General features: G+C 38.3%; 3 protein-coding genes and 1 long non-coding RNA gene across 4 annotated transcripts; 2 read left to right on the top strand and 2 right to left on the bottom strand.

The window, feature by feature from the left end:
* The first annotated feature begins 4,543 nt into the window (after positions 1-4,543).
* On the top strand, positions 4,544-11,091 carry ddx54 (DEAD (Asp-Glu-Ala-Asp) box polypeptide 54). Its single transcript, XM_055200243.2, has 20 exons — positions 4,544-4,849; positions 5,295-5,421; positions 5,499-5,569; positions 5,658-5,846; positions 5,930-5,979; positions 6,302-6,343; positions 6,447-6,542; positions 6,799-6,920; positions 6,998-7,059; positions 7,135-7,266; positions 7,420-7,630; positions 7,708-7,839; positions 7,945-8,166; positions 8,241-8,314; positions 8,982-9,179; positions 9,361-9,506; positions 9,597-9,710; positions 9,803-9,913; positions 10,513-10,607; positions 10,697-11,091. Exons 1-20 carry the CDS (start codon positions 4,724-4,726, stop codon positions 10,948-10,950), a joined length of 2,574 nt encoding a protein of 857 aa, XP_055056218.2. The 5' UTR covers positions 4,544-4,723; the 3' UTR covers positions 10,951-11,091.
* A 19,912-nt stretch (positions 11,092-31,003) lies between these two features.
* On the top strand, positions 31,004-94,493 carry LOC129440754 (uncharacterized). Its single transcript, XR_012365564.1, has 4 exons — positions 31,004-31,258; positions 38,434-38,540; positions 52,974-53,052; positions 93,391-94,493. It is a non-coding gene; the product is annotated as an uncharacterized lncRNA (long non-coding RNA).
* On the bottom strand, positions 43,336-57,138 carry tbx5a (T-box transcription factor 5a). The gene is made up of 9 exons (XM_055200246.2): positions 56,418-57,138; positions 55,668-55,823; positions 54,995-55,089; positions 53,654-53,773; positions 52,031-52,178; positions 49,451-49,603; positions 46,566-46,657; positions 45,207-45,436; positions 43,336-45,114 (listed from the first exon to the last, which is right to left on the bottom strand). Exons 2-9 carry the CDS (start codon positions 55,809-55,811, stop codon positions 44,528-44,530), a joined length of 1,569 nt encoding a protein of 522 aa, XP_055056221.2. The 5' UTR covers positions 55,812-55,823; positions 56,418-57,138; the 3' UTR covers positions 43,336-44,527.
* tbx3a (T-box transcription factor 3a) lies at positions 76,636-84,092 on the bottom strand. The gene is made up of 7 exons (XM_055200244.2): positions 82,648-84,092; positions 81,560-81,827; positions 81,123-81,269; positions 80,481-80,557; positions 80,145-80,302; positions 79,006-79,619; positions 76,636-78,363 (listed from the first exon to the last, which is right to left on the bottom strand). The coding sequence occupies exons 1-7, from the start codon at positions 83,037-83,039 to the stop codon at positions 77,938-77,940; spliced, it is 2,082 nt and encodes a 693-aa protein (XP_055056219.1). The 5' UTR covers positions 83,040-84,092; the 3' UTR covers positions 76,636-77,937.
* Positions 94,494-122,444: the final 27,951 nt, after the last annotated feature.

The following is a 122,444-nucleotide window of genomic DNA, read 5'->3' as shown; positions in this document are numbered from 1 at the left end:
CTGAAACAGTTTTTATATTTACACACAGTTTTTGAAACTGTCACATTTTTTGTGTGTTTTTTATCAAAAGTCGGTGTCCACAGCAGCAAAAACCATAATTTTTTTTATAAAGATACATATTTCTTACTTGATATCATATATATATATATATATACACTTTAAAGTTGTACTTTATTGCATTAGTTAAGACTCCTCGTTTAGTGTTTGCATCATAAACACATCCAGATAATAAAAGTGAGCGGAACAGTGATGTGAGTCCGCCAGCGGGTGGCGCTGTTACACAGATCTGAGTCACAGCAGTGGATTCGAACCCCGGGCAGCTCGTGCTGCTGACAGTGACGTGATGTGGCGCAGCCGCTGGTGAGGACGATACCCAGAGCAGCTGCACACAGAGAGAGAAAGATGCACATCATACACAAATTAGAGAAACATTTTTCACCCAATTTACAAACCAACACAAAGACTTTAATTCATCAACATACTGGGAGAAAACTCAATAAACTCAAACCTGGCTGTGAGGTACATCAGGTCATGACAGGTCAAAAGACATGAGACTCAGAGAGTCATTTTTGATCTTCTCTGGACACTGCTGGTGTCTCATACCATCATCATTCATTAACATCATCATTAACCTCAGTAACTGCACTGTGTCACTTTCATTTATTTAACACACAGCACCCAACATCTGCACATTAGTTAATGTTTAAGGTTAAACTTACATATGTCTGTCTAGCTTTATTATTATATAACTGTATTTGTATTGCCAAAGGGTTGTGTACATGTAATGGAAAAATAAAGAGAGATAAAGTCTATGTGTTATTTAAGGGTCCATGTTTGACTCTGTGAGAGTTACACAACACTTCACAGCTGAGATGAAAGCACACACACAGCTCTGAATGATCAAACCTATAAGACATAACTGAAAGAAACTGTCCTTCAATCTTATTCAACACATGCAGCTCATCAGCAGTCTTTGACCTCTTTATTCTCCTGAGCCGGTAAAAAGAAATGCCAACACTGCCGTTTCTTCACACATCCAAACCTTCAGATGTCCAGAAGATTGACACTTGGTCTCATGTTGACATCAGCACCTTCATTATCCACTCAGACTTTTGTGTCTTGAGATCATTCTCATTTATGTATCCAGACCAGCAGATTAGTGAAGAGTTTCTGTTTAGATGCAGGATGTGTGTGTAATAAAAGATGGTGATGATTTTAGTTTTCTGAACACAATGGCATTATCAAAGTGTCCATGATCTGTATGTCTTGTGTAGTGTTTAAAGATATATGCTCACATTTCCTCTATGCCTGAATGTCTTAAATCAACAGAAGAAGATTAAGAGCTTTATAATCTTTGCTCAGTGACGTTTCATCTTTATAAATACTGACACACATCAAACATAAACTCTTGTAAGAAACACTTGAGGTGCTTTTGAATGTAAAGGACAAAGTGTTTTTTTTGAGTAAAAGTGTGTAATGAGAGTGACTTACTGCTTTCAGTCTTAATGCAGAAGCGATGTTTGAAGCCCTTGTGTGAAAGTGTACATGTGATGATCTCAGGACTGACACAGCCCACATCCACATACTTCTGTCCATGAAAAACATTACAGCCGTAACACTGCAGTCCAGCAACTTCAAAGAGAAAACACACCATTGAGTTATTATCATCATCATATAGATGTGTGTTTGATATCAAGACTTTGAAGTTTATTCTGTGTATTTCTACTCTAATATTTATTGAATAATCATACAGGCATGAATTTGTATACAGCATTTTTAAGTGCTTCTGGTCTTTATATCATGAGAATAAACTCTCACTGCATTCAAGTTTTGTTCTTTTCTGACCACACACAGTATAGACAAAAATTCATCCGTTTGTTTCAACATTATACACATTATGATGCTGATTATGTTATTTGCTCTGATTCACTTCATTTCTTCTGAATTCTGTAAATAAACAGATTTATATCTAATCTCTCAAGAAGATTTGTTTTTTTACTCTTTCAAACAATGTTGTGCAGTGTGTGATTGTTGTGCTATTCATCAAACAGAAATCATTTCTTTAATAACAATGACATCTTTTAACTCATTACAGTAAAATGAAGATGAACCTCACAGCTCAATAATCTTTCTGTACTAGATGACAGATCTCTTGCTCTCGGTTAAATAGCCAAAACAAACGCTTTCAGATGACAAATAATCCCATTTAATACTCTTATTAAAATCACCTAAATAAAAATGAACTCAAACCAGTTCATTAATATCCTGCTGAATTATGTGATGTTGAGTTACTTTCACTCATTTTCTATAAACATTTATAATGACAAACCTCTTAGTTTATATTATATTTATGAATGTTCTCATTACTCACCCTGTGTGTAAATCAATACTGACGGCAGAATGAATGCGAGTCCGTATAACAGCAGAGTTTGTGAAGTCATGGAGGCAAAGAGCTGCTGTGCTGGTTTCAGGTCTGATCTGGAGATTCACTCCAACTTCTCTTGATCTTCTCATCAGATGAGACTCAAAGCTCTGCTGCAGATGTCTGATGATGATGATGATGAGAACTCCTGCTGCTGATGATGCTGTGTGTGTGCGTGTGGACGTGTGTGTGTGTGTGTGTGTGTGTGTTTGTGTACGTGCCTGTGTGTTCCTGTATCATTCTTCTGTCATTTTCGAGACATTAATCCAGAATAAATCCTTTCTTTCAGTCTGTAATGTTGTGTATAAGCCTGTAGTCCAGCACAACATATGGTCTCTCTCTCTCTTATTTTCAGAAATCATATCTTATGACATATTTCACCAGCACAATCTCTCTCTGTGTGTGTTTTTTGACAATTTATTAACAATTGTATTCACTATCAAACAACAATATTATGAAACAATATTTGGTTATTACAGTCAAATGTATAGATATATAGAAGTGATTTGGAGTTGAGAGTAGTGAACAGATTGAGGATTGTCAGATTTAAAGCTTCTGATGAAGGATTTTCCAGCATATGCCTGTAAATAAAGATGAAATATATTCCTGTATTTAAATGTTTAATCATTGTTTCTGTGACTCCTGACTCATCGTGTTGATTTAGTTGAATTATAACTAACAACAGCGTCCACGCCACTTCTCAGCGTTTATTCTCATATAAAGTCCTGCTGATGACAGACACATTTACATGAAGTTTAGAAACTGATCTCTTTGTTAGTGATGTGTGTGTGTGTCTCTCTCTCTCCATCAGTCCTGTATTATGTAAATGATATACTGCTGTTTATTAGATACGTGTCTGATTTTCATCATGTTAATTGGATGGTCTGATTTAATGTTAGTTAGTACCATCGGGCTGAGCTTTTAAGAGCTGAAGATTAATTATTAATCTGACACAGATATGACACGATCATCACAGTTCTCTCTATATCTCCTGTTTAAACACAGCACAGAAATAATGAAAGATCTCACATGTATGTTCTTCACATGTATGAGTATTTATCTTGTAGCGCATGTTACACTTCATCACCTCTATCCTCTATAACACGATGGGGCAGATGGGTTAATCCAGGACTAGGCTTTAGTTATACTAGGACATTTAAGTGTTTTTTACAAACAAACCTTACATAAAACAACACTTGGGTGTATCTTAAGACAAAACAATGACACTAATAAATGTTAAGATATCAGTACAAGGTGTTTTTAAATTCATGCAAATCATGCACTTAAACATGCATTTAGTCTGGGACCCTGATTATAATTCATGAACGCGATGAGCGAGATGTTTACAGACTCTTCAAAGTGAATACATGAGTTTATATCATCTGTGAAAGGAGGTCAGAACCCAGAAGACATCAATCACTTTACAGGAGTTATTATAAACAAGTAGCCTATTAGTGTATTTGACAGACATCATTTAACATTAAGACATCTGAACTTTTAATCAAACATTTGAATCCCAAAAACTCAGATGTTTCAGATGTAATAGAAATGAAATAGATTTGTTGATGCGTGAGGTCAATGGGATCAACACACTTTAAACACACTATAAGGTCATTTCAGGATGTGAGATCAAAACTATTTCATAATGTTTTTCACATTTAATTCAACATAGGACTGCATACTGAGAACTGACCCTTACGAAAATTAACCATGGTTTTACTACACTAACTATGGTTTAACTATTTTTTTTGTCAAAACCACGGTTATTTTGTAGTTACTATGGTTTTTACTACAGTGACCATGTTTTTTTGGTTTTAACTGTAGTAAAACCATGGTTCGTAAGGGGAATACTTCATCACATACACCAACTGTTTGTATACAAACTAATTATTCATCATACAAAAACAATATATTTGCATTGTAAAATGTGTATTGTTTGTGGTTAAGTGAATATTAGTCGGATCATGATGTTTATTAATCTGTGCTGGCTCTGATGTTCCTTCAGTTCTACATTTTTAACTGGTATTAATTTTTTCGTTTGTTAGTTTTTGTTTAAGAAAAGAAGTTGCATAATATTTCATTTTTTAGTTCTCTGTCGTGTTTTTGCTGCCACTGTGTGCACGCGCCCTGACCTGCAGCTAGTACGCGCTCTCTGACGTCATCGCGGAGCGACGAAACCTCACACGTGTTCGCGTGTCTCTCGTGTTTTGTTCTTATGGAACAGATTGATTTCTTTTATTAAATAATTTAAATTCTCCAACACTGAAGACACAGAGAGCCGCGGCTGTGTGTGAATTAATAATGGCGCAGAGGAAGAAGAAGATGACGAAGAAGAAGAGAAACTCGCACGCGCACAGAGATCAGATTGATTCCGATGACGGAGAGTTTGAAGTAATTGCTGGAATTAAAGATGATGATCACGACACAGTGAGTGAATGAACACTAATGTAAACTTAACTTACATGACATCTTATAAAAGTGTTGCAGTGGATTACATGACAAACACTGTTGTGTTTACTTTTCTCTTTATTAATCTGTAATGTCGCGCGTAAAAAAGTACACTTAGTTACAATTTTAAGGAGTTTGCTTTAGTTTTAGTCGACATGTTGTATGGTCTTGTAATGTGTTACCTGTAGTCCCCCAAGTAATAATGAACTCGATTAAAGTCGCCGTAGTGACGTCATATCTTCCTTTAATACAATCAATAATTGAAAACATTAAAGATTATATAAGACCTTTGTAGTTTGTGTTTGGATACAGAGTTAGTTTATTTTGTAATATCTTGTGATAGTGGAGTAATTCAGTGTTTGTGTTGACTGTTTGTTTTCATTGGTCAATAACTTCACAAGTGTTGATGTGTTGTGTCCTTCAGTCCGGCCGGAGGCTTCCTCGCTTCCCGACCTCATCTGAATGTGTTTCTGACGTGGAGCCCGACACCAGAGAGATGATCAGAGCCCAAAACAAGAAGAAGAAAAAGTCTGGTGGATTTCAGTCGATGGGTGAGTGAGACGTTTCTTCATGACGCCCTGTCTGTCAGCAGTCGTTCTTCATTTGTTTGTTATTTGTTTTGGTTTAGGTCTCAGTTACCCCGTCTTTAAAGGCGTCATAAAGAAGGGCTACAAGGTTCCTACACCTATCCAGAGAAAGGTGAGTGACGAATGAATGTTTTCAGCTTCAGTACTTCAGTCATTAAAGGAGAAGAAACTTCAGTGTGTTGGATTTCTCTCGGCCGCAGACGGTTCCGGTTATCCTGGATGGGAAGGACGTTGTGGCCATGGCTCGGACGGGCAGCGGGAAAACCGCAGCTTTCCTGATTCCCATGTTTGAGAAGCTGAAGGCTCCACAGGCTCAGACGGGAGCACGAGCTCTGATTCTCACCCCTACCAGAGAGCTCGCCCTGCAAACCATGAAGTTCACCAAAGAGGTCTCGTGTTTTTCCTCATTGCCTTCATGTTTTCCTGCTGTGCTCATACGCTGATGCTTTGGTCTGTGTGTTTTTTATTCCAGCTGGGGAAGTTTACCGGTCTTAAAACAGCTCTCATTCTGGGTGGAGACAGGTGTGTGTTTATAAGTTTATGAGGCGGTTTCCCGGACAGGGTTTGGATGAATCCAGGATTAGGCCTTATTTATATTAGGTCATTTAAGAGGTTTTTACAAACATACCTTACAAAAAACACTACATGTGTGCATCTTAAGACAAAACAATGTCACTGATATATTTTAAAATTAGCAAGAACAAGGTGTTTTTAACCTAAAGCTGCTCAAACATGCATGTTAGTCCAGGACTAGTATAAGCTCTGTCCGGGAAACCACCCCTATATGTTTAGATGTTTACTCACGTGAACTCTGACCTTCTGTGTGTGTCCTGTTGTGTTTCAGCATGGATGATCAGTTTGCGGCTCTTCATGAAAACCCTGACATGTAAGGTCACAGGCATCCCTTCAGAGATGGTCCACAGGGTTGGTAAAGGCTGGTTTAGTGCATCGTGTTGATATGAATTAAACATTTGTGTTCACACCTGCAGTATTATTGGTACACCTGGTCGTCTGATGCACGTTGTTATGGAGATGAACCTGAAGCTTCAGGCTGTGGAGTATGTTGTGTTTGATGAAGCTGACAGGTAAGACAGAGATGATCCTCAAACAAACAGCATGAATTTTAAAATACTCATCTCACACACGTCTGCTCAGTTTACATCAAACTCCACCCACATTAATGACATCATCACTCTAGAAAACTAGCCCCACCTCCATATGATGAGTTATGGCACTTTATAGCTCATGCAGGCATGTTAATCCAGTAGCAAACACATAACCACAAACTGTGGCCACTAAACTGATCCTGGACCATTGATGTGTTCGTGTTTTGTTGTCCAGGCTGTTTGAAATGGGTTTTGCTGATCAGCTGCAGGAAATCATCAGACGTCTTCCAGATACTCGACAGACGCTGCTGTTCTCTGCCACGCTGCCCAAACTGCTGGTTGAGTTCGCCAGAGCGGGTAACACGAGTCTTCTCTTACACTGAGATCTCACGCTGGTGTTTTCAGATGGATTTAATCTTGAGTTTCTGTTTCAGGCCTTACAGAACCAGTTCTCATTCGTCTGGATGTGGACACCAAACTGAGCGATCAGCTGAAGGTGAGGTGATGATTTACTCTTGAAGATACTGAGATGTTTTAATAGTGAGAGATAATGTTGTCTTCTCTCCACCAGCTTTCATTCTTTCACCTGCGGTTAGATGATAAACCGGCTCTTCTCCTCCACCTGCTGAGAAACGTGGTGAAGCCTCAGGAACAGACCATCGTGTTTGTAGCTACCAAACATCACGTGGAGTATCTCAGAGAGGTATACATGTATCATTTATTCATTTAATGTCGGTACACATTTACTGTATAATATGTTGAATGCTTCAGTCACTGCTCGTGACAGTCGTAAAGGCCTCTTTAGATCTGAGGTAATAACATGTCTTTGATTTTATTTGTGTTTGTTCTCTGCTAGCTCCTGACGGTGGAGGGCATCGACTGTGCTTACATCTACAGCGCTCTGGATCAGACGGCTCGCAAGATCAACATCGGTCGCTTCGTTCATCGGAAGGCAATGGTGCTGCTGGTCACAGACGTGGCGGCTCGTGGTATCGACATCCCCTTGTTAGACAACGTCATCAACTACAACTTCCCGTCTAAAGCCAAACTCTTCCTGCACAGAGTCGGTGTGTAGCGAGATCTCAGATATTTGTGATTTCTAAACGACATCGATTGACGCCGTCGCTCTGCTCTGGGCTTTCAGGTCGTGTGGCGCGTGCCGGTCGGGGTGGTACGGCTTTCAGTCTCGTGTGTCCAGATGAAGTCCCGTATGTCTATGATCTTCATCTCTTCTTGGGTCGACCCATACAGCTGGCGGTCCCCGTGCACACGCAGGGTATTCACAATCAGTTTATCTAGGATTCTGATTCATTCAGTGCTGTGTAAACAATAAACAACCTCATAATTGTGAAATGAATATGAATTTGTATATTTTTTTTAGATAGCGACGGCGTGTTCGGTCGAGTCCCTCAGTGCATTCTGGACGATGAAGAATCGCAGCTTCTCACTGCTCACGAGAGCTCTCTGGACCTTCAGACCCTCAGACGGATCTCTGAGAACGCTTACAAACAGTACCTGAAGTCTCGACCCAACCCCTCGCCCGAGTCTTTCAAGCGAGTGAAGAACACAGATTTTTCCTCCATGGCCGTTCATCCTCTGTTGGGTGAGTGATGTTTCTCTGAACGTCTCATCAGGCGTACCGCTGAAGTTCTGAGCTCATGATTTTGTGTCCTTCAGGTGCTGGACTGGAGCAGAAAGAGCTGGACAGACTCACTATGGTCGACTGCATTAAAGGATACAAGGCAAAATCTGTACGTCAACATCAGATCATGGAACTGACTGTACAACTACATTGTTGCTTAAATCAAATCAATTCATAATATTAAATATATAATGGACATCAGATGAACAGCAAAGTTCATGAAGTGTGTCCTCTTTCTGCTGTAAACTAAAGTTAATCGTTTGTTTTCTGTGAAACTGCTAACCAACATGTGTTTTACATCACATCTCTTACTTAAAGTCGCCATGAAACTGAAGTTGCTATTGCCTAATTTTCCCTCGTGGTGATGTATATCCGAGTGAAACTGTGTCTAAAATGAAATAAGGCAGGGCTGGATTTGAGTTGGTCCATCAAGATTTGATCGTTTGAATTGTATTGGTAATTCCTAACCGCTACGATCTTCTCCTGGACCCCGCTCACCTGCCATACCATATGACCGGAAGTAAAGAGATCATTTTGAGGAGGGAAAATATTTGCGTTTTTGATGAAAGATTATGAGGGCACATGAATGTTTAAAAAATAAAGCAGTCATTGGTAAAGAAATACTACAATATTACAAAACAAATTACAGTTTTTCATTTTAATTTCATGGCGACTTTAATGTATTGTGTACATGAGCACGACTGCAATGCTGTATAGACCAAACAGCATTCATATCTGATTTATTCAAGATTTCTACTGTATATTTGTTTCCTCAGACGATATTTGAAATCAACTCCAATAACAAAACAAACGCCAGCGAGGTGATGCGAGCCAAGCGATCACGAGACAGTCGATTGGTCGACAAATATTCAAAAGCACGAGCGCAGTTGACGGCAGAATCGGCTGCTCACACGGCAACCAGAACAGAACCCAAACGCTATGATGATGAAGATGAGGAGTGTGAAGATCTTCAGGTGAAATGAGGAATAGTTTTCTTTCTTATTAAAGCAAGAGTTCATTTATTCTTATATGTTTTTCTGCACGTATATATGGTGTGAAAATCCTCCATAAATCTTTATGTACAGTGATAGTTTACTTTTATTCTTGTATATCAGATTATTTGATTTTTGTTCTTCTTTATTTCTTGCTCTTCAGAATGTCTTCTCAGAGGTTCTGGGAGGAAAAAGGCGAAATCAAGATATTGAAACGTACAGACCAAAGAGTAAAAAGAGCAGGAGATCAGGGAAAGATGAAGAATTTTACATCCCGTACAGACCTAAAGACTTTAACTCAGAGAGAGGGTACGTCCAGATCATGTCACATGATTATTCATTCACATCACATCACCGTCGATCAGTAATGATGATGATGATGTTGTTGTGTGTGTTCAGATTGAGTCTCGCAGGTGATGCCAGCACTTTTGACCAGCAGGCGTCTTCTGCAGTCCTGGATCTGATGGGAGATGAGAACAACTCAATGGACAAACACAAGAGCATGATGAAATGGTGTCTATATGAATGCACTTTCAACACAGCATTTATTATATAGATAATATGACCTGTATGTGTGAGCGCTAAAACATCTCTCTTCACCGCAGGGATCGCAAAAGAAAACGATTTGTTCGTGAAACCGGCAAGGAGGATAAAAACAAAAAGATCCGAACGGAGAGCGGACAGATTGTGACCAGCAAACGGAAAAAGAAGAACTTGTATCCTTTCTGATATTTAATACCAACCAACCACACCGCTATTGTGTGATGTTGCAGACAGACCAGCAGGTGTCACTATAAGCAGTCAAAGTCATAACAACTGATGAGAGTCAAAATCATTACCTGAGGAGAGAATCAGGTTTCCTGACCGTGGGTCATGAATTTCTGGAATATCATGACATTTTTTAAAAGGTTATTCCATATTTTTTGTCCAAGTCATGGAATATCAGGGATTTTTTGCATTTATCAAAATGTAATCCGCTTGATAAGTTGTGACGTAAGGAATTTTGTTTCCGGGTCCAAGCCTCCACTCATTTTAAGTGAGACTTTAATCTAAACAGCTGTTTGTTGGCATTGTTTATTCATTTCACACATTTAAACTAAATTTTGTATAAACTCACAGTGTACACTACATTTTCTAGGCTCACGGCATCTCAGACATGGGTCATAAAAAACTTTTTTAGTCAGTGAAAGTTAGGGAATTTGGAGAAAGAGTGAGAACTAGTCAACCAGATGTACTTGCTTTTTGTGTTTTAGCTAAACTAATCCTCTTGGTTTCTGACAGTATTCACTCGTTGAACTCCTTGATTCAAGTTTAGTTATGAAGAGTGGAAGAAGAAGAACAAGATCGATGATGGAGCGTCAGACTCGGACGGAGGGACCGCTGGAGGGGACAGAGGGAGGAGATTTAAGGGTAAAATTATTTAAGGGTCCTGTTGCAGTTAAGTGTCAGTGTCCTGTGTGTTCACTGGACTCAGCTGTGTTTTTCTGGTGTACCTTCAGGTCGTCGAGGGGGTCAGCGAGGAGGACCTTCGTCCCAGCCAGGCGGGCAGAGGAGCGACTCGCGTGTGAAATCCGAGCTGAAGAGCCGGGAGCAGATCCTAAAGCAACGCAAGCGTCAAGCCAAGCAGCAGTTCCTACAGGCCGGCGGGATGAAGAAACTTCGTTCTAAAGGAAAACAACGTCTACAGGAAGTGATGAAGTCTGGCTTTGGCCGCGGCGGCTACAAGAAAGGAAAGATGAAGAAGAAACTTTGAGTCAAATAATAAAAACGTTAAATCTCACAATAACCCTTTGATTTGAGCTGTACAAAACTGAATGGACAACATTATGTGTGTATATTATATACAAAACATGTGTTTATATGTGTGGACGACATTAAAAAACTCTTATTGAAATACTGAATCAAATTATTTGAAATATTATGTGACCAATACAGACGGAATGATCAGTTTGGCTTTTCTAAAACTCTTGTCTTAGATGAACACAAATTAATCCAGTGTATAGACACAGAAAACAATAATGATATAGTCCTCAGTGAAGAAAATTAATTCTGTCACGTTAAATTTCTGAATTTTTTTTTGTAGCACGATCAATTGACGAATCACATTCAAACGCCAATAAACTGTGACGTTATATCAGACTATTATACAAACCCAACAATTACATTTAAAACTAATGTCAGAGACAAACCGGGAATCATATGAAAGTAGAAAATATTTTTCCCGATGAATTTGAATTTTACGCTCTCTTACCGCCGTCAACGTTTTCAATCCCACAATCCACCTGGAGAGCGTGATGACGCTCGTCTGCTGTAGCGTTTCTTCGTAACAACACCACAGACAGTTTATTCTTTTGAAAATGTGTCTATACCGTGCGATGATTGTGTTGGCATAACGTTGATCAGCGTGGATGGGTTGTAAATCGGTAAGTACTCAGTTTGATTTAGTACTCAGTATTACTAATGTTTCACCTGCTGATGTGATTGTGAACACGCGCTCAGTATTATAAAATGCTTAACATTATATCTTAAAACTACTACACCCTTCAGCTGGAAGCAGTTTACACTACGATATAAAATAATATTTCAGAAGATGTGTGACAGTCATTGCCATCATAGTTGTGTGTGTTTGTTGTGGAGTTAATTGATATTACGTCACTACACAATGTCGGAACGAAACATCTCGGCTTTAAACCCTTAAATGTTATGGCAAAATTCTATTTCACAAACAAAGGTTTCTTAAGAAAATACTTCAGTTACGTGAAGTAAAACATTTAATCAAATTAAGAATTATCAATAATAAAAAGTGTAATTCTTTTTTGGGAAATATGAGATCTTTAATTCATGACATACATTAATATAACCTTTATTTATATCTTTGTCTCTTTCCTTTCTGTTGCTTATTTCTTATTTCTTAATCGAAGATGGGCGCAGATATGTTACGCAAAAACTTCAGTTTGGAGCCAGAGCATGCGCAGAAGGAATCGTCCGTGAAGCCCGGAGGCGGAGCCGCAGTGTCAAGCTTCCGCCCAAATGCTCGTGCGCCCAATTAAACCACGCCTCTTGAGCGTCTCATTTGACTGGCTTGCTAAAATAAGGTAATAATACTATTCATTTTGTCTGTGTGAAATAACACAGAAATCGAAAATTAATATTAATTTATATCTTCAGTCTTCCCTTGAAACTCTGACAGTCTACTCAGAGAAGCTGTCAATCACAAATGTCAATTCTTACACACAACAAATTACTAGCTAAATGAAACTTCTCTCAAAAATGAATAATTGAACATACGGTAAATCGGCATAATAACAACTACCTTAACTAAAGGACCAAAACCATATTTTGAAAAATTTTATTGGAAGTGTAATTTTTTATTTTTTATTTTGACTAATTCGTTTGCATGGTCAGGGTTGGGTTTATGACTTGTACTAGTGATGGGAGAAACGAAGCTTTTCGAAGCTTCGAATCAATTGAACCAATTGCTTCGAAAATTGATTCAGTTTTTCGAATCAGTTCGAAACCCACACACGCTGGCGACACCTGCTGGTCAAAATAGTTTAAAAGCAGATGTGGCCAAACATTGTACACTTTTTTTTTACAAAATAATAGCAAGATTTTTATTAAAATATGTTTACAAAATTATTTAACTTAATTAAGACATAGTTAAAAGTGTATTATGTGTTTGTAGTTTTATTTAGGGCAAACAAATGATTAAAACTAACTACCCTTTTATTTATGCACATCTTTGTCATTAAATCTGTCTATAAAAAAAAGTAGACAAAGTGGCAGTGTTATTAGTCCGAAGGATAAATGTTTTGATGAACTTGCATACTAAAACTGACCCGAGTTCACCTAAACATATTAGACACTTGTCATTTGTGATCAACTCCCCCTAGTGGTGAAAAATCGGATTTTCGAAAGGTTTCGAAACAGTTGTGACGTAATGAAGCCTCGTTTGCTTAAATCACGAGACTTGGGCCAGTTTGAAACAAGCTCCGAACCACTGATTTGAAACAAAAGATTTGTAAATGTTTCGAAGCCTCATGAAGCAGTGCTTCGAAATCGACCATCACTAACTTGTACTGCATCCAGCCACCAGGGGGCGATCAAAGAGTCATCAGCTTCACTTTTCAAGATGAGCATAGACTGTAAAAAAAGATGGACGACGCCACGTCCCTTTCTTCCATTGTAATGAATGAAGCCAAAAATGTTCAACCATGGGCGCTTGCCATGTTACGTAAAAAACGTCAGTTTGGAGTCAGGGCATGCGCAAAAGGAATCGTTTGGGATCTGGTATCAATACTATGCCGGTTATTGCAACCGTAAGCTGCAAAATACGGGCATAGTTGATGGCTCTCCATTGACTTCGATTGACTCTGGTGCCAGCGTAGAGTGAGGAGACCCAACCGATATGGCGGCGATGCTGAATTACATTCCAGCACGTCATGAGCATAGACCAGTGGTCACCAATCCTGGTCCTGGAGGGCCGGTGTCTCTGCAGAGTTTTAGCTCCAAACCTAATCAAACACACATGAAGCACCTTAATTAGCTGGACCAGGATTGGTGACCACTGGCATAGACTGTAAAAAAAAGATGGACGTAGTGTCCGTGACGTCACCCATTGGTTTCTGAAGATCGTATTTGAAGCTTAAAGTAGGCGGTGCCTTCCGTCACCATCTTGGCCGCGCATCACTCGCGAATGTCCGAAAATGGGTAAAAAGGCGGGACGTGGGTGAAGCTGAGGTGACTGGTTGCTGAAGCAACGCCCGCCTAGTTCGACTCTAGTGACAGCAGTGGCCGTTCAACCGTCACTCAAGTGGCCACGCCCTTAATTATGTAGAACTTCAAGGCTTAATATCATTTAAACCGAGGAGTTCAACCCCTCACAGTTGTCATGAAGGGCAAAATTAGCTACACAGACCAAAAACTATTTTTGTACCAGGCTGTAAACATATTATTTTCTACTGTAAAGTTGGGCATTTTAAACATGGGGGTCTATGGGAATTGACTCCCTTTTGGAGCCTCCAGCAGCCAGTTGATGAATTGCAGTTTAAATCACTTCTGTATTATCTTCATCATCATGAGGCGTTTTAGTGTTTTGTAGAATGTGCATCTCATCTTCAGTGTTTTGTTGTGTAGTATGCATGCGTGCAGCTATGACAACGATGAGGACAGATGAGAAGAAACCTTGTTGTGTTGTGTGAGCAACATGGTGATTCAGGTATTTTTTTCAATCCTGTAGTGTGAGCTCGCACCATCATGAAGAATGAGTCGTGTAATGTGAATCAAGATTAAGGCTAAAGTCTCTGTGCAACTCTATACAGGAATTCAATGTCTTTCAACTGCTCGTGTTTGCAGTATTATGATAGTGTTTTGTTTTGTTCTTCTGCCAGTCGTTTTTTTTTTAGATCTGCTAGGACTGTGATGTGATCAGAATCAGATTCACAAACGATTCATTTGTTCATCAATCAGACATCACTATTACCCATTTCTTAACTTCTAAAATATGTTGGGTAACTTTTCAGGAGGTTTTTATGTAGTTTTCTATAATAGAGTAAAAATAAGTTTCTTTTGAGGTTAAAGTTGGTTGTGGTTGATCTCCAGTGGAATGTTTCTCAGCATGTGAAGTATGAAAACGTCTCCGATAGGAGCTAATCCTGGAGAGGGAAGCACTTTCACAGCGGATTCCCACTTCTGCTCTGAAGTGAAGAGGATTGACCATCTCTTATCTGCTTTCCCAGGCCTGACACAGCGTCCTCTTGAGATAGACTGAGAAGGCCACAGTCCTAAACCACTGAACTCCTTATCAAGAAGAGCCCTATGTAGTGTAGCCATTATTAGACTGTCAATCATGGTTTGAGGTCGTAGAGGATTCGGCCGAACGGCACGTGATCTCTAAGAATGGTGGCTGGTTGGAATGGTTTTTTGGGGGAACTTGAGAAGGTCAGGAGAAAGTGCCGTTCATCCTCTAATGGTGTGACTCGCCAACGTGATCTCATGAGAAAATCTGTGTATTTTTACATAAAGTTTGGTTTTACTTTCCCAGTTCTCAGCAGAGACTGTAAACGTCAAATCTCGTTATTAATTCAAATATTGCGCCTCAAGAAGCTTTTCGACACATTGCTTTACGGCAGTGATATCAAACGCTCATTGGCTCTTGCGTGATACGTCACAGATTTGCGACATTGCCGTCGTCCAGTCGATGTTTATTTTAAATTTGAAATGCGCGCCTTGACAGAGAGAAGCTGGATTAACGCTCTTGTGGATTAATAACTTTAATATCTCTGTACTTCATAAACTCCAGAGAGGACCTTGGAGAGACATCATACCTATGTATGCTTCAGCGTATATAATAGTGTTTTCTTTAAAGTTACATATTAATACTACAGATCACGCTGGACTCACTGAGGTGCCTGGAAGACGTGACAGAAGTTATAAAAGTTTAGAGATCTCTGTAACTTTGGTGCAGTCCAAGTAATAATTCCAGATTATGCCTAAAGCAATTTACAAATCAGAAAACATTACGGGTCAGTTACATATCAGTTAATGTTGTGCACAATGCTACATTTCTAGATTACACAAACTAGATTAGGAGTGAAAGTGAAGTTTTGTGTTGTAAAGAAACGTCCAGCTGTCGCTTGGTAGAAAAATGATGTGAGAGAACAAATACACCTGATCCAGTGACACTCCTGAAGCCTTGAATTTCATACGAATGGATGAAACTGACAGGTAGCCACTGTTAGCCGTTGTGATGGAAAATGACTGATTATTAAATGAGGTGATCGATTGAGGATAAGAGACTTTCTGAAGTTGAAATGAGTAAAATTGGTTGGTTTACATTTTATTGGTTCAGTTGATTGTCCCAGATGATATCTCAAGGCATTAGTTTTTAACATCACTTTATGTGTGTTATTATAATTGTGTGTGATGCTTAAAGGCACACAGCTGACTTCCATAGTGCGAAAAACAAACATGATGGAATTAAATGGATACCATCAATTGTGTGCTTGCCATCATTTACAAAAATATTTTCTCTTGTATTCATCAGAAAAAAGAAATTCATACAGGCTTACAACAACATGAGGATAAGAAAATGATGACAGAATTTTCATTTTTGGGTGAACTTTTCCTTTAAACACGGATTGCTATGAGCTCTGCTTAATGTGGCCACAAGATGGCAGTGTTGAGTAATGAAGAGATTTGTATAATAAGGTGTAGTAAGGGTTTCCTGTTTGCTTGAGATTTTTTTTTTTAGGGAAGTTATTTTTACTTTTTAAATCTGTTTTCCTGTACTATCTGTCACACATGGATCCTTTGTGCCAAGTCATATAATGATGTGATGATGATCTCAAATGTTAAAAGCAGCACACATTAATGCCACTCTTAAGAGTCTGAATCAGGTGGTTAAACAGATTGATGCATTTATAACAAATATCACTTTACTAAACGTCCTGATCTGATCTGTATGGATGTGAAGTGTGACACGTGTTCTCATTTGGGAATAAACAAAAAGCAAAAAATTCCTTAAACACATTCCAAAGCGTTTTCCCTAAATATGAACTCAAATGTTCTTCCCGACTTCTCTCGTTCTCCTTTGTATGGCTCTGATGAAGTGATTATAGTATTCCATACACACTGAAATCCCATCTATCCTAATAACCCAGGAGGAATTAAACTTCATCCCTTTGCTCTGCTACCACCTGTCAGTGGCACATGAATCATTAGTGAAACCTGCCGAAGATCTGCTCCAGTCCTTTGTCCCACTGCGATAAATCCCCATACACCCTATTAGACACAAGAAGTGAATTTGAAGGCCAGGCATTTAGTTACAGCATGTGCCGGAAGAATGTGCTACGTCTGCTCGCCGTGGAGCTCTTGGCACGCGAGGGACAAACCTTTCTTCATCCTCGTGGTGCTCAGGTTTTCTAAGCAGTGTCTGTGATGGGTTATAGGTTGGAGTTAGCTGTGATGTGGGTCTTCTTATAGAGATCAAACATGAAATGACTAAGTATGGTTGCCCAGACCGCTGTGTGCATGTGAGAATTAATCCATGCAGCGTTGTATACTGAAGATGGGTTATTAGGAGTGATGCTTGTAGTTATCTGTCATCAGTAATGTTGTTACACACACACACACACACACACACACGGCTTAATGCGTGTCATTCTGTTCGCTTTGATGAGGTTATATTTGACATAGTAACTCGCTGTGGTCGACAACACGGTGCGATTTTGTGTCTGTGGTCTTCTGAGATGTAATGGGTTAAAGAAAATGAAGTTATGAGTGTAACTCATTTGCATGTAGTCAACACCTCCATCCAGTCCAGCCAGCCATCCACCTCTGGCTCTTTGGGTTCTCCACACACATGAGGGCCTGGAAATGAGCTCGGGCTCCATGTGGTTTATATTATTGTGTAGAAATCAAGGGCCCCAGTGTGTGTTGCAGTTTCCATGGCAGTGTTGAGCGCTGCTGTTGTTAATGGGATCTTAGTGTTTCCTTTTCTTCAGTCTCCCATTTCTGCTGAGATTTTCTCCTTTTTCATGGAGAATCTCTGCTGCTTGTTCACATATTTAATAAAACCATTATTTTGAAAAAGAAGGAAATGTATGCACATTAATGATTTTTTTTAATTCTATGCATTCTTGCATTAAATAATTGCATTATGATATAAAACACTTTATAACATATCATAATGGATATAAAGGATTATGTCCTTTCACAGGTATAGTTACTGTGATATAAGGGAAGCAATCTTTATGATTGATCGCTTTCAAATAAAAGCCTCTGCTAAATGCCTAAATGTAAATTGCACAGATTTATTTTTTCTAGGTATATTTCTGATATTTAATAGGGTCCTGAGGAACATTACAAAGCTGTCTGGTCAATTGTTGAGTATTTCTGTGTTTGTAAATGTAGTTCTTGTGTCTTTAGAGATTTTTTTATGTTTTCTTAATATTATTCGATCTTAGTTATTTTCTCAAACACACAGATGTCTCGTGCATTTCATGAGGGAAATTTGATGAAATGTAAATAATCGTTAAATAGCGTTTCTTATTATAATTGTTGGATTTTAATAATTGAATTTGATCGGAAAATAGGCTAATAGATTTATTCATCCCAAAGTCGCATCAAATGTAGAGTTATATTTTTATCTTTCTTTGTTTTCGTTGATATTTAATACCTTTTAAAATGTAAGGTTATTTAACAGACATAAAGGCGGTAATTCTGTCGGTTCTGGAGAGTTTTGTTGGTTCTGCTGACCGGGTCCGGAATCGGTTCAGTTCCGTTGCGAATGCGATCTTGTTTTATTTTTATCCTCAATGTGGTTTTCTTCTTAATGTTTTTTAGCGGGTTTATAACGTTTTTAAAAAAATATATTTTCCTGTTTACCCGTTTATTTTTAAAACCAGCTTTTAATTTTGTAAGGTTGTGCTTTATAATTGTTAAATTTGTTTCGATTGTTTTCGTGTTTCATAAAATTATTTAAGTCTGATTTTGCGTTTCTTCTTTATTATTATAATTTATTTAAAATATATATAATTGTTTTTTTTTTAAGTCAAACACATTAACTACTACGAACTACTAATCCTTCATATAAAGGCGTATTTATTTATTTCATAATTTGATAAAGTTCTTTAAATATTTACGCTTTCATTTTTAATTACCTACTTATATTATATATTACATTTCATTACATTATATTATAAATAAGAAAATGCATATTTACTTTTATACTTTAAGATTAGATTTTATTTTAGACGTATCGCGGGTCATGTTAAATATTAACAAGCAGTAAGTTAGTCAATGGGTTAAAAAGTATAGCAGACGCTTCCGATTTGTTAGTAGTTTTATATATAAAACGTGTCAAGTTTTAGATGTAAGATCGTATTTTCCTCAGGTTTTGTATGGTGATGAACGTGATTATCTGCCCCACCACAGGGTGGCAGTGTTATCATTGCCTCCAGCCCTGCACGTGACCCCTCACCTTTCTGGTGGTCAAACTTCAGTTCATCAGGCTTTATTATTTATTCATAGTCATAGTGAAATTTGAATAAAAAATCAAACCCTATCTTCAGTGGGGTTGTTATATTGGCACAATTATCATCATTACAGTAAATCTGATTTTAGGTGATGAAACTAAATCTTAATTTAACCGTCATGATCACCATTTTTCCTATAGTTGGCATCATAAACTGCAGTTGTGATCCGACAGCAGCAGTCTGAGCACCGGCACTGCCCGGCTCGGGTTAGAGGGGGCTGGGCAGAGACCTGGACATGTTCTGGAAGTGTGTAGTGGACAGGGGGCAGACAGGACGTGACCCGTAAGAGGAAGTCTTGAGCCCAGTAGGTGGAGGACACATTCATCAAGCCAGAACTGCTCCAGTGATCAAACCTAAATGAGCAGCATATGGATCAACTGATTTACACGCCGTACATCACAAGATGAGTCCCACGTTGCCTGCATGTGGTCATTATCTTAAATATTACCCCGACTGCTCCTCTTTTATTCTCTTAGTTTACTCATCTCATTTAAATGCTGTTGTGTGAGATAATCGGTGGGTTCAGCATTGATCTGTGGATCATAAGGGTTGCAGCTGGGTGTCACTATCATCCGTTTTGATGCTAATTTACTGAACCTCCTCATTACCTCTGTGTCCAGGGCCAACACATCAAAGAGCAGGTCATTTCTCCAGCCTGTGTGGGAGCTGCGCTGACCACTGGACAAATCGCCAAAAGGTCATGAATTCAATTCTGTGGTTTAAATAAAGGAACGCCAACCGAGTCTGCTTCATTCAGACAGAAAGTCAATCTGTTGAAAATGGCATCAGAGTTGGAAAACTTTCTCAGTGTGTCGTGTACCTCTAAGCAGACAGACCGCTAGATTTTACAGCTATTTAGAGGAGATCTGAAGTGTAGTTTTAGCTTATATGTTGTAAGAAGTTCCTCAATCAAATTATTGCTGTTTGTAAATGAAAGGACGTTATTCTCTCCTCTCTCTTACAGACAGAAGTACAATGAGAGTTTATGGTTTAAAGTTGAATTACAGTCATTTCATGCAGTGTTTAAATGTTCAACAAAAGTTTATCATCTCTCACTCTTTTATTATTCATTTCTATGTTAAAGAAGTTCATGTTAAAATGAATAAACACTATATCATTGAAGTAAACTAATGCTAACAAATAAAAACTTACCGTAAAGTGTTAATATTAACACACATGAGTTTTATGATCTATTGTAAACCAGTTGCAGTTTCATCCTGAGATGATTTTTTGAGTTTAGAAACTGTCTATTCAGGCCTCTTATTGGCTCATTTGTTACTTTTTAGTACCATTTAAAAATATATATCTTTGTAATAAAACAAATTATAATCGTGGCACAATTCTATATATTTTTCTGTAAGATTATTTTCAGACGTGTTCAGTTTTTTGCATTTGAGAGAAATTACTTTTGACCTGTTCTGTAGATCAGAGATCAAACCTTCTTATGATTCTTGATATGAGGGATTGTTACACTTTTGGCGATGTCATGCTAAATACTAACAGGTCTGTCATCCAATATTGACTGTATTAAATATCACACTGAAAGGCATTAGTCTACATCATTATAAACTGAAAACTTAATCTAAATGATCTCTAATGATTATATGACCCGTCTTCCTCACTGTGCTCGTAGTTCGGCTTTCAGAAGACCTAGAGCTGTAAAAGTGTCCAACCAGTGCATTTACACTTAATCCTCTTACATATTTAAATATGTTTCTGAGTGTGTACAGAGTCATGAATCCACATCTATGTGCCTGGCAGTAATACATCTGATCACACCCACAGAAACATGACGCAGCCAGGACTCCTGCTCTCCTTCTGCACTCCTCTTGAACTCTTTTTGTGTTTCATCTGCACTCCTGATCTACACCTATGTTTCTCCTGCATTCCTCCAGATCTCCTCCTGATCTCCTCCTGTGCTCTTTCTGTACTCCTCCTGTGTTTCTCTGGCACTCCTCCTTAACTCCTTTTGCATTACACTCACACTCCTCCTGATCTCCTCATGTTCTTCTTTTGTGCTCCTCCTATGCTCCGTTTGTTCTCCTCCTGTGTTTCTTCTGTGCTCCTCCTCAACTTCTTTTGCATTTCACCCATACTCCTCCTGATCTCCTCATGTGCTCCTTTTGTACTCCTCCTGTGTTTCTTTTGTGCTCCTCCTCAACTTCTTTTGCATTTCACCCACACTCCTCCTGATCTCCTCATGTGCTCCTTTTGTGCTCCTCCTATGCTCCGTTTGTATTCCTCCTGTGTTTCTTCTGTGCTCCTCCTCAATTTCTTTAGCATTTCACCCATACTCCTCCTGATCTCCTCATGTGCTTCTTTTGTGCTCCTCCTATGCTCTGTTTGTACTCCTCCTGTGTTTCTTCTGTGCTCCTCCTCAACTTTTTACATTTCACCCATGCTCCTCCTGATCTCCTCATGTGCTTCTTTTGTGCTCCTCCTATGCTCTGTTTGTACTCCTCCTGTGTTTCTTCCGTGCTCCTCCTCAACTTCTTTTGCATTTCACCCATACTCCTCCTGATCTCCTCATGTGCTCCTTTTGTACTTCTCCTGTGTTTCTTCTGTGCTCCTCCTCAACTTTTTGCATTGCACCCACACTCTTTCTGATCTCCTCATGTGCTTCTTTTGTGCTCCTCCTGTGCTCCGTCTGTACTCCTCCTGTGTTTCTCCTGTGCTCCTCCTCAACTCCTTTTGCATTACACCTGCACTTCTCCCGTGTTCCTCCTGTGTTTCTTCTGCATTCCTCCTTAACTCCTTTTACATTAAACCTGCACTCCCCCCGATCTCCTCCCGTGCTTCTCCTGTGCTCCAATCGTACTCAACATGTGTTTCTCCTGCGCTCTTCCTAAACTTATTTTGCATTACATCCACACTCCTCCTGTGCTCCTTCTGTACTCCTCCTCAACTCCTTTTACATTTCACCCATACTCCTCCTGATCTCCTCATGTGCTCTTCTGTACTCCTCCTATGCTCCTTTTGTATTCCTCCTGTGTTTCTTCTGTGCTCCTCCCCAACTTCTTTTGCATTACACCTGCACTTCTCCTGTGCTCCTCCTGTGTTCCTTCTGTACTCCTCCTGTGTTTCTCCTGTACTCCTCCTGTGTTTCTTCTGTGCTCCTCCTCAACTTTTTGCATTGCACCCACACTCTTTCTGATCTCCTCATGTGCTTCTTTTGTGCTCCTCCTGTGCTCCGTCTGTACTCCTCCTGTGTTTCTCCTGTGCTCCTCCTCAACTCCTTTTGCATTACACCTGCACTTCTCCTGTGCTCCTCCTGTGTTTCTCCTGTGCTTCAGTTGTACTCAACTTGTGTTTCTCCTGCGCTCTTCCTCAACTTATTTTGCATTACATCCACACTCCTGTGCTCCTTCTGTACTCCTTCTCAACTCCTTTTGCATTACAATCACACTCCTCCTGATCTCCTTCTGTACACCTCCTGTGCTTCTCAACCCATTTTGCATTCCCCCTCACTCCCCCTGATCTCCTCCTGTGCTTCACCTGTGCTCTTCTGTACTCCTCCTCTGTTTCTCCTGCGTTCCTTCTGATCCCCTCCAGTGCTCCTTCTTTACTCCTCCTGTGTTTCTCTTGCGCTCCTCATTTAACTCCTTTTGCATTACACCTGCACTCCTCCTGATCTCCTCTTGTGCTTCTCCTGTGCTCTTCTGTACTCCTGTGTTTCTCCTGCTTTGCTCCTGTTCTCCTCCTTTGCTCCTTCTGTACTCCTCCTGTGTTTCTCCTGCGCTTCTCTTTTAGCTCCTTTTGCATTACACCTGCACTCCTCCTGATCTACTCCAGTGCTCCTCTTGCTCCTGCTGCACTCCTCTTGTGCTTCTCATGCACTTTTCCTGTTCCTCAATGTCCCAGCATGCCTTAATCACCTCAGCTAACCGGAACCTTTACCCGATCGATTTGCAGTAATCATAAGTTAAGCATTAAAATGGAGAGGCATGTGGTGGGTCTGAGGGTCATTGAGATGTCCAGCACATGTGTTATATCAGAGCTTCGGTCTTATACCAATGCAAATATGGCATCATACAAAGCAATTCTGAAAGTCCTCAGACATCAAACACCGTCAGAAGTTGAAATATTGCCCTCCAGATCTCCAACGCAGGACGAACCTGCTGTAGCTCCTAAAGCTGAAATCTGTAGCGAGTTACTCGGCACTCGTGTGGCGTGCGTTAGCGAGACTCTGGGTAGAAAAGATGTGCGGTGAGGAGATGATGGGAGACAAAGAACAGGCGTCCTCTGCGGACGGCTCTCTCATGACAGGACCCAAACTCTGGGCCGCTGTGTAATGGATGAGAATCTTTCTCCAACCACTTCAAAGACTCTAATGGGTTACTGATAACACTGTTCTACAGCATTTTTGGGGTTCGCATCGAGCAGACACTTAAACTGAAGTGCAGGCTGTTGGCACCGTGCCAGCATACTGTAATGCTTTCTTAAACATTCACTCGTACAGACCGCTCATGTGATGGAAATGCCCAAAAAACATGCACGTGTGTGGCTAGATGTTGTGTAAAGTTGGCGTGAAATAACCGTCACAAATCTAATAATAACCGTTTAATCTAAAAATGTGATGTTATTCAGAGGGAAACAGGACATGTAATTCCAATGAAATGCATAACCAATTATCACAATAAAAATGTGCGTGGCTATATAAACAGTTTTTCTTATGTATCTACAGTTCTGCAGTGTATTTATGCTGTAATATGCTTTTGTGCTTTAGAAATAAGTTTGAATTGAAGAAGGTAATTTTAGTGTTTTTGTATTTTGATAAAAGACATTTTACCTTGTAATTCTTTGCACAATAATACCAAGACTGACTTGTTTCAGCAGGTTCAGGTTTAGTCTGTGCAGAGATGGACTCTTCTGATGATTTCTCTCATGCATTTTGTATGCAGGGTTAAGTTATGGCAGTTGAATTCATGCTAATGCATTTGTGATGTAGTGGTATGAAAGCTTTCTCCTGGAGGAGTGTGAAGGCTGTGAAGACGACATCCTCACACCCTTGTTCACATCCGACAGACATCTTTTAAACAGATTACATGCAGACTGCTTCATTTTTAATTGTAGTTGCATTTAAACACTCAGACAGGAAAAGATGTCGCAGGATTTTCATCATTCCAATAAACCAAAAAATGTGTCCCGATTCATTGTCATCCGTCACGCTGCTGTCATTTCACTTCTTTATAGAAATCATAAATCTCTTTGTTTATTATTTCAAGCTTTTGCTACACAAATAGTCACTTTTACCTGGAACTAAACCACATTTAATCTAAAATAATAAGAGTTAAATTGATACGCCATAAAATATCTTCAAGTAACATCCAACTGTGTTCAATTCTGATTGGTTGAGAAATGTGACACGTGCATGCATTACCTTTCTATAATCGCACCTCTGACCTGTCAAATGTCTTAAAATAACCACCAAAGCAATGTCTGTGGTAATTAACTTCGGTCCTTAAATTGTTTGAAAATAATGCAGACCTGCGCTGCGGTGTAATGCCACTTTGCGTCGTGCTATATAAAACATATCAACAAGTCAAATAAAATAAAAAAGTTTTGAATAGACTATATAATAAAGTTATACTAAAGTTTTGCCTGTTTGTATATAAATAAGGCATTCAGCTGAGATGGTGAGCTAGTTTTCCACTAACAGGAGTCCGGTCTAAAGTTTTAGCGGCAGTGAGACTCTGCTGATTGTAAACAGGTCTGTTAGTTTGGTGTATTTTATGATGTTTCTGCTGCTGTTAATATGGACACAGAGCTATATGGGCCTTTAGCAGTGCTGTTTAATTGGGGCTGGGTTCAGTCCGTCTATGAACATGCCTTTGTTTGCAGGATCTTTGGCTGTTTTCCAGAGCGGCTGTGTCAATACGAGCTGCTGAAATCTCACTCGCTCTTACACTGGATCCTGTGTTGATCTCTGTTGACCCTTTCTCTTATTCAGCTCCATATGAATATTAGATCATTATATTCATCACATGTAACATAATAAGAATAACGTAAGTTATTTAAAAGATAAACTGCATTATGAAGTTTTGCTGAGTAGAAGACTTTTAAAGAACAGTTCACACCAAAATTAAAATTCGCTTATAATTTATTCACCCTTGTGAATTCCCGTATATGACTTCCTTTCTTTGGGTGACCACAAAGCAAATTGACATATTTTTATTAAAACGCTTTGTCAATGTATAGCGCTTGAAAGTGATTATACGACAAGCTTTGAACAAAATCTGCAGCGTCTCCGTTTTTTTGTGTCTTACAGCCATAATAATATTTAGTCACAAAAGAAAGTCATATAGATGTGAGGTTGCATAAGGGTATAAGTAATAAAATTTTTAACTTCTGGGTGAACTATTCTTTTTGTACAAAGTACAATTCCATGTTCGATTAAAACTGTAAAGATGAGGTTCAAACTGACGTTTGACCGAATGGCCACTGGAGGGAGTTTGGTCATTGACGTGCCCTCGTGTTCGACTGTGGATCTGATCTGAATCTGCCCTTTGTGTCGTTGGGGGGGCTTTTGAAGAGAATTCTTGTCCAAACATTCTGCACGAGGGTTTGTATTCATTGCACCCTGCTGCTATTGATATCATTACGCGGGGCTCTCCAGCTGAGAGGAGGGGCTCCGGACGGGCGGATGGGAGCTGGTGGAGATGGAGGCCCTAATGAGATGTGACACTGGCTCCAGGTCGACCGAGCATCCACCGGAATTCTATGGGAGCCGCACTTTCCCAGTCAGCGCATTAGATCAAAGATCATTACCTGCTAATCAAAACACATGAGCATGAGGCTCCGCTCGTCTGATGGCCGCGATGGCGATGGTCAGAGCTGCTCGACCCGCAGAGAAGAATTACACCCGTTCACTTCACACACAAATGCGAAATGAAGCTTTCAGAGATTTTTGATTCGTTGGAAACAGGTTGTATTTAATTTGTCGTGTTTGTTTTTTGCACATACTGGGATAATTTAAAATCGCTACCATTTGGAAGATAAAAAACTACAAGATTTGTCTTCTCTGATCGGTCAATGAACGAAACTCAAGCTATGACATCACATGCAGTGAGAGCCGTCGAGCCGTAATGTTGTGTGATATAATTCGAGATGGGCAAGGAATCTCTCTATAGTGATGATGTGTGGTGCAGTTTGTTCGGACCCGCCCTCAAATGCTGACCCGAGGTCATTCGCTCCACTCCTCCAGGTCTGAACTGATCTCAGATCTGCTTTTGGGACTGACGTTCTTAAAGGGAACCTCCAGCCTGTTAGGGGTTCAGCTGCGGCCTAATAATCTGGACTCTAATCCTATTTCGCTTGTGCCACTGTTGCTTCATTAGGGTCAAATCTGAGTGCAGCAAAGCGACGTTGAGATCTTGAGGGATTTGTGAGTCTCAGTGTCAGAATACAGACAGTCGCTCCTTTCATCCTAAACCCCAGTGCAGAAGACGGCAGTCTGATGTTATTTCTCATGTGATGGCATTCAGAAAACATTGTCCTCGTGTCCGAGTTGAATGGATGTTATTTTAAAACGGGTCCTACATATAACGCATCTACAAGTCTTTCAGTGTATGGATATTGCTTGCTTGACAGGACACGTATAGACTTTAAACAAGCTGAATTTCAATGCATTAGCTACTGATATGTCATTCCTGTGGGATGTACGATAATGTGCTCTTTCAGAAGTGGGCGGAGCTTATGTCTAGTGGAGGAGGAGGGGCTCTGAGAGAGAGAGAGAGAGAGAGAGCGGAGGGTCTATTGCTCACTAATCGTTTGAGTTTCTGCTCCGCTGAACAGTGTTATGTCTCCATTAGCAGGGCTTTGTTTCATGAGCTCTTACACATTCACTGCTGTCTGGTGCCATACAGACTCTCTGATCAGAGACTGATGAAGAATACAACTCATGATAAGACACAAATCATGACATAAAATGAAGAAGACTGTCATTATGAAATGTACAACTTGTGACATGGAGAATTTAAAATTGAAATGTGAATATGCAGAGAAATGACACAAGGCCAAAAATTTGATCAAATAATGTATTATATTAATTTTCTTTACTTTCACCACACCCATTGGTTTGTCCTCAGGACATTTAAAATATATTGCATGTGGAGATATCCTTTTGAAACTTGAGAAGAGGCTTCCATTGTAATCAGAAAACCTTTTATTAAAAACTTGGTTCAGAAGATCACAGAAAGCGAATGGTGTTTTGAACAACATGAGTGTAAATAATGACAAATGAAAAAAAAATAGTTTTTTAAAGATGTCTGTTGCCTTATGTGGACGATACTGATGCCCTCTTAGAATTTTAAAGCTGATGCTCCTGTTTCAAGTGATCATCCCGCTTATGTTGTGTCAGTCTCGGTGTTAACAACATCATATGGACGTCTCTTCTGCTGCTCTAAATTTCAATGACATCTAACTGTCTTACAGGCTCTTACAAGAGATTGCAGTTACTGTCTCTAAGTTTTTATGCCTATTTAATTAATTATCTCAATGACATGGACTGCACACTTTGGCAGATATATCTGCTGTAAATGAACCTGTACTTGTATGATTACACTACAGGATCTCTGCAAAAGTTAGATGGACATTGAATAACACCAGAGGATGAGCTCAAGTGGATCTTTATGTGTCAACATGCTGCCATGGTGTGAAGGAAAGCTCTCTTGTATATTGATTTTAAGATATGCTGATGGCTTCTCTGAATTTTCCGGATCTATACCTGAGGTCTTGGGAATGGATCTGGTCAAGCAGGACTCACAGCTTTCAATTTACTCCAGGTTGTGTGATAGTTGTCCTGCGACAAGAATCAATCCATCCTGGACTATTGTCTCAGTTTAATAACACATCACCCGCTTGGCTGTCTCTTCATTCTCCGGAGCTTCCCTTGTTGGGGTCACAGTCACTTTTATACCCCAGTGGGGCAGGTAAAGTACCATCAACCCCTCTGAGACCCCCAAAGAATCAATAATCCACTAGAGCGGAACAATCAGCCACTGTAAAGCTCCATTTTCCACCTTGTCATTTTGAAACACAGCTAATGTTTTTTTATGCTTCACACTCTGGATTGATATCTGTTGCTTTAAAGCGCTCGCACCTGTCAGGATCCAGCAACCGGGTGCTTTTAGTTTGGACTTCTTTGCCGTTGGAACTTTGTGTCTTTCCTCTGTTGTTTTTTACAGAAACTGTTCCCATTTCATTTGAAAATGTAATCATATTTATCTGACCGATTCCAATTTAGTTGTAAATTTGAAGAGGTGTCAAACCTATCACAAGTACTGTATGGAGTGCCGCAGAGCTTAGTGCTTGGACCTCTGCTTTTTTACCACTGGGGAGCTATAATTTAGAGACATGGAGTTGCTGCTTCTTTGATAATACTCAGCTGTATATTTCTTCTTCAGACAAAATGCAGAATGCATAGCTGATATCAAACAATGGATGACTAGCAACTTTCTGCTAGTAAATTCTTAATTGTCAGACCAAAAACTTCCAAATGTAAAAATCCAGAATACTGTGTAAAGTCTTGATGGATTTCCCTCATTATCACATTTGACAGCAGTCTATCACATTACAAATCTTTGTAAAGAACTTTTTCATCTTAAAAATAGATCAAAACTATGAAACAAGCTCTCTGTTAAATACTGAAAAGTTAATAACTAAAAGTAACTAAAGAAACATCTTGTTAATCTGTTAGTTCAACACTGAAGTTACGATTTCATGACTCAAAGCTAAGAGCTGAAAGTGTTTGTATGTACTGTATTATGTTAACAATAATCCAATATCACACACATTGATTTTTTTCTGTTCTGGTAATAATGCAGAAATCAGGCGTCTTCATGCACTCGCTGATGAGTGGTTGAAACAGACCTGAGACCCTAATAGTGTGAATGTGGAATGTAAATGAATGACACTTAAGGAAAACACACACACAGACACGGAAAGATGGATAGAAATAAGAACATTAGTTTAGAAAAATGTAAAGAAAATTCCTGTTAAAAGTGCCGCCTGTTCAGTGGATTTGAGAAGCGATGCGGTTTCTTCTTGATCCTGGTCTTATCTGTGATGTGTAAACAGCTCAAGCTTATCTCATGCTGAGATTGATGAAGGAACAGGTGTCTGATCCATACACATGTTTGAAAACTCTTTATGTTAGTTTAGTCTGTGTATGTGGATCAGCAACGTAATGAACTTTCATGTATTGTAGAGACGTAGCGATAGTTATTGTTAGATAAGGTGACGCTTTGTTGCCATTGGTAGGGTATATTTCTTCAAGCACATTTGTTTACAGCGCACATTCTTTATCGAGTTCAATTTAATGAAAAGTTCCAAATTCCCTTCTGCCGTACACACCCAACGTGAAGCAACACCTTCCTCGCTCTAAATTACTTGCAGGATTTAACTTTGTGTCATATTTTTAACTTGCACGAAGAGGCGAATACTGCATGTTTTCATGTCAATTGCGCCGCCCCAATTCATGGCATTTGTGTTGCCCCATGCAGGTTCAAGTCTATTTGTGTCTGTTTGCGTCTTTGCGTTGACTAGCATGCAATCTACTTGCGCGAATCGGTGAATTTGCGTTTGGTGTGTAAGCCCCATTACTGTCACAGTGGCAAATTATGTGCCAACCCTTCTGAATAAAAAACATCATCTATTCAACAGGATGAAGATCTTCATCTCATAACACTTCAGAGAAATCTCTGTAGCAAGATGATGGCCAATGGAGATCATCAGAACATCCAGTTAGTCAACACGTATGGGACCTCTTGTGAGGATGGCAGCGTATCAGAGCGCTGAAGTGGTGAATAATCTCATCTCTTCTGGTCATACAGAGATCTTCAGGGTAAAGCTTCTTCATGAGCGCTTTGTGCTCTGATGAACGTACGAGAGCCTGAATGACCACCGGCCGCTCTCGAACCGTCATCTTTATCAAGCTGCACGGACAGCAAGTAGATCCTCGGGTAAAAATAACAACATGTGCGTTCTGTCAGGCTTATCTTGACCCTAAGAGTTCATTTGTTGAGTCCTCTCAATCTGTCCAGCACTATTTTAGTCTTGTGCTGCACTGCCGCTTTCATAGATAAATGTGATCGGTGGGCGATCGTCTGAAGTCTAAACGTCACCTGGCTGTTTAATGGTTATTCGTGTGACCAAAGTTTCATTCCCCTATCACAGTGTGCCATCTGACTTCAATATTTCCAACATTCATTATTTTGAGTCATTTGGTTTACTGTAATGATAAATGTATGTGCTTTTTGGAGCTTCACTATGTAGTAGACCTCCTTATAATAAGATAACCAGATGGAATTTTAATATAAAGTCAACAGGAGAAATGAAGTCATATACTTCTGGAATTAATATGAGAGAATTCTTATTTTTGGGTGAACGATTCTGAAGAAAAGCTAAGCACAGGTGTGTGTGTGTTTATGCATGTGTGTATGTGTTTATGTATGCATGTCTGCGTGTGTGCGTATGCGTGCATGCATGGAAATCATGCATGCAAAAGTGCTTATCAAGATACTGAAGTGTCTCTGTAAACTGTGTAGATGATCTGGATTCAGTCAGATTTGCAGAATAGAAGGTGTTTGTGTGAAAAGTCAGAGAGACAGACATCTTCTTTTAAATGGTGCATGAGTAGTTCACTCTTTGATGTTGCTTCACAAAAGTCTATAATATTGCAAAATGAGAGCATAAGTTAATTTTCACAGGAGTGAAATCCCATCAGTGATGTGTTTCTCTCTCTCTCTCTCATTGATATTACAGCCTGGTGAATATATCTTTACATTACAGTGACGTTCTGCCCTCCGGGGGTTAAGAGAGAAAGCAGCTCTTAAAGAGACACTGCTTAACCTCGACCCGTGTGTATGTGTGTGCCGGAGCACTTCACACAGTGTTTACATTCTAGCCGAAGGTTTTTATCTTCCCGAGCCTGGGATCCCTCGCCGCAGACGTACACGATCTCCTCGTGCTGTCACAGTCTCATCTGTCTTCACCAGAACTTCAGCACACACCGGCTGTATGGAGGTTCGTCTATATAGTCTCTCTAAATATTCCTACAGTTGAATTTACTTCAAAATGATTTTCCCGTTCACATATCTGAAATTTATGCTTAAATACATTACAATGTAAAGAATGCACAAAAGTAACACACATGGACTGAAAAAGTTTCCCTGTAGTCAAGAATTCATAGATATAAATATGTGAAATAGTCCCCACATCCACTCTTCTCTTCTGCAGCACCTTGTTCCATAGAGATAAATGTACATTTTTTACATTTATGTTTTAGACACATAACTGCTAAGTTTGGTTTTACACAATGCATACGTAATCTGAGCATTTGCAGCAGTATAATCTTTAAGTGCTGATGTTATCAGATTACAGCTTTGACCCTGCACATATATGCAGCATTGAAGCAGAGCTGAAGCAGCAGTGCTATGATCGTTTCATTACAAAGTCTATGAGACATTCATACATAATATCTATAACTTCTGTTCCATGCATTCAACTGTGATTATGTGATTGGTTACATGTTTGTGACAATGGAAACCAGGGATGTGATTTTTCATATAAATACGGCTTTCCGTATTTTCTGACCTTGGCGTAGAAAATCACGAATTGTCATTGAATTGTCTAAATCACGTAACTCCAATGAATTTTATTTTTGTGATGGTGGGGGGGTATGCACGTTTTGTTTGTAGACGCGCACTTCGTCGTCATCAACATGTATCTCAGCATGTATCTTTGCCGTTTTGTTGTTTACATTTTACATATTTATAGTGAGAATGGTGAAGAACACTGACAGGCAGGTGACAAGTACCACGAGAATGATTCAAGAAATCATAAGGAAGTCTGCCTTCCAATCACTCTCGTGCTACTTTGATGTCATCCACCTTTTCGGTGTTCTTCACCGTTCTCACTGTAAATATATACATGTAAACATGTTAAAACTGCTAAATATTGCATGAAATACTGTTAATACAAATTGGTTAATGCTTGACAGACTGAATGGTTCATGCAGTCAGAAAATACTATTTTTTTTGTGGGAAAGCAGAAAAATCACACATACATGAAACTAATTGCTTCAGTAATAATTAGTCAAGAGTCAAGTAATTTGCATGTGTTTATAAGCCTCATAGTTCCTTCTTTTTTTGTCCTTGGCCAATTACATGCCTGGGAAACAAAGATGATGGACTGTCTCTAATTTTATGGAGAAAATATTCCGCAATGATGTTGAATGATAAATTTGCTCATTAATTGTCTTAAAGCATATAAAAAACACATAGAATTTCCTCAAAGTGGGACTGTTACAAAATTAATACAGTAATTTAAATACAGTAAATACTTTTAAAAGTAAATACAGTAATGCATTTGAGACAATATTAATAAGAAATCTTTACACATATTTTGTAACAAGTAAAACCTTTTTAAACATGTCAAACCTTTTAAAGTGACTGCAAGTAAACATGACATAGAATAAATGTTCTAGCTGAACTTAAAATTTATAAATATGTTTAAAAAACAAATTGCCAAACCAACTACCATGAATATTATGTTGATATTACAAAGATGTTTTACAGAAGCAAAGTTCAGAACAGAATATGCAGCACATAAGTACACAGATTCTTTATGAATGTTCAAAGTATTTATTATGTTTTGAATACAAAGCAATACATTTCCTCAAGTACCAAGTGAGTTGCAAATTTATATAACACATACCAACATGACATAACGCAAAGTAATACAATATAACGCGCAGCATCAGTATAATAATATTTCGGGTGACTGCTGACGTAGTGCATTCAGGTGTCTTTTAGTGTAAATGCGAGTCGATTCTGAGGTCTGGCCGAGCATTCGCTCCAGCTTCAGCGCAGACAAAGAGCCAACCCTAGTCAAAAAGATGAATGTGAATCCACTCCTTCTGAAATGCTCTGATTGGTCAAGCAGGTCCAGTCTGCTGTGATTGGTCGTTTGCTCAGGGGGGGACAGAAATGTCACACCCTTTACCATACTTGATTTACCCAAAAGCATGTGCTGTAGCTTTAACTTCTTACATGTAAACAGTGATATCAGTCCAACACACAGAACGACATTCACACAGATTTACCAGAGGTGGTTTCATCCAGTTTTGCCTTCAGTTTAATGCGTGTCAAACTCAACACCTGACAGATCTGAAAATATTGACCTTTTTACCTGGAAACCATGATTTTTTTTCATAATGATGGTTGCTTTGAGCAAAACAAATATCAGATAAAGTGAGTTGTTGTGTTTTTATCTTGTGGTATTTCCACCTTTTGGAGCAAAGAAAACAGCACATCTCTCTGGTGTAGTGTCAATATATGTCCTCAGATCAGTTATGTTATCTCCTGATGATGACTCTATTCAGAGTATGATGATGACTTTGTAGATACAATGGTGGCCATCATTAGGAGATTTAGGTCATTAACCTCATCTAGCAAATTTGAATCTTTGAGTTTTGTATTTTATATTCAAACATCAACGTTACACTAACTGAAGTTGTAAAAGCATAATATGACTCCTTTAAAGAATGATCATCTGAGGATTATCATTTAAACAAGTGACAGAGCTCATGCTAAAACATCATTAAAGGTTCTCTAAGCGAATCTGTGTGTTGATTTTTGAAATGTGTTTTCAAACAAACTGAGCGTAGTTAACTCCTCCCCCTCCCTTCCATGCTTCCTTGAACGTGCCCAAACCCAACCCCCAAATCCTTCTTGGCGTTTATTGGTTAGAACACTTTGTTATGGTTTCTGGTGTAGGTTTGGCCAGTTTGTTTTTATTGCAGTTTGTGGAGGCTGGGCTGTCTACAGAGATCGCGTTTTTTTACAGTTTGATCAGCAGACAGGAAGCAAGCAGATAGTGAGGAGATGTTTGCTGTATGTAACAAAAAAATTTTTATGGTCTAAAACGCGTGAATTCGCTTAGAGAACCTTTAAGTACTAACCTTTTTCTGCTAAATGGGTAAAAGGGAAAACTTTACAATAAGGTTGTACTAGTAAACTAAACAAACATAATATAGTTTTTCAATGTATTAATTATTGCTAATGTTAGGTAATGTCAACACCAGTTATTCATGTTAGTTCATGGTGCATTCATATCCATGGGTATTGATTATTTTTCACTAAACGCCCATCTGACCTGTCAAATGTCTTAAAATAACCACCAGAGCAATGTGGTAACCATGGTATATAATAATTGACCCCGCTCCTTTAAATTATGTAAGGAATAATTGACGACGGGCCATTGAATTATAAGAAAATAATGCACACCAAGGTGGTAACCGTTACACCGCAGGTGTGCATTATTTTCAAATAATTCAAAGGACCGGAGTCAATTATTCCTCTTATACCACGGTTACCACAAACATTGCTCTTGTGCCTATTTTTAAGACATTTGAAAAGTTAGGTGTGCGGTTTACAGAAAAATAATCAACACCCATAGAACATTTCTCAGCCAATCAGAATACAGTATTCAACAGACCCGTGGTATAATTGAAAATAATGCATACTACTTCGCGTTGTGCCACATTACCACCTTGGGTGCGCGTTATTTTATAATAATTCAACAGCCGTCGTCAATTATTCCTTACATAATAGTTATGATGCTTGATTTTATAAATGTAGTAAACGCAGAAATTAAGATGAATAAATGCTGTAGAAGTATTGCTAATTTTTACTTCATGTTATCTAATACAACCTTATTGTAAAGTGCCATCTATAGGTCAGTAAAGTGATTTGTTTTGAAACATTAACATTTTTATTTGGCCAGAACAAATGTGAAAGATATATTACTTGTTTACATTGACATTTTTTCACATATTTAGTTTTCGTGTTTTATGACGTACTTCATACGTTTTCATACGCAGTGCTGAAGCACAACATAAAGAAAACTACAGATTAATGAATTTAACTTCTCTGAATTGATGATGTTAATGTGTCTGTCTTTGTGAATTGCATTGGTTAACACTTGGTTGCCCAGTTTGTTTGAAATAAAATTTCAGGAATAAAATTCAGGTTTAATTGTATTGTTGCAAAGCATTGTTACCAAAAATAGACAGTAAAGAACAAACTAAAAATAATAATGACTCTAATATGAAAATACACTGTTATCTGTAGGTTTGTAAATGGGCCGTTGTATTTATAGTGTTGTTAAGAAGTGTGTGTGTGTGTGTGTGTGTGTGTCAAATGTTTAGGTAAAATGTATAAAATTATTTTTGGTCTTGAAATGTAATAATGTGGAAATATTATTTAATGAAATGACTTCAAACCACTACATAAAAACACTGTATACAGAAACCTCTGAATTTTACCATCACTTAATCATCAATTTGTTATGTGAATGTGTTAATGTTTCATTCATTAGACAACATCTGTCAGCACCTTAACAGGCTTGTCTCTCAAAATAAATGAAAGACAAACTAACAAACAGATATTTAACAAATAAACTGACAGAATAACTCCATCATATAAAATACAGATGAGTGCAGCGAGTGTCATTCACAAATGAAGTGTTCACAGGTTTTCTTTATATTCTTTTGGTGTTCATGCCAGCGTACAGCGTCTGCAGTCCAGAGGGCACAAACTGACATCACAAAGACATTAAGCTTTATGGATGGAGAGGGCAAAGACCACCGGTGAGATATCGAGTGTTGAGCTCTCTGCTGCGAAGAGACACGACTCCAGTCTATAGAGAGAGACGCTTTTATTGATATCATCAAGTCACACGTTGGCCTCTTCTGAGCTTCCTTGCTGTCTTTCCCGTTGTGTTTAGACCGCAGCGCTTGTGTTTTGAGCCCAGAGACTGTTATCTTCACCAGAAGAAGATGCTTCAAGACTCACTACATTTAGGAAGATCGATCGCTCAGTCTCAAAGAGGCCTGTATTGATTCCAGACTGCTGTGAGCAGAAAGTCTTGTTTAGCACCCTGAATCTTTCATTTTGGACTGAAACCTTTGCCTTTTGTTTTGCGGTAACGTTTTACTTAATTAAGAGAACTCAATGAAACCTCGTGTAAATGCTCAGCAACAGATTCTCAGTGAAACGTCAGATCCTGTTAGTTAACATGAGCCTGAACCCGCCGGTCTACAGGGTGTGTGGGGTGATGACATTGATTTTGTGAATGACTGCAATGTGATCAGACATGACCCAATGGCCTCATATTATACATTTCAATAAATATATATATATATATGAAGAGTTCAGATGCAAAACCCTCTAAGTGCATCTGACATATTTTCTTTTAAATGAGCATTTTTATGAGGCTCTTATGATTAGGTTCAGTAATATGACTTTAATGGCCATGTAAAGGTTATTAGTCACTCATTTAAATGTCATCTTTTCACAAATGTTGCTTAACCTCTTCAACCCTAGGACCCTGTCCCGGGTCCAAAATTTCTCATTTTGACTTAATATAAAATATTCTTTTAATTGTTAATGGTCTGTCATGGACCCCAGTAACACATATGATATACTGTTTGAAAGCTTAGAGTCTCTACTTTCTGCAGATATGCATCACTTTGAGAAATCTTTTACTGTAAGAAAGTTATTTACACTTAATTTACACTATCACCCCCCCCATAATTTTGTATATGATTTAATATTCACATATTTCATATTTTTAAAATATGACAAACATGGGCAAGTCTTATATCAAATGAAAGCTCTCATTCTCAGGAATAAGGCTACAGTGTTATTTTTGTTCTATTATTAACACATATCCAACAATAGTTGAATTAATAATAAGGTAAAAAATCGTCTTTTGTAAACGTAAGTGAAACTTGAGCATGAACTGCCTCAGATAGCACATATAGCCACAAATGATACACCATCTTTTCTCTTAGGTCCTACTCTAAAAAACGAGTCCATTCACAGCATTTTCTTTGGTTGTGTGCATAATTAATCCCTTGCTATTTATTATAGGTGCAAAACAAAAATTTTATATTTATATGAAAAATGTATTTTCGCACACTTTAGTAAAATAAGAATAACTTTTGAATTCGACATGCTAAATAGATTATTCTTTTTTTTGGGTGTTTACTGTCTGCTAACAGCCAGAACTGTCTGCAGTCTGCTAGAGCACCCAGAACCAGAGTTATACACTATCAGAGACAGTATTCACAACATAAAAAAAGAAAATTTGGTGTTTCATCGTATGAAAAACAACATAAATAACAATATTTTTCACAAACAGCAGCTTTTTATGTAACTTCAAAGTGTTTTCTTTAAAATGATATAAAGCAATTGCATTTATTCCACTGTATGTGGTTATGAGAGCACTTCAAATATTTTTAGGTGGAAATTAAATACAAAAAGGGTATTATTCCTCCCTTCAGTTGGAGTAAAATAACTTTTGTATAGATTATGATAGAGAAAAAAATCCTTTTTCCTCTGTAAGCTGGCAAAACAAAACTGTCTGCAGGGAGCTGAGGCACCCAGGGCTAGAGTTATACACTTTTAAATAAAAACTTTAGAAAAAACCCATCAAAAAGCGCCTATTTATTTTTGTGTTTATTAGAGGACTGACAACACATACAACCATGTTTAGCACTTTCAACAGTGTTTTATGTAATTTCAAAGGGTTTCCTGTAAAATGATACCAAACATTTGTATGTAAACCTCTGCATGTGGGTATGGGAAGCTTTTGAAATTGGGTAGGCCAAGTCCAGGCGAAAATCCCCAAAATAGCTTCAGGGTGGAAGAAGTTCATTTCATTGGTATTTAACACATTTGACTGTCGCTGCAAAACCCTCTTAGTGCATGCAAGCATTTTTGGCAAAAACTTCAAAATAAAAATCCACTTGTTTGGACAATACACAGTAAACTATTGCAAAATCAATAATGATGCAAATAGAAGCATTGCAAATAATAGCTCAGTGGTATAGCATTGTGTTTGGAACGCAAAAGGTCATGGGTTTGAACCCAGGGAACTCAAGTACTGATAAAAATGTATAGCATGTAATGTGTACTGCAAGTGGCTTTGGATAAAAGTGTCTGCCAAATGCATAAATAATAATAATGAAAGTCAAAGTGTAAAAATGAAGAAACTGAAGCACACAATAGATGGTGCTGTGGTCCATGTACTGGTTGTATTCAGATCCAAGTACTCACAGGGGAGAAAAATTTCAATATGATCCACGGTCGTTTTGCACTTCGTCATCTAATTTATCTTTCGTGCACTTACAGGACAAGCTGATTCTGTCAACAAATCAACGTGGCGTTTCGAGGATTCTGACAACAACGCAGTATTTCTGAATGGCACGTGGCCTGGATCAAGCACATTTGAAGCAAAAGTATTTGATAACACATAATACGTGCCGAGAACATTCGGATAATATCAGTATCTCGTTTTTGACAGAGGTGGCGTTTAGTGGCTTTTGCATCTGAGCTCTTCATACACATATATGTAAATATATAATGTACATAAATTTACTTTCTTGAATTTTTTCCCCATTTTGTTCTGATTGCGTTGAGGCACACTCATAGAACGAATGTGTTAAAAACAACACGTTAGTGTTGATTCTGGGACAACACACTAAATGCGTTGTCCCAGAATCCACCCATCTCTGTGTTATTATCGAAACAACACATTTTGTGTTACTTTAACACAAAATCAATACAAAATGACACATAATGTGTTAACAGCTTAACGTACAAAGATGTGTAAAAAAATCAACACATCCTTTCTAAGAGTGCAGAGGCTTTTTTTGAAAATTGCAGTAAAGTCTTCACATTACAATGACTTTTAATTTTAAAAGATGCATGAAAATCTAATTCCCCGTGAAATGTTATTTTATTTTTTTTTGCCAGACTTTATTTATAAAGCATGTGTATGCACAAAACGGGGCTGGAAACGTGCGTATGCCAGTTCCCACGCAAAGGTTGTGATCTATAAAAAACTAATTTGACAGTAGAATGGGCTTGCAGGGTGGGATCTTCATGTACGCACAGTAGCAGATGATCTGTGAGTTATAAAGGGAACATTACTTTGTTTTAGAAGTCTTAATATTTTTTGGCATATGCCATTTTTGGCTTTTGTGTGTACGTAGAATTTTAGGAAGGATCCTTTTTAGTTCCTTATAACTTTTTAGTTTTATAAATGAGACCTGTGGTCATTGTTAATTAACCAAGGGCCAAAAAGAACACAAAGCATTCTGGGTAATGTTAAAAGTTGTCACGCCCTAGGTCCCATCTACATACTATTCATCCTAACTAGTATTTGAAATTAGAATTATGTCCCAAATCATAGTATGTTCAAATGAGTATCAATAAAGTTCCTAGATGGTCTACTGTGTAGAGTAAACATTCGAAGTGTAGATCCATGGACACTCAAACGTCTGTTATCACACACAACTCACCGTGAAAGGGTATAGTTGTGCTACACAGAATTAACAAATTAAATAAATGATGCATCACTAAAACAATTAATCAAACTACGGAGTAAAAATTACATGACAAGTAATAAATGAAGAAAGCTTAAATGTAAAGATGAGTTGTATTCAGAATGTGTGCATACTCTTTCGTTCTGCACTTAAAAGTAGGGCATAGTATGAGTAAGCGTATTGGGGCGCAGCTAAGTTTAGCGTTTAATAGGGGTGTCACCGTGAGGCAGAAAGTGCAATACATTTTCCAAAATGTGCACCAACAAGCTTTGCACCCTTGGTGTGCCAATACCATAATCATAAACACACAGGAACACCGCAGGGCTGCGTACTGAGCCCTATACACATTCTTCATCCACAACTGTGTAGCCTCCCAGAACAACAGAAGCTCCATTACATTTGCTGTCTTTGGACTGATAATGGGACGTGATGAATCGGCATATAGGAGAGAAGTGGCTGATGTGGTGTCAGAATAACAATTTCTCCCTAAAGGTCAAGAAAACTAAAGAAATGATTATTGATCTGAGGAGGAGGAAGGCACAGCACTCAGCACAAAGAAGCAGCAGTTTCAAATTTCTAGGTGTTTATATCACTGAGGATTTTACCTGGTCTGGCAGTATTACAGAGCAAAAAAGTCACATCAGCGTCTGCACACCTTAAAAAGGCTAAAGAAATGTGTCATGCGAGGACAAATCCTCAACAACATCTATACGTGTGCGATGGAGCGGTTGAGGATGCTTTCTATCGCGGTCTGATTTGGCTGCTGCACAGTACAGGATAGGCAGCAGATAGTAACATACTTTATATGTATGCATATGTACACTATATGCTGTTTCTCATCATGTTTATATCTACTGTATTTGCTGTATGTTTGCATGTCTGTGTGAAGAATTTCATTGTATAGTGCAACAGTTGATTGCAATCAAATCTAAAGGGATTCCAGTCAGTTTCTGTAAATATTTTTAGCTGGACCAAAAAGTTTAGAAAAACGCAAAGACGAGTGACAGAGAACGATGCCGTCAACGACAAATAACGAGGAAGACAGATGCAGGCCCTCGCCACGAGACTGGAGAATATTTTCCATCTGGAGGAGGAATGCAGGTGACGGCAGAGGGACTCTCGTACCTTTTCCCACAGCCGATGCTGTAATACTGTAGATGGAGGGAATCGGGTGCCTTATCGGTCCTAATGATTAGACAGCTGGAAGTTATTTGGCAGTCCTGCTTTCAGATTAGCCTGCGAAACCCCCGCCGGACCATCCAGCCCTCCCTTGACAAGGACTGATGGAGGCGTTCTGACATGCAGTACAATCTGATACGAGTGCATTTTACATCAATGCCACGGTTTTACCCTCGGTTATCTCTGGACCTGTGATTTTAACCATGCCGTGGCTGTTCGTCTGTCTCCCGGGCCTGCCTAATAAATCATTTGACCTGCTGAGAGCATCCAGGATTGAAATAATGCTTCTCACTTTCTTCCCTATATCAGGAATGATAACTGAGGTGGTGTTGTGTATTAAAGCATTGAGCAGTGCTTACAGTGGCTCTGTACCTGTTTGATTTACCTTCAGACCCTCTAGCGTCTGTTTTGGCCTGGCTTTGACGCGTCTTCGGGTCCAGACCGGGTGCTGAAAGACTCCAGACTGCAAATCTAGAGCTCCACACAGATGCTGTACGTCAGCGGCCTGATGCATGTCTCTGTTGATACCCCAGACACTTTTACAAGAACCAGAAAATGTGCTGTCTGATGGAGGCTTTTCCCTATTTGTGACCCATTTTTTGGCTTCGATGTCATCACGGCTTGTTACGGTGTGAAATGCAGAAATAGCCGAACGCATTTGCGATGGATGTGTTGTCTTGTTCTTGTAGGGTGCGGCCGGTGGAACGATGTTTCGATGACCGTTCGACTCGGAGCGGCAGCTGTGTTCGACTCCTGCGCCCGCTACGCTTTACTCTTGGCTTCGTCCTTTTTGAACCGCTCATCCGTCACGAGTCCATCTTAATGAAGTAATCCCCCTCTCGTTTTTCTCTCCTCTGGAATGCTCTTGTTCTTTTTGTTCCTCCTGCTCATTCGGGGCAGCGACAGTCATTTATTTTGTGGATTCTGCGTGGAGTAGAGCCACAGTTCATCATTACTTCAGCTTCCCTATAGATCTGTCTGTAAATCTGTGGCCTGTAACTCTTTATTTTCTTCTTCCACTGGAAGATGCAATATCTGTCATTGTTTGGCACATATGTTTATAATAATATAACATGTATAGACTTATACGAATAATTAAGGGATTGGCATTCAAATACATTGAAATGTGCATATTGTTTCCACACTGACTTTATTCACATTGCACAATAATTTGGTTTTTGAATATTTTAGTGACTTTGATTGTGTGAAGTGTTCATTCCCATATTGGACAAATACCAGCTCAGATTAGTCAATATATCAATCTGTTTCTAATGTAACACACAAACACACACGCACACACACACACACACGCGGCAAGATATGGATTTGTTTTGTGGGATTATTAAAGTGTACAAAAGCAGATGATGTAATTAATGATGGTAACCCTTTCCACTTAAACCTTCAAGGCCTTTGAAAAACAGATCTGGTCTTCGAACATTTTTCAGAAACCCATGATATCATTCATCTTGAGTCACACATGCATGTTTGGCTGATCGGAAGATGCGTGGGGCGGCACGCTCATAAATCAGTCTTTAAGCAGTAGGGACGAGTCGGGAGGCTACAGGGTTAATGAATCTCTCCGGCTGGTCGGGGATCAGACTGTGAATGTGTAGGAGCAGGTTGTGTCCAACAGCCCCATCACTCAGATCAAAGGTGTCTGCTGGGAAGGTCACTGGTTTTGGTTGAAGACCTGTCCTGAGAAAGCGAGCGAGCGAGCAAATACAAAGGTCACTAACTGTCATTGCTTGTCTTATATATAATGCATTCACAATATTGTGACTTAACACAATTATGCCAATAATTGAAAGTTAGAAATAGAAAGCGAGAGCAGGTAAACGTGTATGTTTTCACTGCAGACAGTAATTCTGCTGATGTTATCATGTTTCACAATCATAATGAGAGAATCTTTTCATTAAACAAAATGTACAGAATGTCCTGGTTCAACAGAATAAACTAATGTTTCTATGTGGCAAAGATTAAAAAAAATACAGCATGTTTTGCATATCAATACGTTTTATTTCTCTTCTCCTCCTAAAATAATAACATTGATGAAATGTTTGTTGTTTCCATTGACACTAAACTCTGTGTTTCCATTTGTCATGAATGTAACAGCGAGCAGCCGTTAAACTGTCACCATTAAACTTCATCTGATGTAGTGATGCATTGACTGACACTACAGGTCAACAGATGAACTCTATTTTAACTCTGTTTTCTCAGACGTGACACCTTTGAGATTTAGAGACGCTCGGCACAATGACTTTAATTGTTTGTTAAACCTCCTCCGTTAATCCACTGGACTTTCCTACACAACTCAAAATCATCGTCAAGATTTTCCAGAACCTAAAATAATACTCCTCATGTCGACCATATAAAGATCATTATAATGAAGCGAGACTTGCGTTGACCTATAGGATAAAGATGGTTTAGATCTGATAGTGGAGTTGCAATGATGTTAATTATTAAAATCACTCCAGCTGGTGACCCGCGAGTCACTGAAGAGTCATAATTCATATCCGTCAAAGCAATTCACAGAGTTGAGCTTTATTACACAACGGTACCACGGCACAGATCCAGAAAATCTCTGCAGAAGTCAAGGAAGAATCTCTTACATTAATTCTGACTTCTATGTACATTTTGCGTTTATGCACAAATAATTCACAACTGTTGTTTCTGACAGTTTGTCGTAAGAATAAACCAAAAGTTTTAAATCAGAAAAAAACAGTTGTCTACCTAAACTCAAGTAAGGAAAGAAATGAAAAGAAAATATAAAACAAAGGCATTTAAAGTAAAATAACAAAAGATTTTATAATACAAGAAAAATAAATACTATTAACAGATGAACTCTGACTATGAATGTTGAAAAATAAACATTTCCATATAAGCTTTATGTTCAGATAGATTCATCACAAACTGTACTGTATGTGTAAAGCATCTGATGTGTGACTGAGCTCTTTATGACCAATCACAGTTGAGCTTAGACTGATGACAGGTGTCTGAGACAAACTTTTCATGAATGAAATGAAGGATCAGATCATGTGGCCTTTAAGTCCACGATAACTAAAGTCCGCTTATAAAGTAAGAAACTATCTACAGTCTAATAAATGGATCTGATCTTCTTGTACTCTTTCAAATTTCCTGCTCATGTTTTTGCAAAAGTGCCTATTTGTTACATTTCACTGACATTTGTTGCTGCTAATGCATGTAGAGATTGAGAAAAAAACCTTGCATTGTTTCCCTGAATGAAAACGTCTAAGTGCATTCATGGACATTAAGCAGGAGAAATGCCTCTGCTGTGGTTTGTGAGAGAAACGCTGGTGCTCACTGACTACAAGAAAGTTTCATAATTTCATTCCCAAAATAAAGAACTATAAATGTTTAAAATCAAACTTAAGAGCACTGTAACACAGATCACCTGCCATTACAAAACATTATTAAACAGTCTTTGTTCCCGTGATTACTTCACCTTCTTGTTGTATTGTTTTCTGTCGTAATCCGTATTTACTTTTACATTGATGTAAAGTTGCATGTGAATGTCCCCCTCAGTCTGCCTCATACAGTGACCGTGGACAACATCTGAGACCTCACAGGCCTCTAACCCTGATGTTCGTGACACAAAAGTCTTGCATATTGGTGTCACGTTCACACGGCGGTCGAGATATAAACAGACAGGATAGTCTGTCCTGTCCTGTCCTGTCCCGTTTCTGCCTACGAGACTCCAGTTAACTTCCATCGTTCCAGTCGGGCATTATGCTGACGCTATGTACGGCGTGATACTGGTGCGGGGACAGGGTGCGAGGAATGCCGTGAGCGTACAGGTACTCGTTCCCCTGCAGGCCGGCGCTCGGAGACTGAATCCCAGCGCTCGGGCTGCACTGACGCCCCAGGGGCTGATGGGGAATGGGACCCTGGTACATGGCGTGAGTGTCGCCCAGCTGGGGCGAGGCGTGGCCCGCGACACCGCTCAATCTGGAGACGAGGGGTCCCGAGTTGAAATGAGCCGAGAAGTGCTGATAGGGCAGTCGGTCCATCTGCTGCACGGCCGACACGGAGCAGCTGCCGTACGGCGAGACTCCCGCCCAGCTGTTGCAACCGATGTCTTCCAGGCTCGGTGGCGGCTCGGCAGGCTGAGAAGCGCTGGCGTACATGCACGCCTGCCGCTGGCCAGACTCGGTCCTGTAGGGGGCGCCGGCGAGACCCAGAGGCTGAGGGAAGCTCACTGAACGATAATAGTGGTCGTCCTCGCTGGATGAACTTTCCACGTAACTTTTCTTGTATGAGTGATCTCCTGCGTGACAGTCATCCTCAACTGTGATTGGACAGAGCAAGAGAGAGAAATGAATTCAGAAACGTATAGAAATATAGAAATCAAGAGACTGCATCACGAGAGATTGGACAGACCTTTTCTCTTGACGCAGTGAAAGTCTTGTCCGTGTTCGTGGGGCAGCGGATAGGAACTGGACTGAGGCAGAAGGTCCTGAGATGCGCCTGTAACGCCGTTCTCACAGCCGTACTGAGACGTCATGCCGCCCGGCGCCGAAAGAGCCTGTACTTCACCACCGAACGGGCTCTGACTGCTGCCGACCCGCTGACGGACGGTACTGCGAGGGACCACTGGATACTCCTTGGTGCTTTTGGGAAGAAAGAGGGATTTTCTTGACATACATTTACATGTGCCGTCTCTCACTCTGGGATCTTGACATGTCTTTCAGTGGTAACCCACCACATCTACCAGAATAAGATGTTAACTGTCTGACAGGAGCAGGAGCTTTTTCACGCCAATTAAACCTAACAGGCACTTCAGATTGCCTTGTTGAAGCTGGTTTGAGCTTCAGTTTAACTTAAACCAGAGCTCATCTTAGCCCGGAGCTTCTATATGCATAAACCTTCTCTTTTTCATGGTTTATCTCCAGCGTGTAAAAACCGTATCGCTTCAGCCAAATATGAATCTTAATTAGGTATTTAGGTTTCAATTCACACAACCTGTAGGTCATGAATAGGATCTTTCTTACTCTTAAGTTATCTTGGACAAACATGTCTGTTAAATTAATACTCATGAATATAGTCTGCCAAACGTTAATAAAGGATTCAGTAGAAGAACCGAGCTTGATAAATGTCATGCAGGCTTTAGTTAGATCTTAAAAAGTCTTGGGGTCATTATATCTGGAAACTCAATCGAATGTTGATCCCGAGAGGCTCTTACGAGAGACATTAGTCAATTCCTCTTCTGCTGGTTTGAAAGTAACAACAGAGAGAGTTGAACGACAGCATGGAAAGTGCCTTGCCATTTTTTCCTAATCTATCATGAGCTCTGTCATTTCGGAGTGGACGACGCCTGTGCTGGCTGCTGAGGGCCCACATTTTCTGCTTTGAAAATGTGTTTTTCCACACTCTAAAGAAGCACATTATACGGCAGTCATCTGGAGAAAATAAGGGCAAAAACCATGTGCTCTCAACTATAACCGTAACCGTACACAAACGTTTTGGCTCTTTGAATAGAGACTGGAACGCTTTCAGAGCCGCACCGGTTTAGCCGTAGTCTTCGGTTAGTTCAGTGTTGTGTGACAGCAGACACCTCTGGTTTGTATCTGTGAGTGTTTGTTCATTGATTAACTCTCTTTAGTGATAGTTAGAGAGCTTATCTGACCACTGACCAGGGCTCCTGTCAGTCATGTGACCACATTTATCTTTAAGATAGCAGAATGCTACTAACCAATGCACTGTAAAGATATGTTGAGTCTGTACTGTAATCATATTTACCTTTGCATTCTTGACATGCGATGTAACTCCATGTCATCACTTCCACGGAAGCCCTTTGCAAACGGATTGTTCTCGATCTTGAGTTGAGTAATCTGTGAAACGGCACAAATGCAGTCTGGTCACTTGTTTTAGCCAAAGGATTTAAACTTTAAAACTTAGATTTGCACTAATGTGTTCATGGACTTTCTTGGAATGGAAGTTGTGTTGTGTTCTGAACTCGCAGAAACGTCAAGTCTTGTAATGTTGTGCAAAAACATCAATCATTCAATCGTTTCAGACTTGTTTCCAGAAATGAATATGAAGAAACACAATGAGCTGCTCTTTGTGTAAATTGACAGATTATCAGAAGATGATGGTGAGATAAAGTCCTGATGTTTTCGCTGTGTTTGATGTTGGTCTAATGTGATGCACCATCAACATCATCATATACTCAATGACAGTGCCAACTGCAGGTATGGTGACCACATCTTTGATTATTCACAAATGTTTGTAAATACAATATCTTTTAAACTGCATTGATCATCAAATTAATTTGTATATGACAATAATACCCAAGTGCAACTATTAAACTCTTAAATTATTATGAGCACATGGCAGTGTCTTTTCTTACCTAGTCATTGGTATATGAATTTATTCAGGGATGTCTCTTTAAGACCTCTGTATTTCTTTAACTCTCTCTCTCTATTTTTTTGGCTGTTGTGGTGTGTTTTCTTGAGAGATTAACAGAATTTGATCTTTGATTCTGATGTTACTCTCACCAGTAGTTTTGTTTGTGTCATTTAAAAATAATATTTTAGTAATTAATTTAATATTTGTAAAACTTGGCCTGATCGTTCTTTCACGTGCTCAACAGTATTTTTGAGTCGCTTTAGTGCATGTGATTTATTCAAATGTCACTTCTTTACATGAATCATTTTCTTCTAAATTAGACTTTAAATAAAGATTCACCTCACATCGAATCAAACAAATTTCATGTTACTTTCCTTTCCGTACAGTTTCTATAGTTCTTGTTATGTAATTAACAGCAGTGCCAGGTATAATGTTATATAATGTTCTCACACACAAAAAATGCATTTGTTGTATCATTGTTATTCCGATTGAAATATAGATGCACGTAATTATTTTTGTTTGTAAAGTCGGTTAGTTTAACTGCAGTTCAAAGATCCGTTCCGGTATTAACATGCCCTTTATTTATTAAATACAATATTTAGTACAATTATTTCTTGAAATGAATGAAGAATAAACCAACAACCTACAATGCTTGTATATTGAGTGAATGAGAAAACGTTTTAGTTAAGCAATGTGAAAAGAAACAAATCCGAGTTGGTTCGGATTCTTCAAATACTTCATTTTTTCTTAAATACATCTTTCTCTATGAAACACATGCAGAGCAGACATGATAAAGTAAACGATTCAGCTCCAGCTTTCTTTAGAAATCATTAATATCCACCAAACCTTCAAATAAACTTAAGACACTGCAGCTCTTATAAATGCAGTGGGTGCAAGTGAAAAACCTGTTCTTTTTTCCTCACATCGGTCAATTTCAAATATCATACAAACATCTAGACGAGTTTCACATCAAATTCCTTTACAGCATGCCTCCATGAATGAATGAAAAGCTTGGCTCAATGTGCACAAACTTTAAAGATTTTGCTTTAAAGTTAAATTCATGGTTAACTTTGAGATTTAAAAGTCACAGACAGACGTTTCAAATGTAATCATAATTATTACATCGCTATCGTTTTTCTTGGTATTGCACGCTCTTATTACCGTATTTCGTTGTAGATTTAAATTAATTTAGTTTTTAAATCTAGGTCTACGCATTTTCATGGAAACGTGTTTTCATGTCCTTGTGATGTTTGAATGCAAACTAACAACATAAATAAAATTGAAGACCTGAAACTATTCCTTATAGAAATAGCCTACTTGACGTGCCGGTAAGAAATTAATCTCGTTCTCAAAAGTTTTTTAAAATGTTAGTCCACATAGACATATTTCGTTGAAGAAATTTTCCCCCAATGCGAGTCTAATTAATATGTAAAATAAAAGCACGCGTATCAGTAATACTGTATGAACCAAAAGATTCATTATTTATATTTAGCAAGATTTCCTCTTTCCGAGAATTCTGAGATTTTCTTGTCAAATTAAGTATCACATACACATGAATCTGGTTTTATTAACCGACTTATGAATTTTATCAATACCTGAATTCAGTATGAAAAAATAGTTTTTAATGCAACAATACTTTGGTTGTAAACGAAGTCTTTAATTGTTTACGTACATATAAGGCTTATTACATATTCAGCCTAACACAATTAATAGGTTAATATAGGCTATTCTATATTTAGTTAAAAATTGAAAAAGTAACCGCATACAGTTTGACAAAAAATATGCCTAAAATAATTTCCAAAAACTGAATCTTTTGTGCAAAAACATCGAAATTTGGCCATTTAACATGCGTACGGAAAATTGAGTCTAAATTAACATCTAATAATTTAAAAATAACACTCGGTGCCTTTCTGCGCTTTTTCTTTAAATCTGATAGATTAAAAAAAGTTTTGTACAATAATTAGCTGTCAAAATAAGCAATGCTTTGCCATACGTCAAATCTTTTCATTATATAACTGTTCATTTTTCATCTGTCACACGACTGTTGTGAAACGGTTCAGTTTCATTAATTTAATGTGTATATGTCGGCTGCCTGGAACAGATTAACCTAAGACAATCCTAAACTTTAATCTTCATACCTGAAATACAACAGTCACTTCCCTCTTTAACTGTGCAAATTTTAGCAAGTTTACTTCAGTACACAAATAACTTTATTTCAATAAACACACTTGAACACGCAAAGGCACAACATTTACATTTTATGAAATGTAACTTACCTTATGATTTTGGTAAGACGTGACTGCAATAAACGCAGTTTCTGGGAACACGTGCGTGCAAAAAGCCGTGTTTTTAGATCCAAACCCGTTATTTTCATCCGCCTTTACGATATGAATCCTCGGCTGATATTTGTGCATCGAATTCAGAATAATCTGGAAGAGAACAGAGCTAAAATGTAAACCCTTAAATTAATATACCTTTAAACTTTTCTCTATTGTACAGATGGACAAATAAATTGTGCAATTTTGGATGGTGCTCACAAACATGTAGATCTGTCATAGTGCAAAAGTTTTATATACATCTTGAAGAGTTTGTAAATCCTGTAATGAAGTGTGTATCATGAAATTTCTTCTATAAACATCTCGTTTATCCAGCCCTTCTTTTAAAATCAGTAATTGCAGCAATTGAGGCTCTGTTGTCTGCACACATTTAAAGGGCAGTTTCCAGGACAGGATTTAGATGAATCCAGGACTAGGCAGAATATTAAAGTTCATACCTTACAAAAAAACAATACTGTTGTGCATCTTGAGAATGGCACTGATATATGTTAAGATATGTCCCTGCAAGATGTATTTAAATGAAGGAACTTGGGACTAGGATAAGCCCTGTCCGGGGAACTGCGTTTAGAAAACAAATGCATATGCTGAACCATTTTGTAAATCTTTAAAACATTTAATAAATAAAATAAAAATCAGTCAGGACTTTCATATGAGAAATTTTCTCTATGCATGTAGTCGATTTACTACGACAAAAGTCTGTAAAAACGAAATGACTTAAATGTTTTAGAGCACTTCAGGTCAAATGTGCCATAATGTACAGTACATGAAAAGGATTTTGTTTAAACTTGTCTAAACAGAGTACTGCCAGATGTTTTCGTACACAAAGTCTCATTTTCATTCATTTTATTTCTCACATGCATCTCCAAACAACAGCACAGAGTTTCTGCTTTGATCAGGGAGTGCACTTTTGACACGTGGTCACTTCTGCCCACTGCTGTCAGCAGGGAATATACTCCAGATATAGTTATGATATGCATTTATATGCTGGATTATGATATAATATGAAACCATGATTATGCTATAATTGGTGGTTTTATATATGCACGCACTATTCTAAGATAAAATGTGAACTTGAACCACAAGGTGGATTGTTGTATTATGAATATTTCAGTAAGGAGACAGGACAGTGTTTTCCAGCGTTAGGACCACCCAGCAGGAGTTCAGCTTTCGTCTGCTCTGGGTGCCTGTTGCTCCATTTCTCTATGATAGTGTTTAATGATAGCGAGAGATCACTGAATGCTGCCCTCTCTTTCATGTTCCCGACATCAGAGATTCTGAAACGCTGCAGATTAACAGCCTTTGTTCACCTTTGTCCATCACTCATCTCACACCGTCATTAAACATAAACACTTTGAAGCAGAGTTATCCAAACTCCGCCATTTTGACTCAAATATTTCTGCAAGAAGCAAAGAATGTGAATGTCTATATAGAGCACTTGATTAATGAGAGTCAAACTGATCAAAGCCCACGCCTCGGTTTGCTTAAAATATCCCAAAATGTTTTTAACTTGGGAAAACCTACGGTTTGCTTTTTCCTTACTCTCTGCCTTTTACTTCGTGCATGCACACTTTTTATAAGTTAGCAAAATCTCTGCGAGTCTCCTACACAGACATCTTTGTCTCGTGATTTCAGGCTAATTAAAATTCTGAATTCTGAAATATTGGCTTGCCTGATTTACTTCTTAACAGGTTTCAGTTTATTGCATGTTCAGCTCTTTATTTTGAGCCTATAGTAATTATAAATAAGTCTGAAATTATTTCAACCACCTGGAACAACAAGCCAAAGGATTGTTATTTTGGTAGAGAAGCTGTACTTCATTTCTAAATCCCAGGGTGCTCTTTCAGCACAAAAAGGGGGCACGCCAAGAACCACTGCAACCAATCAAAAAAGCATTTTGGACAGAAATTTACAACAGGCTCACATTCCAGCTGGGCTCCAGTTTCATTCTGCCAGCAGAGGTTTGGCAGGAAAATCAGCCCGATCAATTTAAACCTTGCGTTCAGATCTAAACACTAACTGAATGTTTGCCAAACGCTTGCAGTCACAGTTTCAAAGCATTAAAATATAAATGTGAGATTAATCTGCTGTGCTTCAGGTTCTGTCGGCTTTCCGGGAAATCATTGGAGATACTAAAAGCTTGTGCAGGTATCAGAAATTGAAAAAATGCTTCTCTTCTTTATTAAAATCTAAAAGCTGAACAAAACTTAGACTCATCTTCACAACAATCACATTGTGCAGATCTGCAATGACTTTAATTAAACTTCTACATTCTAAAATCTGAATAAGATGACTTCAGTTTGTTTATGATCTGAGTTTACAAAGGTTCATTTAAGCTGTGAGTTTGTTATTATGCTGTTCGGTTCAAACCCCAACACAAGTTTGTGTTAATTCTTGATCTAAAGTTTTAAATTACAAATAAGATGTTTCTAATACTTTGTAGTATGATTTTAGTAAGTGCTGTTTGCAGTATTTGTTTTTTTAAACAGAATATTTCAATATGTCAGACAGTCGTTCACTTACATGTCCGAAGGGATCGAGGTGGTTGTTGGTCAGTTTGAGCTTTTGGAAAGACACAAGTTGTCTCATCCAGTGGGCGCCGGTGGCCGGAGAGTCCGGATGGACGTACAATCGTCCCGGCATCGCTGGCTCTGCTTTACCTGTAACAGACCTGAGTCCAAAATACACAGTTTTAAACACACACTCACCTCATGTTTCTTTTATTCAAACAGCCTTTTGAATGAATTTAATATGAAAGTTATATTGCTGTCTTGTGTTTTTCACAGGTATTTATTGTATTTTAAAAGAGACCCCTTCATCATTTTTTCAACATTTGAAATAAAGAGTTGTTTAAATGTCAGGCACATTGTCTTTAACCCATCAGTTTATTTTGGTAATTGCTAAATGAATTGTTGATCAAGAGAACAGTTACAGATCACACACTGAATGCATTATTATCAGTGATCTTGACTTTTTGGACAAACTTTTTTTGTTTTAAACTTAAGCTAGGAGAACCTCTCGAACTTCCAGCCTGTTTCCTTAGCATTTCTTTAGCCTTTTAAATGTATATATATTTTAAATAAGAATCATCTTATATTTCTTTGTCAGTTGTTTTTAGAGGATGTTCCAGGATTTAGGGTCAAATGAATTATAATGAAAAGTTTAATTGTTTTAAAAAATATAAGGAGCAGTTTGCTTAAAATAAGTTTTAGAAAGTCTAATCTTTTTATCTTATGTTCATTTATTTCTATAGGTTGGACAGAATATAACTAAAAACTTAACATTAAGTTAGCCTGTAAACTAAACTTTTGGCAAGTAAATGTTAAAATTGTTGTGCAGTGTAGCTGTTCTCTTTGTGAAATGTTATATACAAAAGCATAAAAATTAACTTTAACAGTCATATTTAACTTAAAAATATTAACAAAGAAGTCTATATAACTTTGTAACCAATTATTGTGTTTTGTAGAGTGACTTGTGACATCTGTTCCTGAATGGATAAACCTTTGAATCCTTGAAAATGTTTTGCATCTGGACCCCAAAAGAAGGTAAATAAAATGTAATAGATTGGGCTGCCTCCTATAATACAATGCTTTGTATTTAGTCCTGCTGCAAGACTCATATAAAAAAACATTATTAATAAGAATAAGGCGATTTATACATGTACATTTTTAAACATGAAAAAAGACCTACAATGTGACTTATGCTAAATTCAAATATAACACATGTAAAAATGTTATAAAAATGTCAAGTAACAAGTTACAGGTCCAATACAGCAGTGTTAATCTAAAAGGTTACGGATTAAAACATCATCAGGTGGTTCTTTGGCAAACTGACCAAAACATTTGTAGATTAAAAATTCAAAGATATTTAAATTATAACAGTTGAATTATTTTGAGATAATAACGTAATTTCCAGATATTAATAATCAATTTTAATATTCAATCAAAAGAAAAAATTATATTTCTAAAACTTCTTATTTCTCCTTCCGCACTTAAAACAGTCAGAAAACATTTGGTAAAAGGTCCTAAATTCAAACATCTTCAAAGACCTATTTACCTCGGTGAAAATAATCTGAGACACGAATTAAATGACAAGAAAATAATAACCTGAATTAAAAACGTTCACCATTAATGAGGTCTTACGAACCATTTGTTATCGGCGAATTTATAGCGGTGGTCGTCGGCGGGCACGACATCCATCAGCAGAATGTATTTGGTTTTGGGATTCAACCCGGTGACCTTCACTTTGAAGCTCGGAAACATCCGTCTGTGTAGAAAATGGGAAAATATTACAACTCCAACCTGTGTTTATAATTTATATGTGAGTTTAAAAAATTAATAAATACATAAAGTCTGATAGCCTACTTTTTGTGTAAAAGAATCCACATTTCCATCCACTACCCATGAGACATTAACTCTCTATGACTACAAATGAACTTATTTTAATATTTCTTAACGAAGGTAAACTTAAAGCACAAAATTAAAAAAGAATATCCAGAGAGGTTTAACACAAAAACTTAAATGTGAGAAGGCGGTGAAAGTCAATTTGTTGTCAGAGCAGAACTACGCACGCGCCAATGTTAATACACACGGTAACAGCAGTGAAACGAGCGGATTGTAGATTTTCTACTAAACTAAAGATTGAAGCTCGAGTCTGCCAGAAGAAAGCGTCGTGTTTTTCAAAGGCTTCATGCTACAACGTGAAAATAATTATAAATAACCAAATCCAATGACTGCAGGTCACACGCGGACTAAATGAGACATCCATGCAGTTCAAATGAACCAAATTTTGCATAGATTTAATTTCTTAGCAATTGATTTCTCACAAAGGCTCGCATACAATTTTTATAATGAAACACGATGAGTTGTTTTAATTTTGAGGCACATTTTAGACTGTTTAGACTGTTTTAGCAATCATTTTAACAAAAAATAATTATTTTAGCATTCGGATGTGAAAGCAAATACAACACAACTATCTTAAAAAATGAAATTAGTAGACTATACAATTAAATAGGCCTACAAGTTCAGTTAAAAGGCAACACATGCAACATAAATGTCTCAATGCGATTTACATTAACGAAGAAAAGTTGATAAATATTTTCAATTTAATGCTACGACAGAGAAAACCCTACAACTGAAACTTATCGAGTAATAAAACAAATAAATATTAAACAATTACACAACTACCAAAAATAGCTTTGGCTACATAGCTGCTAAAATACTTTAATCTTTAAGAAATATTTTACTTTTTTTTTTTTTAAACGTGTTATCACTAGAAATGAGAAAATACATTTTGAAATTAAATTTAAAGTAATAAAAAACGTAAAATTTTAAAATCGTGTAAATTTGTTAAAGCTTGTTTAACAACAATTTTTTTTAATGAATAAATATGTGGTATTTGGAAGTATTTTATGTCAATTAAGATATCTTTCTGTGAATTCTGTGGAACAAAACATAGATGACATGAAAATTAAAACCCTTGTCTTACCTGCCTGCTTTAGTTATGATCATTTCTGTCCCAACTTCATGAAACTTTGTCCACAACTCTCGCTCGTGCAAGTAAACTTTTATCCCCTCCATTCCCTTTAGAAACACACACATTTTCAAAGACATTAAAATGAACGCAAAGTTACATCTGTTTAAACCATTAAACATCATATTCTGAAAATAACATCGGCAGTAAAACTTAGAATTAATAAACCCTATGTTTCCTGTGCGATTATACTGGCATAGACTGTAGATGCTCTTTTAGGTCAGAGGAGAATGTTTCATATTTATGTAAGGGTAAAATTAAACTAAACAGGAACTAAAACGGGTTCTTATGTATTCTTATTTTTTCCATGATTTGATTTTGTTAGTTTTGATTGTAGTTTGTCAATGCACTGGTTATGAATATACGTATGAACCTAAAGTATATATTATATTATGATTCGCCTGTGACATCTGTCGTGTATGTAATCTTAATTGTTTGCCTGATGGCTTTCAGAATAACATTGAATGAATGCATGCATGCATGCTTTGAGTTATCAGCTGTGTTATATGTCAGAGTCTGTACAATAATTGTGTCTCAGATCACACACACACACACACACACACACACACACACACACACACGCGCGCGCGCGCGCGCACTATGGCGTAGTTAAGACATCAGTTGTGACCTGTTGAATGTATGTTGTCTGTGAGGATGGAGATTTGCTGGAGGCTCCATTGTGCTTTTCTGATTTTCCATCGTTTTGTAGATCTTTTGAATCCGTGTCATTGGGAGAATTTTGGAGACGAAAGGTGTCTTCGCTGTCCGCCATATCAGAGATGAACTACAAAAATCATAATCATAATTCTTGTCTTCAACAAACATATACGCAAACATTTCTGTCAACTTGTTTTCATTACGTATTTCATTGTTTTCAAAAAGGCCTATAGTAATACTGTATATTTATTAAGTAAAATACCTTTCACATAACTTACCCATAAAAGAACACACACCCACATAAACACACAGAAACACGTAAGCTACACATTAATATGTACATGGACACATGCTGTTATTTACAAAAAAAACAACAACACAGTTTAATTGCTTCATATAATTGTTGTTTTATCGGGTCTTTGTAAAATAATTCTAGAGATCTGAAAAACAATTGTCTGTAACGCACTACACAACATCGTTCACAGTGAAAAGGCACATTACACATTTGCAGTTTTCAAGTCACAAGTAGGCCTATATATTTTACACACATTTGTGTTTTACGCGTGTATTTTACACATCTATATTCTACGTAAATGTAGTTTCATCTGTATGTCCGTGTGTCGATGCTGGACAAAATCAACTCGCGTGGCCTAAAGCAGCGGATTAACAATTTCATGAATCAGACTGAAACGACAGTAAAACATTTGGAAATTGACACTACCTTTGATACTGATGCGACACAGAGACTTTGGCAAATCTGTGAGCTCTTCCAAGTGCTGTTGTCTTTTCCAACTATTGACGGGTTAATAGCGGTTTCAGTGTGAAATATATTCCAAGCATGTAGCTGGCGGAATGCAGCTTTGCGAAGCCATTGGTTTCTTCTGCAGACTCACAATCTTCATCCAGCACGCGTCCACGCGAGGATATCGATTAAACATGAGAATTCTGCTTCCTGTGGCAAAGATGGACTCGCACCAATGTCAGTTCACAAACATTCACAGTACAGCAGACGTTATTCGTCCTTTTACAAGTCTAATATTCCTCGAGGAAAACGACACGATTATCTCCACCCTCTCTCTCTCTCTCTGATGCACTAATGGTCTCTCTCTCTCTCTCTCTCTCTCTCTCTCTCTGTCTGATACACTACTGGTCAAACTCTGTTAGGCTAGAAAACGGAAGCATGTCTGTAGTTTGTGCCGTTTGTGGACAAGCAGTGCGTGACAATATCGGTCCACCCATAACATAACTGCCCTCTGTATCTACCCCCCCCACCCTAAGATCTGAAAACACAAATTAACTTCTGATTACGTCTTGCATGGAATTAAAGGAATATGAAATATATAATGATGTAAGAAATGTGTTTATTTCTGCAGGTTTGCACCCAGTTACCAGATTATTGGTTACATATTTGTCAATCCCGAAGAGTGTCAAATGATTATACAGGAATATTGAGAAACGTTTATAAAGGCCTGCATAAAGTTTTGAGTGAGCAATTAATCGACAAATAGCAGGTAAATCACACTTATAGAAATGACAAATATATTCAGTTCTCTCTTTTAAATTTTTAAGCTTGAAACGTTACTTGTGCGCCAGAGAAACGTGTGACTTTGTGTTTGTCCTATGTTAACCCTAAACAGAGCTGCTTATACAACGAAATGAAGAATCACAAATAATCTGTATGATAGTGAAATTCGTTTTCTCAGCTACAATGCAAATCCAAAAGTTAAACAGTGATCCGGTAATTTATAGAAAATTACGCAATGGTGCGTGTACCTAAACTTGTTTTGCTCTATTCTTCAGAGCGACACGTTTTCTACATTTGTAACAAGACATTAGATCAGTCATGGACGCCTTGTCTTTTCAGATGATAATAGACGGGACATTGTCTTTCCAGCTATAATGAAGAAACTCTGAACCTGGAACTAAATATAGCAGCTTTATAGAGACCCGCGTGCCAACCCGCGTGTTGTCAGAGTCATCACTAATAGCGTGGCAGGATTTCTCTTTATAACTCTGTTTTGCGATTCTCCCACAGCCCACGTGTCAATGCTCCTGTAATTGTTTTTAAATTGGCTATTAAATAAAACTTCAGCTAAAAACAACAGATTTTATTCATAACGACATGCAAGAATCTAATTTATTTTAAATGATTTACTAAATCAAATGATTTGAAATAGAGACGGGGGCTCTTGGCCTCTATAAATACTTTGCAGAAGTTCTTGACATCTCAGATTAGTTGTTTACATGACGATAAACTAGAGATATCTTAGTCGGTATTAGTCAAAGAAAAATATTAATATTTTAAAAGGAGGCTTTGCAAAAAAGTGTGTTACATTAAATTAAAGTATTAATAATAAATATTGTTAGTTTTATAAAAATATCTACAAGTGATAATAAATATAATAATAGTGTAGCTTTAATTTTGAACTGACTAATTGTAATTATGCAGATGAATTAGAATCTTAAAGATACTTAAGTTGGTAAGTTTGTTGCAGTTTTTCCCACATATCAATTTTATCCTTAAATTATTATTATACAACACTGAAGCTAATGAAGCTACAACATATGAAAAATGTTGTTTCTTCTGAATATTGAAATGTCATTCTCTTTTCGAAGAAATGGTAACACTGTACACCCGCAAGGTTTTAACTTTAAAAAAGCAAAACTTTCACTTCAGTTACACTTCAAATTAAATGGTAAGAATTTGTTAATGTTTCTGTTAGTCTAAAATGACTACTACTACCCCTACTACTATAATTATTATTACTATTAATATAATTATTCTGTCCAAAGTGATGCCAAAACAAGATCAATAGTTATGGACTTTATTCGTAATCTGTTTGTAAATCCTCAGCGTGTTCAGAACTGTTGCATTGCGCGCTCCCAGTACACTGATATCATGAAATTAAATGTTTAGTTGTGTGATACTTTTGCATGACATCAAGAAAGTCATATTTTATGTGTTTTTTTAAGTTTATTTTGTGTAGCACAAGTATCATTTAGATTTTAATGCTCACTATAGACCTAATACGTGACGAGACGAACTAAACGGTGTTTATTTCAAGTATTTGTTCATGTTTTTAATGCTTTAATTATGAGCTTTAGAAAGATACCGATCAAATAATTAATAAAGAGTTTCATCTCAACCGCAAAGAGAGATAAACAGTTTTGATAAACAGTCGACAATAGCTGAAAAAGGTTAAATGACATGAACCCGTGATGCTCCTATATTTAACATCAAGAGTCTGTCATTATTTTTTTAACACAAGTTGCCACAATTCAGATGCAAAACACTTAGTCATCTATACAAATGACATCTGAAGAAGTTGTGTGGTTCATTATACACTAGTAGACAATTTATAAAAACGAGATTAATGTTAAAACAAGACCTGATAAAGTAATGTAAAGTAATGTTATATACAGACCTGATAAAGAAAATCACAAGAAACACTTTCATTACATCAGAGCAATTATTGTTAACTGCAGACGTCTGTGATTTTTATAAACATGTGAATGCATAAATAAACGACGTGTGTGTGTGTGTGTGTGTGTGTGTGTGTGTGTGTGTGTGATTGTGTGTAATAAGTTTGATCAAAACTGTAGATCTACACGTGCAGGTAAATCTGTTTGATCTGTGAAAGTGGGACTGTAGACTCATCCTTTATTATTTTAAATGACTTTAGGGAGGCAAACAGCAGAGGTGAAAACAGAAACGAAAGGTTTCTGATATAATATTGCAGCATTGTGCTCAAACATAAAGGAAATGTCCTCCCGTACACACACACACAAACACAACAGTGCTAGAGACTTTAAGAGCACTGATATAGGCCTACAGTTGTTTCTGTAGAGAAAAAGTTGTGTTGGTGTGTCATTCCCTTCATTGTCTTTGAATTCGGCACGACCACACATGTCAGCATGCCGAGTGAGCCCACCTCCTCTGACTGGATACTGGTTTCTCTATAGGGTGATAAGATATCTCCTCTCTTTAGAAAAGAACTGAGTAGCGTCGTCCCCCAACACCTCTCGCCTCCCTCACAACTCCACAGCCTGCCGGGCTCTGGGTGCTGGGCTGAAGCTGACACATTTCTGCTAACAATCACATCACACACTGGACGCACATTCCGTCTTCCTGGTCCCCTTGGCTTTTTTTCCATTCACTTCCACAACAACCTCCGACCGATGGGCCCAGGCCTCCCCCACCGCGCGTATGTGTTCAGAGGTCATAGTCATTAAAAACACTGTTTGCTATCACAGTCTGAAAAACTTCATACCATTTAAAAAATGAAAGTGGGTTATTTTAATCACTGAATGATATTTGCCACTTTTAAAAGTTCACTAATGTCAAAATCTGGGGACAACGGATAAGTTCTTTAAAAACTTGTGGATTGTGGGAATGCCCTTACGAAAATTAACCATGTTTTTTGTGTATTGATTACTATCAGCAAAGCATGGTTTTACTACGGTAAACATGGTTAATGTTCGTGAGTGTGAGATGAAACACAATATTTTAATGTAAATAACAGATTCTAGTCAAATACTACATGAAAACACTACAAGAAGCGTCTTCACAAAACTTTCCTTGAGTTTGATGGTCATGTCAGTAAAATGTTTTTTGAATAGCACATCAAATTGTGTTCAGATTTTTTTATTTAATGCCATGGATTTGCTTTGTTGTATGCGTCATCATCACCATTATTATGATAAGTTTAATGTAACAACAGTGTTGATTATGGTCATAGATGTATGTTGTCATTTGCTGCCCTCTATTGGCTATTACTGTGTGTTGCGTTTCCAAAAAAGCATCTGAAGCCCTGAGGCTCGGCCAGAAAGCTGGTTGTGTGACAGGTATGTTTGAAATTGAAAATGTATTCCCTGTGTGTGCGCATTACCTGTAGGAGGTTGACTGAACTAACTCTTTTCATGGTCCGTAGGTATAAAGTCGCTCAGAGTAAAATTTTAGTTTTAAGTTTCTCAAAATTCCAAGAATGACGTCATTTTACTCTTATTACTAGAATAAATCAATTAAGAGCGCTGGAGAGGTCTCCTAACCTAGTTAAGAGTAACAAGAGGGCAACAGAGAGGCAGAGATCATGCATGCAGATTGGTAATGCCTAAAAATTCGATGTTTTTTCTCAGTTTAAGTGAAATAATTATATAATTAGTAGATTTCAATAAAACTACTGAGGTTTCCAGAAAGCGGGGTTAAGCTACCATCAGTAAAACCCTGAACTTTTGGTTGATTAACCCAAAACCTGCTTACCCTGATCATGTCTTTTTCCTAAACGCCTGGGCCCATGTATAAAACATCTCAGAAATGCTCTTAAGAATAGTTTTAAACTATGACTTAAGTGTCAATAAAGTGTCCGTATTCTTAGGACCAGTCTGAGAGTGGACGTTTATGAAGCTAAAAGCAACCTTCAGTAAAGTGTAAGATTCATTCTTAAGTACAATCATTTCAACATAAAATGGCCGCCCTTAACCTCTGAATCAGCCAATAGCAAACCTGCAATGGTATACAGTCACAGCAGCATGTGATACCATGAATCATGAAGACATTACAATTATATTAGTATTTAAATATTTTAATTTAAATTTGCTTCACGAAATGTTAAGTTAATGAAATACACAAACATAATATTTAAAAAAATTAAGGTGATGAATCACATCATTTTAATTTCACTCACAAGCTGTTTATAAAGAAAAGACTAAAGTTTGCAAACACTTAGATAAAAAATACTTTGATCAAGCCTGAATGATCAAGATGATCAAGTTAAATAGGATTTCTCATAAATTATTTACTCCACATAAACACTATTGTAATTTTTGCCATCTGTCACTTGCTCACTGATAACATTGCTACTGTAACATTATGTTTTGGGGTCAGGGTTTTATAATATCACTTTTCATGTAATGTTGCGATTGCAATCTTGTACTCCCCCTTACAATATATGGTATTTTATTGACCTGTCATAAACTGTAAACGTATACTTAAAAAACTTACTTCAATTGGTAAAACCTAATATTAAAACATTTTTAACTTATTTCACTAAAACGGAGAAAATTTAAGTTAAAAAAACATTAATAGGCGTTACCAATTTTTTTTAAGTTAATCCAACTTTAACTTTTTACAGTGTATATGTATGCTGTCTTGATACATTGTGTGTCCATAAAAAAAATCTTTGTACTGTTCAAGCCCTTGAATAAGTTTCGCTCATATATATCTTTATGCTGTAATAATTTTATCATGTTATATTGTGTAATTATAATATACATTGTATAAAAACCCTATACTTTTTTTATAATGTTATATTAATTCCTATCTACTGTCTAACATGTATTTACTGTACATGTATGTAAAACTTAAGACTAAGATTTTACCATAAAGCAGGTTATGTGACTTACCCAGGTAAGTTTAGAAGTAAGATAACCTCTGCTTTCGGTTATCTAAAAACAAAGGTAACTTTCGGGTTATGTAAGTAACCATAGCAACTGACTATCTGAGGATAACCTAACCCGGAGCAGATTATGTTGCAGGGTTAGTTCATTTTAGTTAATGACACAAAGCTTTGGAGGATGTCTGCGCATGCGTGCACTTATGATGAGCGTGCAGCGGACGTAAAAGCATATAATTTGCAAAATATTATGTAAAACATGGGTCTTCAACCAGGAGTCCGCCAAATTTTATTTAATCACTAAAATTTTTTTTTTTTGCTAAAAACATATGTAGCTACAAGAGTTGGGTTAAAGGCGCGCATTCAGTGCAAGTTTATCCAGCGGACCAAAATAAAATATCTGAAGATTATAAATATCCACACAGGAAGCAGCAGTAGCAACAGAAGAAACATCATAAAACTAAATCATATCCCATTCTCACCAAGATGCGTACAAATGACACGCAGTGTGTGATTATCGTGCAATAGATACGCCAAATTCCGCTTTTGCGTGCATAAGATACGCCAGTCCTTCCAATTCACTTATATAGCGAATCATTTCGTGTCGTTTTATTTATTGTTTTCTCATTAGTTTTTTGTTTTTTAAACCAATTCGCTTGGGTTTAGGTTTTGATTTCAGATTTGTTTAAGCAGGTTATTTAATATACAGGTTTCTCTGTTTTTGTGTATATTTAAGCCATGGTCGCTTAGAGTTGGGTTTGGGTTAGGATGTCATTTTTATTTAACAAAAAGTTGTTCTAACCCTAAACCCAAGCGACAATGGTAAAAAAACAGAAAACAAATGAGAAAACAATAAATAAAACGACACGAAATGATTCGCCATATAAGTGAATGGGAAGGACTGGCGTATCATATGCACACAAAAGCGGAATTTGGCGTATCTATTGCACGATAATCACACTGCGTGTTATTTGTACGCTTTTTGGTGAGAATGGGTTCATCATATGGACACGCGTGTCTCTCTTTCAGAATGTTATCAGTGCGACATACTATCTTATACTATTTCTGAACTTGGGTGGCTGTTTCACGCTGTTTAGATTTGTAATTGCTAAAGCGGTAAATGAAATCAACAGGCAAATGACACCACAGCGCGTCTGCATAATACACGTGACAAAAATATCGCTCGCATTTAAAAATCAAGGAAACGCGCGACGTGATGTTGCTTTGTGCAAGATTCATAGTCGGGTTAAAATCCGCCTTTCAAGAAGTTGCCCCAAAGAGATGCGCGCGGACTCGATGCATGTTGTTCTCATGAGTCTGATATGAAGCTATGCAGAAAATAAACCTGCATGCGTTACTCAAACACATGACAATGGACCTCAGAATTTAAGTAGCACAACCTCTATCCCCACCAGAATAGACAATCTTTTGTGCCATTCACCATGATCATTCATCTTTATAGGTTCAGGTAAATGGGTAATTGTCCATTTCACAGTAAAATCAAAATGTATTACACTGCAAATACCTTAAAACAATAATTTAACAAAAATACACACAGAAAATCATGCATGTACAACAACAGCATAAAAGTGCTAATTTACTGTCTTAATATAGTATGGGTGTGTGACAATATAGTTTGTTTCTATTTATAAAACAGTTCCAGTCCTTGATTCTGATTGGTCAATAGTTGTACTTTACTCCACTTTGCGTTGTGCATAATACGAAAAGGCAGCCTCTCGTACCATATTGCTTATTTAAATACCTTTTTAAAAATAAAAAATACTTTTATAATAAGATGGATTGAAATTTGTGATTGGACTAAGTACTATACATTTAATTATGTTCGTTAATATATCTTCAAATTTCAGTGGATTTATAAAACACAATTCCTTCAGTTATTTAATGTTAAGCGAAGCACAGGCATGATTTAACCTGACCCGCACAACGACACAGGCGAAGCACATGCATGATTTAACCTGACCCACACAATGACACAGGCGAAGCACAGGCATGATTGAACCTGACCCGCACAACGACGCGGGTGAAGCACAGGCATGATTTAACCTGACCCGCACAACGACACAATTGAAGCACAGGCATGATTTAACCTGACCCGCACAACAACACAATTGAAGCACAGGCATAATTGAACCCGACCCGCACAACGACACGGGTGAAGCACAGGCATGATTTAACCTAATCCGCACAACGACACAATTGAAGCACAGGCATGATTTAACCTAATCCGCACAACGACACAATTGAAGCACAGGCATGATTTAACCCGACCCGCACAACGACACGGGTGAAGCACAGGCATGATTTAACCTAATCGGCACAACGACACAATTGAAGCACAGGCATGATTTAACCTAATCCACACAACGACACAATTGAAGCACAGGCATGATTGAACCCGACCCGCACAACGACACGGGTGAAGCACAGGCATGATTTAACCTAATCCGCACAACGACACAATTGAAGCACAGGCATGATTTAACCTGACCAGCACAACGACACAGGCGAAGCACAGGCATGATTTAACCTGACCCGCACAATGACACAGGCGAAGCACAGGCATGATTTAACCTGACCCGCACAACGACACGGGTGAAGCACAGGCATGATTTAACCTAATCCGCACAACGACACAATTGAAGCACAGGCATGATTTAACCTAATCCACACAACGACACAATTGAAGCACAGGCATGATTGAACCCGACCCGCACAACGACACGGGTGAAGCACAGGCATGATTTAACCTGACCCACACAACGACACAATTGAAGCACAGGCATGATTTAACCTGACCCGCACAACGACACAATAGAAGCACAGGCATGATTTAACCTAACCCACACAAAGACACAAGAGAAGCACAGGCATGATTTAACCTGACCCGCACAATGCCACAGGTGAAGCACAGGCATGATTTAACCTGACCTGCACAATGCCACAGGCGAAGCACAGGCATGATTTAACCTAACCCGCACAATGCCACAGGCGAAGCACAGGCATGATTTAACCTGACCCACACAACGACACAATTGAAGCACAGGCATGATTTAACCTGACCCGCACAACGACACAATTGAAGCACAGGCATGATTTAACCTGACCCACACAACGACACAATTGAAGCACAGGCATGATTTAACCTGACCCGCACAACGACACAGGTGAAGCACAGGCATGATTTAACCTGACCCACACAACGGCACAGGTGAAGCACAGGCATGATTTAACCTGACCAGCACAACGACACAGGCGAAGCACAGGCATGATTTAACCTGACCCGCACAACGACACAATTGAAGCACAGGCATGATTTAACCTGACCCGCACAACGACACAGGTGAAGCACAGGCATGATTTAACCTGACCCACACAACGGCACAGGTGAAGCACAGGCATGATTTAACCTGACCCGCACAACGACACAGGCGAAGCACAGGCATGATTTAACCTGACCCGCACAACGACACAATTGAAGCACAGGCATGATTTAACCTGACCCGCACAACGACACAGGTGTAGCACCGGCATGATATAACCTGACCCACACAACGGCACAGGCGATGCACAGAATTCATTAGGTGACACCCATTGGAACACAGACATGACATAGTGGTCAGATATTTCCTATTACCAGTTAGAATCAGGTTCATAATGAAATGAAATTATAAATATATTTTTCATAGTATAATTTTAATTTTTAAGCCTAAGATCCTTAGCCTCGTCTCTACATTTGATCTATAGTTGATCTTTCTCTAAATTACCTTTTTGCAGCTACTTTCCTGAGCTATCATTTTTAAACCAAAATGCTTCAAAGAGTCTGTGAGTTGCCTGCAAAAGCACATTCTATTAATAGCCTTAATTTTAATATTTATGTATTACATATTTTTTATTAGCTTGGCTTATTTTATGTATGTTTACAATTTAAACAAAATCTAGGCACTAATGTAACATTTCCATTCTTCACTTCTCAGCAGATCCTAATCGTCCAATGCAAATGAATGATCACTCCTAATGAAAAGCATTACACAAAATTATTGAAAATTTGTAAGGACTGTAAGGATTCTTTACAATACATTAATATGACGATCAGCAAATGTTGTAAATGAAGATGATACAGTGTCATACAATGGAAAGTTAAAAAATTAAACGGGGTCACCGGCTGTAGGATTTTTAGAAACATACAAAAAAGTAGCAGAAGTAAGATAATATAGTGATGATCATAGTGCATTTTATGCTCACACAATACAATGACACTTAAGAACTGTATATAAGCCTTATGACAAATCTACACTTTATGTGCCACAAAAGGGATTCATAATAGACATTTAAAATCATATATAAAATCTATGATTATTTTTTACAGGCTATTAAAGATGTTTAGTGCGGACAAAGCATTTGACAAATGTAATATAAATATTGGGCTTGATTAAATGGGTTTTCTAAATGGATTAATCAATGTAATCTGTTTTGTAATCACACACTTTTAAGTTGATCCGAAAACATACATTTTGCCAGAAATCATTGGTTTATAAAGTTCTTTCTCATTTAAAAACTTTCTGCCACTTCCATCTGTAATTCATTGACAATGCCTTTATGTTGTTACTGTGAGCGTGCGTTAACTCTGGGTTACTTGTTACGGGTTGACTGAACTCTTAACTGTGTTTTGGAACCGACTTACCCAGAGTAGGGTTAATCAATCCAGAGTTCAATAAACCCCCGGATGCTGGAATGGTGTTAAATAAATAAACAAACAAACATCTGACACACATGATTCAACTCATCAGTTCATTAATAGAGACGTTGTGTCAGATGAGGGAGAAAAGGTGCTACGGCTTTCCTCAGGACAGTTTTAAGAAACGGTTCAGGCTCGCTCATAAAATCATTGGCGTCACCTACTGGTGTAATGATGTGAAACATGCAACAAAAAACTGAATGAATCATATAACACTTAAAGAGTTCACACTTACAAATAAGTCAGATAGAATTAATGATATGCGTATTTGGCGTGCTGTCCGAGGAGAGGGCTCTGAGCTCGGTATTTGGCCCGAGCCCGAAGCACTCCCCCACAAGGAGAGGGCTCCGGGGTCTGTATTAGGCCCGAACCCAGAACACCCCCCCGTATTCAGGTTAGGAAGTAACCAAGTAAGTGTGAGGAGACGGGGTGGTGGAGGGATGCTAAGAAATATCGAAGAACGTAGGTGAGTTGGCTGCATGTTTATATATGCTTCCACTGATGCCGATCAGGTGGATGCCTGATAGCTGATTGTTGACAGCTGGTCGTAATTACTAGATCGATTGGCAGATTATTTGAACGTGCTCCTCTCTAACTTTGTTAATAAAACATCATATATCCTATAAATTCAAGCAACATTAGAAATTGGAGAGAAACAGACCAAAGTAGGGAGGCCATGTTAGATATCTACGTTTGTAATGATCAAAATTCTGTGTAAAAAAAATTATTTTATTGATTAATTTGTTTTTTAATACCATAATATTTATAATATTATTATTATATTCATTATTATCAGGTAACGTTTGATCTCCCTGCTGATAGTGGGCGCTGCTTGTTATAGAGATCCATACCTACCTGTATTATGTGGTTTAACATGAAGATTATTGAAAAATAAAGTGAAACATAATTGAGATAACGATCCACCATAATTACAATCAACAGCACACATTCACATAATAACACTGCAAAAACTCGTGTCTTGCTGTGAGGCAACAGTGCCACCTTCAATAATGAAGTATAGCCGCTACTCGTTCACTGACGTTCAACACTGCAGCGCAAAATGTTTTTAAAGTGTCTGAATCCACTCACTTGTTTTCATTTACTTCTTTAAGTAAACTATAGTAGTGGACTAATGTAGGGAAATGTGAATGAGGGTTTATTTCACACACAGTGTTGCACTTTAAAAACTGCCTTTAAAGGTTTCTGTTTCCTGGACCCCAAAACACCACGAACAGACAAACCGCATTAAAACTTTACTGTTGACTGCTGAAATTGTTGTTGTGTAAATGGCTCCCAGTTACTTATTAACTTTAAAGTTTTTTACCTAATGGGTAGATCATTTTAGGTAGTCAAGTAAAATGAGGAATTTGTAAAGAGTTTCAATGCAGGATGTAAATCAACATGTCACTTTACCCCCCCCCCCCTTCTCTAGTAAACCTTATTACCTTTACACTAGTGTCCTCTAGTGGCTCTAACACAAAACACCACATCTCTCACTGAAACACGTTTACTACAGTAAGTACATCATCATTCTCTCTCTTACTACAGAAACATCATGACTTTTTATAACTTACAGTAATAATAATAAAATGTAAATAAGCAGGAAAAATGTGCAGGACATGGACATGCAATGAAGGACAAGAGGTGGAGGTGGAGAAGATATGCTGGATGAAGGTAGGTGGATGTTTATTTACTTGAATTAATGATTGACAGATCAAGTTCAGGTGTGTTCGTAAATCAACCAACCAATCAATCAATGTTTATTTATAGAAGAACACATTTAAAACTAAAGCAACCAATGTTGACCAAAGTGTTTTACAAAGCATCAAAATAAATAAAACAAGAAGGAAATAAAAAACAATAAATAACCAACAGTACATAAAGGAAACCCATGATTAGATTCCAAGTGGAAAAGAGAGATGCATGCCTGTCCACACCTGCTGTTTTAATCTTTCATGTGTCTGTATCTGTCCTGATTAACTATAGGGCTTATTCGCAAACACCGGAAGTAGCTAACCGCGGCCATCTTGTTGACATGACATCTGTCCTGCCCCTAGCCGCACGTAGATTTGAGTTGAGGGGAACAGTAGCCGTAACTTATCCGGATATTTATAACTATATCGTTCATAAAGTATCCGCATACTACATACAAGCACTGAAGGGCCGTTCACATTATAACGATTACTATAAAGATAACTATATTAGGGTCCACATCACCAAACAATACGTTTATGCTAATTCGCTCACGGCACTCGCGCAAATCACTTGCCTTGCTTGTAATAAAAACTTTTGCAGATGTCCTCAACACGCTGCGTTTCGTGTAACTCTAAACAGTGAATCTAATAGTTTGTGTAATCTCTTACCTTTTGGCATAACAGTTAGTTAATGTAATAGATTAAAAAGCATTATGTAGTCAATTTTCACAGCAACTGGAGGTAATCTAATGTTATAGAGCTCAGCAATGAGCTTCACTGTCATTTTAAGTGCTCGTGCACTTGAAGTTCAAATAGATTTTAATGCTATCAATGGTTTATCCTTTATCAGGTGGGAAAAATCGCTCAGAAAGTGATCCCAATGATGTCGTTCATTGTATCTGTATCGTTATAGTTTTGGTGTGAGCTCCGCTATTTTCTTTAATAGAAAACGATTTTCAAAACTATATTTTTTATAGTTATCGTTATAATGTGAACGGCCCTTAATTCCTTACCTATCAATGCCAGACCTTTTATCTTCATATAGTTATTAATACTAATTTAATAACTGTCTCAATTGAAAAGCCGTGTATTACACCAAACACCATCACACGGTTGAAAAAAAATACATGGATAATACCATGGAAAATACCCACGCTGCCTCGCTTGTCAATTGACAGACTGACAGTTCTATGTCAACAACATGGCCGCCGCGAACATTGATGACGTAGATCGAATAACTCCTATAGCCTATACTTATTTAAAATAGTGGTACGGTACGGTTCGCTATTTTGGTACTACTTACAATGGAAACAGACAGAACTTCATACTGTACCGTACTGTACCGGCTGGTGGAAACGAGGCATTTGAGGGGATGGTCTATGAAAGTAAATCAGTAGCAAAACTTTAGAGCTTGTACATTTTTATTTGAGAAATTGCTAAATAAATATTTGTACACTTGTACATTAATATTTATACTCGCTGTCCCAATGTGAAAACTCGCAAAATCTGAAGTTGAATGTTGAGATTTGCACTCGTGTACAGTTATCACAAACTTGTGTTGTGATTTTAAAGTTGCAGACAAAATGTCACAAATGTGTAAACTAGCACTCACAAAAACAATTAAGCTGTACAAACACAAATAGGCAAATACAACCTCTCAAATCTGTCACTGAACTTTCAAACCTTAGCTTTTTGACTTTTGCTACTCTTTTTGCGATATTCCCGTTTCAAAACCAACTTGTAAACTCAAAGTGTAAAAGAGTGGTCGGGGTTTGATGACGTCACTCAAAAGAAAAGAAGAGATCCGAGTCGAGATCTGTTTGTACTTTAAGCTGCTTTCAAATAGGATGCGCACATTATAGCACACTGAGTTTTATTATGAGTAAGGGAGCCATAAGATTAATGTACAAACACTGCTTTCCTTTTATGCAGTCTAACAGTGACTGTAATGAATGTTTATTGTTGTGCTTTAAGAGAAGATACATTTAAATCATTAAGTTCAGATTATCTATCAGCTTTATTGTATTTTTAATATCACAGTAAATTTCCTGAATCTCAATCAGTATTGAAGCTCAATTAGTTTAGATAGATCAGTGTTTCCTGTACCCCCTCCCAAAATGTTTTAGAAGTCTCCTCTATATTAAATTCATCAGCTTGTTAATTAAAAAAAAACATTTCAAACATTTCGAGTTGAATCAGGTGTTTTATTTAGGGAGACATGTTAAACGCTGGGGACTGAAGTTGAGAAACACTGAGATAGAGGATTTGTTTCTCTACTCAGCTCTTTGTATTTCAGGGCTTTATAATATGAGTGAGGCTTACTGAGGTTTAGATGTTTCTAGAATTTGATTGCCTGTTTTTATACTTTTATTATTAGTGGATATTTTCCTAACTTGGCTCTTCATGCATTATTTGTTGTGTGCCCTGTGCACTTGAAGTATGTTTTTACAAAGATCTGTCTGCAGGATCTTAACCGGATGTTTTTCCCAAATCTTGTTTTGGATTTGTTATTGGACCCCACACCTCACTGCCATACACTCTAAAAACAAACGGTGTTATATAGCACCAAAAGTGGTTCTTTGCTTGTAATCATAGAACCGTTTTAAGTGCCATATAGCACCGGTGTAGCACCTGTGTAGAACCATAGCACCGCATATGGTTCTACATAGCACTATTTGGTTCTACACAGGTGCTTCACTGGTGCTTCACCGGTGCTATATGGCACTTAAAACGGTTCTTCTATGATTATGAGCAAAGAACCACTTTTGGTGCTATATAACACCGTTTGTTGTTAGAGTGTAGAGGACAATTGCTTCAATCACTGATTCTAAGATTTTAAGCCAAATTCTGACAGGGATCTCTATTGGACATTGATGCTTTATGGCATAAAACATCCTACGTCTTTATCTCTCAGATAAGGCATGGGTTAAAGTTTCCTGTAGGTGTGATTTTTAAACCTATATAGGTAATTGTAGATCATAATTTGATTTTGTTCAGGTTGACTGTCAGTGTTTAGTGTTTTTAAAAGTAGAGCGTAAATGAAGAGCATCAAAACAGGCTCAATGATTATCACTTTTTATACACCAGTTCTTTCTGGTTCTCAAATCTGATTGGCTAAGAGGCGTGCAATATTCTACTGATAACGGCACAGTAACCGCTTCACCTTACGTATCATTCCGCCACCTAGTGAATGGAGGTCCTCTAAACAGGCTCATCTCTGAATGAAAAAAAAACACCCACACACGGACACACACAAACGCGCTGGTTTGAATCACTCTCCGTGTGTCTCATTAGTTCACTAGCTCATAAATCAGTCTGTGAATCCCCAATCGGAAGTTATTATTCCGTCAAAGATCAGCGCTCTTGGATGTTACGTTAAACTTAATGGGATTAATGTCTTGTCACATCGTGTGGACACTTGGAAAGAGGATTGTAAACACTATATGTCTTATCAGAACACGAAAACACCGTGGAACTGCAGGTAAGCACCGCAGCTTTTAAATGTGGACATTGATCATTTATTTTATCGTGACGTGACTATTAAAACATGTTATGAGATATCACCACTGGTATATTTATAAGCAGCATGCAAAAACATCTCTCTGACACTTATAAAAAACAGTTTTATATAGTACTGACAAGAACGAAGTCTAATAATAATCGAGTGCTCGTATTGCGTTAGATGAAATGGTAAACCAATAGTAACATTATAGAAGTATCGTTTTATTAACTTTTACCTCGCGCCAAAACAATAACAACACAAAAGACACTAAATATGAATAAGAAAACAAGTAATAGTTTCATCATGACACCAAATACTGCTGATTTGATCTATTTTTTGCCATCAGGCCAACATGAGAGCCAGGGTATCTCTGTCAGAGATGTAGCCCAGAGAGGGCGGTGGTCAGTGGGGCGAGTGAACACTGACGTCCGCTCATGCTTTGGTTCTCATGCGTACCGAATCTCACTAAGCAAACGTTCAAACAAGCGCTATCTTTACTAATCGACTCTAGATTTAAATATAATACATATACATTCTCAACTGAACTAATCTTAAAACTACACTTTGTGACCAAGAAACGGTAATATAAAGAAACGGCTTTTCCGTCCATTGAGTTGTTATGAGCTTCAAAGCAGCCGAAAGTGTTTCCTGTCATTCTGGCCGCCCTCAAATCCGTGACGGAAGAAGTAGTTCTCAAACAAAGAGGCTTTTAAAATAACTCCGTTGTTGTTTTCTAGTTTTCGTTTTTCAAACGTGTGCCGTCGAACTGTTGTATAAAAGCAATATCGCTCTCAGAGTCGTGTGATATAGCTCAATATCATCACGGCTGTGATTGCCTCCGGCACTCGTGCCTCTGGCCTAATCACAGCCGTGATGATATAGAGCTATATCACACTCCTACTCGAGCGATATTGCTTAAATAACACACGTCTACTGACCTGTCTGTCATATAGAGGAGAGCAAGGCACAAAGTAACGCATTTTGTCTTTGGCTATCATTCAAACATATTTAAGTTAGATGAATCATTATTTTACACAATCACCACACACATCTGTGCTAGAAATGAACACTTAAAGTTTGTCTGTGTAATCTACAGTTATCGTACAATTAGACTGAAAGTGAGAGGAGTGCAAACGATACCCCATAGGTGCGGTTCATTGTAACAAACAGACGGTTTGTTGTTACACCTGATAGAAAATTTAGTTTAAACACAAATAATTCAATCAAATTCTGTCTATATACTAAAGGTGGATATTGTTTATATATCTGACTATAATAGATAGATATCCACACATTCATCCATCCATCATCCTTCATCTAATCATCCTTGTATTATGTATCAATGCATAAAAAATCATAATATTGAGTTATTTTCCCGTGATATTGTATTAACAGTTATCATTTTGATGAATATTATTTACATTGTTTTCATTTCACTATCATTGTATACCTGAGGCTTCATTATAACACTGTGTGACAACTAACCCCGCTGTGTAAAAATTTTTTCGATCCCAGCTCAGTCAGTAGGAGTTGATGACATGTTTCTAAATGCTGTTGAGACAGTGATTAAAATAATATAAGGTTGGATTTGGAGACTTACACACGCAACTCAGAAATAAAAAACATAAGATGAAGAAATTTACTTTCATGTCTCCAAAACACTCTTTGTTCAATATCTTCACCAAAACACATTAAAACTTTATACAAATTCACAGGAGATCTTCTGACAGTAAGAGAAAAAGCAAAGATTGATCAGCCCTGTATGTTAAGTAGCCGTGTTACAATTAACCCCGTATTCGTTTGTGTCCTGCTTACCCCTATTGATGTTTCCTTTTTATGATTCCTATTATTAAAACATAATAATGTATGTCTTTAATTTATACACACTTTAAACTGCTCGTTTAAGTATGATGAGCACTGACTTTAGTAGTTTCTAAACTAGTTTGAGTAAAGAGAAATTCTTCATGCAAACAGAAGGGGGAACTAGTTAACCAAAACAAAGAACATTGCTGACTGATGATCATACAACAGATACTTCAGCTGGTGGGGGTGGGTTGTTTATTTAGTATGGCCTCTACTAAGTAAATCCTTAATTTAGGTTTGCAGCATCGTTATCGATTATGTTGTTGTTTATATTATTTATTTAGGTTTAGATCTTCGTCTAATATTTATTGCTAGAAAATAAGTTAATTGAACAGATAAGGTTTTTACACTTTACTTGGTAAGAAATAGCGACAGAATATCTTTAGTAAAGCTGCAACCCTCATAAAAGAAGAATATGATATAAAAGTTTATTTACTACATGTGGCCTCATGAGATCAACGTGTGAAGCTTAAGCATCAGTGTTGAGGTCTTGTCTTTGTAAATGAAAGCAGCAGTTGTAGTTTTCGTCTGTGACAGTTCTGTGTCTTTGATCAGATGAGAGAAATACACGTTTGAGCTTTAAGGAGTTTAGCCGTGAGCAGAGGCGGAGATGATGTCACGTGTTTCTCTCGTGACGAGTGATATGAAGGTGAGTCGCTCTGTATGTGAACTTATGTAACAACTCAATGTTAATCACTTGCTATGGCTATTGAACGTAAAGTGTGTGTTTGTGCGGTTTAGCAGCCATTTATAGAGCAGCTATTACCTGTTCCCACATCTGGGTGTAGTCTGAATGGCAAAAAAACACCCACATCATGCGCAAGTGCACATAAACAAAATCATTATTGTGTAACAAGTTAATTATGGTGCAAACTTGATTTATTGGATTTAGCATACTTTTGTATACTTATCAATTATTAAAAAAAGAAATGTAGAGCTAATAACAAAGCACTAATGTGCATATATTTTGTTTTTATTTGAAACTTCTGTTACAAATATGTTTCGCTGGGATAGCAAGAAACATAACTTAATTACTTCTTTCTTTAGATTGATGCATATTTTAAATCAAGAATACAATGTAAAAGCGCGTTTTAGATGATGTGTTTTGGGATTAACCACTGGGTGGCGCTATAATACTACTGAACAGCTCACGATTGTGCGTGTGCGCGTGCGTGTACATGTTTATAAATCCCAGCGGGGACTTCAACCTGAATGCACACCAACCTATGGGGAATAAACTGAGGTCCTCACGTGTAAACGAGCTTATAAATCGTACAGAATGATATTAAAACTCGGTAACTCCTAGTGTAGTGCATCATATCCCCTAAGATAATTAACCATGATTTTTGGGGTTATTTTTTTTTGGTGTATTGATGACTATTAGCAAAACCATGGTTTTACTAGAGTAACCATTTTAGTGGTAAGGATGGTTTTAGGTTTATGTTTATAGGGGTTGGGTCAGAGGAAAAGGCTACAGTGTCCAATATTAAAACCATTGCATCTATAAAATTTCCCTATGGTGATAAGACGACGTGCGTGCGTGTGTGTGTGTGTGAGTGAATTTATCATAATTCATTATTTCCCCTCACAAATTAGCGTAACAGTCATTTCAATAAAAAAAAATCATTTTGATTTTATATTTTAGCATCTACAGACAATCATTGCTAGAATTTGCAAAATTATTCTTGGTATGTTATTAACTGCTTGAAGCTTAAGGTCTCACCCAGAGATCCTGTATCGTTTAAAGACATTTCCCATCTATTCTTGCCTCTTATTGCCCGTTTTTGAAAAGCGTTTTGTTAAATACTAGTTTAGATTCGTTGCTTGAATTTCAGAAAATGCTTTTGAAATGCACAATATGCTGGCATTTTTGTCTGTACAACGTTTCTCAACATTTAAACAAACCGATTTCAGAAGTTTTTACAATCTTGAGAAACATTTCAGTCAAGTGACCCCAAACTTTTGATCGGTAATGTGCATATGGTGCAATACTTTATCAATATTGTTTGCTGTAAATGGTAAACAACATTTGCATAGACCACTTACGTAACATTGGTTAGAAGTTTTGATTATGTGTTGTTAGTATGATTTTAAGTGACACTTTGCACTTTGACGTGTACTTTGCCTGTGACCGCTGGGTGGCGACATGTTTGACTTTATCATAGATCTCATGACGCCCCTTCGCCGCCGGGTAATAAACTCGACTCTGATAAAGAAGGCGCCAGGTGAGCAATAGAAAGACCGATTGTGATAGTTTGCGTGGTGTTTACCACCGTTCTCCAGCGCCAATGTCGTTACTTATTAACCGTACTTTATACAAATAAAGATAATACTCCTGATAAACTCTGACTCGAGGCGCAATAGAGTGGCAATCAAGTTATTTTACATTCTTGCAGGTTCAAATCGGTCCACAGGAAAATGTATGACGAGCCTCGTTAACGCTTCTCAAGGCCCATATGATTAGGAAAGGTTTCCAGCTGGCAAGTCTTGATTTGCTAATATACTTTCACTTTCGAAGTCTTATAAAGTTCTTGAACATTTAAAAAGTATTTTATAATGACAAGGAAAATAGAGTTACTTCAGCTATTACGACACAATGGGTTAAATCAATAGGTTAAAAATATGAAACACTTGATTTAAATCTTACATTCGTTAACGCAAAAAAAGTAATAAATATAATACATTTTAAGAAATGCAATGAACTAAAACTTAAATGCAGTCAACAGCGTGAGGACATAAACGGCAAAGTCTTTATTTTGAGACGCTTTTGGGGCGTTTTTTATTTTTGGCAGTTTAGGCTCATGGGTCACAAAAAATGTAAATTGAAACACACACTTTGAATAAAGCATTTTAATTGCTGTGAAAGAAAATTGTCATTATATTTAGGCCATTGGTGCCTTTAATGTGCTGGATTAAAACACACAAGAGTTAACGAAAGATGGCACATGATGACAGAGTCCGCTAGAAAATCCAGCACTGTGTGGGTGTTACGGGTGCAATCCAGAGACAAGAGGACATTAATGAAAATGTAATAAACAAGGACAATAGCTCACAACGCGCACACGCACACGCACACGCACACGCACACACACACACACACACACACACACACACACACACACACACACACACACACACACACACAGTATATCCACAATAAATTAAGTTTAGCTCCCTCAAACACACAACCAAAGAAACTTATTTATATTTACAAGCAATATTCCTATGAAATATTTACATAAATATGTTATTTATATTTATTTATGTCATTATTTACATTTCTGTTAACTATGACCCATTTATTCATGTGATCCCTTTCCTAATTGTCTCAAATAAATCTCTTAAGGTGATAATTTTCGTACCGCGCCTGGTTCCCTATAATCAAATGATTAATCCACTAATTAATTCACTATTGCGGGCAACTTGGAACGGAGATCAAGATGTTTGCATTTTGCAATTTATAAAACTATATCAACTACTCTGCGTTTCGAGGTGAAAGGAATCATCTAGGCAACTCAAATGTAAAAAAAAAAACTCGGTCACATTTAATGTTGCCTACAGTTTACTGGCTGATTAAGCGGTTTGAATAACTCGGCCTTAAAGAGTAAACCAGCCGTAATGCTCTAGTCTGATCTTGGTCATGCATAGGCCTAGACGCTTCCAGTTAATTTAATTTCTTAATATTAATTTTAAACACTTCGGCGTTTCTCGATAAAGACATAACAAATCACCATTGAAAGCATATGAAGTTAAATCAGTTACCCTTGGGCATAGGCTAATATAAAGGAGCGCAGCAGCCTTAATCAGTATCTGACATCCTTGCCAAACTGTTCAATACTTCTATGGTATTCAAAGATTTGGAAAATATTCAAAGATACTCTTTTCATTTAACAGAAGAGAAACATACATGTTGTGTTTATTTTTGTATTTCCAAAGTGCATTTAAGACTAAACTCTTTTTTTCGATGTAGGTCCGTACTGTAAACTTTATTCTTCGTACGCAATCTGTATTAATGTCTTCATCATTCGCTCACTTCACGGAGACACGCTGCGTGGCCTGTCCTGTGTGGCCTCGAGTCCACTGACCAGGCGCTGGATGCTCTGTAACTCGCTGCTGGAGTCTTTCTCAATGCAGGTTTTCGGTGACAGTGATACCGAACCCGACGAGCGGCTGGTGACCTCACAGTCAAGGACAGCGGAACCGGGACTCGCGGCCGTTCTGTCTCCCTTCAAATCGACGGCACCGGTCGCCATGGGTGGGATCGCCGTTGTGAGCAAAGTGCTGTCCGGGATGTTCGGTAAAGTGTACGGGCTGTACCTTAACCGAGGCCGCACCGCGTTTAGAAAAGGATGGCGGTGGACTGAAGAGGAGGCGGCGGCGGCGGAGGAAGCAGCTGCCGCGGCGGCCATATATGTATAAGGATAAGAGAAGAGACCTCCGAACGGAGACACAGCCAAACCCTAGAGAGAGAAAGAGAGTTTTTCAAAACCATATCAAAGCCTTCCTGTGGTTTTATTTACAAGCATATGTTTAATAATATTATATCCGAATAACTGAAACAGATTGACAGTTTTTATCTGCTTAAACCGAATTTTATTATTAAGAAAACGTGCAAAATGGAATCAATTAACACTTAAATTAATATGCCAATGGCATTAGGAATAAGTTAAATTACATAGCCTAAAAAATATGCAATCGTAATGTACACACTATAGTCACGTTCCTTTATTCAAATGAGTAAATTGTCTCCTTTGTTATTTTCCCGTTGAAACAAGAGATTATTTAAGCGATCAAATTAGCCTGTATAATATCTTTCACTACGTCATTGATTTTTTTTCTGCAGAAATTAATTGACTGCCTGTTACTGTGGACACACATCAATCAAGTTTTATTGCTCCTAATCAAGCGAGAGTTGTTTAGAGTTATATATTTGCTGACAGCGAATTTATAGACTGCAAAACGCTGCAAAATATAATGACACACCTTCATTTTATTTAATTGTTACTCCAGCATTACAGTGTCCAAAAAGAACATACAAGCGCAGGGCTTAATATACTCTCGAGGTCAAGGCGTTCGCTAGTAATTATGAAAAAAGGCTTTACCTGCGACGCCAGCACGTGTTGCTGCAGATGAAACGGCAGCGGCGGCCCGCTCAGGTTTTGTGTCGGTGATGCCATGCTGCTTGTGTCCAGTGAATTGACCCCACCGGAGGAAACGGCTGCCAGTATAGGGCCCATCCCAGCGGCCATGTTTGAGAAAGCGCCTCCCATATTGAACTGACTCGGGTGTAAGAGGAAAGGATGGGCACCACCCAAGTGATTGAAGAACTGTTGCCCGGCCATACCCGGAGGAAATCCGAAATTGTGTAAGTGGCTGTGATTTAAGTGCGTGGTGCCATCTGTTTGGACAGTCAATGGCATGTAATTTTCTTTGCTCACTGTCCGGCAGTCGTCTGTTTTAGCCTGGCCCCGGCCTGGACTTTTGAGCTCCTCACCAGACCGGGTGGTGCTGGATATGAGCGTTATAGGACTTGGGGCCCGAGATTTTTCAGCTCTGCGACCGATAGTCTCACTTTCCACAAATAGACTTTTGCTTAAACTCACATCAGGGTCCTTTGAGTCTTCGGTTGTGGTTGAAATTTTACTAGAATCCGGCCCGTCTTTCAAATTTCCGTCCTTTTCTTCGTCTTCACTGTCTTCATCACTGTCACAAAAATCTGCAAAAAGAAACAGCAAACAAACTGTTTTCAATAAAGTAGGCTACCGACACAATATATTAGCCTATTCAAATATTATTCAAACATTTTTTGTAAATTATTGTTAAAAACATTGCCAAATAAAACATTTGCTAAAATTATCGTAGATTTGAAAATGTGTTTAAAAGTCATATACAGTTTTGTTTAGCATTGTAATAATTTCCTGATGCACGTTGCACCTGATTAATTTGCATTCAATAGTTTAAGACGCATGTACAAAAACCGATTGATCTTCGAAAAATTAATGGACTATTCGATTGTTATGCTGTTACAAATATATAATAGACCATTCGATTGTAATGCTGTTACAAATATATAATAGACTATTCGATATGCAGTTACAAATATATAATTTAATATATTACTGAATATTAATATATGTGGCAAAACACAATATTGTGATCAGTGTAAAGAACATGAAACAAGTATTACTTAATGAATATGGCACTTATTCAAAAAGAAATTCTTAACTCTGACAACTCATACCTTTTAAATTGTTCTGGCCAGCAGTTGATACTGCAGGAGATGAAGCCTGTCGAAAACATTTAAAAGAAGCCTGTTCGCCAGACGAGTCGTCTGACGTCCCATGATCTTTTTTCTGCTGCTCGTCGTATGAACGCATGGACTGCAGGGCCAGTTGTTTCCTGATTTTAAAACGGATTTAAAATATAAATTACTGAGACATTCGAGAAAAATGTGTTTGCTAACAGGACAGCGTTTTCCGCAGTTTTTAATCTATATTTGTTTGGTTTTAATTTCAAAGCGTTGTTTAGCCTATAGGGTTGGAGCTACAGAGTAAAACGACAGTTTGTTTAGTTTTACCTTTTCTCACGCCTCCCATTTCCAGTGTCACGGAATCCTTTTGCAAATGGATTGTGATCAATTTTCAATTGTGTTATCTGTAAAAAGCAATTTTATATTTAAGCATGACATAAATCAGGGCTGTATGAATTATACCCCAAAATTTGAATACTGCTTCAAGGAATAATTGTTTACTAACCTAATGAAATATCTTCCAACCTATTTCTCGCCCCCCCCCCACACACACAATTGTTGAAACTTTTTTCATCTTCAGTACCTCCTCTAAAGCCCCCTCCCTCTTTTCATTCTTTCATAAACACACACACACACACATTTATAATTCCGTGCATACAATTTTTCAAATTGGCAGAATTGTTGGATCCTTTGATTAAATGTAAAGCAGATGTAAGTGAGAGAAATCAAAAGCGAATAATGTTTACATTAATTTTTTGATATACTTGTGTGTATGTTGCAGGCTTCATGATGATCTGTGATATATCTAAATCAATGGCAAATAATAATACTAAATAGAATTCTGATTCTTATAATAGCACTTAACGTTAATCTTCATTTCCTGTTAAAGTTTATGTAGACTAAAACCAGTGCAAGTATTTATAAAACAGTTGAGTCATTTTTCAACGCACAAAACTCGATAAGACCTACCTTGTCGTTCTGGTAGGCAGTGACAGCAATGAAATCTGTTTCAGGAAACACGTAGGTCCTGAACGTGCTATAGGGGAGTTTCAGAATGTCGTTGGCTCGCACAATGTGAAATCTTGGCTGGTATTTGTGCATGGAGTTTAGGATCGTCTGAAATACAATTAAGACTAACATTTAAAAAAAATATTCTCGACTTTCACAAAGGGTAAAATTATCCGTGTTTATGCGATACACTTTCTGCATATCTTTCTCTACTAACAAGTCGAGGCCTGTAACTTCGTTCTGTACCACTGAAGAAATTCAAATGATCGATCATCAACTCCATTTTAAGTATATAAACAATCGTGTTAGTTAAATTTTAGAACAATAGCGACTACAACTACCAGCAAAATTATGAATTATTATAATTTGAAGAAAAAAAAATCACAATTGACACTTACAAAACCATGCTTATCGGAGATGTTATTTGTCAGCTTAAGTTTGTGAAAGTTGACGACTTTAGACATCCATTGCTCGCCAGTGGCCGGACTGTCGGGGTGAATGTACATCCGTTTTGGCATTTCGGGGTCAGCCTTCCCTGCCACCATCCAGCGAGAGTTGTGAAATTTATACCTACAGTCGTCAGCCGCAACTATATCCATCAACAGAATATATTTGGCTTTCTTGTCCAAGCCCGTGCATCTGACTTTAAACGGAGGGAACATTCGTCTGCAAAAATTAACAGAGATAAATGAGCAGTTATATTTTACGTTTCACTACACAGTATATATACAAATTTAAGCTAAATTCTGTTCATTCTTTTAATGGATGTGTGGATTTTGCTCTATAGGGAAACAATAATTGCAGAATATAAAAAGTCATTGCATGCGGCCCAGTCTTACCCTAACTTATGCGGCCCAGTCTTACCCAAACTTGTGAAAATACTTAAAAACTAAACGCAGCACAATCATTTGAGAAAAAGTTCGCTTAATATAAAGCAGTGAAAATTATGGACATGTGTCCTTAACTACGGCGCTTTAATTTTGCACAATTAAATGTATTTTTTTCCACTAATAATGATGACTGATGCAAGTGTTATTAAACTTTATTAAAAATTAGCATATATTATAAACAAAATGACTCTTGGATATTTATTAATGACTATGTATTTATGTCACTAAGTATAGTACTTTAAATAAAATATTAACGTAGAGCTTTCAAATGTTTGCAAGACTAGTCGCCAACAGTGGATTTTTAAAGTTGGGTTACATTATGCGTGTTGTAAAAAATACATCAACATGCCAAGTGCCCAAATAAAGATAAAACATGCAATAAAAAGCAAGACGCGGGTTAGGCTGGATATCTCTGATAAGTCCCACATGAGCTTGTCTAAAGAAAACCGTGAGTCACTCAAATCAATAAATCAATCAATGAGTCAGATGTAACAGTTGATCACGAAGCTTCTAAAATGTCGTTTTTTTGTTTGACTTTGACTAAAATGACTCACGGCATTTAAATTCAGCAATTGCAGAATCATTTTACAGTTTACCTTCCTGATTTTGTGATGACCATTTCTGTGCCACGCTTGTGAAAAAGCTCCCATAGTTCCTTGGCTTCCAGGTGAACTTTCGGGTCGTCTTCAACTTCCTCCTCGGGCTCAAGTGTCTTCAGAGGCCGAAGATGCGCACTGGCGGCTTGGTGTCCCAGTGATGAAAAGTGAAGGCCGGTTTCTGCTGCGCCCATCAGCTGCTCCATTATTGGCTTACCCAGCGCTCCGGGCAGAGACAGGGAGCCGTTATGTGGCAATGCCAGTGCCGGGAAAAAAGGCGGCTGGTGACCCAGCATTGCACTCATTGCAAATTCTGGACCCCGGTGAGGTAAAAACGGATGATATGCCATACTGGATCCTTGAATAACTGGATCTCTCATCGGGAAGCTCATTCAAGTCCAGATAGCAGATGTGGTGGTGCGACTGAAGACGAGCGTCTGAATCAGCTAAATACTTGCACGGGTGAAAGCTTTCACAAAATCCAGCTTTGCTTTTCTCCAGTGTAAAAGCATCCGACGCCTCGACGTGTGAGTACCTCGATTCTTCTCTAACTGTATTCCAACAAATTATCTAAAAGAGAAAGGTTGAACCGGCTATCCATTTATCTTCGCTGCTGCAGTTTGCCCGTTGTGTCACGGCGCAAAGAAATTAAGAAAAAATGTAATATGAAAGTCGACCGAGTGTACTGTCTGCTTGCGGCGCTTTCTTTAGCTTTTTCTAAAAACATAGACATTCCAGTAAATGCGATCGCCCCGAGTCCTGCGAAATAAGATGTGTTGAAATATTTCGCTGGCTCAGAATAATTCCTCTGTCTTTACTTGTTGGAGGTATACACCTTCACGCGATCACTCGCACGCATGCACGCACACTTTCACGCGCACACACATCAGGACAGCAGGTCCAGCACAGAGAAATTCCCAGTGCTTCTGAACTCCATCGGCTTCAGCTCCGTGGATGTGTTACATGTTTCGAGCTCTAGGTCTCTGTTGATTGGCTCTTTGACGCTTTCGGACCAATTGTGTTGCTTTGTAGGCGTGGTTTTAACAGGTCGGGTGGAGGGGAAAGACTTCAGACTTATAAAAAGGTGTTTGAGAGCTCGATTGCTGCCGCGAAACGGCGCTGCGTTGCTCGCTGTTGTGTGAATATGTCAACATCATTAGGACGCGCAAATGTCGGGCTATGGGACCCAGAGAAGGCGAACCTGCACGTCTCGTGCGCACAGCGTCACTCTTGGCCTCTCTTCAATTCATACATAGAAGATCATATATCGTATATTTACCTGCCAAGGGAAATTATTATTTTTTAAACATTAACGGGTCGAAATAGTTGATGAAACGATGAAAGTCTTATTATTGCAAACGACAGATCTCTTGCAATGTCTATACTATAAAATATAAAAATGCTCCGGTCTGCCACGTGCTGTTCCAGGATTATAACATTGAATTTCAAAATTTTTAGAGTTTGGTGATTTCATGCTAAACATTAATAATAATAATAACGAATGAATTAAAATGACAACACATTGCAATTAAAACATCGGCTATTCAATGCGAAAATCTCTCTCTCTCTCTCTCTCTCTCTCTCTCTCTTTCTCTCGACATGAAATTGCTTATGACACTTAAACAGACATTACAAATTATTTTTCAGTGAAATTTTGTACTGAATGTGTGGTTATTGATCAAGACACCAAGACAATATCGAATAACGAGAATGGTGAAAGTATGTTTTTTTAACACTCGATTAAACTTTGTCGCGACAGGTTGGACAACACATCTGGAAATCTGTAGATTGTGTTTTTGCTTATTTCTTAATGTCTTGTGAAATTGTGTGGCGATAACTAAGCTCAACACAATGATCGTCGTATTTGTCCAAATAGCCCTAAATTAATTCACACGTAAACAACAGGGAGTCGTGCAAAGCAATTTATGTTATATTGTGATTAAATACTGACTTAATTATGACTTGATCTCTATTTGTCTATCTATCTATCTATCTATCTAATATGTATGTATGTATGTATATATGTATATGTATGTATATATATATATATATATATATATATATATATATATATATATATATATATATATATATATATATATATATATATATATATATATATATGAACAATATAGCAAACAATGCAGATAGTCATTAATTCTCGTTGTCTAAAGCAACGGGAAATAGATCCCGTAATGCAGTAAAATCACTAAATTAATGTTGGGTTTTAGTGGTTTAAATAAAAAAAGAAGATTGCACGAGGAGTGATAAATGTTTCGTTGTATGGTACTACTGCACAATGACAAATAAAATCTATCTATCTATCTATCTATCTATCTATCTATCTATCTATCTATCTATCTATCTATCTATCTATCTATCTATCTATCTATCTATCTATCTATCTATCTATCTATCTATCTAGTTACAGACGGGTCTGCTGGGCAGATTTGTAGGCCTACTAATAATTACGATTGGATTTTAAATGTTATAGTTAATTTGATGTTTGAGAGCAATTTGAGGCTCATAAGCGAAATTAGGATAATCAATGAATGTATATATATTTTCTTTGGCCTTATTAAGTACAGATGTTCTGTTGTAAGTTCTAGTATTTAACCGGACAATCGGCTCCGTGTAAATCGCTGATCCTCCGACTGTACTAGTTGTGTAGCAGTAAAATGTTTTGTTAACTAACCTAAAATGTTGTTTTTTATTAACATCTAAATGAATGTTTTTTTCCTGGCTACTATTATTTTTATTCGACATAATTAACCTGACGTGTGACCTGCAAATGTCATGTGTGTTAAATAAAGTAGAAATCAAAACAGGTAGAGTTGTTATTATTATTATTATGATTTAATATTTAAAGCGTTTTTTTATTTGGAGTGTGACATTATCTTCTCATTTTCTAGTTTTTTTTCTGTGTTTTTAAATTTTCCCTGATATTTGCTTCACAGTTCAGTTTAGCAGAAGGCGTCACAAAAGAAAGTAATCGTATTTATACATCTCAAACTTAGTAGCGGCCTCTGCACACATACAGTTTTTCAGGATTAGCACTGTCATGGTTCAGAGATGACCAACACATTTGACTAATTATCTAAAATTAATTATACTGTCTGTTATTCAGTAAGAGAGGATTCCAGTAAAGAATCACAGCTCATACTGTCAGTGTGTGTAAAAACACTGCATGTGTTCAGTCAGCAGATCCATTGCTTCATTCTCATGGCTGCTCAGACATTTTGAGAATGATGAGGTCTTGCCATGTTTTCTGTTTAGAGCAGTAATTAGAGATCAAATGTCATTAATAGAGTTCATTTAAACTGCCATTGGTTCATTGGAAATTTTTGCAGGTGAATAATGTTTATAAATAATGCAATTTGTGCAAAACTTGTTACAGGTATTGACAAAAACAATTTTAGTTAATTAGGGGGGGCACTCATTGATTTGTGACAAGATTTGCTGAGGCCTGAGTGAAAGTTTTCATGATCAACAGACTGGGATCAATTAAACTGAATGCAATATATAATGCCTAAACCTTACAGCAATGCACATGTGGAATTACACCATTTAGTAGATCGCAGGCAAGCAAAAGCATTGTAATTTTTTATGTTATTTAGATGCGGTAGGTTATTGTTCTAATGCAATGCAGAAGCTTTTGTTTTGAATTGAATCATGATGCAGGGCAACAAACCGTGTTCAGACAGATGTATGTATGTTTCATGCTACTGTTGATCCTGTGAGATTTCCCTCCAGTGTACAGTGGTATACTGTACAAAAAATACTGTATACATCATACCCTGGTCATTCAGAAAAGCTACGCAATCAATCATGCCATCTGTTGAGGTGGATTATAATAACTTTATGTTTGGCACCATCATATAGAATCCTATCACATTAAACAGATCTATGTTTAAAAACTAGTGTATTTTACATACACTTGAAGATCTTAAGCACTCTTATTAAACTTGTAATCATCTGAGATGTTAAGATAAGGGGATTCCCTTATGAGTCAATGGGAGGCGGCTCCCCTCTTGCTGCAGATATGTGTTGTAAGCTTGAATTGCAGTGATTTGGTATTTACATAGTGGCAAAACCTGATGACGCGCAGTACTGCAGGGCTAATAAGCCTGAATTTCTTTCCACCAATTGCCCACTTATTTCATCAACGCTACTGTCCCACGCACTGCCGAGTGCGGTCTTTTAGAGGATACACCTATAATTTTCATCTGCATTCACAACAACAAAGTTACTCACTGTAACCATGATCATATGAATTTTAAATTGTAATGTTCATGTTTCTTACATTCTTATGGCCCCAATCGGGAAGAGAAGTTGATTACAGCAACACTAAACACATAATTCTTATAGATTCACTTCAACAAAGATTCAAAATGCAGACCTCTTTGTCTGGGCAACTAAATAATACATTTCATTAAATAGAATAAATAATCCTTTCAAAGAATAATGTTCTCCTCTCTAATACTATCTCTGACACCTGATTAATAAAGAAAAGAATGGAACTAGGACTACTGGACTATTGGGTTCATTGAACTGATAAACTGATTCATGGGTAGCAGGATTAAAACAGATCAGTGTCCTTCAGATTAAAGCCTCTTGTGCTGATCCTTCATTATCATTCTTTTTTGTTGTTATAGTTTTGGTGTTTCTGCTCCGATCTTACTGACCAGTCATTCAGTCTGTGAGTCTGATGAACATAGAGCTAAAGTTAAACTGCAGTGCCACAACTTTTCATCCATCCATACTTCATGTCATTAATGGCCATACACTATTAAAAACACAGATTTCATACAACAAAGCTGTGTTCTCATATGTTCTAACCCTATCTAACCCTATGTTCAATGTAACTTGTAGTGCCATGTAGTGACGGATCCTCTAACTTATGTTCAACCTATGTTCTAACCACGTTAAATTAAATGACATTTTAAGGTCCTCATGATTAAAGTTATTGATGGAATTCGCAATCACTCATAGCAGATGAACAAACTCAGCTCATGATAGCTTTGCAGTCTATCGAATGAACGAGGCGCCTGCCATCAGTTTAAAAAAAACAAGAAAACATTTTTTGGTAATGTCACTTTAGATGGGACTTCTAAGAACCATGACAAAATATCCTCTCTTGTAATAAATGCAACTTTTCTTTCTGTGCTAGAATGTATAAGGTTTTGTTAAATAATATGAATAAATCTGTAAGTGCTGTTACTTATTTAAACCGAGGTGCATAAAGCTTAGAATCTTAATAACATTTAGTTTCAAATGTGTTTTTATCAATTTATAAACGTTTTATGTTTTAACAATTTTAAAATCTGCTTGTCACTCTAGGCTTCAAAAGTGGCCGTTTTGTGAAAGTCCTTAGTCATGAGAATAGTTATAATGCCGACTTCTGATCTATGAATAGTGACTGTCAGGTATAAGCTCTGTTTGAAAATAATATCAAACACTGATTCTGTTAGGCGGTATTTTTAGAAATGATGAATATGTTTATGTATCTCTCTACCAGCGACAAGCTGAGGTAAAGTGACTTTCTCAAAACAAGAGGAAGTCGAATGCGGTTTTGAGCTTTCATGTTTTTCAGTTCCCACACATGTTTTGCATGAACGAGGGAGGGGAGGGACCGGATTGGATCAGAAAGAGAAAGATGAACGTGAACTTGTCAAAGAAGGAGTTTTGCCTACCTTAACATTTAATACAAACTGTTGAGTCGGTGCTGTGAAGACTTCTCGTTTTTCACCGACACGCTAAGGTATCGTTTACCCATTTTTCAACAATTACACGCCAAACAGATGCAGCTCTGATGCACTTTTGTCCTCTAAGATTTTATATTTCAGGTTCTAATCCACCCACAATTCCGTCTGATTATTTAAGATATTTTAAAATATTTTTGCCAGCTTTATTAGGATATTTTTAATGTCCGCGCTGTACGGTTCGTGTATGAAGCACTTTAATTGTGTTTAACTATACACTCCAATCAAAACAAATTCAGACTTTCTCTGATTACTCCGTGCACACACCCATTCAAAACATCAAATCCAGCACTTAACAAAGTAATTAAAATCCGATTTGAAAACATTTTGGTTTTCCGACCAAGCTGGCAACGAAGAGCCCCGTAACCTCTAAACGCCGGGATCATCTAATAAGATCCATGGCCCTCAAAGAAGCTGTTGAGCTTCACCGATGCCCTTGACGACCGACAGTGACCTTTGGACCTTTGACATATAAAAAAAAGAAATTAATTTGATCACTGTATTAAAAAGGAAGACGAGATTCTAGTTAATTAGTCGCGATTGAATAAAAGTGAACATTATATGATTTGTCCACAGCCCTTAGTTTGTTATTGCGAATCAGCTTTTGTGTGTGTTAAATGAGAAGTGAGTGCCGACTGCCTGTGTACAGTGTGGGTTTGTGAACTGGCGACAGCTTTTGTCTATGGGAAAAAAACTTAACCACAGGACCTCATTAACTCATTTCTCTCGCCGTTTTTAGGAAGCGAGCCGTAATCGGGCATGGCACAAAATTCCTTTATTCCCCTGTCTCCCAGTCTCTCAGCTACTCCTCCTTTACATCATTTAACACCACAATTTAGGACGAGAAAATAAACGAGTAAACAAGAGACGATTTAAATAGTGAGAATCGGTTTTCTATCAAACTTATGAAAGACATTAAAATGTAGGGTAATTGCGTGCTGTAAAATATAATAAATGACAAGCTGGTGTTAAAACAGAATTCAACTTAATTTAAAACTTTGCTTTACTGGTGGCTTGTTGGTCGTTATCTAATTTTGTTTCGTGCTTACACATTATTACGAGTAGGTGATGTTCACATTAAGAAATTAAAACATTTTAGTTTTTTGTGAATTTTAGTGAATGCACAATATGTATTTCATTTTGAAAAATCTAACACATTTAATTTAGTTACGTGATAGCTAAATATTTCACCGCTTCGCTCTCACCAGAACGTAATTTTGTGACACGCAGCTGGCAAACAACCAACATATTGTATAGCCTAATAAACTGCAAACAGGCAAGAAATGTGGCGAAAATATTTTAATGATCTGTAGTTTTATTCCCTACCCCGCAGATATGGCTCCTGAAATCAAACAGTAAAGATTGTCAAAGAGATTTACACCTGTCTCGTTGCCCAAACAGGCAGCCTCTCAGCCCATAGATTAGACTACTGGAGCCAGGTTGTCTGGAACCCGTGAGCTACTTCACTCTAAATCCGGATTAAACATGATGAAATGATCAGCAAAACGCCACTCTTACATGCACGATAAAGTCGAAGCACAGGAACACGAACCAAATAACGAAATTATATAGCGTCATCGTTGTTCAATACAGTTGCCGGTCCAGTGCGACTCTGAGCCGATCGACGCGCTCTGCTCGCGCACGAAAGTGTTTTATGTCATGAGATTATGAGACTAGAGCCCGATGCGGGTCACTGGACTCAAGACACTCCCGGTTAGAGAGAGTATTTTCTCAACAAGCCTTTTAAGTTAGAATGCGAGGGTGTATTATGACAAAAGTTCTACTCTGAGTAACCAGACTGCTAATGCTGAAGTTAAAGGAAACAGCTGTGATTTCAGACATCCCTAAGTACATTAAAATATCCTGATTTAGCACGAACAACGGGCAGATGCCAATTTCTTCTTTGATAATAATGTCAATTATAATCTAGGCTAGTTTTCAATTATTTTAAATCTATCTTGAGGTTGAGTAGGCTACAGTCAATCGTTCTGCATTGCTGCCAGGTAGGACTCTGAGAATATGATATAGTAGCTACTACTGGATTATTATTTGTACATATTTTTTCTTTTAACTTTAGCAGTTACCAGTGCACTACTGCTCATAATTGTCATATTCTCGTGTTGACTGTGATATGCAAGAAGACGGTTGCTAAGTTTAAGATCTTATGATTGTGAAAAAAAATAACTGTGATGAATATGTGATAATGTTTGATGCTGAATTTACAGTCATGTATGTTGTTGGATCTAAAGTGCAAGGGGTTAGGGTTAGGTCAAACGCAAAATCCTTCAGTTCAGTGAAAACAATTAACAAGATTAAAATAGACACGTCTCTGTTCGATCCGTTCCTAACAACAAGTACAAAAATACTTGGACAGGTTGGTTGTCTGTATAAATGCATGTGGCAAAACGACTCTAATAATAACTATTGATTATCCATTGATCATTTTTGTTGAGGAATCTCGCAGAAAAAATGATATTTTAATTTACTGAAAGTCGTTCAATTATTTTAATAAATCATTTTTTATATTAATTACTGAACTTCTTACATTCGTGTTTCTTTGAGGAGCTTTAAATCCAAATCCAAATCCTAAGTACAGCAAACTGCCTTTTGTGCTAAAAAACCCCTCTTAGGATATTTCAGGGGTATTAATTTAAAATCGTGCAGTAACCGAACATCTGAATTCATGTTTATTAAACAGGCACAAAAGAAGAAATGAGTGCGAGCGCTCATTTTTATTTTTAAAGCAAAGATTAAATGTAACATTTTACAAAAAATCCAAAGTTGTAATGTAACAAAAATAAATACATGAAATTAATTTGACTACTTATCCTCAAATGAGCAATAACAAGGTGTTTAACAAGTTTTAGTTTTATGAACGCCTCGAGTGTAGGATATGTTTGTAAAGTGACATTTATGTTGGCAGTGTGTTCTGCCAACAGATAACACAAATGTGAGGATTTATTTACCTAATTAGAAAATCAGATGGTTTAGTTTATTGCATAGGTCTATTAGCCTATATGATCTCTAAAAAAATCGTGTCAAAATAAAGGGCTGAAGGCTTTATTTAATGACCCATTTATTTATTTAATAACTATTCTACACTTTAGACAACACAATCCCACCCATGCATCACCAATGTTTTTGGCCGTATAGTTTAAATACACATATCAGGTAGGCTACCCGATATAAAACATCATTGCAGCTAACGCAGGAGCCCCAGAATGTTTTAGAATATGATGAAACCATTTTTAAGCTGATACATAAAAGTAGAAAGTTTGTAGTCAAATATAAATGGAGAGCAATACTAAACATTTTTTACGCTCGTAAAGTATCAATAATAATCTTTATTTTACTATTAGTAACATTAATATTTTTTAATCTTCGACTTTTAGTTTCTTAAATAAATTACCACGTACAAATTCCTTATCGTTTGTAAGATTAATGTTTAATCTGATTTTTTCTAGAGTACATTTTATACACATTCATAGTAAATGTGGCCAAATAATAGAAAAGGTCAGTCCTTGGCCTAAAGCAGGATCATTCACTACAGTGCTTTGCAGGATTGGGGGGGGGGGTATATAATTTGTGGATATTTGTGAACGTTCTATGACGGCTCGTATTGTCACGCGATTTTTCCTATCATAGGTAAAACACATTTTATTTTATTATATTCATTAAAGGTAAAGACATTTTTTTATGTGTGCTGATGGAAGTAAATATAGTGTGTAATCGACCAAAATGTGCCAGTTTGCAATTTTCACTTTTCTGATTATTTTTTGTACAATCAAACATTTCACTCTTTTGAAATCTTTACATTTGTTCTAAGACATCAGTCCTCTATACTTTCCCAAATACTGCGTTTTTTTAATTACTCTGAAATCTTGAGTAAAATAAGAATCGCATATGTGAATTTACGGTTTCTGTACTCGGCCGCTTCTCGTTGCCACGAGGTTACGTAAAGCACATGGTCGGTGTGACCAGAAACATGAGCCAGACATCATTCTTGAAGCTTGTCCCTTTGGGTGAAGGGAGGGGTGTGAGTTATGGACATGTAGCTTTTCCATTTCAATAGCCCATCTGGGTTTCTACAGTAAGACTTGCTGCATGAAATATTCAGGGTTCAGTGAAAGCTGATCTGTTGATCTGAAGTGCAGTTTCTTTCCCATCCATGTACTGCTGATCTGTGTATCTCACCCTACAGCATCACACAAGCCAGTGTCTTTGAGTATTATTATTATTATTTTTTATTCATGTCACTGAATAATACCGATGTACTCACATTCAAGTAAACATCTATTTATCGGATGAAAACTTTGTGTCTGCATGATGTCTGCTCACAAGCAAGAAAGAAATTTGTATTATTTTTATATATCATACCAGTTGTAATGTAATGGTAATCTCAAATATAAAAAGAACATGACAACCAATTCAAACCCCAGTCCATTGGCCTCAGTTGTACTTGAATGAAACCAGGTTGAAACATTGCACCCAAATTTTAGAAGCACTAACAACCTGAATTGGACACACCCACCAACCCCTATCCCCCCCACACACACACTTTAACAGCTTGTACACCAATCATCCGCACGCAATTGTTCTTCTACCCACGGTATGAAACCGTTACGTGCTCCCCAAAATGTCAGCAGTCTTCTGTCTTACCTTCAGAGTGCGAGCAGCACTGCGCCTGTACCAAAGGCAAACAATCTGAGGAAACTGGGAACAATCATAGACAGACTCCAGCAGGTTGACACAAAAAAGCCGACTGCTCCTCACCTCCATTCCGTTCTATGACCTGATGAAAGATCAATGACCAGACTGGGCTGCCAGTGCACCCTCCAGTGCAGCATGGAACAGACCAATAAAAACGAGACATCAGGGCCTCTTACTTTTCCCCGACAAGATCTGATTCAGTGTGTATTGCACTGCATTGAAAGTTGCGTCTACCCGTAACATTTTGTTACCTTGTGATTTGTTTGTCTAGATTTTAAGAAGCAACAGGCGTACACATGCAGCAGATGGGTTAACATGCCCTGTAGAGGATTTGGGTGAAGAACAGCCCCAGTAGCTCGGCCTCTCAAGAGGAGGGGTGAATGGGATTTTTCCCAGGGAGGAGCGGCTCTGTGTGGCCCTGGCACGCTCACTCTTGAGCTGGATCTCAACTCTGCTCCTGCTGGAGGGAATGCAAAAACATTTAACTACTGGAGGCCTTAATTCATCTGAAAATCAATTTCCTAAATGTTTTAGCATTATTATTATTATAAATGATATATCAGCTTCATGTTTGGAATATTGGCACATCTAAAATTATTATTGCATGTATCACCACTTGAAGCAAATCGGCCAAGCGGTTTAAAAATCAAATTGGTATTGTTCACTTATACATTTCTATAATACACAGTCTTGATTTGGGCAAAATAAGTTTATGGATATGTTATTTATCAATTATCAATTAAGGTAATATTTAACATAACTAGACAGATACTCTCCATCCATAATACTGTTTAATACACAGACTGATGTTCATGCGTAACTCATCTGTGATATTCCTGTTGTTTGGTTGCACAATCATTTGTAAAAGCTTTGTATATGTTCAAGTGCTTCATGATAATATGGGGGCTTATTATCATATAGTTTTACACAGTCTTTACATTTATGTCCCAGTTTTTTCCAACTTTCTGTGTCCACGTTCTGAAATATGTATCTGCAGAATATCATACAGATTTTCTCTATTACAGATACATAGGGAAAAAAAAACATAAAAACGGATCGTTATTTGATATCATTGACTGATCTTCAAAATAATGTCAGTAATTGATTCTATTGATGATGAAGGATATAAAAAAGCAACACATTTTTTTTAATTAACTTTCACCCAAATTGTACGAAAAAGATTTAGTTTTGTCTGTGCTGTCGTTGTAAATGAACTAAGTGTGATACATTTCATTAGTCAGTGTTACTGTAATTTGTTGTAAAAACATTTTTCCTGAAAGCCATTTATGTAAACTGATGGAATTAAAGTTCATAATACATTAAAAAGGTTTCAATCGTCATCAAATGTAATTACTTGAAAATGAAGAAAGAAAGTGAAAGCTCAGTTTTGACATCAGTTTTGTAAAATGGCTAATTGTGTTGATTTTTGTCGTGAACAAATGTTTCATCTTCTTATATAATAATGCCAGCTGACTCTCTTAGCCTTTCTTCAGCATGAACGTAACTACAATTATGATAATGATGATTCAACTCGTTGTTTTGAATAAACACATGAAGATTCACAGGCTGTCTCTTCTGTACGACTCGTGTCTCTGATCTTATTTCTTTAGCTAAATGACCAGACACATCATTATACATCTGTGTACAGGAAAATAATCACTCACACATTTATTTTGCCAAATAATGTTTAATTGCAAATATAATTCATTTAAAAACCTTTCAATTAATTCTTCATTGTTCATTTTTATTTGTGTTATATATTATATATGCATGGACGGGATTTTATAAAGTATTTACTATAAAAATTCCTTTACAAATTACAGTATTACTGTCAGCTGTTTGCCAGTGAATTGCTGTAGATTTAAGTTTATGTTATTTATTGGCAACAGTTTGTTGAATAAAAGTTAAATGAACATTAAACATTAACAAGTCTTTATCTTTAAAGAATACAGCTATAAAATAAGAGCCTCATGCAAAGCATTCTGGGAACCAAAATCTAAAGGGAAAAATGAAAAAGGTTGATGAGGATTTCTGGTTCCCAGAATGCTTTGCATGATGTTGTTATTTTATGGTTTTATTCTGTAAATATAAATACTTGTTAATGTTAATTTCACTTTGAACAAACTGTTGCCAGTAAATAACATAAATGTAAATCTACAGTAAGTTACTGGCAACCAGCTGGATAATTACAGCAAACTTTTTACACTAGAAATTATATTAACACCCTCACTTAGTAACTTTCCATTTAGCTTATTAATATAAAAACAGAAAAGGCTATCCTCCTTCAGATCAGATATATTTCTTAAGAAATAAACATTGTGATCTAGCAGATTTTAAGATAACTTCTACGGCAGAATATGTTGGAGTCGGTCTGATTGAGGTGGACGGATGGTATCGTGTACAGATGTGAATGTACAACACATGTTTTCTATCACGTGAACTTTCAGCTTCATTAATGCACGAGCACAAACTCTGCGTCTCAGGACAGCGGGACCAGAAGCAAACATCTGCTGCTCTTCAGCAGGTCATGATCATTGTTTCAGGACGGACACGTGCAGGCTTCAAGTCAACTTTCAAAGAAATAGTTTGGTTTAAACATTTTGTGAACAAGGGATGATTCTGTCCCTTACGAGGGTCACTTGATGAAGATAAGAAGATGTGGTCAGTAAACATCTGACCTACTGAATTCTACAGGTTAATATACAGTACACCAGTAACCAATACAAAACTGAAATGAAGCATTGACAATGATTTCACTGCTGTTCTCAATATTTATGTGTTTGACTATGAGCTTTTGTCAGAAATGATGTTGACCAGGAGCTTTTAGTTTTGTCATTTCTGTCAAACTGTTAGTTAGTTTGGTGAACCGCAGAGACCAGCATAATTTCAAGACCTTAGCAGGCACTCACAGAAGCAAAATGGATCTCTATTCCATTTATAAATAGACAAGAATGAAAAAGGTTTCTTTGCAATTGATGTCGCCCTCAGCTGTCCAAAAGCAATACCTCTAAGAGTCGCACGGTCTTCTGATTCAGCAAACCCAGTACTAACAAGATAAATGTGTCAACAACAAAGAAAAATGGGCCTGTCTGCAGTAAATCCGTAAGGCAAGACATCTTTACAATATATACTAAAGCTGAATGGCAGTGATGTGCACCGGCTAGTTCTGCTGAGGGCTTTTCTGACTTTAAGGATTATTGAATAACTGATTCATTTGTAAGGTCTTAAGCAAAGGGAAAGTGGCAGCCTGTCGTAGCACAGCTGAACTAAAGGCTTTTTATAATGATTGCATTTGTTGTGATTAGTGCTCTTAAATGATCAGGCCAAAAATATTGACCCCGTGCTTGTCTCTTTCTCTCACGACGTCCACATTCAGTCAAGGTGAGTAAACCACTTTAAATATTCACAGTTGACATCCATCTAATTGCTGAGTTGGAATCAATCTAATAAAGTTATTCACAGAAAGACAGTGAGAGTTGTTGTCATTGGCTGAACAGCAAACGTTGCACCGCAGGACGCACCTCACCGCTCTCTCTGATTGGGTTTTCATTTCTGTGCATCTGGAAATGAAAAAGCCGTGAGATTCAGAAGTTGTGCATTATTTCCGAGACGCTTCATTTAAACGCCTGATAGCGATTGTATTGTGTCCAGGAATTGATGACATGAACGCATCTCTATTTGCTCTCAAATGATTTTCAGCCCATATGATCTCATTTATAAGCAAAAAATCACCTTCTCTACACAATATGTAAAGAGATTCGTGCAGCTGTTGTTGTAAATGTATTTGTCATGTTATCACGTAAAGCCTCTGCAAGAGAAGATCTACGGCCGCCGGCTGGAGACACTGAGACTATTGGCTTCCTAAATACATTTGTTCATTAATTCATTTTCTGCTCACTTCAGCGGACTTTGACCTTTCATCGGATGCCAAGAGAGCGAGCGCAGCGTTCTCCATCCTGCGGCCCCTCCCGCACCAGGCCTAATAGAGTTAATGTCGTCCCGCTGGCCATCAGAAAACTGAATTGAGACCAAGATGTTTTTTTTCCAAGCCCACCGCGCACACAGCCCTATACCGAGCACCAAACATAAAGCACAGCCGGGTCTCCGCCGCTACAGCAGACAATCTAATTGGTATTGACATCCTTGTCTCGGAGGAAATTTGACATCTAAGGGCAAACAATTCTATTTAGTTGCCTGAATACTTTCAATGGGGGAGCGGTGCGATTCGACAGCGTGCCGGTCGGCTGGCCACATGCTCTTGTGCGGCAATCGATCCTAATCCGATTCTGGACAAGGAGCAGAAAAATGAAAATAAAATCAAAAGCACCGTTAGGGCAAAATATTAACAAGGGAGAACAATGGCGGTGGTGGACACGGCTTCTCCAGCTGTATTGTTAATGCACGCTCCTCCGTAAAGGTGCGTGCGTCTGAAAGAAATGTGCTGGTGAAGCTAAAAGCGCAGCCTCATTCTGCCCGCTGGCCTGATTTCATTACACTCACTCCCTGGAGAACACATCTTATTTTTTGTGAGAGTGGACCATTCGGGAGGACGAGGGGATACAATGAAGAGAGTGCATGTGTGATAGATAGATAGAAAATTGAAGTGGTTGTCGTGCGTGCGTGCGTGTGTGTTTATAAAGTTTACCGTTGGTTTCGAGTCATGTTGGTGTAGGAGGACCTAACACATTTTCTCTTGTTCTTGTCTGGTGAAACGCAAGTTAAAAATGGTACATGTCGTGCTACTTTTTGATGCAGGACTTTTAAGCGAAAGCTCTTTGTAATCTTTGGCTTTACAGTTGTGTTAATGAGGCGTTTCACCTGTAGTGAAAGTAAAAGCAGATCCAATTCAGATCTTTTCAATGTATTGCATTGAAGAGGATAACATACAGTAGACCGGTGAATCCAGCATGACAACCGGAATGAGATTTCCACTGTGTAGTGGAGGTACGGTGTCTTTAAAAGCATTTCTCCTGCGCTGCTGCTTGCGAGATCTTAATCGTTGTACCTGATGGAGGCCTGAGGTCATGTTGTGTGCCACTGATAGAGCCTGATTTACACAGGTTGAAATGCAGGGCTAGTGTCTCCCCGGCTGGGAATAAACAGGTCGGCCGGTCTCGTGTTGATCGGTCGTGCAGATAGACGTCCATAAACGTCTGTCTTGTGGCCCGTGGCTGTGTCTGTTAGGAGACTGATGTTATCATAGACCAGAGATGAGGAGACATTCCTCCTGTTGGCTATTGACTGAATGAGGGGTCTGGTTCTGCTACTCGCTCTTTAACATTTTAATTGGACGTCTGGTCAGTGCACGGAGACAGCGGCCCAAAACCGGAGGAGCGTAATGAATTTAAGTTCAGTGGACAAGACGGTTGGGGCGTGTTGAATAGAAATCAGCGTAACTGAAGGGTTTTTTCGGACTCCAATATTTAGCGTAATGCTCGTGCAAAATGTACTTTTGTGGCTAACAAGTAGATTCATGTGTGGCTCACACAAAACACTTAAGATCCTAGCTCGTGGGAATCAACAGTGAATCATCTGTTCCTCTTGTTCTCTGTCCTGCGCACGAGGCGTGTTTATAAACATCATGCGATGGTTTGTGATGAACCAAACTGTTGATAGATGAGAAATGCCCAGAGGAGCGTAATAAATAATCTATCTCAGAGTCAAGAATGAACTTTCTTTCCATCTTTATTGTTTTTTTTTAAATATTCACACAAAACAAACCTCAGAACACAACAAACTGAGTAAAAGTTATTTTCAAATGACTCTGGGCTGAAGTCTGTGACTAAAGGGTGCATATTGGTACCACAAAGGTATATTTTTATACCTCAAAGGTACACTTCATGGTAAATGTTAGAAAATACTTTAAAGGTACTTTTGTACCATTTCTCTGACAGACAACATGATTTTAATGTGCATCCTCTTATATTTCATCAGAATGTTGTTTTAGTTCTTTATTTCCATAGCTTTTCAAGAAAATGTTTTACATTACACTTCACTGAGACTATTCCCATTAAAAAACGCCAAATACAGAACATTAAAATAAACCGTACGGATAGAAATGATCTGATTATTTCATCATGAATTGACATAATACACGGCAAATGTAAAACAGGTCTAAAGGTTTGGTGACTCATTATTGAGTCTTGTGAAGTGACTCATAAAATCTTTTGGGTTAATGGACAAATCTCTTGGGATCCTTGAAACCGTTTCCCCAGGAGGACATAAATAAGCTTTTACTTTTAAGAAGGGATAGAGATTTACATCTTAATGTTAGTTAACTTTTCATGCAATGTCTCATAGGTAGCATACTGTAATATTTGTCATGCTGCTTTGAGGTTTTGAAATGATTTAAGTAACTAAGTAAACATATATGTAAATAAGTAAATAAGCCAGACTGACTGCTAAGTGAATATTTCCCAGAGACATCTAAAATAAGAAAAGAAATAAATGATGCGTGAAATTTACAGTTTAATATGATTTATCACTTCATTATTCAACTCATGTCCACCTTCAATTAAACTTTATTTTATGGATTTTTTATATGTTAAATAACATTTATGTTTATATAATATATAAAAAATCAGACTGCAGACTGAAGTTTGTGAGGGATCCAAGCTTGCTTTATTCTGAGAGTATGAACGTTTTAAACTCTATTACCTGACAATTTTCAATGTGTATATGTTATTATTCAATTTAATTCTTAATTTATTTATATATCCCTTTTCACAATTGTTTAATTGTTTCAAAGCAACTTTACATTAATAAAAGCCGGAAAAAACTAAGAAAAAGTAGGATAGTGCAGCGTAAGATTAAACCGTACTAGTGAGCAGAGTAATAATGTAACGTATAGAAGAGAGATCTAAGTTAAGTTAATATCAGCTGACTCCTTGGGTTAAAAAAAACTTCTAGGAAAAAAATTGGCATTTGTTATCTCAATCTCAAAATTAAATACTGGGATTTCTTTTGTAAATAAAAATTCTAGCAAATATTAGCAGTGTGTTTATTTTCAATGACTTGATTTAGCAGCACACAAGCAGCAAATTTCACTCGGATTCTTTTAATAACAGATTTTTGGATAAACTTCAGATCTTTTGTGTAATGGAGATCACAGATGTCAACATATGCATTAAATCTCTAACATGCGCTTACATGCCTCTCAAAGTGTCATTCATTTTATTTATAAAGCGTACGACTAAAGGCGGAAAAAAGTTGTCTCTAAATCCCTAACATTCAATTTGATTTGGTGTCTCAAGATAATCACTTAAGAAAATGCTTTTGTAACATTATATCTCCTTTTGGACTAGTTAGTTACAACCCCAAAGTCACATGATGGTCCTTTTTGAAATATGATGTCTTAAAAATGAATCAAATATGCTCTATGGCAATTTTCTTTCCCAAGGTGCTTAACACAGCTGTCTTCAGATCGCTCAGCCATCTGGTTGCTGTGTCCATTGAGATGATGATAATGCACTTCATGACGAGAAGAGGATGAAACCTTTGACCTTCAAGGCCCTTTGACCTCTCTGGGCAATATTCACTGGTGTTCCTATAACTAGCATATGCCTGCTAGTCCGATATGTTAAAAGAAATTTATAACCAGAGCTCTGTCGATAAGGCCTTGAACATCTTTCTTCTTGTCCCAGTAGAATACAAAAGCTTGGGTTACTTTACTCACAGATTGTGAAGACATATTTCATCCTTTACCCCCAATTAATAGCAACTTTTCAGTGAGCTGTAGTTGTTTTTGGTAAGGATTAAGTCAAATATTTTGCCAGAGAGCAAACAGTAATAGCCACAGCTAAAAGTGACCTGTAGCTTCACATGGTTTAGCATACATCAGGTTGAATTTTGGAGTGCAAGCTTTGGTTCCCTCCTGAATCGCTACAATGTTGATTAGATTGGAAAACCTTTTCATAACGATGTCTGGTCTTTGATTCTGTATAGTGTCATTTGTCCAGCTCTTCCAGTCCTGCCCTCCGTGTCCCTCTCTTTGTGTCCTACTCTCCGTGTCCTGTTCTCCGTCTCCTGCACGCCGTGTCCCCCCTTCGTATCCTGCTCGCTGTGTCCTGCTTACTGTGTCCCGCTTGCCATGCACTGCCCTCCGTGTCTCTCTGTGCCCCGCTCTCTGTGTCTCTCTGTGCCCTACTCTCCGTGTCTCTCCGTGCCCCGCTCTCCATGTCCCGCTCTCCGTGTACTGTTTATGTGTCCTGCTCTTTGTGCCCCACTCTCCGTGCCCTGTTTCTGTGTCTCCTTTCATGCCTCGCTCTCTGTGTCTCTCTATGTCCCACCCTTTGTGTTCTGTTTATGTTTCCCCCTCTCTGTGCCCGCTGTCTGTGTCCTGTTTTTGTGCCCCCCTCTCCATGTCCCGCTCTTTGTGTCCCGCTCTCTGTGTCTCTTTGTGCCCTGCCCTCAAAGTCTTGTTTCTGAGTCCCCCACTCCATGCCCCGCTCTCTGTGCCCTGTTTCTTTGTCCCCTCTCTGTGTCCCGCTCTATGTTGCCCTACTCTCTGTGTCTCTACGTGCCTGCTCTTGGTGTACTGTTTATGTGTCCCGCTCTTTGTGCTCTGCTCTCTGTGTCCTGTTTCCGTGTCCTCTTTCATGTCCACTCTCCGTGTCTTGCATGTTGTGTCCCCCCTCTGTGTCCTGCTCGTCGGGTCCTGCTCACCCTGTTCCACTCTCCATGTCCCACTCTCTGTGTCGTGTTTACGTGTACCCCTCTCTGTGTCCCCCTCTCCGGGTCCTGCTCGTTGTTTCCCCATATCCTTGTCCTGCTTGCCGTTTCCCCCTTTCTGTGTCCTGCTCTACGTGCCCTGCTTTCCATGTCTCTCCATGCCCCACTCTCTGTGTACTGTTTATGTGTCCTGCTCTTTGTGCCCCACTCTCCGTGTCCCGCTCTCTGTGTCCCGCTCTCTGTGTCCCGCTCTCTGTGTCCCGCTCTCTGTGTCCTGCTCTCTGTGTCTCTCTGTGCCCTGCACTCAGTGTCTTGTTTCTGTGTCCCACTCTCCTGTTTCCATGTCCCCCTCTTTGTGCCCTCCTCTCCGTGTCCGGTTTCCGCTCTTCGTGTCTCTCCATGTCCCGCTCACCGTGTTCTGTTTCTGTGTCCCCATCTCCATGCCCCGCTCTCCGTGTCCTGCTTTTCGTGCCCTGCTCTCTGCTTCTGTACTACCTACACTAACTAGTGGCGACATATATATGTGTAAATGTATATATAAACCTATACATACAAACACACACACATAAACATAATCAAATAAATGACACATATTACCAAGTACAATTTCTGCAGCACCAGTATTTGCAACCGCAAAAATAATTTGCCATCGAGGTTTCCTAAACATGTCTTTCATTCCTCCCCCAAATCCTGCTATTAGCTGATGTAGTACATTAGGAAGACTTAGATGTTTGAAGACTTTTATATGTCATCTGTGTACTTCAGTGGCCTAGGGACCTTGGATTCGTGACCTTTGCCCTCTGATACTGACCTTTTCACTTGGCCTCTTAATTCTGGGTCCTGCATTACCAGTGACTACCTGTCAGGCACCTGCTTTGAGAAATGAAACAGTAGGGAATGTGTCTCTGGGGACCTCTTCAGACTCGCAGACAACAGGCTGGCATAGTTCCTGTATCTGAATGGGTCTTGAGTGGGCCTGGTAAACCAATCTCCCTAATTACCTATTGAAAGAACATTCTTTTTCCTTTCAGAATCATTACCCCCGGTTCAATTGCTGAAAAGTAACATACAGGAGCAAAATAGCAGCGAGGGAAAAACACTCAAAGGTAGTGCTCCTGGTTTCAACCAAGGTTAATTGCTTGGGAGGGACCAGATGTGAAATATAGATTGGAATAAAGGTGAAGGGGACACAGGCATTGAGAACAAATTACAAATAAATGCAAGATCTTAGATGGCACTCGTTTCCCATGCGTTTGAAAGGAACGGATGATGCATCTGTCCAGCTTCTCTAATGAAAAAGACAGCAGCAGCACAAGACTCAGATCTTCTTTGAGATTCACTGGGTTTGTGCTTTGAACGTTTAGTGGTGCACAATTCTGACAATTTGAAATGATTGCAGGCATTAATGCTGCTAGTGTTTGATATGTGAACTGTTCTCCGTCTCTGTGGGTAATGAACTTCTGTTGTTCTTCTCTGAAGGTTCTTCAGGTCCATGCTGAGGTCAATCAAGATGAGCAGAGCATCAAGTGGAAGTGAAAGCAGAACATGCAAAACATTTTCACACTTGTCTGTCAGGTGTGTGTGTGTGTGTACCTGGTAATTATCACGTTGTGGAGGAATACCAGTGTTTTTGTGACCTTGTGGGGACATTTTGAGGTCCCCATGAGGAAACAAGCTTATAAATGTTTCTTGAAAATGTGAAGTATCACAATGTTTTCTATAATGGTTGGGGTTAGGGAATGGGGTAGGTTAGGGGGAATCGAATATGCAGTTTATACAGTATAAACTGCATTATGTCTATGGACTGTCCCCACAAAACATGGAAACCAGAATGTGTGTGTGTGTGTGTGTGTGTTGGATGACACTGATAAAAATACTGATGAAAAGCTGTCGATTATGAACCAAAGAAGATTGTATTGCGGTGGGTTTTGTAGACATGTTGCTGTCCTATTTTAACTATGAAGAGAAGAGTGTTACATCATATGATAAAGACATTTTCTTGCCATACCTAAGGGTCCGTATGTAAAATATTCAGGGTCACAGATCTTATTGAACTGTTAAAAACCAGCAACACATCTGTCTGGTTGTTTTCAAGAGCAGTGAGATTTGTCACTGCCTCAGTGTGAAGTCTGTCACTATTAATAAACTTTGGCTGCTGGACAAAGGCTGTGTTTCTGAGAACGCATGCAGCCAAACCCGGCTCTCTTCCTGACAGTGATAGTTGAAGTCCAGAGCACAAAGACTTATTGCCAAAGGCGCTGCTGGATCTGTGATGCTTTATGTCAGTAAACTCACAGCCCTCTTAACCCCTCGTGGGCTTGGTGTTCACTTCCACTTGCCTATGAGCATTGCACCAACAGCTTTTACCTCATATTGCAAAGCATTGTTGAATGCTGATGAACATATTGAACAATAGTAAATAAAAATAACTCACTTTCATGTTTGTTTAACATCTTCAAGTACAATCAAGTATATTTATGTGGCAGAAATCAGATCTATGCATGACATCTGCGCAATGGTGAATTAAGTACCTAAAAGCAACACTTAAGAAAAGATATCTTACCAGAAAATGACTTGAGTAGAAGTTAAAGTCGACTTTTATAACATTTCTTGAATAAAGTATTTAGTATTATATTGTACCTAAGTATCAGCTGCCTTCAGTGGAAAGCTGAGGCCGGTTTAAAAATGCCTTAAAGTCTCTCTTAATTCCATGTCAAATAAAGCTGTTCTCATTTACATATTTATTGTATTCAATGGAAAGAGAACAGAACCAGTAGGAAATATTGACTGAATGCAGCCCAATAAAACTGTTAACCAGCAGGCTCAGGCATCATCTGACAAACTCATCAAGACAACGGTTGTGCTGTGATATATTTACATATGAAGTGATCCTTCAGAAAGTAAGAAGTGACAGAATGTTTCTTCTTTAATTTAAGGCTGAGTAACAAAATACTATACACTCACCGGCCACTTTATTAGGTACACCTTACTGGTACGGGGTTGGACCCCCTTTTGCCTTTAGAACTGCCTTTATCCTTCATGACATACATTCAACAAGGTACTGGAAACATTCCTCAGATATTTTGGTCCATATTGACATGATAACGTCACGCAGTTGCTGCAGATTTGTGGGATGCACATCCAGGGCACGAAGCTCCCGTTCCACCACATACCAAAGACGCTCCATTGGGTTGAGATCTGGTGACTGTGGAGGCAATTTGAGTACAGTGAACTCATTGTCATGTTCAAGAAACCAGTCTAAGATGATGTGCGCTTTATGACATGGCACGTTGTCCTACTGGAAGTAGCCATCAGAGGATGGGAACATGGTGGTCATAAAGGGATGGACATGGTCAGCAACAATACACAATACACAATGCTCCATTGGTACTAATGGGCCCAAAGCGCGCCAAGAAAACATCCCCCACACCACCCCACCACCACCAGCAGCCCGAACCACCGACACAAGGCAGGATGGATCCATGCCTTCATGTTGTTGACGCCAAATTCTGACTCTACCATCTGAATGTTGCAGCAGAAATCGAGACTCATCAGACCAGGCAACGTTTTTCCAACTTCTACTCTCCAATTTTGGTGAGCTTGTGCGAATTGTAGCCTCAGTTTCCTGTTCTTAGCTGTCAGGAGTGGCACCCAGTGTGGTCTTCTGCTTTTGTAGCCCTTCCGCCTCAAGGTTCGACGTGTTGTGCATTCAGAGATGCTCTTCTGCATACCTCGGTTGTAACGAGTGGTTATTTGAGTTACTGTTGCCTTTCTATCAGCTCAAACCAGTTTGGCCATTCTTCTCTGACCTCTGGCATCAACAAGGCATTTGCGCCCATAGAACTGATGCTCATTGGATATTTTCTCTTTTTCTGACCATTCTTTGTAAACCCTTGAGATGGTTGTGTGTGAAAATCCCAGTAGATCAGCAGTTTCTGAAATACTCAGACCAGCCCGTTTAGCACCAACAACCATGCCATGTTCAGAATCTCTTAAAACACCTTTCTTTTCCATTCTGACGCTCGGTTTAAATTTTAGCAGATCGTCTTGACCATGTCTGCATTGAGTTGCTGCCATGTGATTGGCTGATTAAAAATTTGCATTAACACGCAGTTGGACAGGTATACCTATTAAAGTGGCTGGTGAGTGTATGTCCACTGTCATCTATTGAAAGAAATCATCTAAACATTTAACCGTGGTGTTAATAGCACTTGTTTGCACATGTGCCTTAGGATTTAATCAATGATGTAACATCCAACCAATGATTCGTCAAATCTATTAGCTTGCAGGCTGTGATCTTCAGATTTTATTTTGTAGTAATGAAGATGCATAAATAGGAGTACAATTATATATTTTATTTAGAAGATTTAAGGTTAGCAGAAAAGAAAATGGAAGTACAGATTTTCTCAAAAATAAAACTTAAGTAGAGTAGCAAAGTATTAATAGTTGTTATTGTAGGTTACAGCACTGTTAACATGTTAAACTTTCAATAGGGAAAAAGTCAACCAGCAGCTCAGGCTTACATTTGGCTTTTTTCCAAAAGCAATGCATTTTTAGCAGTATGTCAGTGTGTTACCTTGGGATCAAACCCATGACCTTTTACACGGCTAACACAATACTTTACAATTGAGCTACAGGAACACCTCTGTCCCAGATCTTAATGTTATAAAGATCATTAAGATCTGGGACAGATCTTATAATATATATATTATAGTTTTTCTAAATCTCAGCTGGGGAACATAATAACTGTTTACATAGAAATCAATCCTAGACTTTTTCTGTAGTCGTATCAAGAATCATAAATGTAGTAATACAAGACAAATCATTTTAGCTCATTTCTTCCTGTGGTAAATGCATTACAGGACATTACAAAAACACACAAGAGGGATTTCCTCATGCTAAGCTTATCCCTGGAGTAATTTCTGTTTATTTTGGAGTAATTTCGATCATTTACGGAAGAATAACATTGTAGTGAAATGAGAGCTAAGAAGCACTGTGATTGAGGCTGGAGTGTAATTTGTTTGAACTGGCTGAGGAAATAAGCAGTGAGTTTTTCCCCTGGCAGCAGTAAATCCAGATCTCTGCTATAGACACCGTCTGTAACTGTTCCCGGCTCAGAGACTTCCTACGGCTTACACCTCCCGCGTGTGCCTCTGGCCAAAGGAATCTAGCGTTCTGTTCCTCTATATGACTTCTGCATCCTGACCCCATTTCAGCTGTCTGCTGCATCTACCTCCACACGGCCAGACAACATAAACACGCTACAGAGACATAATAGCCAATACAATCCTCTCATCTTTGAACAATAATGTCATTTAATCTGGCGGACACGACACCGTAACTATGGTGATATGGCAGAGCGCGTAAAGCGTGTCGTTCTTGGGTCAAGTGATTGTGTATTGGCTGATCTCCTTTATTGTCTGATCTAATGCAGGTCCATCAGTCCACGCAAACACAAACTATCACACCGACCGAAAGCAAAGCAATAAAGGAAAGGGAAGAGGCACTGAGATTTCTCTTTTGACACCTTGGGTTCAGGGCCGTGGTCTCGACTCTCCCTGTGGGAGCTCTGGGTTAAAGCCGCATTAGAGATCTCAGCAGGGGCTCGTCGGCCACGGGTCAACACACACATTTACTCTGGCGGGAGACGGCGTTAATGCTTGCGGCTTTAAAGAAGTACAAGATCATGTCTTTACTTACCACTAACAGGCACCTGAGGGTTAAAGCATGGGTGTGTGACTCTTAACCAAAACATTCCTCTATTGTTCTTCAGACAAGCTGTGTTGTTGTCTTAATAATTACACTCGTGATGTTTGTCATGTTTGATGTGATATTAGCTGTGATGTTTATTGTGATGTTTATTGTAACCCAAATTGTAATCAATCCACCAAAAATGCTTACTACACTTTTATTATAATAAAGCCATGGTTAAATTTCCCAAGGGTTTCCATGTAAACGTACACAGAATTAGAATGTGAATCAAACTGTGAATTAGTCGTGTCAGTCACGTGTCAATTTGCTCACAGCTGATGTACATGAATAAAAGTATCAGTACAAATATTACATTATATAAGTCTATATTTTATGATAACATGTGGACATTGTTAAGCAAACGGGTGGGGGTGGGGGGGTTATGCTGTCCTTAATCCACTTACACTATTCTAACCTAACCCTAACCCAACAGACAGTGCTGCTTCCTGCAGGAGACACTAATCTTGTTTGCCCTTAATGCACTATTGTCCTGTTTAGCATTAGATCGGTCATTTAAACAGAATTGTTTGTTTTCTGAAATATTCTTCATATCAGTTATGAAGGTATTAAATAATGATAAACATACAAAGTCCTGCAAAGGATTTGTATTCATGAATGAATGACAATCTCAGAAGCAATAGAGAAGAGATATAAAGGGAAGTAATGAAAACAAATGGAGGGTCTTATTCCCCGTGGAAGGGGGAGGAACTTAAGTCATCAAGCTAATTTTATTCTTGTCTCCATTTCCTTTGGCTGTTTGGCCAAATGATGAATCTGGTGCCTGATGTCCGGATGGCCGATGCTGAACGTGTAACTCAAGCCCAAATACTGACGGATGTTAACAAGTGAGTTCATCGCCAGTTCTGACTAATTTCAGCTTGGTTAAAGATTTGACTATAACTACACATGATCAGAGACTGTTTGAGGAAGAGAAGGAGGTTGCATTAATGTCAGGGCATCAGTAGGTTATATGTAAGACCGGACAAATGGGCCTGAGGTGTATTTTTAGCCAAATGTAATTGAAGATTTTTAGGCTCAAACGTTAAATGAAAAAAGCTAAGCCAAGATGGCAGTAGAAGAAACTGAAATGTTTTAAAAGAACTTTAAAGTTGAAAAGACGTGTAATTCAAAAATCTGACATCTGAGACATAATATTGCATTTTAGATTCTTGTTTTTACTTGAAATTTAATGTATGATGTTTTGACCACAATTCCTTAAAATTACGGTTTCACAACTTGCACTTTTGAAACTGTTTGAATGTAACGCAATGAGATTTTCCATTAGATAAAAGACTTAGTGAATGAAAAATTGATCTCAATCCCATAAAATTCAAATTTCATGCCAAGTCGTTCAAGTTGGCACAGTAAGAAGAGATGTTGAAATGTCTTTCGCGGCATGTCAGATGTGTTCAAAATGTTCCCGAAAGGTTTACCAAGTATTGTTTTTTTTTGCATACTTTTCGTCCTTCTCAGTCGTCGTCTGGAGTGAGTCCACATGGGACAAAGCTTCCGGCTCCGTCCCTCTGAGCAGCGTCGCCTTATTCTCTGCCTCACGATCCCAGTAATGGTTTATTCAGTGAGACCCTTTTAACTTTACTCTTCACCCAAACCCAAGAACGCTTAAGCCAGCATTACTGTTGAGTTGTTTGTACACAACTGCATTTGAAACAAGAGAAAAACATTAAAAAGCAATTAATACACCAAGTCTCTGTCGGAAATGAGGTCTCTTCAGGGAACAAGATGGCCACAAACACAGAGCAGAGAAGTGTTTTTTCAGAGAGTCGCACCCGTCCCAGCAGACGGTCTGAGTGACAGCGAGGCGAGGCCAAACAAAGACAGTTTACCATCAGCATAATCAATGTGACATTAGTGCATATAATGGGCGAGAGTGGGAGCGGACGGTCGAGTCGTGTCATGTGTAAGCTTAATAAAATTTCAACTTTTCTGAAGCTTTTAGAAAGCTTTCATCTTCACCCTTATTCCACCGCAAAATTGCCTTAACGTGTTCTCTGTAACGCCCTCCTTAAAAATCATCTGCATGAAGAATGTACATTTTCTGCCGACAGTCTTGATCCTCATTCACAATGAATCAGAATACGATGACGCTGACGTCCAGATTAAAGCATCACACACCTCACTTAAAATCAAGAGATAGAAAATAAAGTGAACCTCAGATGTTTTTATTATAATTGTTTGTTTCTCCAAGGTTCTTTCACATCTCTACCAATATCTCGTGAGGCTCATGAGCCAGACCGTGACCTACGCTGACACTACAACGCTGTTCTTTCAGTGTATTGTTCATCCATCAAATCTCCAGTTTATTGTCTTCAACATCTCGCTAGAGTTTTTCTTTTGTCACTCACACTGGATGAAAATGGATCTCATTAGTGTTCAAAAATGAAGGATAGTGTATAAATATAGATTTGTAAGAATGATTAATTAATCCTTTATTTCATAAAGACTTTGTTAGAGACACGGAAACTGTCCTTCAAATTCCCTCCTTTCAAGGGTCAACTGTTGGATTTGTAAAGGTTTGATTGTGTCTAAATCAGTTGTGTGAGTCTGTCCCTTTTACAGCAGCTCAAGGTAAAACACAAATTCTCCCTTCATTTCCTTCAACAATAACAGTCTGCTGTGGCGTTCACAAAGACCTGTGGCAACCTTGGGATGAGAAGCGCAGAAAGCGAGAAGAGGTTGAAGAAAAGGCAGCCGGTCGAGAGGAAAACCTCTGAATGTGTTTTATTCTTCATTATTTCAGGTGTGGCACTGAAATCCAGTTGGAAAACAGACATGCAGATGTGATGCTCCTTTCACAGCCTTAATGTGAATTATTGATCATGTTTTATCTTTATATTCTATCACTGTTTTCATCATTGCCTGTGTCACCCAGAAACAATACGATACAGACTTCTGTATTAATTCACAATCTATCATCTGCCTGCTCGCCTCCACTTTCTCAGTTAAATTCTACACAACAATATAACGGCAGTGTGAGGTTATAGCTGCAGTCCGTAACATTATGTCTCTTTCACCGTCTTTCTTTAAAATGTTCCTTAATCCCATGACATTTGCTTCAAAACTGACTTTTAATCCAAAATATAACTAGCAACTATATGCCTTTTATATTCAAGCAAAAATATTTGCGATATCTGTTTGTCTTTTACTTACATCTGCCACAAAATCAGACCCCACAGTTTTGAATCTTAAATGAATAATCTCTATTATAAGCCTCCATTTCATCTGCAGAGCAAAGTCTGGTTTCTCACAAGGTTTCTTCTCCACAAGTGGAGTTTTGGTTGGCTTGCTTACTGTGAGACAGCTGACATGAGATTATCTTAATAAAGTTTTCATTGTAATGAAATAGTCTGTCTTAAGACGGGTTAAAGGTGTGTGGTGCCCCTCATGATGTTGATATCATTTCTCTGTGCTTTTAACATTACTGTTCATGGTATTATTGTAAATTCTTTATGTAATGTCAAACCCCACCTGCATTTTTGTCAATTCAACATATTTTATGCTACTGTAACTTAAAAATTAACTTAAACAATTTCAACTTGTTTTTAAGTTATGTTCACGGGTCAAAACTTAAAAAAGTAGGTTGAATTGATTGTTTTATGCTGCACTTTTTTTACAGTGTGCTCCAATATAATTTTTTACTTCTTTTAAGGACCATGTCAGATGGAAAGGCATGTCTGGTTTAATACAACACCTGTTATTTATCATATTAATTGACTAAAGAAAACTTATATACCATTTTATTAGTTTATAATCTATGAGGACTATAACATTTGCAAATAATTCTACATCCTGTTTATTTAATAATTTTCTGTGTTTTCTTTTCTTTGTCTCTCATGTAAAGCTGCTTTGGTAAATAAAAGCAGTATATACTTGACTTGACTATATTGGTTTATTTATAAAAAACCCGAAAACTCCAAATATTCTTTTTAACCCTAAATATGGCATAAATGATGTTTAAATGAGAAGAGATGTGAGAGTCAGTTGGGTGACAGACCTGAGCAGAGACCTGGAGAAGGAGCTTTCATCATTTGGGCGCTAAGCAACAAACCAGAGCTGTGTCACATGTATGTGATGTTTTTACATTATGGATTCAGATTATTCATCATGAGATTTATATTTACACTGCCTCTGTGATCAGCAGATGAAGTTTAGCAGATGTTTATTGGTGAAATGATCCAGAAGCAGTCCCTGTTTCATGTCTGATATCAGATCATACCATTCAGCAGAGGTCAGGGAGAGGTCACAGCGCTCAACCATCGCTCAGCAGTCATGAATCAATTCAGACACATTAAATCAAGAATTCATGAACTCTGAAGTGACTAATACTGGCTAAGTCTCTCTCTCTCTCTCTCTCTCTCTCTCTCTTTCTTCAGTCAGGGTTTGTGGTTTCAATGAGGGATGTGTCTCCCCATGAATGACAGATCTAATCCTAAGAGTTTGGCTTAATCTTCAGCACTCAGACCAGAATCACACTTCAACTTTCAGCTTGCGAATTAATAAAAACCCATAGTTGTGTCTGAGAGACTGCAATATCACTGGAGTTCAACTGGAGATGTAACCCGGGGCCTCATTTATAAAGCGTGCGTACGCACATATTAGATCGTAAAGTGTGCGTACGCAATAATCCAAGGCAAAGTCCATATTTATAAAAACTGTCTTTAACGTGGAAAAGTGCTTAGCGCCACGTCAGGGTCTGAGCAGATGTACGCACTTTTGCTTGTCTGATTGCTGCAGTTTTCTGAAATATAAGCCATTCTTGTTGTTTGAAATTGGGTTTAAACATTGACAAGTGCTCTTTAATTTCTATGACATTAATTAGGCATCGTTTAAAGGCGGAGATCTGAAACGGCCCGGCTGCACGCACAAGTTCAATTTCATTTGCGATTTATAGATTTGAAAGGGGTACGCGCGTTTTCTGCGCGTATGTTCGGTTTATCACACGTACGCATTCTTGTTAAAGAACGATTATTCAACAGTTTCAATAAGTGAAACGATTTAAACACCCAGTATTAGCATATAGCCCGGTAGCATTAGCAAACGAGGAAACGCTGCTCCGTGCATTGGAGCTCCGTCGAGTTCATAATCTAAATCCTATTTTCTTACTATCTCGTTCCTATCTATATAATATAACGTACTAGTTTATCTTAGGAATACTTTACCGTGACGATTTTTTGAACAGTATTAATAAGTAAAACGATCTATCACTAGTAAACACCTAGTGCTAGCATATAGCCCACTAGCATAAACAAACGTGCCGGTTGAAGTTAGCACTTGCTCACTGTCTGTTTACTGTAAATCTGCCTTTTTCGATCTAATGGCGGACTCATCCGATGTATGTTTTTCAGACCTTTCCTCACCAGAGCGGGAAGCTGTGGAGGAGTTGTGTCCCGGCATTAGCACCAGGCGGTACAGCATGCCTCACATCACCCTGGCTCCAGGCACCCGGAGACGACCGAGGCACGCAACGAGCGAGCACCCATCTCGATGCAGCTTCACGGACCGCTGTCTGGCGAACGGAGACGCCATCGCCCAGCATGAAAACGGTAAGACTCCGCTTGTCATTGTAACCTGCCAGTCGGAGATCACCAAAGATACTATTAAAGAGGTGTGTGAAATTGCAAAAACAATGTCAGACAATGTAATTTGCTCTGGTCCCCTCCCCGCCTACCGGGGGGATGAAACTTACAGTAGATTAGTGTCTCTTCATGGCTGGATGTCAAAGTGGTGCCCTCAGCATAACGTAGGGTTTATAGACAATTGGAAGCATTTCCGGGGAAGACCTGACCTGCTAAAGAGAGATGGCCTCCATCCGTCTCCGGAAGGAAATGCTATACTCTCTAGAAATCTGACCAATAGTCTTACTTTTGATATTGTCTGACTATCCAGGGCCCAGGTCAGGAAACAGACAGATCGGCTTACCCATCAGTCTGTTAGCTGCCTTGACATGTCAAGATCACATATATCCCAGCACATAGAGCCTTTTTTAACAGAGTACCAACACATCTCGACTGTGTCTGTTCCTCGAACAAATAAATACAGAGCACCGTTTACCTCGTCTCGCACAAATCTTATTAACATAAAACTAGAACATAATACATTAACAGATGAAACTCAAATGTTAAAATTCGGCCTTCTTAACATTAGATCACTTACCAACAAAGAACCAATTATCAATGAAATAATTACTGACCAAAACTTAGATGCACTCTGTTTAACAGAAACCTGGCTTAAAGCAGACGATTACACCAGTTTAAACGAATCCACCCCACAAGACTATTATTATAAACATGTTCCTCGTCTAATAGGGAGAGGGGGGTGGTGTAGCTACAATATACAATAAAATATTCAAAGTAAACCATAAATCCAACCTAAAATTTAATTCGTTTGAAATAATACTGTTAAATATGGAAATAACTGATCGCAACAACAAACGACTTTCGTTCATTTTAGCTACCATATATAGGCCTCCAGGCCACCACACAGATTTTCTTAAAGAAATAGCAGACTTCCTATCTGAGCTTACAGTCATTGTAGATAAAGCTCTTATCGTTGGTGATTTTAATATCCATGTGGATAATCCAAAAGATGCATTAGGACGTGCGTTTATGGATGTTCTAAATTCTCTCGGCATTAAACAAAATGTGTCAGGGCCCACGCATACTCGTAATCACACACTAGACTTAATTCTGTCACTCGGACTCAATATTAATGACATCGAAATATCACCCCAGAGCGATGCCGTTTCAGACCATTGCCTTGTGTCATGCACAATACTTCTAGATAGGACCGCTCAGTCTACAACATGCTACAGATTAGCCAGAACAATAATTTCCACCACTAAAGATAGCTTTATTAGCACTCTTCCAGACCTGTCCCAAATGAAACATGTAGCAGATAATCGTGAAGATCTAGATATTATAATAGAAAACCTGAACAACGTCTGCTCTAGCACGTTGGATGCCGTTGCTCCCATTCGAAAAAAGAGAATCAAAGAAAAACCGCCAGCTCCATGGTATGACCATCATACTGCAGCCCTTAAAAAAGTAGCTAGAAAAATGGAAAGAAACTACCGAAGCACAAAGTTAGAGGTATGGCGTTCAGCATGGAAAGAGAGTGTTAAACAATACAGACAGGCTATTAAAACTGCCAGATCTACCTATCTCAGTACGCTTATTAAAGAAAATCATAACAACCCTCGTTTCCTATTTAGCACAGTTGCGAAACTGACTAGAAACAAAGAACAAACAGAAACCAATAGTAAACTCCAACACAATAGTGACGACTTCATGAACTTCTTTACTAACAAAATTATGTTTATTAGGGAAAACATAGAAACTATGCAAGCAGCCATCACTCTACCCAATAGTACATTTTCCACTAGATTACCAAACGAACATCTTGAGTCATTTAATCCTACTACAATAGAAGAGCTCTCTAAACTAGTAACGTCATCCAAATCATCGTCCTGTATACTAGACCCCGTTCCCACAAAATTACTAAAAGAGGTATTTCATGTAGTGGCAGACACTGTACTTAATATCTTTAACTCATCTCTAGAATTAGGATACGTTCCAACAGCTTTCAAACTAGCAGTTATTAGACCGCTCATTAAAAAGCAAAACCTTGACCAGGGAGATCTTAATAACTTTAGACCAATCTCAAATCTACCTTTTCTTTCTAAAATATTAGAAAAAGTAGTGGCAAGCCAGCTACGCACATTCGTAGAAAATAATAATACATATGAAAAGTTCCAATCAGGATTCAGGCCCCACCATAGCACAGAGACAGCGCTGCTTAGAGTTACAAATGACCTCCTATTAACATCCGATCGTGGTGAAATCTCAATCCTTATATTACTAGACCTTAGTGCAGCCTTTGACACAATAGATCACACAATCTTACTCAATAGACTAGAAAACTATGTTGGCATCAGTGGTCAGGCGTTAGCCTGGTTCAGATCGTATCTAACCAATCGATATCACTTTGTTTATGTAAATGAGGAAGAGTCATATCACTCCCCCGTTAAATACGGCATACCTCAGGGATCAGTTTTAGGCCCTATCCTATTCTCGTTATATATGTTACCTCTAGGAGACATTATCAGGAAACATAACATAAGTTTTCACTGCTATGCGGATGATACCCAGCTTTACATCTCGTCGCATCCTAGCGAAACCCACCAGTTTTCTAAGCTAACAGACTGCATTAGTGATATTAGGGACTGGATGGCACAAAACTTTCTTATGCTAAACTCCAATAAAACAGAGATACTTATTATTGAACCGAATCGCTACAAACATAATATGTCAGATTACAAGTTGCCCATAGATGGCTGCACGGTGGTGCCATCTTCCACGGTTAAGAATTTAGGCGTAATGTTCGACAGCAATCTATCTTTTAATAGTCATATCGCCAACATCTGCCGCACAGCATTCTTCCATCTTAGAAATATCTCAAAAATACGCCATATGCTGTCTGCATCAGACGCAGAAAAGCTTATACATGCTTTTATGACCTCTAGAATAGACTATTGTAACTCGTTACTCGGGGGATGCCATGCAAATCAGGTAAACAAGCTACAGCTGGTTCAAAACGCCGCCGCAAGAGTGCTTACTCGATCTAAAAAGTATGAACACATCAGTCCAATTCTGGCATCTTTACACTGGCTACAAGTTAAATATCGTATACAATTTAAAATATTACTAATCACCTACAAAGCCTTAAATGACCTAGCGCCTTCGTATATTAAAGAACTACTATCAGAATACAATCCATCACGTAAACTGCGCTCACAAAATTCTGTTCACTTAATTATCCCTAGAATATCAAAAGTGTCTAAAGGTGGTAGATCCTTTTCCTACTTAGCCCCTAAGCTCTGGAATGATTTACCAAACAATGTTCGAGTATCAGACACAGTCGATCAATTTAAATCTAAACTTAAGACATTCTTCTTTAACAAAGCATTCACATAAAATGTCCAGTAAATGTACATTTCCCGCAGTAGTTAGTTTGTCCAGAACAAAGCACTCACATACCTCATATGGGTAATATACTTATGCCGCAATAGTTAGCCTGTCTGGAACCGAGCCGACTTGAACCACTATAATGTTTGACACTTGCATTGCATGTGAACGGCCCCTACGCTAATAGAATTCTGTTTTTCTCTCCCTGTCTCGTCCTCAACCACGAGGACCATGAGACAAACAGACCCAGTTCCGGTTGCTGTGAAGATCATTGCATCACTGATCCACTGGCTGTCCTTCAACGTGATGACCAGCCGATGCCCGACCAACGACCACCGGCTAAACCAGTTTAATTCGCTTACCCGCCTCCTATCCCTACCGTTTCTATATATATATATATATATATATATATATATATATATAAATATATATTAATTCCTCCCAAGGGTTTTTGTCCTTCTAGGACTTTTTCCCATTGGGTTTTTTTTCCTAGAGGGTTTTTAATCCCAGGGAGAGTCAGCCAACTTTGGCTTAATTTAGCACTTTACAGTATACGTTACTTTATTAATATGCTCGCTTGTACGGTTTAACCGCTTTCTCTACTTCTTATATTATCTATTGATTTTCTGTGTTCTCCTCTACATCTTCTCATGTAAAGCTGCTTTGCAACAATTAACACTTGTGAAAAGCGCTATATAAATAAAATTGAATTGAATTGAATTGAATTGAAATGATGGTAAGATCAAATGTAGGATGGTTTTTACACAGCATTTTATAAATGAGGCCCCTTTGTGATTAAAGATCTGTCAACATTATCTCTTAACATGGAGCCATGCATGGATTGTGAGCGATGTCCATCATGGAGAAGAATTTCCATTGATGTTGGTTCTGATTAACACTCCCTATTCCAATTTTATTGTACTAACATTTTATTTATTTTAGTTTTTTTAATCATGCACAAATTACCGTACTGTCACCATAGTATTATTAAAACGACCATAGTAAAACTATCGTATTGTCACCATAGAACTTTTCTAAACCATCTGAAGCGTGCGTCTCTTTGCAGTGCTTCTGTTTAAAATCTTTCCCATCGCTACTCCGTCATTTCGCTAAGTCTTGCCACAAACACATCGCAGCCACTTGATATGTTTGCACGGGGATTTAGAGATGAACATTATGTTTTTTTCAGAGAACATCTGGTGGGGGTAAAAGGTTACAGTAGAGATCTCAGGCCTTTACTGAATTCCTTCCGTCAGATAAATCATCAACAAGTCTCTGTGAATGGGGTGTTGGGGTGGGGGGGTAACGTTAACTCAATCCTGTCTGAGGGTTGTGAACCCGCGTCCTCCCTCAAACCGCCTCTTCAAACAGAGCAGGCTATTAAACAGAGCGCCGTAATGCCAGCGATATCTGTCTTGAGCTTGGTTTTGGATAGCGTTTGGGTCGGGGAGTATTGTGACCTCCGGTTCAAGAGATCCCTGCAGTACAGATGCAGAACACTAATGTGTATGAACACATGTCATCAGGACACCGAGAGAAGATGTTCATCGAGTAGCGACAGCAGCATGAGGCACGCGTGAGTCAGACAGACGTCAGGACTTCACATGATGAAGTTGTACGCTGTCACGGCCTTGAAATGCACGCCGGCTCTTCTGTCATCTTTCCCTTTGACGTTGATGTTTCTTCCGAGGAAAGAGGCTTTAGCTTTATGTTTTCTGTTATAATACTCCTATAATTGGCATCACAGCACACGTGGCATCAAACAAAGGAAGTATTTGACAGCTAAAGTGTAAAGTTGTCTTCCGCTTGCGTGGGATTTTCTGCTGCGTTTCCCTTCATTCTCATTACAACTGTAAACGTTCCCCAAACACTTCCTCTCTCGGTTACGTCCTTCATTTCCCATTGGCAGCGTTCACAGGGTGACTGGATTACTGTATATCGCTCATGCACAAGAGAAGAGAGGTGATGTCATCAGATGTTGCTCTTGTTTAAATGGAGAACAAGGGTCAGAAATGTAGTTTATTCAGTTAATCTTATTTAGCATCATGGCGTTGCAATCACGGCTGAATGTTGGCCGGTGATAAATTGTCCTGTAGATGTTGACAGGCGCAGACGTGATGTTGCTCTCAGTGATGTGCAGCCATTGGAGAGTTTGTGTAAAATATTTATTACACTTTTAACAACATATCAATGTTGGAAAAGGAATCCTTTAACCAGAATCTGCTATTGTAAAGGTTTTAAGCACCAAGAGAAACATTTCTGTCAACAAGTGATTTTTTGACTTTTGCAAACAGCAGATTGATTGACTGCTGGCTCTGACAGATCTCTGTTGATGTCTACAGGAGTTGTGTTTAACCTGCTGTGCTAATGATATTCGGCACATCTGATACTCTGTAGGACTGAAATCTTAAGCCTGTCACGCTTGTGGACCCCTCTGAATCTTTAAAATGACTACAGCCAGCTCTTCTATTTCTTCTCCTGCATGTTGACTAATGACCTCTCCTCTTCTGCAATAGAAAGTATCTTGAGCTGGCAGTCCGGTCCAGAGATGCTTGTTGATGGGAACATTTTTTCTTTGGATGCCATGCGTGTCGCGGACTGACGGATGGCGTTCAGTAATCTGTTTGAGATGGCTGAGACCAGAGGCCGGGGTCGGAAGGGGACGGAAACGCCCTAACAGATGGAAGTGGTCTGACAAATTACCCCCATTCCCCGCTATCCACTGGGACCTCAGGGCTTAATCCGTGGACTTTCTCTGAGCCGAGGCATTAATTTGGGCATCACTGGTCATCAGTCAGCTGATTTCTCTTGAGGTCGGAAGGTTGCTGTTTAAAACATGCGAGGGTGCAAAGTTTCAGAGTGTAGAGGGGATTATCGGTCTGGAAAAGAAGACGCTCTCGACCCTGACGTGACCCGCTAAAGATGGGCTTTCTGTTTGGCTGGCCGGATGTTTGGCATGTCAATTTGCAGTGTGGTGTGACTTCATCTCGCAACAGAGCCGAAGCCAGTTCACCTTTGTGTGTGTGTAGCCCTTTTCACACAAAGATTATGGAAAATGCATCCGGGATTTGTCTGGGATCGTTTAATTTTGAGTTCATTTACAAGGCCAATGATTTTCCAGAATCTGTGAGTGCATTCACACACATACCATAAAGATCCCGTAAAGACACGTGACGTATTTAAAGTCCTGCGCTTGGTAGGTTGTTTTAGTTTATTATGAGATGATTTGTGTCACGAGCTGAACCATAACTTTTTGTTGCGATGACACGCACGTCCTCACGTACAGCATTGTTTCTGGGTCTTGTTCACACAGAATGCTTTCCGTGAATATTACAGCAATGTTACTACTGTAGGTCCTCTTTACTTGATCCCAGAACATTTACAGGATGTGTTTGTGTTCACACAAAAGCCTCTCTGACAATTTTACGGAAATTTTCTGGGACCAAAGTGCTGTGTGAATGGGGTACAAAATTAGTCACTGGTACTGGACCATTTAAAAAAAGTCCTAATATGCACCTTTTGTGATATATACCTTTGAGGTACAAGTATGTACAGTAAAATACACCAATTTGGTACAAATCTGTACTTTTCTAAAGGGTTCCAAAGGTATAGTGACAGCTTTTGTATCTCTGTGTGTGTGTGTGTGTGATCTCTCTGACTGATGTCTTGTGTGTCCTGAAAGTTTTCGTCCTCACCTGTGTCACACTTGTCCAGCGGCGTCATCAAACAGCAGGCGTGTGTAAGCGTGACATCTCCTCACCTGTTGATGTGTTCCTGATGACAGCTGTCACTCACCTGTCACCTCTCTCATCAGCTGTACGTCTCTGCCCTCGCAGAAGCTCAGATGCATCCGAGCGCACCCAACACGACTATCTGCGTGTGTGACGCCGGTGAGATTTCTCAGTAACATCACACATAGGTGTCTCTGATTAGCTGTAGTTTAAATCCAACCTCTGAACATGTACAGTAATCAGACATGAGTACATTAAATTTGATTAAATTCATCAAAGATTCCTACTTAACTTTGCTTCTTCGTAGCTTTTGAGCTTCTACATTTAATCTTATTGCTTTATCCATAGACTGAGATATTTAAGTGATTGTATTAATCTTTTCTTTTGGCTGTTTTTAATTTCATACGTTTTGAAAATGTGATTAAAAGTAGATAAACACACGATCACTGAAATCAAAATAGGAGCAGAATTGTATTATAGCGTCCCTGCTTTGATATTTTATGTGCTTTAAAGCCCAATGAAATTCTAGAAAAAAGAAAGATGCACAGTGGCGACATGGCAGGCGTGACTGTGTGACCTGCTCCACTGACTGCAGATAAACTCACATATATCACATAACTGTGTAAAATTTAAGGAGACAAAAAGCGAAGCTCAGACCTTCACGAAAGGCCTGCGGGCGCAGCCGGCCCCTACGTGGATCAGCTTAACTTTATTGCCATCCGGCATATGTTCAGAGACAAACTGTCAGCCGAGGTCCGTTTGTGCCAGCGCCTGACAGAGCGGAGGCACGTTTACGTGATGTGTGGAGAGCGTCGGGGCAGAAGGGTCCGCCGGAGGACGACCGGGGCAGACGGGCCAATGCGTTGCTGCGGGGGACAGCCCAGCCAACGGTCGCCCGATGTGGCAAATTGATCGAATTGTAGGATGTAAGACTTCTTGCCAATTATGTGGGTCATGTCAGTGTCTCTCTGGTCTTTGTTGGTTAGTAGACACACATGCCCTGTGTGTTTGTGTGTGTGTGTGTGTGTGTGTCTGTGTGTGTTCAGTGTGCATGTTTAATGGATTGTGTGTTGTGCAAACATCCACTCACAGCAAACTGATGCCCGTCTGGCCTGATGGTGCTAATAAACACACGATACCCTACAATCACACTTCAGACAGTAAGGGTCAGTTTCTCAGACAGGGTTTAGATTAGTCCAGGACTAGGCCTTCGATATATAAGGATATAGTTTTTACAAACAAACCTTAATGATGTGCATCTTGAGACACTGATATACGTAAGAGATGTTAGTGTAAGATGTTTTAAATTAACATGCATTTTAGTCTGGGACTAGCATAAGCCATGTACAGGAAACTGCCCCTTAATGTTTTGAATGATTTTAAAGGGTTTTATTGACATCATTCATCGTTGTTCGTCTGTAAACTGTGAGGGGATTTTTGACCTTTCTAAAGTTTTCTGTTGTATGGTGAATGTATGAATACATGCAAATCGTTTATTAGGTTTAGCGTTGTTCTGGTTGACCTGATGGAGATGGAGCCTTTATGGTTCTCGTATAAACTCGACGTGTGTGGGCCGTGTCAGTGTCGGGTCAGATAGATCAAACGACAGCAGCACGTCAGCCGCAGAAAACATAAGACCGTCAACAGATCACAGAATATAAAGCGTCTACAGATGTATGACGTGTTTTCGTGTACGCTCAGAAATATCGTCGTGTTTATTAGCTGGAGAAAAATGTTTCGTTAACCCATTTGAAAGAACCCAGATCTGATAATGAATCCCAGCAGGTGTACATCAGGTGCGGATGCACTGCAGTAATGCGATCGACCCTGCGGGCACTGCATTACCATGGATCTGTTGTATCATCTCACTCTCAGAGAAACAACATTGATTTAATAAAGATGCACTAAATGAATTCCAGTACTCTTCTGACTTCAGTCTGGAGACTTTATACATCTTCAATGTGATGTGAGCACAGTATGGAGAGAGATGCATAACCAAATAATTGACTTCTAAAGTCCCTCTGTATATATGTTGTAGGCAGCTTTAAAATGTAAAAGAGTCTTTAGCTATACCTTAAAGACACGCCGGTTCACTCAGCACCTACTGTATAATGTTGGAAATGCTCTCAGGAAGCTTTATCCTGTCTCAGTGAATGTGGAAAACTATCTATTGGTCAAGATTACTTTCCATG

This window comes from Misgurnus anguillicaudatus, chromosome 22 (assembly GCF_027580225.2).
Source record: "Misgurnus anguillicaudatus chromosome 22, ASM2758022v2, whole genome shotgun sequence".
Lineage (NCBI taxonomy): Eukaryota > Metazoa > Chordata > Actinopteri > Cypriniformes > Cobitidae > Misgurnus > Misgurnus anguillicaudatus.
This window is presented reverse-complemented; position numbering and strand designations above follow the sequence as displayed.

Excerpts from the sequence above, each read along its gene's own strand:
- tbx3a (XM_055200244.2), bottom strand. The coding sequence starts at position 83,039 with ATGAGCTTCCCGATGAGAGATCCAGTTATTCAAGGATCCAGTATGGCA. Across the intron at positions 81,270-81,559 it reads TCTCCGATAAGCATGGTTTT|ACGATCCTAAACTCCATGCA; the intron begins GTAAGTGTCAAT and ends ATTGTATTTCAG. Across the intron at positions 80,558-81,122 it reads CTGCCTACCAGAACGACAAG|ATAACACAATTGAAAATTGA; the intron begins GTAGGTCTTATC and ends TGCTTTTTACAG.
- ddx54 (XM_055200243.2), top strand. The coding sequence starts at position 4,724 with ATGGCGCAGAGGAAGAAGAAGATGACGAAGAAGAAGAGAAACTCGCAC. Across the intron at positions 5,847-5,929 it reads CCATGAAGTTCACCAAAGAG|CTGGGGAAGTTTACCGGTCT; the intron begins GTCTCGTGTTTT and ends TTTTTATTCCAG. Across the intron at positions 9,711-9,802 it reads CACAAGAGCATGATGAAATG|GGATCGCAAAAGAAAACGAT; the intron begins GTGTCTATATGA and ends TCTTCACCGCAG.
- tbx5a (XM_055200246.2), bottom strand. The coding sequence starts at position 55,811 with ATGGCGGACAGCGAAGACACCTTTCGTCTCCAAAATTCTCCCAATGAC. Across the intron at positions 45,437-46,565 it reads CGCATGTCAAGAATGCAAAG|CACCAAGGAGTATCCAGTGG; the intron begins GTAAATATGATT and ends TCTTCCCAAAAG. Across the intron at positions 45,115-45,206 it reads TCACTGCGTCAAGAGAAAAG|TTGAGGATGACTGTCACGCA; the intron begins GTCTGTCCAATC and ends GTCCAATCACAG.